At 48.4% G+C, this 135,971-nt stretch overlaps 2 protein-coding genes, 2 long non-coding RNA genes and 1 other non-coding gene across 7 annotated transcripts; 3 read left to right on the forward strand and 2 right to left on the reverse strand.

The window, feature by feature from the left end:
- Positions 1 to 28,682: 28,682 nt before the first annotated feature.
- On the reverse strand, positions 28,683 to 32,496 carry LOC122437242. Its single transcript, XR_006268199.1, has 5 exons — positions 32,482 to 32,496; positions 31,361 to 31,842; positions 31,090 to 31,212; positions 29,221 to 29,514; positions 28,683 to 28,783 (listed from the first exon to the last, which is right to left on the reverse strand). It is a non-coding gene; the product is annotated as an uncharacterized LOC122437242 (long non-coding RNA).
- On the reverse strand, positions 30,867 to 31,053 carry LOC122425576. Its single transcript, XR_006264914.1, has one exon.
- Positions 32,497 to 33,413: 917 nt separating the features above from the next.
- Positions 33,414 to 35,135, forward strand: LOC122442204. Its single transcript, XR_006269584.1, has 3 exons — positions 33,414 to 33,482; positions 33,589 to 33,718; positions 35,034 to 35,135. It is a non-coding gene; the product is annotated as an uncharacterized LOC122442204 (long non-coding RNA).
- A 37,572-nt stretch (positions 35,136 to 72,707) lies between these two features.
- On the forward strand, positions 72,708 to 120,667 carry SEC14L1 (SEC14 like lipid binding 1). 3 transcript variants are annotated; one of them, XM_043461963.1, is made up of 17 exons: positions 72,708 to 72,869; positions 74,099 to 74,203; positions 75,016 to 75,108; positions 102,883 to 103,032; positions 103,159 to 103,290; positions 104,525 to 104,653; positions 105,382 to 105,616; positions 106,513 to 106,622; positions 108,730 to 108,919; positions 109,741 to 109,829; positions 110,874 to 110,944; positions 111,864 to 112,035; positions 112,350 to 112,484; positions 114,440 to 114,574; positions 116,530 to 116,781; positions 117,858 to 118,036; positions 118,186 to 120,667. In XM_043461963.1, exons 3-17 carry the CDS (start codon positions 75,046 to 75,048, stop codon positions 118,289 to 118,291), a joined length of 2,148 nt encoding a protein of 715 aa, XP_043317898.1. In that variant the 5' UTR covers positions 72,708 to 72,869; positions 74,099 to 74,203; positions 75,016 to 75,045; the 3' UTR covers positions 118,292 to 120,667. The 3 variants fall into 3 exon arrangements, with proteins under 3 accessions (XP_043317898.1, XP_043317888.1, XP_043317907.1); XM_043461953.1 differs by lacking the exon at positions 74,099 to 74,203; XM_043461972.1 differs by lacking the exons at positions 72,708 to 72,869; positions 74,099 to 74,203; positions 75,016 to 75,108 and adding exons at positions 85,360 to 85,365; positions 90,869 to 90,872.
- On the forward strand, positions 107,053 to 107,480 carry LOC122437256 (60S ribosomal protein L34-like). Its single transcript, XM_043461983.1, has one exon. It carries the CDS (start codon positions 107,101 to 107,103, stop codon positions 107,452 to 107,454), a length of 354 nt encoding a protein of 117 aa, XP_043317918.1. The 5' UTR covers positions 107,053 to 107,100; the 3' UTR covers positions 107,455 to 107,480.
- Positions 120,668 to 135,971: the final 15,304 nt, after the last annotated feature.

Here is a 135,971-nt window from a genome sequence, read left to right on the forward strand (position 1 = left end):
CACTGCAGGCGGATTCTTAACCACTGGACAACCAGGAAAACCTTAACTCCATTTTCTTTTTTTTAAAGAAGTCATACCAATGACTCCTTCCAAGTCTGGCTTTCACACAAATTACCTTTATGGTCACAGATGACTTTCTGTTTTGCCCACTTCCCAGAGCCCTGCTGAGGAAGCTCTGACCTTAAAGGACTGAGCCTCAAGTTGGCTTGTAGGCTCTAGCTCCATATCCGGTTCTCCCTTCTTCCTTTGCTTTGTTATGGGAACTCTATTTGCCAGAAAAAGGACATCAGTCACAATGTGGCATCTAAATGGTTTGTGCTGAGGACTTTGGACTTTATTTTTTATTTTTAGACCATGCCCCAAAGAGGCAAAAGGCTTTAGCAGCCCCAAGGCAGGGTTTGGACAGTGGCCAAGGACTTCTTTTTTTTTTTTTTTTCCCAAGGATTTCTGAGATTCTACTGTCCTGCTCACGAAGCACCCAAAAGGAAAGTTGAATCAGTCGCGGCCTCTGTGATGCTAATCCAATAACCGAGGGCTTATTTGTCTCCTTTAGCCAAACCCAGGAGCGTAAATCCCTTTTAATTCTCCTTGAAGACTGTAAAGTAGCCTCCCCACATGAAATTTTTTAGGAAGCAGCCCCACTACCTCCACCCCACTCCAGGGAAGCTGAGAAGAGCTTGCAGAGTTCCCCTCACCAGCTCTCCTCCCCCCAAATAGAGTTGAGTATCAATGACGCACGTGGCAATCCTGACATCGGCTGTCAAACGGTCCCTTTACCTTGATGCCCTAACCTTGAAACTTGGGCACAAGGAGAAAGGTTAGTGTCCTCTCCCAACCTCACATCCCAGCATCTGCACCCCAGCATCACCATGAAAAGCTTCAAAAAGCCCCTAAGGGAGCTGCGTTAGGTAGGTTCTGAGTCTATTCCCATTCTAGCATCTGTCATGGCATTTGGCAATCGCCTATTGGTAAATTGGTTTAGGTACTTTTAGCTAGTGACTTCCCTGGTGGCTCAGAGAGTAAAGAATCTGCCTGCAATGCTGGAGACCTGAGTTCGATTCCTTGGTTGGGAAGATCCCCTGGAGAGGGGAATGGCAACCCACTCCAGTATTCTTGCCTGGAAAATCCCATGGACAGAGGAGCCCGGCGGGCTACAGTCCATGGGGTTGCAAAGAGTCAGACATGACTGAGTGGCTAACACACACACACTTTTAGCTGGGGTGATAGAGACCCTGAATCAATCTGGTTTTACTGGTAAGAAGTTTGCTGTCTCCGGAGCAGGAGCTGTTGGGGAGCGGCAGGGAGCAGGCCGCTGTCAGCTGATCAGCAGGGACACAAGGACCCAGCTTCTCTGTCTCCCTGCTCTGCCTTCCCCAGGGTGTTGGCCAGGGCCCCAGGCTGGCTCCCTTCAGGGCTGCCAGATGGCTGAGCCAGCTCCAGACGTTGAATTCAGAGAACATCATCCAAAGGAAGAAAAGCGCTGTGAAGGTCTTTCCTAGAAGTTCTTCAGCAGACTTTCTCTCAGCACTCATTGGTCAGAATGGCGTCACATGGTCATTCCTGAACCAATCACTGGCCGTGAAACTATTATTGTTATTGTTTAGTCTCTGAGTTGTGCCTGACTCTTTTGCAGTCCCATGTACTGTAGCCCACCAGGCTCCTCCATCCACGGGATTTCCCAGGCAAGAATACTGGAGTGGGTTGCCATTTCCTTTTCCAGGGAATCTTCCCTTTCCTAGGGACCGAACCTGCATCTCCCGGATTGGCAGGTGGATTCTTTACCACTGAGCCTTGAGTCAAATTGACCCCTGCTTCTCAAAGTATGGACCCTAGACCAGCGACATCAGTTTCATCAGAGAACTTATCAGAAATAAAGATTATCGGACTCCAACCCAGAACCACTGAATCAGAAACTCTGGGGGTGGGCCTCAGCAAAGTGCATTTTTAAAACTATTTGTTATTAGCTTGTATAACTACTATGGTTTAATCACTGCTCAACAGAAGATGACCTTAACAGTATCTAATGTAATGTCCTAAGGAAACAAATTTTCCAAGTAAAGATGTCTACAATTTTACAAAATGAAAAACCCTTGCTTTTACATTAAAAACATTCTATATAGGTTAAACCGGAAATGCTATTAGGTTCCCCGCCACCCACCCAAACTTCTTGCTGACAGCCTCTCTGGGTGGTTCTAATGCCCAGAGAAATTTGAGAGCCCTGTTTCAGATTCACTACTGGGGATGTCACATCTATTATCTACTGCTGTGAAACAAAGCACCCCAAAACTTAGGGGCTTAAAACAAGACTCTTATTTGCTCATAACTCCCTGAGTCAACAATTCAGGCTGGGCGCCACTGGACAGATATTTTACAATCTCCCTCATGGTAGGATGGTCAGATCTGGCAAATAAAAATACATGATGCACTGTTAAATGTTAATTTCAAAGAAGCCACAAATAATTTTTCAGAATATGTCTCAAGCAACCATTTATGCTACACAAAGCATTCACTGTTTATATAAAACCCAAATATAATGGAATCCTGTATTTTATCTGGCAACCTAGCCTAGTTCTACTTACATGGCTGCAATCATCTGATGACTCTGAGGCTGGACAGCCTGCTGGCCTTCATGTACTCTTGTTGAGAGGTCGGCCCTGGCTGTCAGGTGACATCTCCCTCCTTGGGGCATCCCACCCTCAAGGAGACTAGTCTGGGCTTTCTCACAAGGTTCAGGGATTTTCATGTCCACTGACTCAATGGACTTGTTTGAGCAAACTCCAGCAGATAGTGAAGGACATGGAAGCCTGGTGTGCTGCAGGCCACGGGGTCACAAAGTCAGCAGCTGAACAACGAACAACAGCAAGGGGTTTTCCAAGAGGGCACCAGTGGAAGCCGCAAGGTCTCTTAAGGTCTAGGCTTGGAAATTATATGATGTCTGAGTGAAGGATTAATATTAACCAAAGGGAGGTGTGGCCTCTGCCCTCAGCTACTGGAAGATGATGTATAGGCTGCTGCCATGTTTTGCCTGATGGCAAATTCCCTAGAATTTAAAACAATGTGATTTATGAAGGGGTCTTGGGATATGCCACATCAGTTGCAACTTCTAAAGAAACAAAACGGAAGATCAGCCGTGTAGCAGTATGTGATTGAACCCCAGTAAAAACTCTGGACACTGTGGTGGCGTGAGCTTCCCTGGTTGGCAAGATTCGAGTACTGTCACATATTGTAACTGGGAGATGGTAACACTGTCCATGGGGAGGATGATGGGAAGCTTCGTGTTTGAACCCCGGTCTGCCCTTCACCTTGCCCTTTGGTTGGTTCTAATTTGCATCCACCCGCTGAAATACTACTGTAATAGTAAATACAGCACCTTCTTGAGCTCTGTGAGTCTTTCCAAGTGAGTTGTCCAACCTGAAGGTGGTTGTGGGGAACCCCAAATTCACAACCAGCTGGTGTGAAGTGAGTGTGATCCTAGCACCCAGTACTTGTAGCTGGTATCTGAATTGAGGACAGTCTTTTGAAGCATGGTCCCCTCAAAGTGCATGGTTTGCCAAAACTCATCACATGCCATGGGGCTTCCCAGACAGTGCAGCAGTAAAGAACCTACCTGCCGATGCAGGAGACACAAGTTCAATCTCTGGGGCAGGAAGATTCCCCTGGAGTAGGAAATTGCAATGTGCTCCAGTATTCTTGTCCGTGGGAGATTCCACGGACAGAGGAGCCTGGCAGGCTGCGGTCTGTGGGGTCACAAAGAGTCAGACGTGACTGAGCACACAGCACCCTTCACGTGCCACCTCTGCCACATTCTGTTGGCCAAAGCAAATCTCAAGGCCAGACCAAGTCTAGGGGATGTAGAATAGAACAGTCACACCTCAGTGCCCAAGGGAATGTTTTCTCAGCACACTCAGTTAAGACACTCACAGCTTCTCCTGGATACAAATGCAGGTGGGGCTGAGGATGGGCCTGGAGCCCATCTGACGGGCACCTCCAGGCCCTGTGCTCCATTCCCTACTTCGGGCAGACTAAACCCAACACCAGAATCCCCGTCCTTTCCCAGCCTGTCACACACTGATGACCTTCCTATACAATTAGAACCCATGTGGATGGAGAACAGCAGAAATAGACCAGTGTCTGCCCAACACCACTGAACTTCAGAGCCAAGTTTGCTTGTTGAAGGGTGTTTTAGATTGATAAAATCTAAAATGAGATTTAGGGCTCTGTTGGTGGTTCAGTGGTTAAGAATCTGCCTAGCAATGCAAGGGACACTGGTTCTATTCCTGGTCTGGGAGGATCCCACGTGTTGCTGGCTGACTGAGCCCACACACCACAACATCACCTAGGGTCCATGCTCAGCAACGAGAGAAGCCACCTCAATGAGAAGCCCTCGCACCGCAATGAGAGAAAACACATGAAAAGCAATGAAGACCCAGCACCACCAAAAATAAATGTTTTAAAATAAGTAAACTAAAATGAGATTTATTGCATTCCATGCAGCTTCCCCAGTGGCTCAGACAGAGAAGAATATCCCTGAAATGCAGGAGACCTGGATTCGATCCCTGGGTCGGGAAGATCTCCTGGAGGAGGAAATGGCAACCCACTCCAGTATTCTTGCCTGGAGAATCCCATGGACAGAGGAGCCTGGTGGGCTACAGTTCATGGGGTTGCAAAGAGTTGGACATGGTTGAGCTACTAACACACACATGTAGTTTGAAGTCCATGCAGCAAAGGAGACCAACACAATTTTTAAGGCCTTTTAAAATAAAATTTAAAAATGGGGTAGGGGTCACATGCACAAAGTTCTAGAAAGAAGTCCTTTTTATCTTCAAGGCTGTAGTTCCTTTCCTTCAAATGATAAAGGCTTATTTGCATTACTCAATTATTTTTCTAAGCAATTATTCTAATTTTATTTCTAATCTCCAATCAAAGTATAATTTACATACATTGAAATGATCATATCTGAAGTACACAATCGGAGGATTTTTGAAAAATATGTATCCCAATGCATCCCACACTCCTATCAAAATTTAGAACACTTCTGTCACCCCAGAAAGTTCCCTCCTGTCCTTCCTCAGTCAACCCCTACGCTCCTACTCACACCCCAAAGACTAACACTATTCTGATTTCTGTCACATAGATTAGTTTTGCCTATTCTAGAATGTTACCGAAGTGGAATCACAGAGAAAGGACTCTTTTGTGTCTGGTTTCTGTAACTCAGCATAAAGCTAGATAATTATATTTAAGCAACTTTAATTTTCCATGCAGTCTGTGTGCTGGAGAAGGTTTCTAGATTTGGAATCTTTGTGTTGAAATTCAAAATAGCTTTTGTTGAGCCAAACACATCTTCCCTGCCTCATCCTCCAAGATTCCAAGACCCCGTTTCATACTGAAAATTTCAGAAGCACTTTTGAACTTTAGCACTCAGGCCTCAACCTTGGAGCCAGGGATGAGAACAACGGACCCTGGAGACACCCAGGATGGGACACACTGCTGCAAGCGGGCCAGAGATCAGGCAATTTGGTCTGGAAAACAGAAATGGAAAGAACACACGAAGGGTGAATGCATCAATTTCCTGGTGCAGCTGTAACCAATTGCCACAAATTTAGCCGCTTACAACAACACAAATTAATTAGCTCACAGGGTAGAAGTCCAGTTGGTCTGCTGGTCTCTCGGCTCTAGGTTTTACAAGGGCAAAATCAAGGTGTCGGCCAGGCTGGGCTGTAATCAGCAAGTGCTGAGAAGATTCTGTCTCCAAGGTCATTCGGGTAATTGCCAAGTTCAGTTCTGTGAAGTTGTAGGACCCAGGTTCCCCCTTGCTTGCTGGCTGTCAGCTGGGGCCAGTCTTTGCTCCCAAAAGATGCTGACATTCTGTCTCATGCCTTCCATGGGCTCCTACTACCAAGGGCAGGTGGAGGGACCACCACACTCCAAATCTCTCTGCTTCCTCTTCTGACTTCAGCTGCAAAAACGTCTCCACTTTTAAAGGTTCATGAGATTAGACCTCCCCACCCCTTGCCAAGCATCCCAAATAATCTCCCTATTTTAAGATTTCTCACTTTAATTATAACTGCAAAGTCTCTTTTGCCATGTCCAAAGTTTGGAAACCCTCAAGACCTTCTTCAGTTTTGATAATTCACTAGAAAGACTCATAGAATGCAGGGGAAAAACTCTATTATTCTCATACTTATGGTTTATTGCAGAGAAAGGACACAGATTAAAATCAGCGGTGGGAAGAGGTACCCAGGGCAGCGCCCACGGAGACCAGGCATAAGTTTCCAGGTGTACTCTTTGAGGGGAGTCGTGTGACCAGCTCCTGATTCTCCTGGCAACAATGTGCAAAAACACGGATGAAATATTCCCAACCAGGGATGCTCCCCAGTGCTTTGGTGCCCAGAGTCTTCAGTGGGTTTCAGTCATGAAGACACATGGTTGACTTTAGTCTGAAACCCCTCCAAAAGTCAAGCGGATACCACATGGTCCAAGCTCTCCAAGCCCTGCCCCCCACCACCAAATCACATCATTAGCAAGGACTACCTGGCTGGCCAAGGAGCCCAGGTAAATAAAACACTGACCGGGCAGGACCTTTCAAGGGCTCAGAGCTGACCTCTCTGGAACCTCTCTCTGGGCAAGATTAACCCCTTACTGCACACCATGAAACTAGCATATTCACAGATTCCAGGAGACGGAGAACATCTTTGGGGACCAATGCTTCCCCAGTTTCTCAGTTGGGAAAGAATTCGCCTGCAATGCAGGAGACCCGGGTTCAATCCCTGGATGGGGAAAATTCCCCTGGAGAAGGAAATGGCTACCCACTCCAGTATTCTTGCCTGGAGAATTCCATGGACAGAGGAGCCTAGGGAGCAACAGTCCATGAGGTCGCAAAAGAGTCGTACACGACTCAGCAACTAAACAACAGCAACATCAATGCACACAAAATGCTTAGTTCTTCACACACCCTCCACAGATGTTAGCTATCACTGTTGTATTTATTTTTTAAGAACTAAAAACATCTTCATTAAACTTCCCTGGTGCCTTTTCATCACTGTCAACACCAGGTCCAAAGAGCCCAAGAAGCATCTTGCAGGATGGCTGTGATTTCAGGGAGACAGAATGTGGCCAGACTCACTGACAAATGATGATCCACCAGAGGTTCCCAAAGATCTGGAGGAACTAACAGATCCGGAAGGATCCTGTGTGATGTATGTGATGTGAATAAAGAATACATGCTCAAAGTCAGCAGGAGACCTTCACTTACTGATACTTTTTCTCTCTGTTTACGGACAGCGAACACTCTGCATAGAGGGAGTCATGGGAGGGACACACAGGCCCCTGCCCAACCCATAAGCATCCCCCACTTCCCTCCAGAGAACCAAACAAATATTCCCACAAGCCTGGTGAAGGTGCTCCAGTCTGCACTCTCCCCTCATTCACCAAACCAGCAGCAGAAGGACCTGAAGGCTGGCAGGCACCACTCTCTGGAGTTTCTCCCCTGCCAGTGGCCCTTGAACCTTCTCACACGTGGCCTCTTAGATCTCCCACCCCACCTCAATCCTTTCTCAATAGACTCCAGGCGAGGCTCCCACTCTGAGCCTGGCCCTGAGAGTGATGTCCACTTTGGGGCTTGCTCCCTTGGTTTTCCCTTGCGGGCCGCTCCTCCAGGACACAACTCCTGTATCGCCCTTGACCATCACAGATAATGGCAGATAGAGGCCCCACCCAACAGGAACCTGGCACGTGGGGTGGCTCCTGATGGTCGGCAAGGAGTTTAGGTATATCTGTGCAGATGCCCTGAGCGACCCATAGGAAGGGGTCACCCTGGGAAGATGTCTAAGACAAGGCTGGGTGGACTGTGATGCCATTCAAAGCTGGGCTTCCATGTCCAGACTGTCCATGCAGGTGGAAGAGTCAAGTTTGGTTTGGTTTTGTCTTTTTTTCCCCATCCCACCTTTCTGAGGTCACCCTATACCATTAAGAACAACAAGGATGACAGAGTTGGTGTTGCTGACAGTGGCTTGTGCTCTGGGCCAGACTGAGTGCCTGGCACCGTCTCATGTAAGCAGACGAGGTAGATACCATCCAGATCCCAGTTCCCCGGTGAGGAGAGGTTTGGTGAGCTGGCTGGGTCACCAGCTGACAGGTGGTGACACCAGGCTTCTCCCAACCTCTGCTCTGCTCAGATGTCCCCCCCATCTTTCTGGGTCTCCCTGGCCTGACACGCAGGTGGGCCCCATCTGACCATCAACCTCTGGTCCTGGAAGCCCCTTGAGGAAGGTCTGGGGCTCTGGAAAGCAGCCTTCTTCAAAACTGAGAGGCCAGACAGACTCCCCAAGGGACATCCTTCCAAGCAGGAGGCTTCTGTGGGTCCAACCATGGGGCTCCCAGCCCACACTCCCCACGCGTTGGGCCTCTGGTCCCCCTTCCTGGGTCCCTCACCAACACAGGTGACTCAAGCTCCCTCCTTCCTGGGCTCCTCTGGGTTCCGTCCTCCCTTCCACCCCTTCTCAGTTAGACGGGGTCCAAACTCGGTCTTTACTGCCATCTAGTGGCTTCCCAGACCCAGAGACATGAAAGTCACTCAGTTGCGTCCGACTCTTTGTGATCCCATGGACTGACTATACAGTCCATGGAATTCTCCAGGCCAGAATACTGGGGTGGGTAGCCTTTCCCTTCTCCAGGGGATCTTCCCAACCCAGGGATCAAATCCAGGTCTCCCACATTGCAGGCGGATTCTTTACCAGCTGAGCCACACCTGGTAGCCTGGAGTATTCCAGAATGGTTGTTCAGTTGCTCAGACGTGTCCAACTCTTGTGACCCCATGGACTGCAGCATGCCAGGCTCCCCTGCCTTTCACCTCTCCTGGAGTTTGCTCAAACTCATGTCCATTGAGTGGGTGATACCATCCAACCATCTCATCCTCTGTCGTCCCCTTTTCATCTCGCCCTCAATCTTTCCCGGCATCAGGGTCTTTTCCAGTGAGTCAGCACTTCACATCAGTGGCCAAAGTATTGGAGCTTGAGCTTCAGCATCAGTCTTTCCAATGACTATTCAGGATTGATTTGCTTTAGGGTTGACTGATTTAAGCTCTTTGCTGTCCAAGGGACTCTCAAGAGTCTTCTCCACCACCACAGTTTGAAAGCATCAGTTCTTCAGTGCTCAGTCTTCTTTATGGTCCAACTCTCTTGGATGGCAAGGAGGTCAAACCAGTTAGTACCAAAGGAAATCAACCCTGAATACTCATTGGAAGGAATGATGCTGAAGCTCCAATACTTTGGCCACCTGATACAAAGACCCTTCTCATTGGAAAAGACCCTGGTGCTGGGAAAGATCAAAGGCAACAGGAGAAGGAGGCCACAGAGGAAGAGATGGTTGGATGGCATCACCGATTCAATAGACTTGAGTCTGAGCAAATTCCGGGAGATAGTGAAGGATAGGGAAGCCTGGCATGCTGCAGTCCACGGGGTCACAAAGAGTTGGACATGACTGAACAACATCAACAACAATCTACCTTAATCAAGTATATCTTCATCTCGGGAGTTCCCTGGTGGTACAGTGGCTAGGACTTGACGTTTTCACTGCTGTGACCCGGGTTCGATCCCTTGTTAGGGAGCTGACATCCTACAAGCTGTACGGCACAGCTAAAATAAAAACAAATTTTTAAAGTTTATCTTCATTTTAACTTGATTACATCTGACATGACTATTTCCTAGTAAGGTCACATTCACAGGTACCAAGAGTTAGGACATGAATGCGGGGGGAAGACACATTTGAGCCCCCAGTAACCCTCAGAGATGTAGTACTCGTTATCCAGGTTCCCTCTTTACCTCGGAGTGGAGAACAGGTCTCCACTCATGTCCTCCACTCCAGCCCTCACCTAAGCCCCACGCTGTCCGCTGTGCCTGACACACAGTGAGGCCAAACAAATTGAAATGTCGGCACTTGGAGCAGAGAAATGTTTACTGCGGGGGCTGGCTCAGCTAGTGCTCAGAAAGCCCTAACTCCCCCCTGGCTTTCAGGGAAGAGGTTTTATAGGCAAAATCTGGGAGGTGGGTGGCAGGTCCATGACCCTCCTCTGATTGGTTGGTGGAGAGGAAAGAGGGTGATGCTCCAGGAATCAACATCATCAGCCTTCCAGCTCCAACCAGTCTGGGGTCCACGCGTTTATGCTCAGCCTGAAGTTGCCATCCTCCACCTGGGAGGGGGGCTCAACTCCTGTCAAAGAACGTGGAGTATATTGTGAAGGACCCTGCTTTACTGCTGCATTATTTTTTCTTGGCTGCTCCTGCTTTATTTCTGTATCCACTCCCTTCCCCAATTAGTAACTGCTTGAATCTGCCCTTTGAACCCAGGGAAGGTTGAGGAAGCTGAAGCCTTTTTCATACAAACAAGAAACGGGGGATACAGAAAGGTTTTGTGACCAGGATGACCCCGCACCCAGGAGGACCGACCCCTCAAGGTCGGGCTTGGTTTCCCTCCCCCCTTTTCCTCGATTCTACCCAATCTTTAGGGGAACGAGTGTTGGAATCATAAACTCAGCAGAAGAATGGGGTCTTAGGGGGACTCCTTTTTGCTTTGGCCTCTCCACTCAGTTTTCTGGCTCCCACCTCAAAACAGTGGTCACGTCTGGCCTTGTTCACTCCGGAAATCACTTCCCACAAGTGGCTCCATCCTTTCCCATCTTTAAAAGGCTACAGAGGTACTTCCCTGGTGGTCCAGTGGTTAAGACTCCACAGTTCCACTGCAAGGGGCACGGGTTCAATCTCTGGTTGGGGAACTAACATCCCACATACCACACAGTAAGGCCAAAAAAAAAGAGGCTACAGAGTTGTCCCTGCCCCATGAAGGGTCCCCAGTTCAGTCACCCCTCCCCCCTCGTCCCTGTTCCTGGCAGGTGCAGGTGGTCAGGCACCAGATGCATCGAGCCTGTTCTAGCATCCAGCCCCTTAGCCTGTTTCTCGTGGTCGGAAGGGGCTCAGAAGATGTTCTCAGTACCCGACTGGTCCCAGCAGGCCTCTAAAGGACAAGTGTCCAGAAAACTGTCCTCGGTGAAAAAAGCACATCCTAGAAAGTCAGGCTTCCTGGGTCAGGTGGTCCACCTCCTAGAATGCTAAGGAAATGTTTTACCCACGTGGGCCCAAGAGCCTTGGGGAAGATGACAGCCTGAAGGTCATGGATGTGCCACCCAGGCAAGTACGCTTGAGACCTGCGGCAGCTGTGAGGGGGTCACAGCAGGACCTGATGGTCCACAGGAGGGGCTGCTGAAAGAGTAGGACCGGACCTCAGTGTCTTCCTGGACTGGTGGTCCCAGGCGTGAGTCAGGTGGGTGAGGGCGAACGAGGAGAGGCCTGAGAAACAGGACTGAATAAAGCTGATGCCATCCCCTAAACCAGGTCCGTGCTCAGCCACATGGCGAAACTGAGGCAGCCTCCTGCACCCTCTGGACCACGAAGGGGCTTTTCCTACGATGTCTGAGCTCCTTGTGTCTGCTGTAACAAAGGTTTATTCTTGCCCAGTTCTGGAGGTCAGAAGTCTGAAATCAAGGTGTCAGCAGCATTGGTTCCTTCTGAGCCTGGTGGGAGAATGTGTTTCAGGCTCCTCTCCTTGACTCTTTGTTTTGTTTTTAAAGGCATGCTCTTGACTTTTTTTTTTTTTTCATTATTTGTACTTGTTTATTTATTTATGGCTGCCCTGGGTGTTCGTTGCCGCACTCTAGACTTTCTCTAGCTCCAGCAAGCGGGGGCTCCTGTTTGTTGCTGTGCTTGGAGCACAGGCTCTGGAGCGCTGGCTCAGTAGTTGTGGGGCACAAGCTTCCTTGCTCCACCGCACGTGGAGTCTTCCCGGACCAGGGATTGAACCCGTGTTCCCTGCATTGGCAGGTAGATTCTTATCCACTCCACCACCAGGGAAGTCTGCTCCTTGGCTTTTGGACGGCCATCTTTCCTCTGTGTGTGTCTCTGTGACCAAATTCCCCCTTTTATAAGGACGCCGGTCGTATTAAATTAGAGCCCACCCTAATGGCCTCATCTTAACTGATTATCCACCTGCAAAGCAGGAAACCCTGGTTTGATTCCTGGGTTGGGAAGATCCCCTGCAGAAGGGAAAGGCTACCCACTCCAGTGTTCTGGACTGGAGAATTCCATGGACTGTATAGGCTGTGGGGTCGCAAAGAGTCGGACACGACTGAGCGACTTTCACTTCACTTTAACTAATTGTATCTGCAACGACCCTACTTCCAAATTATGTGCTGAAGCCATGGGGGTTAGAACGTCAACATGTGAATCTGGAGGGGACACAAGTCAACCCATAACCACAAGTGACACGTTTTCTCTGACCAAAGCCAGCCAAGAAGCCTGCCTGTTAAGCTGAGCACTGCGCTGTCTGGGAGGGGATGGGCATGCGCCCTCACAGGGCAGTCACACAGGCTCTAATGAAATGCTGTTGAAAAGTGCCCGAGCTGTGGAATGTTCCAGGCAGATTAAATATACAGTATCCAAGAAGCCAAGTGGCTTGGAAAAACGCGTTTACGGCTTTAACAAAAGGTGGAGCAGTTGGACAAGCAAGCAAGACAGCACTAATTGGCAGGCTCCTCTTGTTTTCTCCCTACAGTTGCCTGGCGGATTTGTTTAAAAAAAAAAAAAGAAAGTGTTGAAGGCTTGAAATTAAACACTTTAAACAATGGGCTAATGTTCTCAGAGACCAGCTTTTGTTCCACCTACTGGGTTCTTTTCAATCAGCTGAAAACACCGTCTTCCCGCGGGCAGGGGCACCAGAGATAAGAGGAAGGCACCGCCTTAAATGCTTCCAGAGCAATTTTCTCTCCTATCTTATCACCACCTTCAAGATGCCTTATTTTCATCTGAAGTGTGGCTCCAATTTGGGCAAGAAAAAAGTCTTTTCATCTCTCCCATTCCTCATTTTTTCCCCCCTCTTTCTTCTAAGAGAAGCTTAGGGGAAGATTTTTCTTTCACTCACCACGCTTTCGGAATCCCATAAAACACGCCGGCGGCTGGCGTGTTTTGGACTGATAACCCCCCCTCCCATCCCACCACGTGACCCCAGCACAAGCTGTCATGGAGCCAGCGTGCGGATCTGGTGGGGGACCAATGGGGTTTGGCAGGAAGCAGGGGGGAGGCGAGTAAGGGGGGTGGGCAAGGAGCTGAGGGTCCCAAGTGTCCTTTGCCCACTGACACTCCCGCGAGCCCACTTCCTCTTCAGGCACCGCGGGCCCCCTCATCTCCAAGGCTGCATCCATGTTTCACCCCCCATCACCAACATAACTGCCAGGCCAGCCTGACCCCTCTGCTTAGAAAGCTCCTCTTCCAAAAAAAAAAGAAAGCTCCTCTTCCTTGGAACCCTTGAAGCACAGAATGAAGGAGATTTCCAGAACAATTTGATGGGTGTTGCTAGGAGGTCATTCTAAGTCAGTCAGCCTCAGGATGGTCTGAGCCGCAAGGACCTTGGAGAACTGCCCAAGGCAAAGGGATGGAGGAGGCAAAGGGGCACCTGGGGCCAGTCCTACTGCCTCGGGTCTGCAGAGGCCACCTCCAGCAGATGGAGAGAGATCGCACATCTGGGGAGCATGGAAACACTCTGCTCCCTGCAGCCCTGACTGATGGATGCTGTGTGGCAGGGTCAGAAGAACAAATGGGTGACGTGTCCCCAGACTCAGGCTGTCACTGGGCCACAGCGCTGCAAGATTATGGAGAATTGAGTTTGCACATGAGCACTGACATCCCCGTGGCAGCTTGAAAAATGAGAACTTCTAGAGAGACAAAAACTGGACTTGGGATTCTTTTATTGAGATTCCTTCCTTCATGCATACTGTCTATCTCTCTCTATCTCTCTTGCCCCCACACACCCATCTGTCCGTTTCTCTCTTTGTCTCTGTCTCTTTCAAGCAGTAATCACAAAATAACATGGAAGAAGAGGTGACTTGTGTTCTCATAGCTACAAGGTGACTTCAAGACTTGTGGAAATTGACCCCTCTGGAAATGGACATCTGCTGCTGGTGATGACTCAGAGCCACACGTTACCACTGGGTACCACTCGAGAGCTAAGAAGATGCTCCAGTAAACCTCCTCCCTCCTTTACAGGTCAGCTTTGCTGGTGTGTTTCTATTTTAGAGTCAGGAGATGGGTCTCACATGGGAATTATATTTCTCCAACCAACTGGTGCCAAGTTGGTTCCTGAAGCCCCCACAGTACTGGCGGCAGTTTCAGACCCCCATGTTTCTTTCCTCTAGTCCCAGGCCAGTTGGAATCTGCAGACAATAAATACCAGCTACAGACATGTGGAACCTAGGAAAGGAGGTACAGGTGTGTGGTTAGGGTTCTGCTCCCTTCCAGGCTGGGCATTAAAGAAGTTCTTCACAGCCCAAAGCACCCACCCCTGCCATTCTCACCACCATCTCCAAACCTAAAAACAACCACTTGGAGGGGCTTTATACTTGATCTTACCCAAAAGGCCGAGAAGCAATCTGGAAAGCCTTTAAACCCTTTTCACCTGGGGAAATGTGTATATCTTTGCATCCTCAGCCACTGCTTCCCTCTTGTGGAATCAAAAGAAAGTGGGGCAAGGGGAAGGAAAAATTAATAAACATATAACCTCTCCCAGGGAACAAGGCACTGTGCTGCAAGCTTTACAGATGTTCTCAACTAATCCTTAGAACAGCCCCCAAGACAGGAATTGTTTCTAGTGTACAAAGGAGGAAGTAGAAGCTTTTGAGGGAGGGTAATTAACCTGTTCAAGGTCCCTAGGCTAGGCTAGGACTGACACTCCAAAGCTGATCCTCTTGCTTCTGCAACCAGTTATCCCCTAAAGCTGACGAGATCCCGGTTGCAGCAGAGGAAATTCTAGCTGTTGGGACTGTCCTTCTGTGTGATATTTAGCCAAACTGCTACTACGTTAAATTTCTCCATTCTCCGCTTCACCCTCCAACCGCTCTGTTATCCGTAGGGTCCTGCTTCCTGTTCCCACTTCCTAGCTCAAGCAGAGCCACCGAGTTCAGTTCTTACCACCTGCTCTGCTCTTTCTGCTGCTTTCCTTGGAAAACGCCACCCTCCAGCCTCCTCCACTGACTCTGTGAGAACGACCTTCCCCCGTGTCGGTGTCCCACCTGCGCTCCTGAGCCTCCAGCCACCTGCTCAGTCCCGCACAGGTTCACGGGGGGGCATCACCCACCTGAACGTTACCTGGCAGGTGTGAGACGGAGGTGGGAAGTTGGTCACTGAGGCATTACGTGATTCAGGGGACAACACATTTATTTTATTTTAAATTTTTTTAAAAAAAGAAATGCTTTATTTATTTATTTATTTATTTTTTGGTTATACCATGAAGCTAGTGGGATCTGAGTTCCCTGACCTGGGATTGAACCCCAGGCCCTCAGCAATGAGAGTATGGAGCCCTAACCACTGGACTGTCAGGGAAGTCCCCACATATTTGTTTTAAAACCATGCCTCTCATCTCCCTCCTAACACACAAATTAATCCAATTTGGATCAGAGCTGTCAATGTAAAAAACGAAAGCATTGAAACACTAGAAGAAAATCCTGGGTGGATATTTTTGTTTTCTTTTTTTTTTTTTAGTTCTACCACTTTATTGCTACCAACCCATCTCCCTCCACCCTCGGGCACACATGCTCAGTCATGTAACCCCATGGACTGCAGCCCGCCAGACTCCTCTGTCCATGGACTTTTCCAGGCAAGAATACTGGAGTGGGTTGCCATTTCCTTCTCCATTGTTTTCTTAATAAACTTTTTATTTTGTATTGGAGTATAGCCAATTAACAATGTTTTGATAATTTCAGGTAGGGATTCAGCCATGCACACACACATATCCATTCTTCCCCAAGCCCCTGGGTATATACTTTTAGATTCTCAAAGTTGAGAAAGCTTTCTAGGTGTGATGGCTATAAATTCAAGTCAACAAATTCTTAAGACATTTAAATAATATAAAGACATATGTTAAGATCTTAAGACATATATTAATACATAAAGAATATGTCTCTATATTAAGACATACGAAGACTATGCCTTTATTTTTTGTGACTTAATTTGCATTTTAAGCAGGCTAGGGGAGACTCAGATCTCCATTAGTTAAGGCTTGTACCTCAAGTTCTAGGTCTTTAAACTGTGCTGGTAGAGAAGATAAAGTTCAAAGTGGGAAATTTTAAACAGAAAGGTAGGGAAAAGACCCAGAAAGGAAGCAAACATTTGGTTTCTTTGAGCTCAGAAGCATAAACTCTCTCTTTTAGCTGTATTTCCATGGTTTTATGGGCTTCCCAGGTGGCGTTAGTGGTAAAGAACCCGCCTGCCAATATAAGAGATGTGAGAGACTCAGGTTTGATCCCTGGGTCAGGAAGATCCCCTGGAGGAGGGCATGGCTACTCACTCCAGTATTCTTGCCTGGAGAATCCCAAGGACAGAGTAGCCTGGCAGGCTATAGTCCATAGGGTTGCAAAGAGTCAGACACAACTGAATCAACTTAATATTCAGGCACGCATGGTTTTACAAGCCACATGGATCATACATAACCTGAAGTCAAATCTTCAGAGTGGAAAGGGAGCTGAGGTTACACCTAACTCAGGGGGGTTCCAGTGATAAAAGGCGTACACTAGGCCTCAGTGTGTCCTTGCAGATAGCCATCCAACAGAGCTCTCGTTTCTTCTTCCTTTGTCAAAAAGGTGAAACTGGCTTGTAACATTTCCCCTGGGGTAGAGGAGCTGGGGTGGAGAGAAAAAATGAGGATTGGAATCAGTTGCATAGCTGGTTTATTGAGCATCTCAGACTCGGGGGTATAAACATAAAACGGTTTTATATTTTCTCTAATCAATGCCGTCAGCTGCACTTTGTCAAATTCTGCTTTCCGTCTCCTACTGAGAGCCCAGGCAGATCCCGCTGTTTCCCCATCACTTTCAGTTATTACAAATCCTTCTGGCTTTAAATCACTACCTCACATCGAGCTCAAATCTCTCGAGGGTCCCAGGCTCCTGCCCAACCCAGCCAAGCCTCTGAGACAGGAGTGGAAGGGACTCACTGCCCATTGACTCTGTCTTTGTCTGGTCCATCTGCTCCAGGTAGCTTCTGCTCTCAAGGTGGCCTCCATGGAGACCAACATGCTCCCCCCCCCCCGCCCCGCCGAGTTTCCTAGGGTGCTGTTCAGACTCACTCTGGACATCATCTCCATCCTCTTTTGAAAGGAATGTCTACATGTCTCCTCACGCCCTCCCTCAGTGGTCCACCCGAGGGCAGCCTGGACAATCCCTGACTCCCGTCTCTCCTCCCATCACTGTCATTGACAGGGAGCCGCAGGAGTCAATGAGAACCTCTACAGTGCCTTCTAAGCCCTGTGAAGACACAGGTCAGGGGGTCCTCTATCCTTTCTTCCTGGGCCATCTCATCACAGTCCCCACTTGCCCAGCCTTCACCAGCTGCTCCAGCCACATTCCTGCCCTCAGAGCGCTCCAGGTGGAAGCAGACACCTGTTTCTATATGTTTTACACACAGAACTCTAGAGGATACAGACTGAGCTCCCCTGGGCATACCTCCTCTGTGCCCCAGCCTGTGTTGAGAAAGGAGTTGAGAAGATTGTAGATTCACAGCAGCCCGGCTGGGAGAAAGCTGCCCGCGGCCTCTCCTTGTAGGGACCCCCAATTCAGAGCTGTCCCCTCGGAGCCCCACTTGTTGAAGATTTGCTTGCAAGGGAATCGCTCCCTCTCTTGGTTTGGGTTGAAGCAAAGAGCACTTCTCTCTCCATCTACTAGAATGACAGGACTATAGAGTAAAGCCATAGCGACTGCTTATAATTAATAATGATTAAACATCATAGATTAAATACTTACCATCAAAGCCACCCCTATACATCATTTCATTTCCCCAGAGGGAAATATTTTATTGTTCCCTCCATCTTATTTATGTTGAGGCTTAGGGGGAAGTCAAACTATGGCCAGTGGGCCAGACCTAGCCCACCACCTGTTTTTCTGTGGCCCACAGCTAGGAATGGTCTTTACATTTTTAAAGAGTTAAAAAAAAAAAAAACCTCAAAAGCGGAATCCATTGTGACAAGAATCATGTGAAATTTAAATTTCAATGTCCTGGGACTTCCCTGGTGGTCCAGTGGCTAAGACTCTGAGCTCCCAATGCAGAGGGCCCAGGTTTGATCCCTGGTCAAGGAACTAGATCCCACATGCCACAACTAAGATTGAAGATTCTGCAAGTCACGACTAAGACCCAGTGCAGCCAAACAAATAAATAAATTCTATTAGATCCAACATCACTTATTTGTTTATGTACTGTCTGCAGCTGCTCCCATATCATAATGGTGGGGTTGAAGAGTTGCATCAGAGACCAATGGCCTACAAAGTCCAGACTATTTACTCTCTGGTCTTGTAAAGAAAAATGAGTCACCCCCGCCAATATTTATTTTTCTAACTGCTGAGTCCTCTGGGATTATCTCCAGGCTGCAGGATGGCTTTGGCTCGGCTCCACTTGCATCCTCCTGGGACCAGACTCCCTGAGTCTTCTTCTCAGGGAGATGGAGGACATGTAAACCAAACACACCACACCCTAAAGCCTCAGCTGGACCAGACTCCCACATCCCATGTACCCTGCTCCCTCTAGCAGGATGGGCTGCAAAGCCACATGCCCAAATGGCAACAATTTCTCATTCTGATACTGGGAGGAAGTAAAGAATTAGAAGCAAAGATTTCACCGACTGCAGCTGCAGACCCAGGATTTGCAGTCAGGGTTGTCTGACTGCGTGCTCAGCTCTCTGCTACACTGATTTCCGTCCTAGGCAAATTATTAGAGGTACCATAAAGGAAAAAAAATGGGAAAACCATGAAGAAAAGTATGCCAAAAGATGTTATTACCGAGTCCAAGTTCATACTGCTTGCCACACGACAGACCAATAAATCGAGAGATGAGTTGTTGGGGCAAAGAATAGTGACTTTATTCGGAAAGCTGTCGGACCAAGAAGATAGTGCACTTGCCTCACAAAGAACCATGTTGAGTCAGAATTCAGGCTTCTTTTATACTGAAAGGGGAGAGAGTAAAGTCAAACACGTCTAGTCAGCTCTGGAGGGGAGGTGTGCATTTCTTCCTCCCTACAGTCATTGACAGGTGGGCCTGGTCAGAATGTTGCCTATGAGCTAAACAAAGGTGCGTGCATGCATGCTAAGTTGCTTCAGCCATGTCCGACTGTTTGCAACCCCACTCTTTGTAGCCCTCCAGGCTCCTCTGTCCATGGCATCCTCTAGGCAAGAATACTGGAGTAGGTTACCATGCCCTCCTCCAGGGGATCTTCCTGACCCAGGGATTGAACCCACATCTCCTGTGTCTCCTGCATTGGCAGGCGGGTTCTTTACCACCAGAACCAGTCGGGAAGCCCCTAAACAAAGGTATTTTACCTTAGAGCTCATTACCCGGGAGGCAGGGTTCCCAAAGACGGGCCATTATGTGTAATTTAGGTTATAGGCAACATCTCTTTAGTGATGAGCTCAAAATACAAAGATTCTTTCCTATTACAATGTTTCATCATTCTCTACCCAGAAGGGCTCTTCCCGAGCACCACTGGGTACCACCCAGCACATCACCATGTATGAAGTCACCGGAAGAGACAGCCACTGTAAATAAAGTCAAAACGGCTGCTAAAGACCCTTGGGAAGGCTCCGCAAGTGCTCGCAAGAGCAGTATATCCTTCAGGACTACCACTGTCGATAACCGAACACACGCTGACAGGAAGTAGAAAAATTCTGAAGAATGTCAATTCAATTACCCAGCAGGTATTCACAGTGCAAGCTTTTTTCAGAGTCAGAATATAAATAAGTCATGTATGCCTGCAAGCCCTTACAAGTGAGAAGAAGGAGACGGGAGAATAAAACTTTACGATTACCCCTCTACCAGTTTTTTTTTTTTTTCCTTTTCACCAAAGCAGCAAGCAGCAGACCCACTCCAGAGTCTCCCGGTGGTGAAATCTGAGGCCTCAAGGGAGCCAGGATCCATTAAGTATTTGTTGTGCTGAGTGACAAGGCTGGAAGCAGCATGGGAGAGGATGATGAATAGATGCCCCAGCATCACAGCAACCTCAATGAGCCTCCTGCGGCCCGAAGTTGATTCTCCATATCATAATGGAATCAGACACTTGCCAAGAAATCGACAGGAGGGAGAAAGAGTTTATAAAACATGCGCATGCTACTCGTCCTGCGGTTGCTGTTCTGAAGGAAAGACAGGAGACCAAACATGGTGAAGAATTCGGTGACACCGACATGTAACCCATGGTGAGATGGGGTAGGTTTTCTTTTCAAGTTCCACTGAGAATCAAAGAAGCTGAGAAATGGTGGACATAGATGATCTCTGAATAACTACATCAGAAATACGGTACTTGATGAGACGTCTTCTCAGTTCAAATCCCTACAGTCATTGTCCTGAATGTTGCTCTAGGCCAAAATCAGGTATTTCTGGGCAAGTATCTTTACCTACCTACATAGAGGAATAAAAACTATTTATCAAGAATGCATTTGTACCAGGCACAAGCTGTTTTATAAACTAGATTCCATTTAACCCTACCTTCAAGGTGGGCCTAACTCGGCTCTGAGTGCACATGGAAAGACTGAGCCTGGAACAGAAAGGCTCAGTGACTGGCCCGAGGCAGCCCGTGCATCTTAACTTTTGATTCATTGTAAATTGCTGTCATCTGTACACTTCCCCTGAAGAACTCAGCATACGTATCATTCAGTTCAGTTCAGTTCAGTCACCCAGTCGTGTCCGACTCTTATACCCCATGAATCCCAGCGCGCCAGGCCTCCCTGTCCATCACCAACTCCCGGAGTTTACTCAAACTCATGTCCATCGAGTCGGTGATGCCATCCAGCCATCTCATCCTCTGTCGTCCTCTTCTCCTCCTGTCCCCAATCCCTCCCAGCATCAGGGTCTTTTCCAGTGAGTCAACTCTTTGCATGAGGTGGTCAAAGTACTGGAGTTTCAGCTTCAGCATCAGTCCTACGTATCATTAGCTAGAGCTATTTCTTTATATTTTTTTACTTTTTAAAATTTTTTTTTAATTTTTTTACTTTTGAGATAAAATTTACACACAATGAAATGCCCAGATCTGAAGTGCACACTCACTATGTCTTGACAAATTTGTACATTGTTTAACCAAACCTCTATCACTATATGGAGTGATTACATCCATATAGTGGTATTACCTCCCCCCAGAAAGTTCCCTTCTGTCTCAATAAATTTCCACTCCCAACTCCCGGAGGCGAAGGAGATGTGATAATGTGCAGATGATGTATCATATCAGATCCACTGGTCTCAGCAGATACTCCGTCATCTGGAAGCATCTGAACTCAAGAGAGCAGGAGGCTGGCTCATCAGAGGTTCATGGGAGGGATGACCCAGAGGGATGGGATGGGGAGGGAGATAGGAGGGGGGTTCAGGATGGGGAACACATGTAAATCCATGGCTGATTCATGTCAATGTATGGCAAAAACCACTACAATATTGTAAAGTAATTAGCCTCCAACGAATAAAAATAATTTTTAAAAAAAAGAGGTTCATGGAAGCTACCTGATGAGGAACCTCCCGCAGCACTGCTGTGCTGTCTTCCAGGATTTGGTAGGTGCACCAGACTGATGGCAGATATGTGGTGCTGTGTCCACAAGCGCTAGAACACACTGGCACCACCCAGAGCTGTGAATACAGGAGCAAGAGTCATTGGGCCATCTTGGAGCTGGTTGTCACACCTGAGTACAACAAGTAACTCCTTGGTACTTCCTAACAACCCAGAAGTACCAGGGAGTTAATGTCAAGAAGTCAACTTGGATCCATGGGGGACACGAGCCAGTGAAATAGTGCTTCCTGTCTGTCCTTCCGGGCAGACAGTTCTGAGATGCATTTCATAAGGCTCCTGAGAAGGTCCTGGTCAAACCAGACACCAGTCACCACCAGCAGTGGTAAAACTGATGATGCATCTGGAACTGGTTTTTCCTCCTCACCTGTTCTCCACATCCCTCACTCTTGCCCACTGGGATTACTTCCCAAATAAGATTACTTCCCAAATAAGATTACTTCCCAAGCCTTTGTCTCTGGCTCTGGTGTGAGTATGTATGTGTTGTGTTGAGTGGGGAGCAGAATTAAGACTAAGACAACTCTGTAGTATTTGTTGTTGCCTGTTTCTTTATTAAGGTATAATTTTACACATTAAAACCCACAGTGTCCAGTTTGATGAGTTTCGACAAATACATATACATCCATGTAACTGACAACCCCCCAATCACTGTAGTCTTGCCAGCGCCCGAGAAAACCCCCTTGTATTCTTTTTCAGTCGAGCCCCAGCCCCAGCCCCCAGAAGCAACCGCTATTCACATATCTATTCCTAGATTCATCTCGTCTGTTTTGAACTTTATATAGATAGACTAAATAGGCCATATAGTCATTGTGATGGTGGATGGAAAAGAATAGAAAATTCTTTGTCACTCTCTGACAAGAGGTCCGGTCTATTCCCCTTTCCCTTGAATCTGGCTGACCCCATGACTTGTACTGACAATAAGATGCTGTAGAAGTGGTCCTGTGATCTCCACGGCTGTGATTTAAGGAGTGTGCAGCTCCGGCGTTCTCAAACCTGGGTGCCCGTTCTGGGGGCTGGTGCTGGCAGAAGTGCTGGCAGCAGCTGGAGAAGGGCCATGAAGGTCTGAAGCAGCGTGTAGGAGGTGTCCAACAGGACATCGAGATACAGGAGATGCCGCTAACACGGTACTTAAAGGGCGCCGGAAATCCCTAAAACTAAGAAAGGTGAAAAGTATAAGTCAAGCAAGCAATTCAAGGAGCCAGGAAAAAAAAGACAGCAGAGTAAAGCTTAAGAAAGTGAGATAAAAGAAATAACAAAGGCAAACGCAAAAACTCATGAAATAGAATACAGAGAGCATCAATAAAACAAGTTTTTTCTTTGAAAAACTTCAGCCAAGAATAAAGGTAAAAAAACAGTATCAAAAATGGAAAGGGGATCTAACTCCGTGGGGAAGACATTTAAAAATTATTTACAACTCCTATGGGGACTTCCCTAGGGGTCCAGTGGTTACAACTCTACTCTTCCAATGCAGGGAGGGCAGGTTCAAGCCCTGGTTGGGGAACAAGGATCCCATATACTGCAGGTCATGGCCAAAAGCGGTAAAGAATCTGCTTGCTGATGCAGGAGACACAGGTTCAATTCCTGGGTGTTCGATCCCTGGGTCAGGAAGATTCCCTGGAGAAGGAAATGGCAACCCACTCCAGTATTCTTGTCTGGGAAATCCCATGGACAGAGGAGCCTTGCGGGCTACAGACCATGGGGTTGCAAAGAGCTGAATGCGACTTAGTGACTAAACAACAACTATAAACAACTTTCTGTGACTACATCTGAGTCTAGTTGGGGAGACGGGGAGGTATAGCCAGGTCACAGTTGGACACACAGGAGGCCCATGGAGGCTGAGGGAGCAGGAAGGTGCACCCCAGTCCCCCTGAGAGGCGCTAAATTATAATTTTCAAAAGTTGAACACAGCACTTTCACACATAAAATGGACATGTGTAAGTCATTGTTTCCAGCTCATTAATTAATGAGGGAGCTGATAAGATGTTAAGACCAGGTGAAAGGAAAATCTGAAAAGCAGCCATGTAGACAGGCAATCTGGAACGCTCGACCAAATTTGCTAACAGATGCAGAACGGGTCGATGGGGCAATTAAAAGGTAATGTTTGAGGTCGTCTTTTCCAGATGAAAGAAGCCAATCCTATCTGTGTGGGATGAGATCCATTTGCACCGTTGTGGACAAGAACTGTTTCCATTTTCTACAGCCCAATTTCTTCCCCATCTGAGCTGTAGAACAGCCTCTTCAAAAGAAAGACAAAGGTACGGGTAACCCCTGGGGATGGGCTGCACCTGGCCCGCCCAGGGTCTCCTGGCCCATTTGCAAGTCTTGGGCAATTTCTCTAGACAGGGGATTGTCTCGGTCTGTTCACACCTGCAGGACAGAGAGCGCCTCAAACCAGGGCGTTAGAATGACCCATGCAATGTCAAAAGATCCGGATCCCAGGCCACACCCCAGACCCTTCAAAATCTGTATCTCTTGTCAGTGGTGCCTGGAGGCAGAATATTTATTGTTTACTTATTTGGCAGCACCAAGTCTTGGTTACAGCATCAGTTCAGTTCAGTTGCTCAGTCGTGTCCAACTCTTTGCGACCCCATGGACTGTAGCATGCCAGGCCTCCCTGTCCATCACCAACTCCCAGAGTTTACTCAAACTCATGTTCATCGAGTCAGTGACGCCATCCAACCATCTCATCCTCTGTCGTCCTCTTCTCCTCCCGCCTTCAATCTTCCCCAGCGTCAGGGTCTTTTCCAATGATCAGTTCTTTGAATCAGCTGGCCAAAGTATTGGAATTTCAGCTTTAGCATCAGTCCTTCCAATGAATATTTAGTACTGATTTCCTTTAGGATGGACCGGTTGGATCTCTTTGCAGTCCAAGGGACTCTCAAGAGTCTTCTCCAACACCCCAGTTCAAAAGCATCAATTCCTCGGCACTCAGCTTTTAGTCCAACTTTATAGTTGGACTTTATAGTCCAACTCTCACATCCATATATGACTGCTGGAAAAACCATAGCTTTAGCTAGAAGGACCTCTGTCTAGGGTAGAAATTAGGTCCCTGGCTTTGAGAGCATGGAGTCTTAACCACTGGACCACCAGGGAAGTACAGAGAAGTCTCTTATTTATTTTTTTAATATTTTATTTATTTACGTTGGCCCCCTTGTGTGGCACGTGGGAATCTTAGCTCCTGGCCAGGGATTGAACCTGGGTCCCCGGCGTTGGCAGCACGGAGTCTTAACCACTGAACCACCAGGGAAGTCTGCATAGGGATCTTTAAAGCTCCAGGTGATTCAGAAGTGCAACCAAAGTTGAGAACCACTGCCCAGAGGACATCCAAGCAGGAGCTACGAGCTAGCAGCTCACCCTCCACTCCCAACCCCTCCTCACCTCCTCCCAGCCTCATCCTCTGCCCTAGCCTGCCCATCCCTCCTCTCCTCTCCCCAGGCCTGGCATTGTGCCTCAGGGGCCAGTCACCCCTACCGCCATGCAGAGGGGGCCGAGGACACCTCCCCTTCCAAAGCCCCCTCCCCTGGAGGTTAGTCTCAGGAGACGGCCTCTTGAAAGTGTTTTGCTCCTGGACACAGAAGTAACCACAGCATGAAAGCAGCAAATGAGAAGAAATCTATCATCCTTAGGAAATTGGTTCCGGCCGCCCCGCAGAGTCACAGCAATCAGAGGGGCCCTTCAAATGCCCGGCGAAATGAGTAGGGTTTTTTTTTTTTCCCCTGAGGTTGTAATTCACTCTTTTCTTTTTTTTTTCCATTTATTTTTATTCGTTGGAGGCTAATTACTTTACAATATTGTAGTGGTTTTTGCCATACATTGACATGAATCAGCCATGGATTTACATGTGTTCCCCATCCTGAACCCCCCTCCCAATGAGTAGGTTTAATAGTGATGCACCAGCTGTCTCCAGGAACTTGTAAGCACGAGGTGGGTGGGCTGTGGGGCTGCCTCTACCTCTCTGGCAAGGGCTTAGATCGGGCACTTGGGGGCCTCAGTCCCCAGCGGCTCCTTTCACAAAAAGCAGGATGGAGCCGATCTCCTTTGAGACTCCAGATATGTTTTCAGCCAAGCTTGCGTTCCATCCTGGAGAGCAACCTGGGGGGGCTGACTGGGAGGGCAGGGCTGGCCTTGACTGGAACTGGCCAGCTTTCCTGGCAGCCAGAACCCTGAGTGAGCTGACCAGCCAGAGGATGGAAGGGGAGAGCAATGGCTGGTTGGGAGTCCTGCCCCTGGAATGATCTTGAAGACATCCCAGATCCCCGCAGACCGTGGGGGCAGTCAGGCAGTTGGGGATGCCCACTAGCATTTGTCCAGTGACCTCGGGTAAGCCTGAGCCTCTAAAAGAGCAGCACAGTAACACCTAGGCCCTGAGGTCGCGCTGAAGATCAGATGACACCAAAGACAGGAAAGCCAGCCTCCACAGTGTGATCTCCCTCCCTCCCTCCCTGGACATCTGAGAATCAGGGCAAAGGCTTGACTCGCCTGCAGGTCTCAGACGTGCCCCTTCCGTGCCCCTTCCATGGTGGCAGCCACGTGTGACCACTGAGACTCAGAGTGGGGCTGGGGTAAACCTAGACGAGCCATGAGTGTAAAATACACACTGGGTTCTGAAGATCCAGTTTTTTTAAAAAGCAAAATGTCTAATAATTTTTGTATGATTGCATGTTGAAACTATTTTTGGCACGTGCGTGTGCATGCATGCTAAGTAGCTTAAGTTGTGTCCAACTCTTTGCAACCCCATAGACAGAGGAGACACCAGGCTCCTCTGTCCATACCATTCCCCAGGCAAGAATACTGGAGTGGGGTGCCATGCCCTCCTCCAGGGAATCTTCCTGACCCAGGGATCGAACCCAAGTCTCTTATGTCTCCTGCATTGGCAGGCGGGTTCTTTACCACTAGCGCCAACTGGGAAGCCCCTTGTTGGCATAATGAGGTTAAATAAACTATTACAAGTAATTTCACGTTTCACTTTTTTAACATGGCTATCACCAATCTAAAATTTTTTGTGTGGCTTGCGTTACCTCCAGTACTGTCAAGGGTCCTCAGGGCCACCATGGGACTCTGCTCTGGCCCCAGCTCCTCGGTATGTCCTGCCAGCTGCCATGGCTGCAGAGCCCCAGGCTGACTCCGTGAAGCCCACACTACACAGTGGACCATAAGGCGCCACAACCTATAATCCAACACACCTAGGCGCCTCTGCCCCACCTCGCCCACCACCATCCCCAAGGCCACCTTCCCTGCATGTGCGAGCAATTCTTCAGGAACTGCAGGCCACACTCTGCCCCACCGTCGCCTAGGGAGACTTTGCGAATGGCCCTGGGGACTGAAAGGCCTATTTTCCAAGAGGTTTCCACTCCTGAGGACTCAGAACTTCCTGGCCCTTGCTCTGTACATTGTTAACGCTGGTGGTACCTTCCCAGCCCCACGCCCACTTCCTCTCACAGGGCTGTGCAGAGGCTTTTGCCTTGGTTGGGGTTGCCAGATAAAATACAGAATACCTTGTGAAATCCGAATTCCAAACCAACAACAGAATCTTTTTTAAGTCTTAGTATATCCCATGCAATATTTAAGATATACTAAAAAAAGAAAAAAAAATTTCATTTATCTGAAATTCAAACTTAACTTGGGCAGCCTGATTTGCTAAACTCAGCAGCCCTGCTTGGAGTAAGTCTCTGGAGTGGGGTTTGGGCGTGTAGTGTTAACAGCGTCCACCCTGGGTTCCGGGTCTGCCTCTGCCAGTTCTGCATCCCTAACCTCCAGGCCTCAGTTCTCTCATCTGTACAATGGAGATGACAATCAGGGTCCCCGCTTCACATGACTGTCGTGGGGTGAGATGAGATCAGCCACAGGAAACCTGGCCTGTCCCAAGTACTCCCCTGCTGAGAGGAAGAGGAGACAGGGCAGCGGGCCAAGGCACAGCCGTCAAAGCAGGGTGGAAGGCTCTCCTCCCCGCAAAGGAGGTGTGCTGGGGGTTCAGGCACAGAGGTGCACACTGCCCACGACACTGCAGCATTCCAACTCTGGGACCCCCAGGACCCCAAGGGGAAGGGTTCTGCTGGGTGGGTTCGGAAAGCAGCCTTTGTCTGCTGAACCCTGGGACTGCCCGAGCCCCCTGACCTCGGAGTGAGGACAGACAGGGCCACTCAGAGACGTGACAGGGCTTTGCGAGGTTCTCCTGGGCCTCTCTGGACCACCACACTGGAAGAGATGGGCGGAAATCACCCAGCTAAGCATCAGGCAACCCACCAAGCACCCCTGGGCTTGTCTCCTTCTCTGGATCGTGACTTCTGCAAGCCATGTGGGGACAGAGGTGGTGACACAGGGGGTAAGCTTGACAAGGCCGGTGGAGCAGGCTCTGGAGGGCCTTGAATGCCAAGTTAACTCTACAGAACTCATGTAACAATCTATCACAAATGTTTGCCTGGGCCTGGAGTCAGGTGCACAACCACTGACAGCAAGCCAGAGATTACAGCTTGGCCTGGACTGGGGACCTTTCTAAACCGCAAAAAAACTTACGGCCACAACAGAAGGATGGCCTGACAGTCTGAGGATGGCGCTACCACCATCAGAGCTCAGAACACAGGCTGGTTTTCCTTCTCCACATCAACAGAGGGAGAAATATTCAAAGACACTGGGACTCGGGAGAATTCTCTGCTGGGAAGTACGGCCCCATCCAGTGTCAGCAGAGCCCCCAAGCTCTGTATCACAAAGCCCCCAGGCCCTGCAATGTGTATGCGCCCTGGGTGTGAGCTAGGGGTGGGGGTTCCTCGCCTGCTGAGAAGCCTGGGTGAGAGTGGGGTGCTCAGGGACTAAGTCACAGGTCCAGGGCACCAGCAGCCCGGAGGGCGTGTGACCTTGAGTTAACTCTTTGGTCAGAAACTGAGCTGCCTGTGTGCCCCCTGGAGGCCAAGGGCACACACTCAGCAGGTGGTCACTGAGCGCAGGTGTGACATGTCTCCTTAGGGTCTGACTCCTTTCATTTATATTCATACAAAACAGGATCTTAAGCAGGTCAGCATTCAAAAATTATGTAGATAAGAATGAAATCAAACAAACTCAGAAAGTGCTAAAACACAACTACTGTATTTCAGGCACAGAGAACCAGGCAGAAACAAACTCAGCAGGTTTTCACTCGGCAAGCACACACCTCTTCCAGTGAACTCACCTGCAAAGAAAGTACAGTACATCAGTTCTTCGTTCAACTTCAGCAAGTCTGAATATTCAGGGAATTTAAAACTGTTTTAACACAATAAAAAACCCTTCAAAACCTAAAATCTACCTTCCACTCAGAACACAATGTTGCTGGTGCCAACCCTGCAGTGACCCAGTGGCCCCCCTCCTTCCAAGTCTACAGGCTCCATCCCAGTGACTTCCTAACAACCCCCACCACCACCCCAAGCACACTTGGGCATCTACCCACCACCACCACGTGGGGCCCTCAGAAGCTTGCCTATAGCAGGCACAGTAAACCACCCTCTGACAAAGCACCCCACAACTCAATACCAGCCCGTCTATCCATACATTCTCCTCCCGTTCTGTGTAGACCCCCAGTTTGGCCCCAACTCTTGAGCTCCCCAACCCTCTCACTTTCACACTTCCTACCTTCTGTCACATTTCATCAGATGGAAACGGCCTTCACTTCCTCACAGGGTTACATCCTGCCAGGTCCCACTGAAAACTCGCATTCCTGGGGTCCGGCACTTTCTGCTGTCTACCTCTCTGCACCCCAAACCCCGCAACACCAGGGACCACGCTTTTCTTGACATTCCCTCCAAAGCAGAGGCATAACGCTTTGACCACTGTAGGTACTTCAATGTGATGAAGGATCGCTTCTCCATCAGTGTGCTGACAGCAAAACAGGCAGACAGGAGGAGGAATGATGCTTCACGGAGTAGGCTGAAGCACACCAAGAAAATAAAAATGAAAAGCAGTTCCACTGGTAGTTACTGTGTGAGATCCCCAGGAAAGACCAACAGGAGGATTCTCTCCAAGTGGAACTCGTCTTGGCCTCTGTCCAGGAAGTGAAAGGGCTCAGGTGTCACGATTCCAGTAAGGGTGGCACTGCCCTTCCAGGAACGTCTTAGACCTGCACTGTCCCACGCAGCAGCCACTAGGTACACATGGCCATTTATGTTTAAATTAAAATTTTAGGGACTTCCCTGGCAGTCCAGTGGTTAGGAATCCACCTGCCAATGCAGGGGACACAGGCTCCATCCTTGGTCCAAGAAGAGTCCCACATGCCATGGACCAGCTAAGCCCAGGCGCCACAACAAAGACCCCATGCAGCCAAAAAATAAAAATAAAACAAAATGCCACTCCAGGATCATGGCCGCCCTACTGGACAGCACAGATGTAGACCGTTTCCAGCATCACAGAGAGTTCTGTCTGACTGCCGCTCTGTACACAGGGCTCTTTTGAAATTACAGTTTTTAGCACATCATCTTTGTTGAAGCTGAAACTCCAACACTTTGGCCACCTGATGTGAAGAACTGACTCATGGGAAAAGACTCTGATGCTGGGAAAGATTAAGGGCAGGAGGAGAAGGGGACGACAGAGGATAAGATGGTTGGATGGCATCACCGACTCAATGGACATGGGTTTGGGTGGACTCCGGGAGTTGGTGATGGACAGGGAGGCCTGGCATGCTGCGGTTCATGGGGTTGCAAAGAGTTGGACACGACTGAGCGACTGAACTGAACTGAGCACATCATTTTGTTTAAAACCCACACTGACCTCCTAATATTCTCAGGACAAAGCCCCAAATCCTCACATGAGCCACAAGCGCTGTGTAGCCTGTCCCTCCCCAACCTTTTCAGCTTCTTTTCACACCATTTTCCACTTTACGTTCTGGGCTACAGTGGCCTTTTTCTCAGTTCCTCCACTAGCCATACTAGCTAGGCCACTGGACCTTTGTACATGCTGCCCCCTGGCCTTCCCACCAAACTCCTATGCATCCTTCAGAGCCCAATCAAGGGTCTCATCCTCAGGAAAGCCTTCCAGTCTGCATCAGGTTCTTTGAGACACACATTCTTGTAAGACTGTGCTTTCCTTCAGAGCATTAATGTCAGCTTGAATTACACTCTCTTTAGGGTTATCTCCCCAACTTGGCTGTAGTTTCCTGAGAACAAGGTCGGTAACATCTCTGTGTCCCTAACACTTAGCATGGTACCTGGTCAAAGTATCGTAAAATATTGAATAAAACAAATATACATGAACACTGTTTATAGGTTTTCTTTTTTCAGCGAACGTTCTGTTTGCAGTATCATACATGATCATCAAACTGCTGCTAGAATGCTCACACCTGTTACTGCAAATTCAAAACCCAGGAAAAAGTTCTCCTAGGAATTTACTTTAGGTCAGGGTCGGGCTACCTGGTACAACGTTGCACCCACAACTGGGCAGGTTCAACAACACAGGAGCCTCTCCCCAGACCATCGGCCTCAGGACCCTGCGTCTCCACCCTTAACCTACCTGGATTCCCCCAAACTGACGTCACTCCGAATATGCTCTAGGCTCACCGCAGAGGAGAAGCAAAGATTGCAGGCCTTCATCCAATCGCCGGGGGCCAGAGAGCGTTCATCTTCTGATAAAGCCCTGGGGAAAGAGATGAACACCATGTGCTCTAGGAGGATAAGTTTCGTGGATGTTTACACCCCTCCCCCGCTAAAACTCATGCTGGCTTTCCAGCCCGGGATCCAAGACTTTTCTAAGGGGTGCAGCGCCTCCTACTGCAGCTCCTCACCCCGATCCTGGTGCCTGCTTTTGGCCTCTTCCGTCCAAGGCACAATTTCTATGCTGGGAGTGATTCCTTAAGTCCGGTTGCCGGGAGCTTCGTCAGCGCCCCAGGGCGGGAACTGGCGCCGCTGACCAGCGTCATTCTGCGGGTTTGGGGTTCGGCCAGCGGGTGGGAGCGAGCGAGCACAGCCCCTCTGACACCACAGAACACGTGGCGTCCCTGCCTTCCCAATCTAGAGTGAAAAGTAGGTCTGAACACGCACTTCCGGCCGTAAGGGACGGCTTACCACAGAGACGGCAGCTAGAAGATCTCCTTAGCTCTGAAACTGGGTCCTCCATGGCCGCCTTAAAGGGGCCGCAGCCTCGAGATGTTGGAGAGGAGCGCGCTAGCTTGGAGGGGAGGTCCCTAGAGCAAGGGAAGCAGGAGGCCAGCTAGGTTTCCGGAATGGAGCCGCATCCCGAGGCAGGGGATAGGTACAATGATCACTCCTGTTTTCCAGGGGAAAAGAGCCAAGCTGCAGAGAAGGTGAATTACTCTCCCAAGTTTGGCCAGCCAGGAAGCCATTGGCCCTCTGTGTGTCCACAACTGGGCAGGTTCAACAACACAACAGCCTCTTCCCAGACCATCGGCCTCGGGACACTGCGTCTCCTCCCTAAACCTACCTGGAACCCCCCAAACTGACGTCACTCCGAATATGCTGTAACCAGCAATCTTGGAATCTGCCTTTAGGCAGGGAGGGCACTCTGGTTAGCCACGGGCCCCCTCCACTCCCTACTGTTTAACCCCGGTTGTTCACATTTGTAGCACCTGCGGTCCCAGGAGAGTGCTTGAATTTGTGACTTGGGGTCTCCAGGCTAAAACCCCCAACTTATTGGCATTCAGATCCTTCAGAATCTAGCCTTGTTTGCCACCACTCTCTCCCTTCCTCAATTACAGGGAACTTCTCACCATGCCCCCTCAACTCCCAGCTCCTCCAGCCTCATCTTCCCGCAAGGCTTGAAGGACAGGGTTTGTTTTTGCACGTGTAGTTCCTCACAGAGCCCGCACCTGCCTGCTGCCCACTGCAGGTGCTGAGTGACGTGGGAGGAGGTGAGGCAAGCCGTCAGACAGACTGTTTTGCTACTTACCTTGTGGTTTAACCTCATGGGCCTCTGTTTCTCTGTATGTGACATAAAAAGGCTGCAGCAGGTCCCAGCCTTCATTTATTAGTAAACCTCTGTTTTTAGATGCAATATTTTTCAGAAATCCAGTAGTTAATACAGATAAACTTTTTAAAACCCAATAACAAAGGCAAAAAAAAAATACCAACCATTTAAAAATGGACAAATAATTCAAACTTATCTCCAAAGAAGACATTCAAATGGCTGATAATCACATGAAAAGATGGTCAACGTTGGGATTTCCCTGGTGGTCCAGTGGTTGGGAATCCATCTGCCAATGCCGGAGACATGGATTCAATCCCTGGTCCAGGAAGATCCCATGTGCCTCAGAACAACTAAGCCTGTGTACCACAACTACTGAGCCCGTGCTCTAGAGCCCGTATGCCACAACTAAGGAAGCTCCAGCACTCAGGGGCCCGTGTTCTACAACAAGAGAAGCCGCCACAATGAGAAGCCTGTGCACTGCAAGGAAGAGTAGCCCCTGCTTGCTGCAACTAGAGAAAGCCGTCTGACACAACAAAGAACCAGCGCAGCCAAAAATAAGTAAGTGGATAGTTTAAAAAAAAAAAAAAAAGATGGTCAGCATCTTTAGTCATCAGGGGAATACACATCAAAACCACGATGAGATGCCATTCATATCTAGTAGGATGGCTAGAAGCAAAAAATCTGAAAATGAGAACTGATGGGGAAGAACACGAGAGAGCCCAGAGGGAGGGAGAAGCCAGATGACAATCAGGAGCTCAGTGTGGCTCTTTCCCTGGTGCCTTTCCTGGTGGGGGCGCCTGGTAATTTTCCTGGAGAAATGCCTGGGATGGGAGGGAGTGTGCCTAGAATAGCAGGAATGCCTGGGCTCAATGGAATTTTTAGTGATCCAGAGATTTTCTTGCAGCCATGCAGGATCCAGAAGTTACTGTGACCTTCCGGGATGTGGCCCAGAACCCGGCAAAGATGTTGAAAGCAACCCAAAGGTTATGAATCTCATCGGTAAATTGTCAGCCAAATTTGGAGGTCAAGCATAAAGCCCTTCTTTTAAGTTTATCTTTTGGGGCCTTTTTGTTTGTTTGTTTTCTCTAGGCATCATGCCCTTCTGACAAATAAAGCCCCTGCTGAAGGAAAAGCAACTTAGATCACTTAATGGATGTCACAATAATATGAACCAGCGTATCTCTGATCTTCTTATGAAGAAAGCTGAGGTACTTTGAAGGTAATTTCTACTCCTCTGCCCCAAATGCAACTGAAACATTCTTACAGTGGTTTGCCATTGGGGTGTTCATCAGATAATGTTTTCCTACTAGAAATTAAAAACTTTGAACAGTTTTAAAAACTTAAACGTATTTATAACAAAATTTTTAAAGAATAAATAATAATAAAGAATATGAATGTATGGAAAAAAGAAACTAGATAAAGTAGGAGATGCTCTAGGGGAACCAAGACAGCCCCGTGAGGCCTTGAGCTGGCCTGGTTCCAGAGGTTTCCCATAAATTCTGTGGACTGCAGGTACCTCAGACGGTATAGAATCTGCCTGCAAGGCAGGAGACCCAGGTTCAATCCCTGGGTCAGGAAGATCTCTGGAGAAGGGAATGGCTACCCACTCCAGTATTCTTGCCTGGAGAATCCCATGGACAGAGGAGCCTGGCGGAACAGGCCATGGGGTTGTAAAGAGTTGGACAGGACTGAGCAGCTAATACTTTCGTAGCCCAGAAAGCAGAGGGTGCCACTATGGGATACTCCCAGGACCCTTCCAGCTCTCAGGTCCTGGATCTCAGAGTGAAAGGGAGCCCTCCATAGAGTCATACACACACCCTGGCCTTGGGGGAAGTTATGGTTTAGGGGGAAAGTTTGCATGAAACCCAATGCTAGAAACCTAAAGGGGACTAGAGTTCCTGGGAACGACTAGTGACATGTAACTGTCCAGATCATTCTGCATTATTCCCAGGGAGACAGGACAGAGGGTCCTCCAGTGGAACAGTCTCTAGAACACTGGACATTAAACAAAGATGTCTTTGTGTCCTGTCCTGTTTCCATCTGCTGAAACTCTACCTGAATGTGGGGTCTTTTTTTAATATACAATTTTATTTATTTGTATCTTTTCTTTACTACATGGGCTCTTTGTTGCTGCACAGGCTTTTCTCTAGCGGCGAGCGGGGGCTCCTCTTTGTTCCAGTGCATGGGCTTCTCACTGGTGGCTTCTCATTGCAGAGCACGGGCTCCAGGCACTTGGGCTTCAGTGGCTGCAGCGCTTGGGCTGAGTAATTGTGATTCGAAGGCTCCAGAGCACAGGCCCAATAGTTGTGGCACATGGGCTTAGTTGATCCACGGCATGTGGGATCTTCCCAGACCAGGGATGGAAACTGTGTCTCTTATGTTGGCAGGCAGATTTTTTTTACCACGGTACCACCAGGGAAGCCCCTGGATGTGGGTTCTTAACACTGACCCTTCGGCCTTTGTCTATGACTGCACCTCAAAACAACAGTCTGAATTTTTTCTTTTCCTTTTTAACCATGTTGTGTGGCTTGCAGGATCTTAGTTCCTTGACCAGGGATCGAATCTGAATCCTGGCAGTGAGAGTGAGACAGGAGACAGGCCCCAGGGTGAGCAGCTGGAATGTGTTCCCTGTGGACAGCAGAAGAGGAGGCTGGGCCCTGCCCCAGATAAGAGATAAAAGACCCGCACATTCCTCATTCTTGAAGTCAAGGAGACCTCCCCGACTACACGTGCTCAGAAAGGCTCCTAAAGGGTCAAAAAGGTAGAAGGGTGCTTCCGCACAGTAAGTGATGCCAACCTACCCGTGGGCCTCTTTGCTAGAATCCGTCTTGGTTGAGAGATGCAGGCACATGAGAGGACCCTGAGATACGCCAAACACAGACCCGGCGAAGCACGATGGTTGGCCAAAGGGAACCTGGAAGAGATGCCGCGTAAAAGTGATTCAAACTACCGCAAGGGCGCGACTCTCTCTGGGCCTGCCAGTGTGGCTATCCACATGTACTCTTTTTCCTCCTAATAAACACTTTACAGTTTCATTACTTTCTTTCTTTGTGGGAATTTATTTCTGCAAAGCCATACAGGCCAGGCCTTGTCACTGGCCACTGGTTCCTTGTGGGGTGTGTGTGTGTGTGTGTGTGTGTGTGTTTGTGTGTCTGTTAGTCGCTCAGTTGTGCGACTCTTTGTGATCCTATGGACTGTAGCCCGCCAGGCTCCTCTCCATGGAATTCTCCAGAGAAGAATATTGGAATGGGTAGCCATTCCCTTCTCCAGGGGATCTTCCTGACCCAGGGATTGAACCCCGGTCTCCTACACTGCAGGTGAATCTTTACCATCTGAGCCACCACGGAAGCCCTCCTGGTGGCCTAGTGGCTAGGATTCAGTGCTCTCATTTCTGTGGCCTGACTTCAGTCTCTGGCTGGGAATTGAAAAACCCTGTTTCAAGCCGCTGCAGGCTGAGGCCACCCAAGATCAAAAGTGCTGAGTCCTAACCACTGGACTGCCAAGGGATTCCCACGGCATCAGTCTTCATTAGTTCTCCTACACGACGAGTGTGCTGGGCACATGCGTGGGTGATGGAGGGGACCTTCCAGCCCCCGGGAGGAGACTCGTGAGATACTTCGTGTAGCTGACGGCACACCTGCATGTGGCTCCTGGAATGTCCCCCAGCTGTCTCCTGATCACTCCGTTCCAGCCCCTTTGTGGGGTTGGCCTCCACTGGTCGAGGCGTGGTGACAGCGCACCTATTTTCCCCAAAGAATACATGTGTGTGTATATAATAGGTTGCTGCGTCCTGTGGATGAGCCTCACCATTTATGATGTTTGTTCCTCTGGATTATGTAAGAGGGTTGAAGCAGGCAGGACTCCAGTCTTCCAAAAAAGATTCTACTTTAATAGTTGTTGTTTAGTCATTAAGTCATGTCTCTTTTGCGACCCCATGGACGTAGCCCACCAGGCTCCTCTGTCCATGGGGTTTCCCAGACCAGAATACTGGAGTAAATTGCCTTTTTCCTTCTCCAAGGGATTTTCCTGACCCAAGGATTGAATAATAGTAGCAGTGCATGATTAAACATGTGGTCTCTAAGAAGTCATTTTTCTTATGTTAAAGATGGCCCTGGGACCCAAAAGGACTATAGCAGAAAACAATAAAAAATGAGCTAAAGAGTAGTTCTATCAAGTCAAGATTTTGAGCTTCTTTCTTCGTCCACTAGAGGGTGGAATCATACACCAGACTGTGCTCTCTTTTGTAATTTGGTAGAGTTTTTTTGGATTCTGTGGGAGTTTCTTTGTTTTGTTTATTTATTTACTTTATTTTTGGGGTTGGTGGGGTTTTTTTCTTTTTTTGGAATTTAGTCAAGATTTTATTTCACCAGAAAGTTATGCAGAAGACTAACCTGCATGGTTGGCCTCTTTCTTAGAAATCTGCCCAGGTGAACCAGCTATACAGAGTCCCCGAGAAGCATTTGTCATGTCACGGGCCAGCTGAACACTTGGCGCTTGGGGATCAGAGCACATTGCAATGAAGCTTTCTGGCCAGAGTCACTCCCGGTGACAACAGGTGGTTCTACTCAGCATGAAAGGTTTTCTTTGATGAGGAATCCAGTGCAACACATACCAGAATTTGAAGTCCCAGACAGGGTGTTAAGGGTTTAGAAGTATCTCTGGCCAGAACATTGCTCATATTTGACATTGAAAGGTACAAATCAAGACCAAAAGAAGTTTGTACAGAGCCAGTGTGGTTCAGATGGCTGATTACTGTCTGCTGGAAAAATGCTGTTGATCCGGGGAAAAAAAAGTTACAACTCTGAAAGTGTAATTTTAAGTAGAGTACTACATGTTCTCTGGTTTATGAACCTGGTGACAGTTTTCTGATGGATTGAACAAATGTGGAACACTCACTGCTAGCTGAGTGAGGCCAGGACAGAAAGCAAGACAGAGGTAACTCATCTTCGGGGAGCTGACATTCTAGTGCAGGGGAGACAGTGAAATCCTTAGAGTCCTGGAGTCACATGATTGTGAAGGGGGAGTGGGAGATAGGGAGAGTTCTGGGCTAGGAAGGAGTCGAGGGTGAGGTTTGCAATTTCACTTATTGTTTTTTATTCATTCCCCACCCATCCGTGCACTGCTCAGCCTGTTGGATCTTAGTTCCCTGGCCGGGACGGAATGCATGCCCCCTGCAGTGGAAGGAAGGAGTCTTAACCACAGGACCACTAGGGAAGTTCCTGCGATTTTAATTAGGGTATTCAGGAAGGGCCTGAATCTTTGATCAATAACAAAATCCGAAAAGAAGTGAGTGGGTCATGGGACATCCTGGAAGAACATCCCAGGCAGAGGGAACAGCCAGTGTGGGAGTAGCCAAAGCCACAGTACAATGGACGGTGGGCAAGAAGGGTTTATGAAAAAAAAAAAAAAGAAGGGTTTATGAGCAGGACTACGGGGAACTGGGGACCAGGTCTTGCAGGATCTTGCAGGAAATTGTGAGACTTTGACTTTTACTCTGATGAGTATCAGCAGCTCACATGTTCTCTTCTCATCTTTTAGGGTCCTTTCCCGCTCCCCTGAACCCAATAAAGTAGTTAACTTTACACGTATTTCCTGTTCTTGTACTAACAAATTTGCCTGTTAAGCTGATCCCAGATCAGGGAGAGTTATCTTTACCTTGGCAGCTGGAGGAGTCTTTCACTCTTGGCTCTGTTGAACTTTAACTTTGGTGTCCTGAGATGAGTGACATGGAAAAATGTTTAGATGTGATAAGTAAAGTTCCTGGGACAAATGACCTTCTTCACAAATGAGCACCCTTTGCCCTTCACCTTGTAGATGAAGTCAGAGGCTACCTGAATGCCTGCCCGTCTCATCAGCAAGGATCCTGGTCCCTGGTCACTTGCGCATGCTTCCACCTAATCTCGAGTGCTTTGTGATTGTTTTCTTGCCTGTTTCCACCTCATAGGAACCATGCACTTGTCTCTTGAACAAAGTGTAGAAGTGTGTCATTTAAATCATTCAATTAAAGTGGCTCAAATGGTAAAGAATTTACCTGCAATGCCAGAGACCTGGGCTTGATCCCCGGGTTGGAAGATTGCCCTTGGAGAAGGGAATGGGTACCCACTCCAGTATTCTTGCCTGGAGAATTCAAAGGACGGAGAAGCCTGGCAGGCTACAGTCCTTGAGGTCGCAAAGAGTCAGACATGACTGAGGGACTGAAGCTTTCACACACACTTTCACTTGACCATCCAGAAAACTAGAAAAAGCACATCCCTTTATGATCATTACGCGTGTACAGCCCAGTTGTGGTTGTTCGTGGATACACATAATGAATGCATTGAAAACAATTAGTCATTCTGATTTTTTTCCTGATCAGTTTTGCAGCTACAGCAGAAAAGGAGGTCTTTATTCCAAGTTTAATTCAAGTGGAGCTGAGTAAGTCATTGGAAGCTCACGTGTCCCTTCTGCCTGTCAGCTGTGCAGTTGGGTGATGGTTACACAACGCTGCTTTAGGACAGCAGCCACCGGCTGTTGGACATTGAGATTACTGTATGGAGTTAAAATAGGACTCCTGTTTTCTTTCAACAACAAATCCCTTGTTAACAAAACCGAGATGTGACATCTTTTAAAATTTATCTTTTAAATAGAGGAAAATTGCTTTATAATATTGTGTTGATTTCTTCCTTACAACAACACAAATCAGCCATAATTGCCAGTTGGCAAAAGTGGTAAAGAAATTGCCTGCTGATACAGGAGACGTGAGAGACACGAGTTTGATCCCTAGGTCGGGAAGATCCCCTGGAGGAGGGCATGGCAACCCATTCCAGTATTCTTGCCTGGAGAATCCCATGGACAGGGGAGCCTGGCAGGCTACAGTCTACAGAGTCACAAAGAGTCGAACACAGACACGACTAACGCGGCTTAGCACGCAGGCACCCTACGGGTATCACCTCCCTCTTGAGCATCCCCCGCTCCTCTCCTCCCCCCACCTCCAGGTCATCACAGAGCACCTGGCTGGACTCCCTGTGTTGCATAGCAACCTCTCACCAGCTATCTATTTTACACATGGTAGTGTATGTATATCGATGCTACTTTCTCCCTTTGTCCCACCTCTTTCCCCCCAGTGTGTCCACAAGTCTGTCTTCTTTATCTGACTCCGTTCTTTCCCTGAAAATAGAATACCATTTAATCCCATTTTTCTAGATTCCTTATATATGTGTTAATGTACAATGTTCTCCTCTTTCGGACTCACTTCACTCTGTATAACAGGCTCAAGGTTCATCCAGGATGTGGGCTTCTCATAACTGACTTCCATCAGCAGCTACGGAAGCCACCTGCTTACGGGACAGAATTCCCTTAGAATTCCACCTGTGCGGGCTGTCCCCTCCAAGTCAAATTGCCAACAATTTGTGGCCACTTGCAAGCTTTATCAGATTGTCACTTTCTGTCATGACGAATTACTGTAATGAGCTATGGGCAAAGCTTCCAAAAATCCCCTTCACTAGTGTGCTGTCTTTGTTCCCAATTACTTGAGAGTTAATTACCTCTTTGTAAGTTAATAGAGAGGAAGAAAAAGAAGATATTAAGAAGTCAAAACGAAATAAAGGCCTCACTTCCTCTGGTCATGTTAGATTTATATCAACACTGCTGAGTGTTTGTTTTTAGTTTGTTTTTTTTTTTCCCCCTAAAGTGCTCAATAAAACACTAGTTTAAAAATTCATAGGATGGAAATGCTGACACTGAACAGCAGTTGCCTGCTTCCCCCAGCCCTCTCTACTTGGCTTAGCTCCTTCCAAGTTCACTTATCTCCCTGTTTCTTTTTTTTTTTTTCACCACATCTCGTGGCTTCTGGCATCTTGGTTCTCCCACCAGGGATGGAACTCACACCCTTTGCAGTGAAAGCATGGAGTCCTAACCACTGGACTACCAGGGAATTCCCTCGTCTGCCTGTTTCTTCCTATTTTTTTAAAAAATATTTATTCAGTACCTAGCATATTACAAAAATTATCTTATTATTTTTTAAATACGTATTTATTTACTTGGCCGCTCTGGGTCTTAGTTGCAGCACATGGATCTAGTTCCCTGACCAGGGTTTGAACCCAGGCCCCCTGTATTGGGAGTGCTGAGTCCTAACCACTGGACCACCAGGGAAGTCCTTTCTCTCCCTGTTTCTGAATAACAGGTATGCTGCTCTTTTTGACTCACCTTCTTCATCCTGGCCTGTTGCCTTTCTTCCTGGGGGATTCAGGCTGGGCTCTCACCGCCTCCCCTCTGCTTCCCTCTGCCCTTCCTCCCAGCACAAGCATCCTATATCATCTCTGTTTTCACCATTCAGAGGTTACACTACTGCGCATGTGCAAAATCTCTCTCAGTTTTTAATGTTCCCCTACAGTTGTCTCGCTATTTCTTTGGCTGAGCTTTCTTTGAACCTCTTGCTGATTCTTTCTACGTTTACAGTAGCCTCTTAGCATAACTTGACACAAGCAGGTCAACCACATTAAGTAATCTATGCATTCTAATTTTTAAGTACTTATTTATTTTATTTATTGTTTGCCTGCGCTGGGTCTTAGTTGCAGCATGCAGGATCTTCAGTCAAGGAACATGAGATCTAGCTCCCTGATCAGGGATCTTCAAATCCGGGCCCCCTGCATTGGAAGCACAGAGTCTTAGCCACAGGACCACTGGGAAAGTCCCTAATTTTTTTTTTTTTTTAGATGAGTGAAAGAAGACTTAAAACAATTTAGTTATAAGTATCTGTTAAAGTTTTATTACAATCTTGTAGGCAAGGGGAGAGGCCCCTGTAGGGCAAATCAGAAGTTGATTTTTTGGTTGCGACTATTATTGGAGAAGGCAATGGCACCCCACTCCAGTACTCTTGCCTGGAAAATCCCACAGACGGAGGAGCCTGGTGGGCTACAGTCCATGGGGTCGCTACGAGTCAGACACGACTGAGCGTCTTCACTTTCACTTTTCACTTTCACACAGTGGAGAAGGAAATGGCAACCCACTTCAGTGTTCTTGCCTTGAGAATCCCAGGGATGGGGGGGCCTGGTGAGCTGCCGTCTATTGGGTCGCACAGGGTCGGACATGACTGAAGTGACTTAGCAGCAGCAGCAGAGATTATTATACTAAGTGAAGTAAGTCATAAAGAGAAAGACAAATACCATATGATATCAATTATATGTGGAATCTAAAACATGACACAAATGAACATATCTATGAAACAAGAAACAGCGTTTCCCAGGTGGTCCAGTGGTTAAGAATTCGCCTGCCAATGCAGGGGACACGGGTTCAATCCCTGGTCTGGGAAGATGCCATGGGGCAACTAAGCCCGTGAGTTGCAACTACTGGGAGCCCCCGCACCTAGAGCCCATGCTCTGCAACAAGAGAAGCCACCACAGTGAGAAGCTGGTGCATTGCAACAAAGAGCAGCCCCCGCTAACCACAGCTAGAGCAGGCCCGAAGGCAGTGCAGCAAGGAAAACCCGAGTCAATCATTAATTTTAAAAAAAGAAACAGAATCATGGACTTAGAGAACAGACTGGTGGTTGCCAAGGGGAAGCAGGTTGAGGGGGGGATGGAGTGGGAGGCTGAGGTTCGCAGATGTAAGCTTTTATATATAGAACGAATAAATAAGATTCTACTGTATAGCACAGAGAACTATATTCAATATCCTGTGATAAACCATAAGGAAAACAAATATTTAAAAAAGACTGTAAATATAACTAAATCACTTTGCTCTACAGCAGTGATTAATACAACTTACAATTGTAAATCAACTATTTCTCAATTTTATTTTTTTCTATCTTTTTAGTTTTTTTAATTAATTTATTTTTGGCTGCACTGGGTCTTCATTTCCTAAAGAGATCAGCCCTGAGTGTTCACTGGAAGGACTGATGTTGTAGCTGAAACTCCGATACTTTGGCCACCTGATGCAAAGAGCCGACTCTTTTGAAAAGACCCTGATGCTGGGAAAGATTGAAGGCGGGAGGAGAAGGGGGCCACAGAGGATGAGATGGTTGGATGGCATCACCGACTCAATGGACATGAGTTTGGGCAAACTCAGGGAGCTGGTGATGGACAGGGAGGCCTGGTGTGCTGCAGGCCATGGGGTCGCAAAGAGTCGGACACAACTGAGCGACTGAACTGAATTAAACTGAACTGGGTCTTCACTGCTGTGCAAGGGCTTTCTCTAATTGTGGCGAGTGGGGGCTACTCTCTAGTTCGGGGCGCAAGCTTCTCTTGCTGTGGAGCACGGGTTCTAGGGTGAGTAGGCTCAGCAGTTGTGGTGCATGGGCTAGTTGCCCCAGGGCATGCAGAATCTTTCCAGACCAGGGATCTGGGAACCCATGTCCCCTGCATTGGCAGAAGGATTCTTAACCACTGGACCACCAGGGAAGTCCTATGCTTCAATTTTTTTTTAAAAAAGAAGCTCATTTTTAGGTAGGTGTATTTTCTAAGAAAATATCACCATCAGGCTAAATACAATAAGAATCTCTGGCTAAAGGTCCAGACAGTCAGGTCGGTGGGTAGATAACTGGTTTCCCAGATAGCACCTTGTGAATTTCATCAGGAATGCTAATCTCTCCCCAGAAGAAGGGTATGAATTATATCAGGCTAAAAGTCTCTGTCTAAAGTCTGGTTCAGACCAAATTAAAAAAAAAAAAAAAAGTCCCTCTTTTTGTCTTTTTGGCCTGGGCATCATACTTGTTTTGGTTAAACACCTGACTTGATCAAGAAGGCCCATCTGGTTATGTTTTTGTTCTAGGAGCAAAATGAAAGTATCCTAGCTCAGTACTGGTATTGTCCTAGTTGAGGATGGCATTACTGAGTCAATGGACAGGAGTCTGAGCAAACTCCGGGAGATGGTAAAGGACAGGGAAGCCTGGCATGCTGCAGTCCATGGGGATGCAAAGAGTCCAACACGACTGAGCGCCTGAACTTGACGCCAGGCAGCCAAAAGGCCCAGTTCTATCGGGGTTACAGGTGCACGGAGGCCTCAGTGGGGTCGCATGGACTTCGGAGCTGGGCGGCACCGCCTTTGGACCACAGAACCACCATAGCTCCGTCCTGCACGTGGCCTCTGCTCTCGCTGTCCCAGCCCCCGGTGTCCCTTTCCCTCCACCTTCCTCCACCCGGTGCTCCTTGTGATTCTGCTCTCAGCGCTGGGCCCACCAGTGTCCCCTCCTCTCTCCTCTAAGCCAAGGTGGGGGCCCCTTGAGCTCTCCCTGAAGGCATCATTTTTGTGTGTTTTACTCTTAGAAGGGGTCTTCTCTCAGCCATCCAGTCTGTCCCAGGGTGGTGGTGACTGTCTTGTTCGCCCCTCTATACCCAGTGCCCACAGTGCCTGAGTGTGCAGCCCACATTTGTGAGTGACAGGTGGACACTAGACCGGGATCCTGGGCAGTCGCCAGCCCTCACTGAATCCACGCCCTCCTTGTAACATGAGAGGCTCAAGGAGGTGACATCTGCAAAGCACTTGGGACCTACTAGGCCTGTAATAAATTAGGCTTACCATCCTCGTTTCATGATATAATATCTACTTTTCTCTTTTCATTAGATAATATCTTTTTATTAGTGAACATTCCAATTAAACCTCAAAAGGACTAAATGAGGGGACTTCCGTGGGTGGTTTAGTAGTTAAGAATCTGCCTTCCAATGCAGGGAACATGAGTTCTATCCCTGGCCTGGAAGCTAAGCTCTCACATGCAACTAAGCATGTGAGGGCAACTAAGCCCACACGCCACAATTAGAGAGAAGCCTGCTGGCTGCAACGAAAGATCCCACGTGCTGCAACAGAAACATGACCCAGCTAGATGAATAAATTTTTTTTTTTTAAAGGACTAAATGAGGGTAATTTTTTTAAAAAACAATGGATTTCACTTCTAAAAAAAGTATTCCTTTGCACCAGGTCTTAATTATGGCATGTGGGCTCTCAGTTGTGGTCTGTGGGATCCAGTTCCCCGACCAGGGATCAAACCCACATCCCCTGCATCAGAAACATGAAGTCTTAACCACTGGACCACCTGGGAAGCCCCCCGAGGGTAAGTTTTGACAAAGATTCTTCATTTGACTAAACTTTCCTCAAGCCCCAGACCATCCCCTAGGCCAGTGTCTGCACCTCCCTGTAAACTCTAGTTTTAACAAGAGTCTTGCTGAGTCACTTTAACCAGAACAGCCCCCCCCTTCCCCTGCCCCGCATCCTGACACGTGATCAGATTCTCGACCCTTCACCAACCCCCAGGTGATGTCTGACCCCACCCCCACCCAGCTTGCCTTCAGTAAGAAACCTGTTAGTTCAGTTCAGCCAGAACCCCCCTTGCTCCTGACAGTTTTTGTTCTTAGTAATTTTCCATACACTCCCACTTGCCCACACTGTATTCCTAACTGAGCCTAGTCTCTCTCCTCCACTGTAAAATCCCCTTGCCATGGTCTCATACCCACCGTGATAGTCTGGAATCAGTTCTCTTAACCGTATCTAACAAGGGTTATTGAGTAATTGTTTTTAACAGGTGACAGTAAAGACATGAACCCCAGCGTCGGAGATGAAAAATGGTTCTTCCACCCTCTTAGGTTTATTGCTTGGGGTCCTGCAAATTAAAGACAATTTATTGGGAGAAAAGACAGATTTTTAAAATTCACCCAGGTATGCAGGAGTTCATGAAAAATGTGACTCAAGGAGGTAGTTAGAATTGGGGGCTTGTAAACCAGAGGATGGGATGGTTGGATTACCAATTCAAAGGATATGAGTTTGAGCAAACTCCAGGAGATAGTGAAGGACAGGGAAGCCTGGCATGCTGCAGTCCATGGGGTCATAAAGAGGTGGACACAGCTTAGAGACTGAACAACAACAACAAACCATCTAAAAAGGAAGGGGCAGGGGAGGGGAAGGACAATGATGGGAAAACAAAGGACTTTTTCAGATAGATAAATGGGCCTTTAAGAGAACAGACCAGAGCTATGGTAGTTTTGGGGCTTTTCGGGTAATACTAATGGTAAAGAACCCATCTGCCAAAGCAGGAGACATGTGGGTTTAAGATGTGCGTTTGATCCCTAGGTCAGAAAGATCCCCTGGAGAAGGAAAAGGTAATCCACTCCAGTATTCTTGACTGGAGAATCCCATGGACAGAGGAGTCTGGAGGGCTACAGTCCATGGGGTTGCAGAGTAGGAAGCAACTGAAGCAACTTAACTTTCAGGAAATTCTCATTTGGGTGTGGATGTCTCTTCTTCAGAAAGAGGAGTCAGTCTTCCCAAGTTGTGATCAGAGCCTGGGGAGGGGTTTTGTGACTATTGAATTCTTTGGGGGAAGTTCTGCTTAGGCATATAAGGGAGAATTCAGAAAATAAAACAATGACAAAACTCTTATTCTGGATCCCTTCACCAACCTTTTTCTTTTCTAATTTTGGTACAAATCAAGGAAATCACCCTCTACTTCCCTCTTCCCAAGTAAAAGGAAATTGAAATGACTCAGATCTGCTCTAGAGGCAGGTGGGGTCAGGCTCGGGGCCCCTGTTCTGAGTGTCCCCATGCTATGCCCTCATCTCCCAGCAGCTGACTCACCTGTGAGTCCTTGCTTGGTAACAGTTCCACTCTGGGAAAGGTCAGTGGCTCGTGCGTCACCTACAGGGTTCATTTGTTCCCCTAAGCGTGCATTTACCATCAGGGGATTGTTTACCAAGCAGGGGGAAACAGCTGCTCTGTGTGGGGTTTTAATGACTTCAGATTCTGGAGCAGAAATAAAGGATCTTATTTATTCAACCAACTGCACTATAGACCCACAGGGGAAGGTACCAAAAGCTACAAACCTAAGACAGCTTCCACCTAAGGACCACTTAGGGCTTCCCCACTGGCTCAGCGGTAAAGAATCCGCCTGCAATGCAGGAGACCCAGGAGACAGGGTGTTCGATCCCTGGGTCAGGAAGATACCCTGGAGAAGGAAATGGCAGCCCACTCCAGTATTCCTGCCTGGGAAATCCCACGGACAGAGGAGACTGTCAAGCTACAGTCCATGGGGTCGCGAAGAGTCAGACATGACTTAGTGACTAAACAACAACAAATGACCCACACCTGGCGCTGGGCTTGTTGTAGCACCTGCATTTCATTTCCTCCTTGGAATAGGTCTCTGAAACTGGATGGTTTTTTCTCTGCTTGTAGAGACAGGGCCTGGGACACAGGGAAACTCTCGCAGCTGGTGAACTTGGAGCTTGAATGTGGGTCGTGTGCAACTCTCACAACCATGTGAAGTGAAGAGAGTATCGTTTGTTGGGTTTTAAGCCAACCAAATGTAAAGATAATAACAGTATTTTATTTTAAATCTATTTATTTACTTATTTATTTGGCCACATGTCATGTGGGATCTTAGTTCCTCGACCAGGGATCAAACCTGTGCTCCCTTCAGTGGATGTGTGGAGTGTTAAACTCGGGATTACCAGGAAAATCCCTGAAAGTCTACGTTCTGTCTCCCTTCTGTACCATTTGCTTTTCGTGCCATTGGAAGCCTATACTGTTCCATATATTCTAAAAGAACTGAAATAATCCGTAAGTGCTTAATACCTACTCATTTCCAGCCATCAGAGTCCCCAGTTGCACTCCAGTTGAGCAGGCTCTTATCCACTACGTTAGCTAAATGCAGAAAATGCCAATATCCTAATATGCACATTTTTGGAAAGTGGCGTCATAATTTGTCAGCCTGCAAACATTTTCCTTGGAATACTCTGGGCTCCCCTGTGTTTCTCGAGTCCGTAGTTTCTGTGCAAGCAATATAATAGCTGGAACCATCTTCAGGCCAGCTGCTTCGGTTTTAACTTTTGCCATGCTACCCGGAATAGAGGTATGGACTTGTTTACTCAGTTTTCGCTGAGGAACGTTCTTTATCTTCCAAGGAATACAGGGAAGTGTTCCTGTCTAGAACATGAGGTTCTGAACAGTGGCTTGTCTGCTGGAGGAATTAGACAGTTGACTGAACTCTGAGAGGAAATATCTTTTTGGTTGCTGGGTTGCAGGGAGAGGAAGTGGCTGTATTGGGGAACTAAAAAAAGCAATTGTTTCAGGGACGTCCCTGGAGTCCAGTGCTTCCACTGCAGGGGACACAGATTCAAACCCTGGTCAGGGAACTAGGATCCTGCATGCCTCATGGAGTAGCAAGGAAAAAAAAAAAAAAGAAAGAAAACAATTGTTTCAGCAGGGACAGTCTTCAGTGTCCTCCAGAAAGCCTGGGTCTTGCAAGAATCTGTTAAAGTAGTGGGTCCAGTGATCACAACTTGTGAAGATCCAGCTAGAACGTAGTGTGTGCATGAATTTTCGTCCCTGGTCCACCTACTTCCTTGAGTAAAAGAAACCTGATGCATCTTTGATGGTTAATTCTTAAAATTATCCCCAAACTGGAAGCAACCATTGACAAAAGGGGAAAATGGATTAAACTAATTATATCCAACTGTACGGCAGAAAGTTACTTACGATATTTTGATGAGCGAGGAAGAAAACAGGTTTTAGCATACTGCATGGTGCCATTTACAGCTCTCGAGTGGGTAGCCTATCCCTTCTCCAGCAGATCTTCCCGACTCAGGAATCGAACTGAGGTCTCCTGCACTGCAGGAGGATTCTGTACCAACTGAGCTATCAGGGAAGCCCCCATTTACAGCCACAGAGCCCTAAACCAGGCAAAAATGTTAATAATTCTACGGTGATAGAGGTCATAAAAGTGACCTTATTTGGGGGAGGGGTACATGCACTGGGCCCCTGGAGTAGTAAGTGGCACCTCACTCCAGTATTCTTGTCTAGGAAATGCCGTGGACAGAGGAGCCTGGAGGGCTACAGTCTGTGGAGTCAAAAACAGTTGGACACAGCTGAGCAACTGACCACACACACAAGCATACACACTGGGCAGAGGAAAGGGAGTTTGGGGAATGCCACGTGTTCTTTATCTTGATCCACAGGGCTGTTGAGTGTCTACACATGTGAAAACAGACCTAAAATTTGTGCTTTTCACTATGTGTAAGTTTGTTGTTCACTTAGTCACTAAGTCGTGTCCAACTCTACTGTGACCCCATGGACTGTAGCCCGCCAGGCTCTTCCGCCCGTGGGATTTCCCAGGCAGGAGAACTGGAGAGGGTTGCCATTTCCTTCTCCAGAAGATCTTTCTGGCCCAGAGATCAGACCTGCGTCTGCTATTTGGTAAGTGGATTCTTTATCACTGAGTCACCTGGGACACCCCATGTGTAAGTTAGACCACAATAAAAAAGAGAGCATTGTGTACATACTATGTGGTTTCACTTAGAAAGTTCATGAACAGGAAAACTAGGCCATGTGTAGAAGCCCAGAAGTGCCACGTTTGGGGAGGGAACAGGACAAGGGGGCTTCTGGGGGGCTATCGTGTTAAGAGTTCTTGACTGGAGCTGTGGTCACATAGGTGTCTTCTCTTTGTGATTGTCAGCTGCACGCTGTGTATCTGTGATTCTCCATTTGGATGCTGTCATTCAATAAAAGACTATTGGAAAATATTAATTCAAAATATTATGTACAGTAGGGTCTGTTTGGGGGGGGGGTTGAAAATACATATGCAAAGAAAAAAACCTAAGAGGAGGGGCACTGTGTTCATTTCCTGTGGCTGCTATGACAAGTTACCACAAACTTATAGCTGCCTAAAGTAACACAAATGTATTGTTTTACAGTCCTAGAAGTCAGAAGTGTGACTGGGGTGTCATTGAGCTGAAATCAAGCTGAAGGCAGACCCCTTGTGATTACACTGGGTCACCTGGCAACCCACTCTAGTGTTCTTGCCTGGAGAATCCCAGGGACGGGGCAGACTGGTAGGCTGCTGTCTATGGGGTCGCACAGAGTCGGACACAACTGAAGCGACTTAGCAGCAGCAGCAGCAGCATCTGGATAATCCAGGCTAATCTCCTTTTTTAAAGGTCATCTGATTAGCACCCTTAATTTCATCTGCAACTTTTATTCCCCTTTGCCATATGACCTAACAAATTCACAGGTTCTGGTTTTAGAGGTAGATGTCTTTGGGAGCCCTCCTTCTGCCATCCACAGGCATACAATACAAAGTTAAGAATGTTAGTTTCCCTATCTATTATCTTCATAAATTTTCCTGGGAATACAGATACTGATTCTGAGATGGGAAGAGTTAAATCTCAGTTGTCTATATGGATGGTGTCTTTCCAAGGTGTGGTCAGTCTACCTGCCAGGACAGTCTTGACTGGTAATAGTGTACCTGAGCCTTCAACATTTGAAAGGATGAATCAAAAAGTGCAAAAGTGTGTGTCCGTGTGTGTGTGTAACTGGATCACCTTGCTATACACCTGAAACACTGTAAATCACCTACAAAACTAAAGTGTTAGTTGCTCAATCGTGTGTCCAACTCTTTGCAACCCCATGGACTGTAACTCCGTCAAGCTCCTCTGTCGTCCTGGGGGCATGGAGATCTCCGGGCAAGAATACTAAAGTGGGTTGCCATTCCCTTCTCCAGGGGAACTTCCCAACCCAGGGATCAAACTCTAGTCTCCCATATAGCAAGCAGACTCTTTAACATCTGAGCCACCGGGGAAGCCTACTTCAATTTAAAAAAAGAAGAAAAGATTATAAACTTAGAAGGAAAAAACAAAAAGCAGTTAAGCCTTGAGCAGATCACTGCCCTTGGAGATTTCTCTGTTCCTTCCAGGCGTGCTTAGCAATCCTCTTATCCAGAAAAACAGCTTTTCTGCTTAAAGTTTTGATTAACTTTAAGGTTGAAAATTTGAAGTAAAAGGATGCTTTATTATGGAATTTTGAAAATATGTGAAACAAGCAAATTATGTTTTGGAGATGGAGTATTGATAACTTACCCATACCACTTTAACATTCTTTTCCCTGGGGCTTGCCTGGTCACTTTCAGGGGTCTGTGAGGGGCAGCGCTACCTCTGCCCACAGGATGCCAGAGCGTGTGAAGTCAACTCAGGTTTCTTCCAAGTCACCCCTTTGCCCTCCTTGCCAGCTTTCCTCTCTTGTGTACTTTCTAGGTCACAGGGTGAATGAACCCCAAAACACATCTGCAGTCACAAACCCGATAAAGAACAAGTTAAGAAATGCCAACCCAGATAAGTTTGTCTCTCTACTCACCCACCCCTGAAATACTGCCAGTTTGAGGTTATCACTGCCTTTGGGGCAAACAACAATTCACAAATAAGGATCCTTAAGGTCTAGTGCTTCCCATGGAGTTAACACAGGAGACACAAGATCTTAAGTGTTCCCAACTTCTGCCATAGTTGCTCCCAACTCTGCTATAATACGCACAACCTCTTACCCTACTCAGTGGCCTAACATTCTCCCAGGCACATGCCTTCTGGTCTCAGGAGAGAGACTCCAGATGCTAAATGTAGGTGCAAACAAGATTGGCAAAGGTCACCCCGGGTGGAAAGGAGATGCAAGGGCCAGCATGCCACTTCCACCCAAGTGACATCTGTTTTTACAATGCTATTTGTACTATGGTCTTTCCAGTAGTCATGTATGGATGCGAGAATTGGACCATAAAGCAGGCTGAGTGCTGAAGAATTGATGCTTTTGAATTGTGGTGCTGGAGAAGACGCTTGAGAGTCCCTTGGACTGCAAGGAGATCAAACCAGTCAATCCTAGAGGAAATCAACCCTATGAATATGAATATTCATATTCATTGGAAGGACTGATGCTGAAGCTGAAACTCCAATACTTTGGACACCTGATGCGAAGAGCTGATTCGTTGGAAAAGACCCTGATGCTGGGAAAGATTGAGGGCAAGAGGAGAAGGGGGAGAAAGAGGATGAGGTAGTTGGATGACATCATCGACTTAATGGATATGAGTTTGAGGAAACTCTGGAAGATAGGGAAAGACAGGGCAGCCTGGCGTGCTGCAGTCCATGGGGTTGCAAAGAGTCGGACACGACTTAGCAAGTGAACAGCAGCAACAATTTGTGTGACCACCTGGATATCTGTGATAAAAGACAATATCCTAGGGATCCTAGGAGTCCCTCCTCCCAACCCCTCCATGATTCAGGGGTCAGGCACAAACTTGAAACAAGAGACTATGAACCCAGAACATCTTCTGGCTGTGAACCACGGGAACGTGGGTCCTCTCGGTCCCCAGGTGCAGAGCTGTGCTCTTGTTTTATCTTTAGCCACTTATTTTATTTTGCTATTTCAAATTAAAAAAAAATTTTTTTTTATATCGGGGTATAGTTGATGTACAACGTTGTGTTAGTTTCAGGTGTAGAGCAAGGAGATTTGATTATATGTATACATGTATCTATTCTTTTAAAAATCTTTTCCCATTTATTACAGAATATTGAGAAGACTTTCAGTCACTTATTTTAATCATTCACTCCAGAAAACTGCCCCCTGGCAGCTCCTGTCTGGGTCTGACCCTCCACCAGTTTCAAATGAACTGGTAAACACAGATGTGGGGTTTTTACATCGGGAGCGATCAATCTGAGCACATCTACAGCTTCTGCTTGTCCTTTGGGTTTGCTGGTGGCGGCTTAGTTGGATTCAGGTGTTTTCACCAGCTACTCCATTTGTTTCAGGCCCTTTTGGGATCAGACAGATCCTTGCTCTTGGCTGGGGGGTGGGTAGTAGGGTAGAAGAGGTCTTGGGGCCTTTACTTCGGGTGGCTAAAGCCCTTTCCTGATGTTACCCACCTCCAAGAAAAGGGACATTTTGCTCTGACTACCTTGTGAGTTGTAATTTTTAAATTTTATTTCTTTATTTATATTTGGCTGGGCTGGATCTTCATTGCTGCTCAGGCTTTCTCTAGCTGCAGAGGGCAAGGGTTACTTTCTAGTTATGGTGCATGGGCTTCTCATTAGCGGCTTCTCTTATTGCGGAGCACGGGCTATAGGTGCTTGGGCTTCAGTAGTTGTGGCTCCAAGGCTCTAGAGCACAGGCTCAGTAGTTGGGGCACACAGGCTTAGTTGCTCTGCAGCATGTGGGATCTTCCTGGACCAGGGATCGAACCTGTGTCCCCTGAATTGGCAGGCTGATTCTGAACCACTGGACCATCAGGGAAGTCTTACCCTGCTGAGTTACTGCAGCCAAAGCTGCATGTTCCGTTCCTTTTCAACCCACTGTCTGCTAAATGAAAAGGAACAAAATCAGTACCAGGAGTGATTGTGGGAGATGTTTTCCAAGACTCTTAAGAGTACTTGGCCAAATCAAGCAAGAACACTTATATTGAAAATCCTCTTTATCAAGGCTGGTTTTGAAGTCACTTCATTGTGTGGCAGAGAAAATGAAAAGAAAGTACTGAAAAGCTTGGACTCTTACACATTTTGAAATACTACAGAAATTCGCATGGCTGTTTTGGGCTCTGGCTGCTTGGGGAAGTTTGTGTGAGAGATCTGTGTGCCAGCGAAATCTTATGAGAGCTTCAATAATAGTGTGAGCAAAACCAGATCAGAACCCAGAGGAAGAAGGAATGAATTCTGACCTTTGCATCTGAGGGATGAGCTGGGATTTCAGAGAGCAGAGATGGAGAAAGACCTTTCTGATGGGAGAGAATCAAAATCCTAGAGAGACATGTGCTCCTGGGACAACGAGCGCTCAGGCAGCACCATGGGCCATGTTTTCAGCCCTGGGCTCTTGGGACACAACAAAACTAAAATATCATATTTTTATCATCATTTCCATATTGTGTTTTAAGAATCTGAGAACTAGCACAGGCAGGTATGCTATGCGTGCCAAGTCACTTCAGTTGTGTTCGACTCTTTGTGACCCTTTGGACTGCAGCCCCCCAGCATCCTTTGTCCTTGGGATTCTCCAGGTAAGAACGCTGGAGTGGGTTGCCATGCCCTCCTCCTGGGGATCTTCCTGACCCAGGGATCAAATCCAAGTTTCTTATGTCTCCTGTATTGGCAAGTGAGTTCTTTAAAACTAGTGCTACCTGGGAAGCCCAGCACGGGCATAAATTTGCTTAAAAGTCAAGGAGTTTGACTTGGGATTTGAAAGGACATTTTTTTTTTTTTGGATGAAAGGACATTTTTATCAGTAACAGCATGTTTGAATAATTTCACAGACTTTTCTGCAAATTCCTTCCATTCCTCTGAGGAGGTGCCCGGCAGAACACCCGGTACCCGACTAAAGAATTCCTCATCCCATTTCATTGAACGCTGTGGGTATGATCGGGGCTGGTTGGCAGGTTCAGTTCAGTTCAGTCGCTCAGTCATGTCTGACTCTTTGCAATCCCATGGACTGCAGCACGCTAGGCCTCCCTGTCCATCATCAACTCCCATAGTATACTCAAACTCATGTCCATTGAGTCGGTGATGCCATCCAGCCATCTCATCCTCTGTCATCCCCTTCTCTTCCTGCCTTCAATCTTTCCCAGCATCAGGATCTTTTCAAATGAGTCAGCTCTTTGAATCAGGTGGCCAAAGTATTGGAGTTTCAGCTTCAACATCAGTCCTTCCAATGAATAGTCAGGACTGATTTCCTTTAGGATGGACTGGTTGGATATCCTTGCAGTCCAAGGGACTCTCAAGAGTCTTCTCTAATACCACAGTTCAAAACCATCAATTCTTCGGCACTCAGCTTTCTTTATAGTCCAACTCTCACATCCATACATGACTACTGGAAAAACCATAGCCTTGACTAGACAGACCTTTGTTGGCAAAGTAATGTCTCTGATTTTTAATATACTGTCTAGGTTGGTCATAACTTTCCTTCCAAGGCGTAAGCGTCTTTTAATTTCATGGCTGCAATCACCACCTGCAGTGATTTTGGAGCCCCCCGCAAAAAAGTCTGCCACCATTTCCACTGTTTCTCCATCTATTTGCTAAGAAGTGATGGGACCAGATGCCACGATCTTTGTTTTCTGAATGTTGAGCTTTAAGCCAACTTTTTCACTCTCCTCTTTGACTTTCATCAAGAGGCTCTTTAGTTCTTCTTCACTTTCTGCCATAAGGGTGGTGTCATCTGCATATCTGAGGTTATTGATATTTCTCCTGGCAATCTTGATTCCAGCTTGTGCTTCATCCAGCCCAGCGTTTCTCATGATACACTCTGCATATAAGTTAAATAAGCACGGTGACAATATACAGCCTTGATGTACTCCTTTTCCTACTTGGAACTAGTCTGTTGTTCCATGTCAAGTTCTAACTGTTGCTTCCTGACCAGCATACAGTTTTCTCAAGAGGCAGGTCAGATGGTCTGGTATTCCCATCTCTTGAAGAATTTTCCACAGTTTATTCCACAGTCAAAGGCTTTGTCATAGTCAATAAAGCAGAAATAGATGTTTTTCTGGAACTCTCTTGCTTTTTCGATGATCCAGCAAATGTTGGCAATTTGATCTCTGGTTCCTCTGCCTTTTCCAAAACCAGCTTGAACATCTGGAAGTTCACAGTTCATGTACTGTTGAAGCCTGGGTTGGAGCTTTTTGAGCATTACTTTACTAGTGTATGAGATGAGTGCAATTGTGCGGTAGTTTGAGCGTTCTTTGGCATTGCCTTTCTTGGGGATTGGAATGAAAACTGACCTTTTCCAATCCTGTGGCCACTGCTGAGTTTTCCAAATTTGCTGGCATGTTGAGTGCAACACTATCACAGCATCATTTTTTAGGATTTGAAATAGCTCAACTGGAATTCCTTCACCTCCACTAGCTTTGTTCATAGTGATGCTTTCTAAGGCCCACTTGACTTCATGTTCCAGGATGTCTGGCTCTAGGTGAGTGATCACACCATCGTGATTGGCAGGTAGGAGGAGTTTTTGGACCGTGATTCAAGTCTCCCTCAGTCATGTCCGACTCTTTGCGACCCCATGGACTGTAGCCTGCCAAGCTCCTTTGTCCATGGGGATTCTCCAGGCAAGAATACTGGAGTAGGTTGCCAGGCCCTCCTCCAGGGGATCTTCCCAACCCAGGGATCGAACTCAGGTCTCCCTCACTGCAGGTGGATTCTTTACTGTCTGAGCCACCAGGGAAGCCCAAGAATGCTGGAGTGGGTAGCCTCTTCCTTCTCCAGGGCATATTCCTGACCCAGGAATCAAACCAGAGTCTCCTGCATTGCAGGCGGATTCTTTACCAGCTGAGCTACCAGAGAAGCCCCCAACACCCCATCTTTAAAAAATTAAATCTTGAGCATCCTTTCCCATCTGCCATAATTGTTTATCTCTGGGTCTGTTGAGTACCACCTACTGGATAGTCTCCAGTCTTCATTCTCTGCAGTAAATGCTACTGAAATAATCTGTATGCGAAGGCACTTTTTGGGTGCGTAGAGCAACCCAACCAACATGTTTGCAAAAGATTGGTAATTTTAAAAGCCCTAATAAGCTATTTTCATTGGCTGAATGAATGTTTTGACAGCCTAATGGTGATCAATGTACTCTACAGCTTTTAGACAGAGATGATGAATTAGAGCGCAACTTCAAGATCAAGCCCTGGATGAGAATTTTCCCCGTGGAGTTGGCCTGTCACCAATAGATTGCCCAAGAAAATGCAGTCCCCTATCGGCCCTGGCCATCTCCTGCAGGAAGAAACATGCAGAAGGGCTGAGGACAAGAAAGTCCTTCATACCAGTGGAGTTGGGGGGGAAATGGTTTAATTTGGGGTGTCAGATCTTTGAAAATCCCTTAAGGCTATCATTCAGCCCTTCCCCCTTCATTCTCATCACTCTCGGTGAGAATCTATATAGAAAAGGGAATGAGGGATTTTCCTGGTCCAGTGGCCACGACTCCATGGTCCCAACGCGGAGGGCCTGGGTTCAATCCCTAGCTAGGGAACTGGATCCCACACACCATGACGAAGATCAGAGATCCCAAGTGCTGCAACTAAGACCTCACATGGGCAAATTAATTGATTAATTTTTTTAAGAGAATGGTCTGGCTTTTTACAATGGGCCTTAAAATGAGCCAGCATGGGAAGAAGACTCTATAAACAAGACCATCCCCAGATATGGCCAACACCCCCTGCATAAGCCTGGTTCTGACGTTCTCTTGAACCTAAAGGCCTAAGGCTCAGAGGCCAACCGCAAGGCAACTGTTTCATCTTGATCAGTTCCAAGGTCAGCTGGATGGCAGGCACCATTTGATTTTCCCAGTGTGACCATATTGCCTAGGTCAACAGTTCCCCCTGGCTTATTTTGATCACCCCAGAAGCTGCGGGGGTGTGGTTGCTTAGGGCCATTGAGGAAGGGAACAGTAGACAGTTCTTTAGAAGGGTTTGGAAGTGCTGCTTCTCCCTGTTCATTCTTCAATCTACAGTCTTCTTAGGGACTTCCCTGGTGGTACAGTGGCTAAGACTACACGCTCCCAGTGCAGGGGGGCTGGGTTCGATCCCTGATCAGGGAACTAGATCTTACATGCTGTACCTAAGAACTTGCTCATCACAACTGAAGATCCCGCATGCCTCAGCTAGAACCTGGTGCAACCAAATAAACAAACACTAAAAAAATTAAATAAAATAAAGCCCCCTTACCCAGGCTGGCTTTCGGGTGGCAGGGGGCAGAGGGGAGTGGTGAAGGGGAATCCACACCTACAAAGAGGTCTTGTCTCCCTCTTCTCCTTGAGATTTTACAAATCAGTGATCTTAAAACCTATCACCCATAGATGAACAAGGACCTACTGTATAGCACAGGTTATACCTTATAATAACCTATAATGGAAAAGAACCTGAGAAAGAATATATATGTATGTGTGCAACTGAATCACTTTGCTCTACACTTGAACTAACACAGCATTGTACATCAACTATACTTCAATTAAAAATTAAATTAGATTAAAAATGTATCATTCAACCAGGTCACTTCTGAGAGTGAAAAGGGATGTTACTGATAATTCCCTTGGGTTAGTAGGCATCAACTGAGACTGTCTCAGGCCAGCAGGGATGTCTGACGCCCTAATTACAAGGGATGGAGAAGACAAGGAATGTGACTCATTAATGAGGCCTATTAATCTCCACCCATATAGGACTGTCCTTTGAGCCTCACACATTCCGAGTGACAATGGACACTTTCCTGTTATGTAATACCACCCCGGGCACCACCAAGTCCAAAGATAACAAAGGACAGCGCATTCTCAGCCAAGGTCCAGGAATGAATGCCACTGAACAGCAGGAGAGCCCTGGCCTAAGCCAGAGAAGAAGTTCGTGCTTTCCTAAAGTCAAGGTTATAATTAGGCAGCCCCGCCTCCTTCCCGTAATTGTTCTAATGTGCGTGCAGGCATTCAAGCACCTAGAAGCTGCTGTCTATATTTAGCTGCCATTAGCATCGCCTCTGCACAGCATTCCTATCTTATTATGCAGGGAGCACAGGCTTTGACTGGCAGTGTAGTCCCAGGGGGGTTAGAACAAGAAAGAAATAACTAGTACCTTCCAGTAACCATCCCACCATCTTCAACAAGAGGACAGCAGCTCTGGCTTTGCTGGCTTTATAGGCAGGGTCCCAAGAGCTACCTCTGAATGTAGTGATGAGGAAGACAAATAGTCCAGAAGATCAGTAAGTTGCCTTTCCTTAGAGGTTATGAGTGATTTCAAGTCTTCTGTCCTACCCTGGAACAAATACCTGCTTCTTTCAGGAGCTAAAAGTAAGAGTTTCAAATCACGTCATTAACTGGAGGAAAACCTCATAAAGGAGCTGGTATTCCCTTGGAGGGGCTTCCTTGGTGGCTCAGTGAATCTGACTGCCAATGCAGGAGACACAGTTTCCATCCCTAGGTCCGGAAGATCCCCTGGAGGAGGAAATGACAACCCACTCCAGTATTCTTGGCTGGGAAATCCCATGGAGAGAGGATCCTCATGGGCTACAGTCCATGGGGTCACAAAAGAATTGGACACAACTTAGCGACTAAATAACAACAATCCCCTGGAAAAGCAGACTGTGTTGTTGTCGAGGATAACAGCTCTCTGCTGGACAAAAAGCAGCATGTCTTCTATCTGCCTGTCAGATAAAGAGTCAATAGTCGATGAAATTGTTTATGATGAGTGAATGCAAAATAGCATCTACAGTCGCAGACAATGAATGACGTCTTCGTTTATAAGACGAGGGCTATGGTCTGGCTTGCCTCGAAGGGTTCTTACTCTCCAGCAGTTCATACTCCGATCATGTGTGTAATCCCTGAATTACATAAGCCAGCCTGTGCTCACACCCACCAGCTCCCCTTGCTCCAGAAGCAAAGGCTGGGATTATTGGAAAAATCAGAGCCAGTACAGATATGTTCTGATCTGGTTTTCCACAGAAAAGGCAGTAGCTTAAAACAGCAGGAACAGGACTTCAGTGGTGGTCCAGTGGTTAAGACTCCGCACTTCCAGTGCAGGTGCCGAGGGTCTGATCCCTGGTCACGTGGGTCAGGGTTAGAGCCCACATGCCACAGTTTCCCTGGTGGCTCAGCGGTAAAGAAGCCGCCTTCAATGTAGGAGATGCAAGAGAGACTCAGGTTTAATTCCTGGGTCAAGAAGATCCCCTGGAGTAGAAAATGGCAACCCACTCTAGTATTCTTGCCTGGGAAATCCCATGGACGGAGGAGCCTGGTGGGCTACAGTTCACTCATGGGGGGTCGAAAAGAGTTGGACATGACATAGACATGCAGCCAAAAAAAAAAAAAAGCAGGAAAAATTTCAGGACTATGATTGTGGGGACTTTTACATACTGCTCTGACCCTCAGGCTGCATTTGCCCTTACTCATAATGTTTTCCTTTATCGCACTGGATACAATTTCAGCTCATTTGTTATACTGTCTGAGATTTTATGAATCGGAGATTAGAGGTGACAAACGTAGGGAAAGAAAATGTTTTCTTTGACTCTCTTCGAGTTCCTTGCTGGGCCTGAAAATTAAACTGACGAAGATGGATTAACATATAGAAAAGCACACAGATATATGTAATGCAAATTTTATGTAACATGAGAGACTTCATATGGAAATGAAGACCCAAAAAAACAGTTAAACCTGAGTATTTTTTTTTGCTAGGTTTGATGGGGTGACATCTGTGTAGGAATTTGTCATTATTGTTTAGTCACTAAGTCGAGTCCAACTCTTTGCGACCCCATGTGTATCCCACCAGGCTCCTCTGTCCATGGGATTTCCCAGGGAAAAATACTGGGGTGAGTTGCCTTTTCCTTTTCTAGGGGATCTTCCTGACCCAGGGATCAAACCCATGTCTGCTGCATTGGCAGAAGGGTTCTTTACTATCTGAGCCATGTGGGAAGCTCCTATGAAGCAATATGACAGGTCAAAGAGTATAAAGTGAGTGGTGGAAACTTGGCAAGTCCTGTTTGGATTTTTCTGACATCCCTTTATCTTTGTAGAGAAGGATGCTCCTTTCCTCTGGGTATATAGAGAGGGTACCACTTCCATAAGGGTGTTATGACCTGTCTTGGGGAGAAGTAGGGGAAGATCAGTGTGAACCTCCTGCTTCTGCCATTTTCTCAAATGCCTTCAAATTAAAATATTTACTATACTAAGGGGCTGTATTATGGGGGAACATGTTCTGAACCCCACATCCTAAGCATCTTCGTAAAAGGGCAATGTGAAGCATCCATTAAACTTGTGCCCCTAGGGACTGTTGAATCACGCGGCTTTGCCTCTCACATTTGAGTTCAGGCAGGGGGGTGTATTAATAACCGGAGCATCTCCCAATGCTATCTCTGACGGACAAGGACAGAAGCATAGAACTTCCGAGCACGCGTCCTCGGTCTGCTCCCTGCCCAGAATCTCAGCTGCCCCCCAGGTTTTGAGCCTTCTCTCCCCACTCTGATCGTAATCAGATCGCCAGACTGCAGGTATTTCCTTTCCAACGCAGAAATGTGAAACCTTCTGGGGTTCAAATGGACGATTTAGATTCAACTAATCACATGCTCCTGCAGGAGAGGTTGACTCAGAGCTGACGCGTGGAGACGGAGACGGGAAGCAGTGCCTCATTTTGCTGGCATGGATTGTGGCAGAGAGAGCCTGGTTCTGGAGACCGAGCCAACTTGGCAGCTTCCTGATCCTGGAGAGGTGGCAGCTCTCTCGCTGAGCCGGGGTGACTTGGGGAGTCTGTTGTTCCTGGAAGCCTGCCTGGTGCCTGCAGCTCTGGTCCACCCAACAATTCCGTGCACTCTCCAGCCCTTCGGAAACCCCCTTTGGCTTGAACTAACTAGAGTGGATACTGTTGTCCCCAGTTAACCCCCTGGCTAATACAGATGGAGCTAAGATGGGATGGGAGGGTAGGGGGGTGAGGGGATGGTGAGATGGGAGTGGGAAGAGTGGTAGGGGGTGGGAAGAAATGTTCTGATGTAGTAGAAGAGTCTAGAAAGAGATATGGAAAGTTGGCAAATATTTCGAATAATGGCTACCATTTACTGTGTCTGTATCATGTACATTATTTTCAACCCTTACAACTGTGCTAGGCATTGTTGTTTAGTTGCTTAGTCCTGTCCAACTATTTTGTGACTCCATGGACTATAGCCCACCAGGCTTCTCTGTCCATGGGATTTCCCAGGCAAGAATACTGGAGCAGGTTGCCATTTCCTTCTCAAGGGATCTTCCTGACCCGGGGATCAAACCTGCATTTAATACATTGCAGGTGGATTCTTTACCACTGAGCCACCAGAGAAGCCCATCTGATAGGCATTATTATGCCCATTTTACAGCTGAGGAAATAGGCTCAGAATGGTTAAGCAACTTGCGTAAGGTCACAAAGCCTTCAACAGTGAATCAGGAATTTGAATCCAGATCCTTTGTGCTCAAGGCTCCAGATCTCTCCATTTTTTCCCTTTGCCCAGACCAGCTCTGCTTGCAGAAAGGAGGAGAAGGGAGGTCCTTTCCTGTTCCTTTTACTCTGCTTTGCTTCCCACTCTCAGAGCCCAGATGTTCTGCAAGTCTGAGTCACTCTGCAGTTTACCTGCGTATGTGCTCAAAAGGTTAGGTGGGCAATTCATTCTTCTGGAACAGCACTTACCTTAGAAAACACTGACATAATGGGGGAAATTTCCATAATAGACAAAAAACTGCCAAGAGTCCATCACTGAGGGGCTGGGGTTACAGCAGCTATTGCTGTATTCAACAACTGTGCAGCTTGAATTTTTTACAAAAAGCAAGTGTGTGACTTTTGTAGCTATACATCACAGTTAGCACCCCCAACAAATGATGGGAAAGCAACAAAACATAAATTGCGGTTCTTATCGGATGATGGGATGATTGGGGATTTTTATTTTCTTCTTCATGCGTTTCTGCATTTAAACATATTTCTAAAATGAGCATGGACTCAAGTTACTTTTAGCTGCAAGGAACAGAAAACCCTTCCTCAAGCTGGACTGCACAGTGCAGACATTGACAAGTACAAGTGAAGTCTAACAGAAAGGGAGCCCCAGGCAAGAGGTACGTTCACCAATGACCTGCTCTGTTCCCTCCATCTCTCCTCTCTGCGGCCTGCCCCTCTCCCCCACCCTCTCTGCCTCATCAAAGCCTGCTTACCCTCCAGGGCACAGCGCAACTGTCACAGTCCCGGGAATCAGAGTGGACACAGCAGTGTCCAGACACAGAAGTGTCCAGACACAGAAATGGGCCCATTTTGTTACAGTGTCTCCTTTTCAGAATGCAGAAGCCCTTCCCAAAACCCCTGACAGACTTCCTTGGGGGCTCATTGGTCAGAACTGGGTTACAAGCCCACCCCTAACCCAGTCCCTGGGAGAAGGACTGCCTTAGACTCGCCGGGTCTACCTGCTGGAGCTGGGGCAAAAGCCAGCTTCCCCTGAAGTCCCCTGCACATGGAGGACAGTGCGTGCCTGAACAGAACCTGGCTTTGGAAAGGAAGACGTGGTCAGCGGATGCTGGGGAGACAGTCTGCTGTAGCATATACTATTTTATTTATTTTTTAAAAATCACATTGATATTTAAAATTTTTAAATTACACTTGGACTTCCCTAGTGGTCCAGGGGTTAAGAATCCACCTGCCAATGCAGGGGACACAGATTCGATTCCTAGTCCGGAAGAATCCCACATGTTGCAGGCAACTAAACCCATGCACCATGACTACAGAGTCTGAGCCCTAGAGCCTGTGCCCACAGCAAGAGGAGCCGTGCAATGGGAGCCCGCAGACCACAACCCCCACTCTCTGCCACTAGAGAAAGCCCTCGAGCAGCAGAGAAGACCCAGCACAGCCAAGTATTAAATAAACAAATAAACGAAATAAATTACCCTTGTTGTGGTTAGAACCACGGCTGAGGAATTTGGCAGGAGCTATGTTGATGGGTCTCCTCTATTTATGAAAGCTTTCTGTGCAATCACGGCCTAAGCAGGAACAAAAGCCTTCTTCTCTTTCTGCTTCAGGGTATTGTTTTTTTCTAGGGACATCAAGAACTGAACAGATCCCAGCCAGTCATCATGGGGCTTGAATTTCCTTAGGTGTGTCTATCACTTGGGTCACACCAGCCAGACCACTGACTGGGGCTCCTTACTTTGCTAATAAAGTTCTTTTCTTAAAGTGTCATGACTCAAAATTAAGTTTTGTCTGTAACCATGAAGAGTCCTAAGCTTTTATCAGAAGTTATTTGATGTAGAGTTCTTAAACATCTAAAATTTTTAAAATTTATTTTATTGAAGTACAGGTGATTTACAATGTTGTGTAATCTTTGCGAAGTAGCAAAGTGATTCAGTTATATATATATGTGTGTGTGTGTGTGTATATATGTTCTTTTTCATATTATTTTCCATTATGATTTAATCACAGGGTATTGAATGTAGTTCCCTGTGCTGTATAGTAGGACTTTATTGTTTATCCATTCTATATATAATAGCTTTCATCTGTTAACCCCAAACTTCCAATCTATCCCTTTCCCACCCCCTTGGTGACCACAAGCCTGTTCTCTATGTCTATGAGTCTGTTTCTATTTTGTAGATAAGTTCATTTGTGCCATTATTTTAGAATTTACATATGAGTGATATCATATGATATTTGTCTTTCTCTGTCTGACTTACTTCACTTAATAAGATAATCTCTAGGTCCATCTATGTGGCTGCAAATGGCATTATCTCATTCTTTTATATGGTTGAGTAATATTTTATTTTATTGAGTAATATTATATATATATATATATACACACACACACACACACACAATGAATGGATTAAGAAGATGTGATCTTCTTAATCCATTCATGTCAGACTTCTTAAACATTTAAGGGCTTGGCCAAGATGAATGAAATGGTCCTGAAGATGACTTGGATTCCAGCATTGAAAGTCTGAGGGTGGGGATATGAGGAGCCACTTGTGGTTACCTCAGGTTTTCCTGCGTCCATAACTCCCTCAGCACTGCTTGCAGCAAGTCTGAACCAGCTGCAGAGACGTCATCGGTTCCTTTCAGGCTGTTGTACAGTAGCTAAACTGCTTAATGCAAGCGACACAGAAATTAAGACAGAGGGCTCAATGTCTTCTATCAGAGAACAAGCTTTGCTTTGTATCGAGACCCAAATTGACCTCAAAGTCTTTGCTGCTCGATGCATGAAAATAAGTAGTTGTAAAGAAAAAGCCAGGGAAAAAAAACTTTCCATTTTTTTCACCAAGTTAAGGGTACCTTTAATTTCATTCAGCATTGAACTTTACTGAGTTGTTTTTTTTTTTTTTGCCTCCATTATGTCATGTTCTAGGCACTCAGGAGGTCGATGATTATAAATCTCAGAACAATGAGCGGATGGAAGAATAAATGGAACATTAAAAAGTCACACAGGTTACTCCCTCTGGCTATTTAAAGAATTTATGAGTCAAGCCTATTTGACTGCTGCAGAGGCCATATGGAAATACCTTAAGGCCAGATACATTCCTGGTTCATGGGCGCAGCAGAATGTCCTGGGATACACAGGTGCCTCTGTCCATCACGTGCTCCCACATGGCCAGTCGGACTACACCTGGACATCCACATGCCTACATGCTTAGGGGTGATGGGCTTTTCACTAAGACACCTGGGCATTCAGGTTTTGATCCTGGTGAGCTGGAAGAAAGAGCAAAAACACAAGAACTGGGGCTGAAGCAGAGAGAGGTTAATGCAAGGGAAATACTCCCGTGAGTTTTGGAGTCAATGTTAGGGTCACAGTCTGCCCTGGAAGTTACTTACCATGTGTGTGCCTTGGTGTTCCTACCTGCACAACGGGATCTTATGAGGACCTGTGATGTTGCATGTAACGTGCCTAGCACAACAAAGGAAGCTGTTATTAAACAATAACTAAATTAAATACAGCACCATATTCAATTACCATAGCAGGTGAGAGGTACTGCCCCCTGGATCCAAAGATCCGAATTCTCTGTAGAGATGAATCCAACAACCCTTCTATTACTTCCATTCCCCTGGGTGTGGAATAAGCCTAGGTCGCCAGCATCACAGGGGTTCCTAGGAGGCTCCCCTGAACTGTCCAGAGGCTGGTCTGCAGAAAAGCCCTTTGTGTTGCCAAACAGGTCCCAGGAAGCAAGTTCCTTTGCAGATGAACATGGTGAGCCTCTGAGCAAGGCCCAGCCCACATAGAGGCTGCCCTGGAGGCCCAAGGACAGCAGGGTCTTTGTTCTCTGACTCTATCAGAGCCTGGGCCCTAAACTGGACAGTAGTTCTACCTTGTCCTTCCTTTGGCCTCACTTTCCTTAGAGGCCACAACTGTTGGGGATCAGGCAAGAGCACATGCCCTTGGGGTCCTGGTGCACCCCCCCTACTCTGTGGGTTGCAAACACCTTCTTCTCACCTTTGGGCCGAAATGATGGTGGAAGGGGAGCGAGCAGTAAGTGTCCCCATCCCTCCAATGAGACTTCTGTTCTAGCCAACTGCAGAGGGTGGAATGGGGGTGTCCCTGAAAGATGTATCCAAGTCTCGACCCCAGGTAGCTGGGAGATGCCCTGATTTGGAAAAAGGGTCTTGGCAGATGCACTAGAGGGTCTGCAGGGGAGAGGCAATGGTCGTGGATTTTGTGGGGCCCTAGTAGCTCAGACGATAAAGAGTCTGCCTGTGGGAGACCCAGACTTGATCCCTGAGTTGAGAAGATCCACTGGAGGAGGGTGTGGCAACCCACTCCAGAATTCTTACCTGGAGAATAATTCTATGGACAGAGGAGCCTAGAGGGCTACAGTCCATAGGGTCGCAGAGAGTCAGACATGACTGAGCAACTAACACTTTCAACACTTAAATCCAATGACTAGAGTCCTCAGAGAAAAAGAAGAGACAGGCTTGACATTCGGAGAAATACAGGGGAAAGGCAGATGTAGAGACGGGAAGACACAGATGCAGCCCTAAGTTATGGAATGCCTGGGTCCCTGAGAAGCTGGAAGAGGTAGGACTCAGCTGCCCCTGGAGCCTCAGGAGGGACACAACTCTAGCTGGACCTTGATTTTCCTCCAGAACTTCTGGCCTCCAGATCTGGGAGAAAATAACTTTCTATTGTTTTAAGCCCCCAACCCTGTGGCAGTTTGTTATGACAGCCCCAGAAAACCAACACACCAGTGCCAGGTGCTTCCTGAGTCCATGTGGTGAACCTGCTGTGTGAAGTTCAGAGGTGTTGCTTGTGTCCTTCGGGAGTACAGAATGAGGGCAAGCAGGCTCCTGGTTTTGCATCGGAGTGGTTGCACCTTTCTGGGGAGCAGCAGAAGGCCAGCTGGTGTCCCGGAGGCAGCCAAGGGTCATGCCTTGGCCGGAGCACAGTGCCTGTCAGAGGTAACAGCAGGAGCAGGGCTGGCAGGCACGTCCCTGTTAGCATCAGTGATGCATTCACACTTTGGCGTTTGGTCCAGTGAGCTCTATGAGTCTGGAGGGTGGCAGGGACTGTTGCGTCCAGCCAAGCAAGATGATCATCTCTGCATGCATCCCCCGATCTCTTCAAGTCCGAGGTAATTTTAGCAAGTGGTTTCCCAAGAAAGACCCCTGTATTTTTCAGCATGTCTGTGTTTATGGCCATTCAAGAGAGGACTGTTCTTTTGAACAATACTCTTCATATTATTTTTCTATTTGGGGGAAACTGAAGATGGAGAAGTGTGTTAAAAAGTGTTAGTCACTTAGTCAGGTCTGATTCTTTGTGACCCCATGGACTGTAGCTCACCAGGCTCCTCTGTCCATGGAATTTCCCAAGCAGAAATACTGGAGTGGGTAGCCATTCCCTTCTCCAAGGGATCTTCCTGATCCAAGGACCAAACCCAGGTCTCCTGCATTGCAGGCAGATTCTTTACTGTCTGAGCCACCAGGGAAGCCTGGGGAGGGACTTCTCTAAATAATATAGGATGATGCTGGTAAGCAACCACAGTGGTAGGTAGGAAAACAATAATCTGTGCCTAGAGAATATTCCAGAGACAGAGCTGTGAAGGATGCCTGGCTGTGGGCAGCATTTGCAAACAGCCTAACCATTTCCAAAATGTTTTCACAAACATTTTCTTATCCAGGCTTAGCAACCCTGTGAGATATAGTTTTCTGACACCAAATTGCATCAACTTCCAATTAAAAAAAAAAGTGTTTCTTTTTCCCCTTTAGAAAAGAAAAGTTGTTTTGGGCTACTGAGATGGCACAGAGAATCTGCCATGGTGGGAAGTGATGGGAGATGGATTTTCTGCGGGTGTGAAATGAGCAGAAGGGTGATTCTCAGCAGGATGTCACAGAATAACCTGGAGGCAAAGCTGTGAGATACCTGGCTGTGGGATACACCCCCGAATAAACACTCCCCCCACAGATAGGTGGTGCCTGCCAATGCAGGAGACATATGGGGCCCTGGTTCCACGAGTGGGTCGCGAAGATTCCCTGGAGCAAGGCATGGTAATCCACTCCAGTATTCTTGCTGGAGAATCCCATGGACAGAGGAGCCTGACGGGCCACAGTCCATAGGGTCGCAAAGAGTTGGACATGACTGAAGCGACTTAGCAGGCAAGCACACACCACAGACAAGAAGCTGTCAGGGGACAGGAGATTTGGGGGTCTGAAGTGGCCCTGTGTATCATCCACCTCAAGGAGGAAGTGGGGAGTTCTGACAGTGGGTCCTGACAGCGCCTGTCTCTTCCCTGTGCGGTCCAGTCTCCACCCACAGAACTGAAGGTAGAAATACTCTCATCCCTATTTAGCCCTGGGGAAAATGATTTACTAATCGGATTTGGGTGCTCTGCATCTTATCCTCACCGAGTCCCACTTTGTTCTGTGGCCTTTGGTCTGTCCCTTGTTAGCGCACCTTTCTGCGAGGTGACCCCACTCCACCCCAGCTGACCCGAAGTGGAGAAGCCGGGGGCAAGTTGCTGACTTGCTAATCTAAGTCCCCATCTAGTCTATGAAAGCACCACACAGCTGCACCCGGGTAGGAGAAGCAAGGACAATATTTTTTAAAAGAAACAAACCCAAAAGAAGTCTGATTGGGGTGCCTATTTTTATTCCTCTGAGCCGGAAGCTAAAAGGCCTCAGGTCATTGTTTCTTGTCCTAAATCTCATCGGATGAGCACTAGGTTTTCCAGGGCACACAGCTAAGCAATTCTCTTAAGCTAGGCTGCTTCTCTAAGCTCCACGTCCTCACTTGGTGACACAGCGGACAGCACAACAGGGGGAGGGGTTGAGCGCATCGCTCCCAAGGGTGCATCAGCTCAGCGTAGCGGCTGGAGAGACATGTTTAACACTCTCAGAATAAAGGCTTAATTTAAGACTCATCACTTCAACCCAACCAGTATTTAATAGGGTTCTGGAAAATGCAAAGTGCAGAGGCAGAAGAACATAAGTGGATGTGATCCCCAGAACCAAGCAACTTATAAGTGGAGGGGGGAAGCAGACCCAATTCTTTCACAAGCGCCTTTTTCCTTCCCCATTCCCACACCCCCCCTCCACTGGCTGCCACGCACAGCATATGGGATCTTAGTTCCCCCACCAAGGATGAAACCCGAGACCTCTGAATTGGAAGTGTCAAGTCTTAACCACTGGACCACCAGGGAAGTTTCATCAGTGCCTTATAATGAAAGTGCCAGGTGCTCAGACACAGAGGAGAAGAGGCAAAAGGAAAGGCTTTAGGGAGGGGTTACAGGGCTTACTCGATGGACACGAGTTTGCGTAAGCTCCAGGGGTTGGTGATGGACAGGGAAGGCTGGCATACTGCAGTGCATGGGGTCGAAAAGAGTTGGACACGAATAGGCGACTGAACTGAGCTGAGCAGAGCTTACTTAAACAGGCTGTCTTGTCACTGTTTACTTGTCAGTCCCATGCAGTAGGCTGAGCCCCTTGAAGGAAAATCTGTTTTTATAGAAAGGATCTTCCCACACTCCTGTGCTAAATATGGTGTCTGAATAAATTACGGGGCTGCATAAATGTTTGCTGAGTTAACAAAGGAATGAATAAGTAAGCAGATAAAGGGGAGATGAAAGTAAAATCATTCTGAACAAAAGAAAGATTTACAGAAGATCTCGGATGGCAGGCTTTGAAGATGAAATCTATCTCTGTTGCCACTGTTAGATTTTGAGCAAATGAGAGTCTGTGTGTGTGTGTGTGTTTGAAAGAGAAATTTGCCAGTAGCATGGAGAGTGTCTTGGAAGAGGGAAGACTTGGAGGAGGGAGAAGCCAATTAAGATACGGAGAGCTTTGCCTCTCCAGATTGAAATGAAATATTTTAGAAATATGTAAGGCCGGATGATAGCTTTTGCAGATCCGTCTTTTTGGCTTGAAGTTTTCCCAGGTTGGGAATGATGCAATGATATTAGCTCAAAACCATGGGATGGCTGCCAGTGCTCAATGAAGAAACTGTGCCTGTAGGGTAACCTATATTTTTTGTACTTTTCCAGGCCGGAAACTTTGCCAGATGGTCCACGTCAGGAGAAACTGTCAGGCGTTGCAAGGTTGCTTTTTACCCTTTTACTGCCAAATGAGAAAGTGATCTCTTCCAGAAGTGGGGGAGACTTGACATGTCCCAGGATCTGGCCAAGGTGGGCAGGGCATATGCCAAGGTGGGCAGGGCCACCAGAGAATCAGAGCCCTGTTGTGGTTTAGTCACTAAGTCGTGTCCAGCTCTTTTGCGACCCCATGTACTGTAACCCACCAGACTCCTTCGTCCACGGATTTCCCAGGCAAGAATACTGGGAGTGGGTTGCCATGTCCTCCTTCAGGGAACCTTCCCGACCCAGGGATCAAACCTGCATCTCCTGCCTTGGCAGGAGGATTCTTTACCACTGAGCCACCAGGAAAGCCTAAGTGCTCTCAGCACAGCCTAAATATTCCACTGACCTTGAGATTTAGTAACGTTCAAAGGAGTCGTTCAGACTTGCCTCCTGTTTATTTCACTGTTGCAGGCAAGAGGTTGGGCCTGAAATGTTAGCCAAGACAATCACTTGCCTCCCAGTGTCCTTTCTGCAATGACCCTTCCTTTAATCCATATCCCCAATCCTCTTAGGTGTCAGCAACTTCCTGATCTTTCCTTGAGATGACTCTTGATATAGTGCTAAGATGGATGGAGAAGATGTGGTCAGAGGGACCAGTAACTGTGCCCGCAGCTCATGTTAGTCCTGTTGGGGAAGATGTAACGGGCCAGAGGGTCTGTGTCCAGGTTGTGGATGCCACAGCCTGTTGTCAGCCAGGGGTGACCACCAGGAATGGCAGTTTCAGACTCAGGCTCCTAGTGGGGACTCAGCTGAGCTACCCAAAGGAACCAGAGTGTCTTTGCTGTGGATGCCAGAGCTCGGCCATCCTCTGTCTCCATTCCAAAGGCACCTGATAAATGGCCTATACAAAGCACCCATCAGGGCTTCCATCCACCAAGTAAGAGGGACACATATGCTCCTCAAGCCAGGGACTCAGTCAAGGTGTTTCAGAGACACTCATAATATGACCTTAGAGAGTCTGTCTGAGGAAGAGAGCCTGTGTGCACCGGAAGACAGGAGCAGCAGGATGGTCTTTGCTGGGGCACTGCTGCTGCGCCAGGCCTGTCCTTTGCTCTGCTTACACACACACACACATACACACACACACACTACTGCACGCACACACACACTACTGCATGCACACAGCCTACTTCCAAGGAAGCATCTTTCAAGGAAGGATATTTGGTCTTCATCCTCTCCTCCTGCTCACCCCAGGTAGAGGATACATCATGACAATGGGAAAGCAGCAAGACAGAAGGAACCTATGTCCCTGATGATGAGACCAGAGGCCACCTGCATCCACATTCAGGTGGTCTTGGGGGAGTCGGCAGTTGACAGTGATCAGGGAGGTGTCATTCCCACCCTGGACTTTCCTGGACTTGATTCATGTTCGAGGGACACAGACTTCTATCTTGTCAAGGCACTTTTACTTTGGGCTTTTGGTCACTGGCAGCCAAATCTGATCCCGATATACTTTTCCACTGCTCACCTTTATGCCTCACCCAGCGTCTGACACATAATAAGAACACACTCCATGCACGTGTGTTAAAAGGACTGGATCTTTCTGCTTAACTCTGCAGCATGGTGTTCAGTGCTGTTTCTTATAGATTTTGGATATCTGCCCAATGGAACTGATTTTAAAACAATCAAACATACCATACCTTATGCATCTAGAGGAGTGTTACTCCCTTCCCAAGTCTATTCATCTTGGGAATCTGTTCATGTATCTTGATGATACTGCTTAAGGATACTGTTCATATATATATATATTTTTAAACTACCTTCTGTCACTGTACATGCACAAGGTTTCACTGGAGACTTATCCCTGGTTTTGCTCTTGGGATTGTGTGACCCAGAACTGGACACTGAGCCCTCTGGATCAAAAGACTGCTTCAGGAATTGGCATGTGATCTAGGTCAGGCCTGTGGGATCTTGCCCGACCAGGGATTGAACCTGTGTCCCCTGCTTTAGCAGGTGGATTGTTAACCACTGGGCCACCAGGGACGTTCACGTGAGGATTTCTACAGTTTGGATTTTCAAGAAAGTAATTTTATGTGTGAAAAAAATTTTCATTGAAGTATAAACATACATACAAAGCACACAAATTATAAGTGTATGGCTTAGTAAATTCCTCAGTCTCTTTTGATCTATAGTGTGGCCTTTATCCTATTTTTTTCCATTGTACTTTGATAAACAATATATTTGTCCTGCAGCATTCCCCATGATGAATGCTTGGCTGATAATTTCCCCCTTAGTATCATTTAACATGTTGCTCTGTTCTCTATTTCCTGTAAATTGGTGGTTGCATCTAGAGCCTTATCAGATGATGTCAATTCTGGGGTGAGACCATTTCATAAGTGCTATTGTTTACTGGGTTGTCTCTTTCTCCCAGCACCTTTTGAAGGTGGATGTGATTTTTACAAACAGGCAAAAGCCAGTTCCTAGATGAGTCTAGTAAGCAGGGTAGGTGATCATGTTGGAAAATGATGGTTTGAGTTGAAAAACAAGGTGTGATCAAGTAATGAATGATTTTCTTGTGTGACTGGTAAACTGGCCCTGAAGGGAATTCTAAAACAGTTTCAAAAATGTGCTCTGCCCTGGCAGCGTCAAATGCACAGCCACCCAGAGTGACTAATGGGAACGGAACAACAGTGACATTGATGGAGAAACTGTATGTTGGCTATAAAACCAGCCTTGTTGTGTGGGTGGACGTGCGTGCTGTCCCTCTCTAGTCATTAGCTCTTCTTAAGAACCCCCAGAGGTCTCAGTGTGTATCACACTTGTGCTTCGAAGTTGGAGCTCTCGCTGAAACTCCAGATCCACTTGGCTTAGTTCCATTGCACAGCCTGGACATGTTGACAAGATGCTGCTTGGTCCAACCCAGCCCCTCCCCAGCCCTGGTGTTTGCCTCATCTGCATTACTCGGCGAGAATGTGGTCCGGACGCTGCAGAAGTCAACAAAAAACGAGGAAGCTCGGAGAGCCTCCAGCGCCGCTCAGACCAAGGGCAGGGCCTCCGGGTAGGAGGCCTAGCCAGGGCCGTGGGCGCCGGCAAAGCCGGAAGGCCCCAGCTGTTCTGATGCCTCGCAGACTTCCCAGTTTCAAGTCAGCGGAACTCCCCCGGGTGCCGGCTCATCGCCGGCTTTTTTTTTGTCTCGGCCACCTCCGCTGGGCTACTCGCGGGCCCCGCCCCCTACTCGAGACACGCCCCCTGACGCAACCCTGGGCGGGGCCAGGCGCCTGTGGCCCTCAACGCTTCTGGGCGGACGCTGGTTCCGAGCTCCGCCCACGTCCGCCCGGCCCGGAGTCGGCGCCTGCGCAGTTCGGCTGAGTCCCGTTGTCAGCCCTTCCCCCCCTCCCTAGCAACCGTCCTCGCGCCCGCCTCCCCCCTTGGCCGCCTTCGCGCACGCGCTCCCCTTCCGGCCTCCTGGCCCCGCCCTCCCCGTCACCCGTAACAACCACTCGAGCCTCGCCGGGCCCCTCCCGCTCCCGCCCCCGCCGCCCCCCCGGCCCACTCCCCGGAACCGGCGGCGGAGCTGCTGCCGGCCGGCAGTGGAACGGCGACGGCGCCGCGGAGCCGCCGTCATGAGCGCCCTCGGCCGCCCCGCGTCCCCGGCCCGGCTTTTCTGACCAGAGGTAGGCGCGCGTCTCCGCGGCGGGCTTCGAGCGCGCCCCCCGGCCCGGCCCCTGCGGGCGGCGCAGGGCTCTCGCGGCCGGCTCTCCGCCTAGCCCACCCTTCCCCGGCCCCTCGGCTCCGCTCGGCTCGCCTCAGCTCCGCGACCCGGGTCGGGAGTGGGCCTTCCTCTTGCCCCGTCTCCCCCCCACCCCGCCACGTGAGGCTCCTACAGTATTGGGTCGCCCCCTCCCCGCCCCCATCACCCCCGATCTTCCCACCCCGGAGACCCCCCTTTCCTGGGGGAAACGGAGTTTGGGTTCCCAGCCGGCCCCCCTGGTGCATCTCCCTGGCTCTCCCCCGGACTGGGGGCCCGAGAAACCGCCGCGCCGGGACTCCCCCCCCCCCGCGCCAGATGGAGCCGAGGGCCGGGCCGCCCCTCCAGCCTGCTTGGGGTGTACTCGTTGAGTCCGGCCATTGGCTAATTTTAAAGCACCGATTGTCATGCAATAGAGGGCTGCCCTGGTCCACGGTGCCGCTTGGCCGTTGTAACTCCAGATTCCCACGTAGAACGTTCGTTTGGACCAGAGCATCCGAAGCTGGGAACTGGCAGGAGTTCAGAAGCTCGGGAATTACCAGATTCTTGAGCGTAGTCGCTTCGGGTTCTGCCAGGCAGTGGAATCCCGAATAGGTGTTACGGAGTCTTAACCGCGCATTCCTCTTTTTTATTTTTTTAAACATTGTCTCCCCATCCCTACAATCCCCTTACATACCCAGTAAGTATCCTCTCCTTCTGTGGGAGATATCCTAAAATTAAATTTTTCTAGTTAAAAATTTAAAAGGTTATCGAATTCCTGCTGTGCACCAGCATTATCAGGTTGGCAAAACTAAACAGAACTCGATCCCAGCGCACCAGGACCTACCAGTCCCAGAATCAAGATTAATGACGGCATTCCAGTTGATTGTAGTGGATTCAGGAGTTTTGACTCTGAGTCTCCTGATTTTAGAGCTGGAAGTCTTACAGTGTTGGATCTGAGTCCCGGCAAAGTCAAATGACTTGCTTCAGGTCGCCCCGAGTTACTCTAGCAGTTTTTCACACTGCCAGATATAGCTGTTTGCTGCCAGAACCTGGTCTTTCTGAGAGGTATGCGAAACATACCAGAGGAAGTTCCAGATCTGTTTAAATGTAATTAATATGGGTAGGAATCTTATGAAATAAAATATACCTTTGTAATTTTTTCTTTTGTTACAGCTAGACTTTGGGCTCCTTGAGGATATTCCGTTTTGTGCTTTTGAATATTCTCTCATTGTACTCAGCATAAAATAACTTTCTTAATGATTATCCTCAGCAGGACAGGTAGGCTCTTTGGATTTATTTTTCTTCCTCCCTTTTAAATAGGGAAGTGAAGTCCGTATAGAGGGCTCCAAATAAAAGTGTGTTTTTCAGAAAAATCCAGTTTAGGCTGGGGCCAGCCTCTGAATGTGCCCCTGGCAGAAGGATTCTTGACGGATGAAGTGGGCTTGAACACTTAGTTGATTGCGTCCTGGTATTACAGCTCTTTGAGGCTGAAAAAGTCAATGGAGCCTCTAGCCAGAGGGCTTTAAGAGTGTCTGCCATTTGAAGACTGGTCCCTGAAGTTGTTGTAGCCTGTGCAGTTAGAAAATGGAGATTGACAAGTTTCCCTTGAAAATAGCTTTTGAGGAGTATCCCATAATTTAAGAAACAGTAGTAGTTTTTTTTCCACTTGTATTTTTGTGTGTCCTGGGCTTAATATCTTGAAGTGCTACCATTTTTTTTTTGGCTTCTCATGGAAGTTGAAGAGAAAATGATTCAAGAACTAATTGTACGGGTTATTAGAATAATTGAATCATGGCATTTCACTTGCTGGAGAGGACCCAGGGCAGCCCCGGGAGAAGCGGTGAGGCTGGTAAGGTAACTGATCCTCCAGCCCTCAGACCAGCGCTCCTTCCCTGTCTCCACTTGGACTTTCTTCACCTTTTCTTCCTGCCTTCCTGTCTTCCCTTGCCCTTGTATAGTTAAGCATCATCTTTGGACTTGTGTGTGCATAGAATTGTGACCTATTGAGGTTCTTTAGACTGTAGTATGTTGTGTAAATGCAAATTTTTTCCCTATCATGGTTATTTATCACAAATGTTTGTGTTTTGCAGGTGTGAAAGGATTGCTGTTTTATTGCAATCATGGTGCAAAAATACCAGTCACCAGTGAGGGTGTATAAACACCCCTTTGAACTAATTATGGCTGTAAGTACTTTTCAGTTTACTCTCTGGCTTCTTATCTTCTTAGGTGTCCAAATTTGACTATCTGTTGCTCCGCTTTTACATATTCTGTTTTTATGCTTATGAACTTTAACAAGTTTGTGAAATTGTTTTTAAACTATAAGTCTCTGAAAATCAAAATCTGCATTTCTTTTTAAATTTATCTCAGGGTTATGTGTGAATTTCAGTCAATTCTCCTTTTGAAAATACAGAAGTGGGATTGTGACTAAATAATTCTTCCTCTGGATTTTGCTCTTTTTTTGTTTAAGTAGAAAAGGGATGTGAAGAGTGTGGTATTTTTCTTCTGCTGCTCATTTAGATTGAGGGTGAATTCACTATATGAAGCTGAGCACTGAAGGATGGAGCTTAATTTACAGGATTCTAAGGACTGTGCTGAAATGAGCTTCCTCCGCTAATATTAGATTCTTGAGTCATAATAGATTTCTACAAATGGGGTAATTAAAAGTCTTAATTTTCTTTGTTGTTAACCTAAAGAGATTGGCTCGAAATAATCATTTCATTAGAGGCCAAAAAAAAGAAAACCCCAGACAAACTTTTTCCAATCTCTTTTAGATTACTGTAAGGTACTCTTTCCCTTGGCTTCAGCTCATGTACTTTTTCAGCTGGTCAGAACCCTGGATCCAGTTTGACTTTATGGCATTTCTTACTGCGTTCTTTCAGTTTCTGAGTGAACAATTCTTTTTGCTAAGAGTTGGACATGACTTAGCAGCTGAACAGCAACAAATCCTTTCCCTTCCCTGTCTCTTTTGTGTTACTGTTAAGGTGTGATATATGACTGAAGGATGCCTTGGTCATGAAATACACCCTGATGAAAGTGCCAGTCTGAACTAGAACCTTTCAGCCCAATGAGAGACCCTCAGCTCCTCCTGGTCCCGTGTAGTCAGCCCCTGTTTTGACTCTGACCGGAAATGATTTTCTGTGTCTGTTCTGTGTACAAAAACTCAAGTGTTTTTGCATCTGGCTGGCTGCTCAACATCGTTTGTGAGATTTATCCAGATCAATTTAGTTTTGGAAAACAAAACTCAAGTCCTCTCAAGGGAACAATTTAGATTTAGGGCGTCTGTTTCTTAAATTGAGGTGTAATTTACAGACAGTGAAATGATCACGTTAGGTTTACAGTTTGATCAGTGTTGACAGAGAGTGACATGGATCTCTGTCAAGATGCAGAACCATTCCCTCCTTTACCTCAGAAGGTTCCCTGGTGCCCCTTCTCTGTCAGGTGTGAGATTTGTGTGTGTGGGGGGGTAATTTTTACTTCTGTATTTTCCTTCAGTTCTAGGACTGTTCACTGTTTTATGTTAATGGCTTACCGGGAAGGTTTGCTTCCTGTTTGCTGGGTCGGTCGTTTGGTCATAAAGAGCAGAGATCCACTGTGGCCTGAGAAGAGGGGATATTGTTGTTGGAACACACGCTGTGTGTGATGGGATCGTGCAGAAATCCAGGAATGTGAGCTTGCACGGGCTGAGCTCCAGGAACCTGGCTTGGGGAGAGGGGGTTGTTCCCAGAAGCAGTTGTCCCCGGAACTTCACCCTTCACCCCGGGACTCTGCCTTCACCACTGGCTGCTTCACGCTCTCCTACCTTCCCCTCTCCTGTGGTTTCAGCTCACATGCTTTTTCAGCTGGTCAGAACTCTGGCCCCAGTTTGACTTTGTGGCATTTCTTGTTGCCTTCTTTCAGTTTCTAAGTGAACAGTTCTTTTCGCATTTCCTAGTTCAGATTCTAGAGATACTTGATCTGATCCTCCCCGCCGCCCACTCCGGTCCCAGGATGCTGGCTGGCCTGTGGATTCCTTGTGGGGCTTGGTTCCCTGTCCCTTCCTGGTTGGCAGGGGCTGGTGGTGCTAGGAGATTAGTGTGGGGCAGTGGAGGACAGTGAGCCTGGGAGATGCCCCAGGGTGGAGGGGACAGGCGTGGGACTGGTGCCTTATGTTTTCTATTATGTTAAGGACGATTTTTAAATGTTGCTGCAACCCTGATCATTTGAGGCAAAAGCTAGTCTCTTAGGCAAACACTTGATAATAAAGAGGTATTTTGCCTGCCTACTGTTCAGCTTCCTTATTTTCCTTTCTTTATGGTTTTCAAAATGCTATAGTTTGCCTTGTCACATTTATGCAGGGATTTACAGAAGAATTTGAAATTGAACTTCTCAGCCACCCCTCAATCTTTTAAAATTAGCTGGTTTTTCACTCGCTTCTGTTTTAAGCAGTAGTGAAATTTTTTGACTTGGAAGAAATTATTTTTTAACCTGAAAATGAAATATATTACCCTTTTCCTTCCAGAGTTAGGTAGAAACTAGAATGTAAAGTCTAGTGATTTTTGTGGTGTCCCTTGCGCTTTTCTCACTGTAATTGTACGACATAAAATCCTCAGTATTTTCCTTGCTTTATTTTTCTCTTATTGAGGAAGAACAGAAGTACAAAAGAGTTACTCTAAAATATTCTTTTCAGTTTATTCAGAGTGAGCAGAGGCATTCAGTTAATGCAAGAACAGAACTATAATTTGAACAGAAATATTTTTGAGACCCTCCAAAAGTGACTGTGCTTCAGTAGTCACAGAAGTGACAGTGATAGGAGTGTTGGTCAGGTGGTCAGTCTGTGGTATTCACAGGTGGGTCCAAGTCCTGATTTACAGGGTCCTGTGACGACCGTGGAAGGAAATGCCGTGCCATCCACTTAGAGCCTCTATTTCTCTTAACCGAGAGTTTTGCTGTAATTTAGAATTGCCAGAATATGAGGTGGGAAGTGCCTATGTCAGTAGTAGGTACACGGTAGGTATCAAGTAAGTTAATTATTTTGATTGATTTAATGACAATCTACCATTTGTTTTGGGGTCAGTATACTTGGTAGAATTAAAAAATCGTCTTGAGTGTTAATGGTAAACAAGCAAAACTGAAGTGAAGGTGTTTCAGCAGGCATTTGTGGCATCCGAGGGGCGTTCTATTGTCAGATGTGAGCCCAGAAACGATGGTTGACGCTTTGGTGAGTTGAAAAGCCCCCCGGCTGAGCCCCCTTTGAGGGTGAGGAGTCTGAGGCTCTGGGAGGAGAGAGCTTGCGCAGGTAGTTGGGATAGAGTTTGGTGTTCTTTTTATTAGAATGTGTATCCTGGAATGTTTGTGGAGGGTTCTTGTCCTTGAAGAGTGACCTTTCCAGGCTCAACCAGAAATGTGTCTCGGGGCTGCTCTGCCCAACCTTAATCCGTGAAGGGCATTCCAGTCGCTTGTGGTCTCCCCGGCCTAGTGAGGTGACCGCCGAGAATGGACTTGGGTGGCAGGTGTGGTTCTGAGATGCTTGGATTTGAGTGTTTCATTTGGAAAGTTCTGAGATAAAACACTGATTTCAGAGCGTAAACATTTTCAGGTCCAGCTTCCTTCCTCATGGCATTCATGGTGTTTCACAAGTGATACAGAGGAGAGTGCGTCCTTGGAGCAGCGTTCAGTGTGGGGTGTAAAGGGGGGGTCAGGGTGCAGGCGAGACTGAGGGAGAGGAGGAACCGGGAGCCATGCCGCTGGTCACGGCGGCAGGGAGGCAAGGACCCGGTCTCTGATGCTTTTCTCGCCCGGGACAGCTGCCCCTGGACTGCTGGAGCACGTGGTGGTGGAGGCCCTGCTGCTAATCTTGTGCAGCCCCGTTTTCTTTCTTTCTTTCTTTGGCTGCCCTGGGTCTTCCTTGCAGCATGCAGGATCTTTAGTTGTGGCATTGTGAACTCTTAGTTGCAGCATGTGGGATCCCATTCCTTGACCAGGGATCAAACCCCAGGCCTCCTCCGTTGGGAGCGTGGAATCTCAGCTACTGGACCGCCAGGGAAGTCCCAAGCCCTGTTTCTCCGTGGGCTTCCTGTTACCTGACAGATCTGCTCATGTCCACTCCCCGAGTTCCCTGTTCTGTCCATCCTGTCATGCGCTCCCAGACCCCATTGGCCATTTGGATCCCTAGCCGACGCATCTTCTAGATGGTGCCCTCAAGTCACAGCTCTGTGCCTTCCTCTCCTGAGCACCGCCTTCGGTCCAGCCTTCGGAGGGAGTGCCAGAGTTGTCCTTTTTTCACTCACGCATTCATCTCTTTGGGCTGTCCTGCATCCTCTTGCCAGACATGGTTTCCACCTGTCAGCCCTCCGGTGAAGTGATCGCTCTTATCAGTCACATCTGTTCTAAACCGCTTTGCATTTTCTCCAAGGCCCTTCATATCCTACTTTCCCTGTTGAAGCTTATTTCATAATTATGCCAGCGTGACTTCCCAGCCTGAATGTTTCCATCTATTCTGTGCTGTCCCTGTTTGCCACTGTGTCTTTTCCGGCCCCCCACCCGCTTCCTTTCAACACTTCCTTCCTTGCCTTAGATGTTCACCCCATCTAATCTTGATCTTAACTGGCCCACCCCTTTCCCTGATAGCAGCTGAAAAGCCCTTCGTGTTTCTCTCCCTCTCCTCTCACTCCTCCTTCACGGTGCAATCAGGGGTAGGTAGGTAGTTTTTTGTTCTCCAAGGTGCCCGAGTATTGCTCTCTAACTACTGTGTATGTTCCTCAAGGGCAGAGACTTTGGTTTTTCCCTTGTTCCCTCCGGTGTTGGTACCAGGCGCAAGTGGGCACTCAGATATGTTTGATCGGCTGGTGTCCGTTTATTCACTTGAGCTTTCCGTGCGAGGACTTGGGAGGTAGGTCTGATGGTTGAAGCTCAGATCTGTGATCTGTCTTCAGACAAGGGCTCTATGTTTTCCCCATGGAAGAGAAGTAGCATGCTGTGAGCCTTCAATTAACCAATGCCTCCTGGAAGAGCAAAGCCCTTTTGTGATGAAGTTGGCTTTTTTTTTTTTTAAACACCTTCATAAATTATGTAGAACCCATTTGACAAATTTTGTAGTAGTTGAAGCAGTATGCTTTTACAGGTTGAGTAACCAAAAAGCCCTCTTTAAGCGTGCACTTGCTGATGGAGTGGCTCCCACAACAGCATTTGCTTCTGTTCCTCTCATTCTCTTGCTTCCCTTTGGTTTGGTTTGTTCTCTGGTTTGTTCCCTTCCTTTCCTCTTTCCTCAGCTGTTTCATGTCTTGCCGCCGAGACTAGGGGATGAAAGGAGAAGATGTGCTGTGATGCTGGCTGCGGGGTTGGGCTCCGCCACAGACTCGCTCTGTAACCTGGGGACTAGGCTGGTCACTTGTGTAGGCTGCTGGGAGGTCTGGAGACCTGGCAGTGGGAGCGGCAGGGCGTGGAAACCTCCGTGGCCTCCCCCTTCCCTTTCTGAAAGCCAGCCCCTGCCCCACGCCCAAATGCAAGGTGAAATGAATCAGCAGAGTCGCTTGTTGACATGTGAACTATGAATGTGTGTCTCTTTAAAATAGACCTTTGTATTTATATGTAAACTTTACTTCATCCATTCAGTTTATGCATCAGGACAGTTGGGGAGATGTGGGGGACCCTGAGGAGTGCTTGTGTATTGCAGCGCTGTTTAAGGAGGGCTGTACACCAAATGCAGTCCAGTCCGCTCTTTCTGGGGTGAGGGCAAGGTGTGCAGAAATCTGAGAGGTAGACCCACCCCCGTGCAGCCATTTCCAGGCTGTTCCTCTGTCCTGCGGGAGCCCAGCTGGCTTTGTCCTATTGCTCCGAGGCAGGTGGCTGCCCCCTGAAGCCCCATGTGCCCATCCACCCCTCCTCCTTGCCCAAAGATACCGGGAGCCCCCATCCCCTCTTTCCTGATTTTGTTTTCTTCTACTGATCTGAGTCCCATGCATATTTGGTTTGTACCTTTACTTTAGTTATGAAATACTTTCATTCCATCTTTTGTTTTTCTTTTCGAAGCACATTCTCTGCCTCTCATCCTAGATTTTATCCCTGAGCCTTTTTATGCTTTCCAAGTTTCTGACAATTAGGTGTGTTGTTGAAATACATCTTTTTCATTAATGGAGGTATTGTTATATCTTCAGTCAGCCTAGTATGCAATAGAATTTACTTTTACTCGAAGCAATAAGCAGTCTGCATTTGGGGGTCACCAGCTTAAAAAGTTCTGTTCAGTCTCGGAGTGGGGAGAAACAGGCCAGTTTCTCTGTTGATGCATTAAGGATCCCGGTCAGTTTATTAATAGTGAGGGAGATTGTCCTCTTTCATTTATCAAGTTTTTGAATGCCGTAGTGTAAATTCTGTTCCATTTACTAAAACCTGGAATGTGGTCAAATTTACTTAGCTTTGACAATGGGCAACCATAGTGTGCTTCCATCACACACTATTTTGTACAGAACCAGGCTTTTTCTCTTCTCCTAAACCCACTCTCCCAACACATTATGCCTCCTGACTTTCTTTTAATGTGCTAGGGTGAAGACAGCTGTGGTTCAATAGGGGATATTTCAAGAAGAAATAAAGCAGGATCTGATTCAGCTCCTTGCCTTCTTGATTTACCTGTTTTTGTTAAGGAAAAAAAAGAAAGAAAAGGGTAAACCTTGTCTTATAGAAACTTCAAGTATGCAGAAGTAGAAAGGAAGGTTTGATAAATACCTGCTTGCCCATGGCGTAGCTCTGAAAGCATCAACATTTTGCCAGTTTGTTTCATTTATTCTTTCTGCTTTCCTCCTGCTGGTGATAAAAAGCAGATTTCAGGCATCTTGTTAATTCATCCTGAAACATAGCTCGCACTGTAAAGACTGAAAAAAAATATTTAGCTGCGTCAAGTCTCTCATTGTGGCACTTGGGCTTCTTTCTAGTTGTGGTGCGCTGTGGGATCTTGGTTCCCCATTCAGGGATTAAACCCACGTCCCCTACACTGGACCACCAGGGAAGTCCCAGGACCTTTTTCTTTTTAAAAGGTAACCACCGTGTCATTATCACACCTGAGAAGAGTACTAATAATTCCTTGACATCAACCAGTGCCAAATCCATGTTTAGACTTTCTCTGCTAACACAATGTCTTTTTTTTTTTTAACCTTGTTTGGATCCTCCTTCAGATGAACCTTAGTGTTCAGTTATTATGTTTCTTCAGCCGCCTCTGTTCCCTCACATCCTCCTCTCCCTTTGTTTCCTTTTGTGTCATCGCTTTGTTTCAGAAACTGGGTCATTTGTCCTTTTCAATTACCTTAACATTTTGCTGATTTAATTGTTCATTATAGCCAGTTGGCACTGGAGGAGTCACAGACCTCAAGTCAGTCAGTTCAGCTACTTTTTAGCAGCTTTGTCTAAACATTTGCTGATACTGCTGATAGATATTGAAGCCAGCGATTATCCTTTGTAATTTTGAGTCGCAAATAGGATGCAAAGCATTTTTTCTCAAATTAAACTGGGTCTTCCCAAACCCACTTCGTTGATCCTACTGTCTACAGAGAGCAGTTGAAGGGAGTTAATTTATTGGCATATCTGACTAAGAGGCTCCCTATGTAGCGTCTGTGGTAAGCACTTGGGGACCACCGAGGTGCAAGGAGGGGTCCCAGGCACCCTGGCCTGTCCTTTGTTTGTGGTTTTTGCTTTACAGCCCTGGATGGGGGTGTCAGTCTGGTTTGGGAAGCACCCAGAGAGATTTGCTGAAGAGAGAATTTTTGATGGGCAGGTGTGATCATTGATCTTTCTTGATTTTTAATCTGTATGAGTGAAAACAGTTTTATATACTTCTAGTGGGATAATTTAACATGTTGCAACAGAAGGCATGTATTGCATTAACAATTCCCTTGAAAGGTACAGTTGATCTTGAGAGTACTGGCCTTCTTTTGTTGTTTTAAAGAAAAGTCTTTGTATGTAGATTTATGTAATTATCACCCTGTAAGATAATTGCTGTATATATCATGATGTGTGCTGAATCCTTTTTCCATTCAGAAATCTGCCATGTGTATTTCATAGCTCACGCCTACACAGTTTGCACTAGAATATTCCTAGTGCACTGTTCACGCATAGTGCGAGTCTGAGGGCTTGATAAGCATCTGGTTCCTAAATGTCTTGCGTGTTTGACTCCATGACTGGCGGTGGTTCTCTTCCTCCTGGGTCTCTGGCCCTCCCTCTGGTCACCCTTGCTTTTTTTCTTACTCCGCTCACCTCCTTGCCGCCTTGGGTACAGATGGGCTCTCCCTCTAATGATAACTTGTTTCGCTATTTCAAGGCCTCCTAGTTATTCAGCTAGTTTTGTGTTTTCTGAACATCACAGTTTTAACTTGTGGTTAATGCTGTATTATGAAAATGCAATTCTCTCACCCAACATCCCTTCCTGGCCAGCCTCATCTAAACCCGTGGCTTCAACTGTCAGTTTATAAACCAAAGCTCTCTGGGCTCACCTGCAGCCTACACACGGGCGCTTCCAGGCGTCTAGCCAGCTCCGTGCTTGGAGAGCCCCACCTGGCCATTCCAAGGCAGACTTAGTAGGTCTGAACAGTACCCACCCTTCCTCATGCTCACACAAAGAGCACACCCAACAGAACACAACGCAAACACGTTAAAAACAAGAAAATTCCTCTGAAAAGCTCTGCCTTTCCTCTGCACTGCTGCTGCTGAGGAGTGCCACCGCATGTGCCGACCCTCAGACCCGGAGCCCGGGCACCCCTGAAAGCGCCCACCCCTCCAGCCCCCGTGATGGCCGGACCCTTGCCCGTCGAGGGTGTCTGTTGACTTGGGTCTGAATCGGCGCCTCTGACGGTGTGGGCCCTGCCTCTGTCACTGCTTCGTTCACGTCCTCTGGGCCCTGCATCCCAGCTCTGTCTGCCCCACTCGCTTTTTTCCAGGGTTGCCGCCACGGAGTCTCCCAGTTGGATGTCTGACCGCATTGCTTGCTAGTTTAAAATTCTTAAGTGGCTGCACCCCACCTTCAAGATGAATTCAGATCCTTAGCTCCGTCCTGGCTTCTAAGCCGCCTCTTAGCCTTGTCTCCACAGGTGAGGCCCCCACGTGCTCCCCGGTCGCGTCTCTGGGGTCACTGGCCGTTCCCCAAGTGTGCATCTGTTGCTGGCTTCGTGCTGGAGGGCCTTTCTCCATCCTTCCCTCACCGGTCAGATCAGTTCTCGGAGGAGTTCCCGCCCTGTGCCCTGTTGTCTGCCTGTCACCTGGCTGGTCCCTGCAGCTTGTCACCTCTCCTTTCACACAAGCACCTTCAGGGTGGGAACCAGAACGTTGTGCTTTTTCTCCTGAGCCTACAGAGAAGCCTCAGAAATGGATTTGTTTGAATAAGCGAGTCCTGAGATGCACACTCTCGCTTCTGCCATTACTTCTGCCTCTGGCAGTGAAAATTTTAACAGAAGGTCACATTGGAACATATTCTTTTGGTTGAATTTACTACTTATACTGTGTTTTGAAGGAATCTGATGCAAATTGGTTTTTGAGTAAAAGAGACTTTATGTTCAGTGAACTGAAGCTTATAATTACTATAGTTGTCTGAAAAACGTGTCCTGGTTTATGTATTACTTAGTGTTTGAGTGGCTTTTTTCCCATAGTGATGAATTTGTTCAGCCACTAAGTCATGTCTGACTCTTTGTGATCAAAAAACTTCCTTTCTGTGGTTCTCCTACAGAACGTAAAATTCATTAAAAAATTCTTGACTCTGATAGAATGGTATTCTAATTTTCTTTTTGCCATCTCTACAGGTTTAAACCTGAGCAGTTGATGATTACATGACCCTTTTTCTTAATGAATAAGTTACTCTGTAACATTAGGTAATTCTAATCATAAAATGTGTTTCTTTTCCTAGCTTAGCACCTATATATGTCTTAAAAACCAAGTCCAGAACTAAAAGCTGCAAGGTATATATTTTAAGAAGTAAATTAATTTAAGAGACAGTTGTATTGCAGTATTTATGCTATTAATATTTAGAAAGCTCGTCCCCAAACACATCCTATCTTTTTTTCATTTAACACAGAGTTGGTTTGGGATGCAAATTGTGACGGTTCGAAATTCTCATTCTTGGCTGCGTCAGGATTTCCAGGGCAGGCCCAGCAGTCGGGTTTCACAAGCCCTGGTTCTGGTGCCTGCGCAGGTTGGAGGACCACTGGTTCAGATGTCCTTAATTTGATTTGTACCAAATGGAGTAGGAAGAAAGAAAATTGCTTTCAGTTATAACTTTTTCTTACTTGAAAATCTTCAAAAGGATAGATTCTTTTAACAGGTTGTATAATAGAGACTCTCGTAAATTATACTTTCTTTAGAAGGATTTAGTGTGTACTAAAAGGAGGCTGTTTGCTTCATGTGCTTCTCCAGAATGTTCTTTGTGCGTTTATTTAGTGATACCAAAACTATGTTAACAAGCATGTGCTTGTCTTAACTGAACTATTTATGTGGCTTTATTTGCTAATTTTCAGGTGGAGTATAAAAAAAAATTTATACTCTTTTTTTCACATGGTAAAATATACATAAGATTTACCATTTTAACTATTTCAAAGTGTACAATCTGACTTCCCTGATAGCTCACTTGGTAAAGAATCTGCTTGCAATGTAGGAGACCCCACTTCGATTCCTGGGTCAGGAAGATCCACTGGAGAAGGGATAGGCTACCCACTCCAGTATTCTTTGGGCTTCCCTTTGTGACTCAGCTGGTAAAGAATCCGCCTGCAGTGCGGGAGACCTGGGTTTGATCCCTGGGTTGGGAAGATCCCCTGGAGAAGGGAAAGGCAACCCACTCTAGTATTCTGGCCTGGAGAATTCCATGAACTGTATAGTTCATGGGGTCACAAAGAGTCGGACACGACTGAGTGACTTTCACGGACATTCACAGGTTGTGTGACCATCTCCACCATTCATCTGCAGAACATTCTCATCTTCCCAAATGGAGACTCTGTCCCCATTAGACACTGACTTCCCATCCCCACCCCTTTCTACTTTCTGTCTCTATAGATTTGACTATTCTAGGTACCTCTTATAAGAGAAATTACACAATATTTATCCTTCTGTGACTTGCTTATTTCACTTAGCATATTGTCCTCACAGCTCGTTCATGTTGTAACATGTCAAAGTTTTTTTTCCTTTTTAAAGTTGAATAGTCTTATGTTTGTGTGTATACACACTACAGTTTGTTTATCCATTCTTTCATCGGTGGACAGTTAAGCTGTTTCTACTTCTTGGCTGTTGTGTTTACTGTTTAAAGTCTAGTTGACTATTATATCAGGCAAATATAAGTGCACATCTCTCTAGATTTTTTTTTTTGTCTTTGAATTCAACCATTGTATTTTATTCCACCTGTTCAAGATACAGCTTTAGTTTACATCTCACGGTTGCCTTTGCCGTTAGTTCATAACAAAGAAAGAACAGCATCTGAGAGCAGGTGTAGAATGATGCGCTGGGGGGATGCGCTGTGGGGGGGCTCCCACCATAAAGGAAGGGATGTGGTAGAGAAAACAGAAACGAGCACTTCAAGGTCCATGAGGCTCAACTTGTATAACAGGCGTTTAATAAACGGTGCTTGATAGATATTTTCCTGATGGATTAAACCGACTCTTGCTATCAGCCTACTGACGATGGCGCTTTTATTCTGGTTCATGAGGCCGGATAATATTTCCATAGCTCATTACATTCTTTTATGTGGGCAAACACATGGCATCTATAAAAGCTGACAGCTGCAAGTCCCTGGAACACCAAATGCTCTTCTGAAGTCCATGGACTCATTTTTTACACTCTGGAAAAGTGAAACAGCGCTCTGCCAAATCCAACTTCATTTGAAGAAGAATATGCAAAACTGCTATTTTTATTGTCACATATACTCAGTTTGCTATCTATTAGAAAGTTTTATGGATTAGGAATAGTTTTGGAAAGTCCTGGCATGTTTTGGATTCTGTTGGATCATGGATCAGTCACTTGACTTTTAAATTAAGAAAACTTAAGAGAAGCCCTTTGTAACACTCCAGGCATTCTTGTTTGCCTAGGGCATGAGTAATTGTGGCCTGTGAAACATTTGTCCTTCAAGATTTATTGACAGTGACAGATATCTTAAGTATAAAGATCTACTTAAAGATGTGTGTATCTCTGTGTTTTCTGACTAGTATCCTTTAATTTTCTAACTGGGATTGGTTAATGTGCTTTTTATTTTGATATACCATTATCTTCTTCATCCATTCACCTGTTAATGGACATTTAGGTTGCTTCCATGTCTTGGTTATTGTAAATAGTGCTGCCATGAACATTAGAAGTGCACATATCTTTTCAAATTATAGTTTTTTCCAGATACATGCCCAGGAGTGGGCTTGCTGGATCATAAGGCAACTCTCGTTTCTTAAGGAACTTGCATCCTGTTTTCCATTGTTTTTGCACCAGCTTACATTCCTACCAACAGTGCAGGAAGGTTCCCTTTTCTCCATACCCTCTCCAGCATTTGTTATTTGTAGACTTTTTAATGAAGGCCAATTCTGACTGGTGTGAGGTGATGTCGTTGTGGTTCTGATTTGCATTTCTCTAATAATTAGCAATGTTGAACATCTTTTTATGTGCCTGTCGGCTATCTATGTCTTTGAAGAAAATTAGGTCTCTTGAGGTCTTGTGCCCATTTTTTTTTTTTTTAAGTGTTGTTTGCCTAACAGTACTGTTTTAATGGTTGAAAGCAAATACAAAAAGAATAGAGGTGGAATTAATATGTAAATGATGTGTTTGAGCCAAGTATCAGCTAAGTTCCTTTGCTGACAGGGGCTGTACAAATAAAGACTTAAATAGAGAGAAGTGGTAGGAGTGGTGAATCCCCAAACAGCGCCCCTGGGTGAGGGCCTGCCGGGCTTGAAAGCAGCTGTGCCCTTCTGCTCAGTCCTGTATTCATGTTGGAGGAGGACTTCGTCTTCAACAAATTGTCATCCTTCTCGTTAAATGTATATTGTGTTAGTTTGAGTTTTATAATGGTATGAGTTTTTGCCTAGTTCGTACATATTTAAGTAACATTATAATGAAAAATAACAGGTCAACAATAAAGGTCCAATGAAACATCTATCTTTTAAAAGGAATTACTCAAGCCATTTCTCTTGAGTTAGAGGTTTGGCTATATTTTCATGAATTCCAGATCCATCAGCTCCTTAAATTGGGTTTTGTTTGACACGCAACCAAGGTTGAAACCAACCAGAGGTTGGAGAGGGGGATAAACATTCAATTGAGTGGCTTGTTGGCTCAGCCGTTATCAGTGGTAGTGAGCAGCCCTTCCACACGGTAGGTCATGAGTGATAGCTCTTTGACAGTTGTTTTAACTGAGTATTGACTGGTGAGGCTAAGAGTGGAAACTTGGGATGGCAGTGTCTTCAACTTCCGGGTCTGACTTAGAGCCGTGGAAATTGACACTGCTTCATCACCCTGCAGGAGAATGGTGGGGGGGAATGTCCTTCTGTAAAGTGTGTGATTCTCATGGTCATGGTTCTTTCTCGTGATGGAAATTTTCGATTGTGAAGTCCTCAAATACCACTGTATTATGTTTTGAACTTGAAGCTTAAAACTTCTAAGTCTGTTTCATTGGAGATTGTTAGTTGTATAACCAGAGGCAAAGTAGGGCTGGAGCCATAGAGGGACAGTAAGCAATTTCCAAACAAGTTCTGCCTTCAGGGGTCTTATCTCTGGAGGGGAGTGGTAGAGCAGGCCTCTGCACGGGGCTTTTGGCACCCCGTGGGCAGCTGAACCCAGGGTACAGCCCGTTGGGGAGATTTGGTTTCTAGGCCCCCTGGGGGTCCCAGAGCTGAACCACCGTTTAAGAAACACTTAAAGAACATCTAAGAGATCCAGGATTAAAGATGAGCTTGTATGGGGTGCAGTGTGCTACTGTCTCACTCAGTCACACTTACTTTGTGCCGTAGGCTCTTCTCCCCACTCTGCCCCCTTTGTTGAGCTGTCATTGACATATAACATTGTGTGTGTTTGTGTGTGTGTTAAGTCACTTTGGTCATGTCCGACTCTTTGCGATCCTATGGACTGTAGCCCACCAGGCTTCTCTGTCCGTAGGATTTCCCAAACATGAATACTGGAGTGGGTTGCCATTTCCTTCTCCAGGATATCTTCCCGACCCAAGGATCGAACTCGTGTCTCTTATGTCTTTTGCATTGACAGGTGGGTTCTTTACCACCAGCGCCACATGGGAAACCCTTAGTGTTTGTTTAAGGCGTGCAGTATAATACTTTATGTACGTTGTGAAATGATTACCATAAAAGTTGACATCCATCACCTCACAGTTACACATTTTTTTCCCTTGTGATGATAACTTTTAAGATCTCTTAGCAACTTTCAGATGTACAATACAGTGTCGTTAAGTATAGTCACCCTGCTGGATATTACATCCCCAGCACTTAGAACTGGGACTTAGAACTTTAGAGGTAGGCGCTTCTCTTATCCCACTGTACAAATGAGGAAACTGAGATTTAAACTGCTTGCCAAGTGAGCTGGCAAGCAGTTTGCCCTGACTGCCTCGCGCACTGTCAGTGGTGCAGGTGCCATGGTTCTGCGTGGCCGCACACACGCCCAGACTACCTGCAGCTTGGCTCGCCTCCACACAAACCCGGATCTCGCTTGTCAGCAGGACAGCCACGGACCCTGGGCTTTTCTGATTTTGGACAAAGCCAGTTTGCATTCTTCGCTTTGAGGTTCCTCCCCAGTCCTCCTCCCCCAGCCTCCTCCTCCCTCCTGCCTGATCTGTGCTGACCCGGTTCCCAGCCAGGCAGTAAGCTTCCCCTCGTGCTCCATCTTTGGTGACTTGCAGCCATTCTCCCTCTTTTCTGTAACAGAAGGCTGGTGCTTGTAGGTGGTACCACTGAGATTCAAATCAGGGCCTGCTGATACATGAGCCCAGGCTCTCCGTTGACTGCCTTCTGGCTCCCTGGTTGGTGTCTGCGTCCTGAAGTGACAGTGCTGGAGGCGAGGAGGGAAAGGACGCTGCGGGCTAGCTGAGTCCAGTACCTGACAGTTGGGTGGCGGGGGTTGGGGAGGGAGTGGCTTGAAAGTTGCTAGGAGCTGTGAGTTTAAAACAGTTTGAGGCCATGCATGCTGGTGCACTTGGGTGGACGGTTGTACAAGGTTACCCGGAGAAGGCTTTGTCCTTGAAACAGTAGGTGACTCTCCCGGGCTGTGGGAATAGTCTAATGTTTACATTCATTCAGGCCGAGATGGGAGCTGAGCCATTGGTTTCCTGACGGAGGTTCTTTCCTGTCCAAGTATATTGTGTTTCTTCATTCTGTGGAACATGTTACTACCATTACCATTAAGCCTGATTCAGGGTTCCCTGTAACCAAAACCTTTCAGGGAACATCTTGTTTCCTCAGCAGTCCCTCTCCCCCCACTTATCTTATGAAAGTTCTCTTTCCAGCTTTGGTCATGTTAAATCATCAGGGCCATATCTGCTTCTAGCAATTGAGTTAAGTGTAGAATTAATGAGTTATATAACTAAATATATTTCTTGTATTTTCTTCATACTACAGAGGGACTATTTTACTCTCAATCCCTAAGTTGAAATGGTGTCATTTCTATCTTTATTTCTGTTGACTTTTTCTTTTTCCTTATAGAAGAAAAGAGACCTCTATGATATTATTCACACCTGGTTCCTTTTTTTTTTTTTTAAGTGGGCTAATTATAAACTTAAAATGGTTTCCAGCCAAGTCTCATGTTATTTACATCTTGTGTTTCTAGGGCCATGGAAGGTAAAATTGTCATTTTAGCCTGGTGAGCAAGGGTTTTGAGAGTGATTTTTTTTTTTTTTAAGCCATTCACATTAGATTCTTTTCCTCTTTCTGTGCCAAGCTAAATCAGTTCCTGGACTGTGGGTGGCAGTGTCTTTGCTTAGTGATCAGACGCCTTTTTCCTCTTTTTTTGAGTATTGTACTTACTCTGTGTCAGGGCTGCCAAACACTCTTCCATTTTCTTTTTCTTAATCTTCTACAATTCTGCACATCAAAAATGAAGAAACTAAGATGAAATTGAAGATGAAGAAGTATTGTACTTACTCTGTGTCAGGGCTGCCAAACACTCTTCCATTTTCTTTTTCTTAATCTTCTACAATTCTGCACATCAAAAATGAAGAAACTAAGATGAAATTGAAGATGAAGAAGATGAATTACTCAACAATGCCGAGTAAGCTTCCCAAGGCGCTCTCTGGGTCTTGAGCTGGGTCTTCTCTCCCAGGGCCTGTCCCCTGAGATGTGACGCTGCTCTGGGTTCAGATTCCGGAACTTGACTTCTCTCAACCTCTGTTTCCTCATTAAAGTGGGGAGAAGCTCATTTGTTAGGAAGAGTCTGCCTAGTACGTGCATTAACCTTTGTGAACCCACTTGCCATGCGGCTGTGAAGGCTCCCCCTAGGCAATGGTGCTGGGGGCTGCTCCTGCCTTGCTGGCCCCTTCATGAGAGCCCTCGGCGGGGACGGCCCTGGTCTTTCCCTCCTGCATCCCGGCTGCCTGCTCTGCAGTGCCTGTCGCTGGAGAGAATGTTGAATAAAGGATGTTATGAACTTCTCTAGGTTCTTCTTAGAAGAACTTTTAAAAAATTTTCCAATAGCTCAGGTAGTTAATAGGCTGTTACCTTTGGCCAAGGTGTTACATGACTCCCTTTCTTTCATATTTAATAGGTTATACTTTTTAGAGCAGTTTTAGGTTTACATTACGGAAAATTGAGCAGGTAGTATGGAATTTCTATATACTCCTCTGCGGCTTCCCCCGTCCTCACGTCTTGTGTGGTGTGTTTCTTTTGTTGGTGAGCCAGTGTTTATATGTTGTTATTAACTAAAATCCATCGTCTCTCCTAGGATTCACTGTGTGTTGTACAGGCCTTTGGGTTTTGACAAATGTCTATTGTCCTGTGTCCATCAGGACAGTGTCCTCCGAGTGGTTTCTCTGCCCTAAAACTCCTCTGTGCCCCACCCTTCATCCCTACCTTCTCTCCCCAACACTTGGCAGCCCCTGGTCTTTTTATTCTCTCAGTAGTGTTGCCTTTTCCAGTTATCAGATAGTTGGTATCATTTGGTCTGCAGCCTTTTCACATAAGCTTCTTTCAAAGCTATAATCGTTTAAATTTCTCCCACCTCTTTTTGTGGCTCGATAGTTCATTTCTCTTTATTGCTGAATAAGGCTCCATTGTGTGGATGTACCACGCACAGACTGTTTATCCATTCACCTTTCGTAGGACATCTTGGTTGCTTCCTGTTTTTGGCAGTTATTAATAATGCCTTGGTGCTGCTTTCCTTTTCACTTAACCTGGAGTTTTCCTGCTGTGCTGATGACGGTAAATCAAGCTTCTTTATCAGGAAATACTGGTCACTATTAGAAATGCTTCCTAGAGTTGGCCTGCCAATTAAAACTATATGTATTTATGTTTTTATTGTTTTTCCCCACTTTATTGAGATGTAAATGACAAATAATAAACTTTATCTTTTAAAGATATATAATTGGATGAGTTTTGACATGTGTGAAACCTGTGAGACCATCACCATAGTTAACATTGTGAGTCAGCCAAGATCAGAGCAATTTCTTGAACTTCAAATGTGGCTAGTGAGACTGAGGGGCTGAATTTTAATGTTGTTTAATTTTTAATTAAATTTAAATAGCCACATGTGGTTGGTGGCTGTAGATTATAGAAGAGGTGAAGAGGTGGCTCTAGAGCGCATCTGTTCATTGAGTGGAATGGTGAGAATTACCCTCCGTATTCACATTCATGTTCTCCTCTCCTTCCCACTTATTTCTTGAGTTAAATGTATGTAGTCAGATTTGTGTGCATAAGTTAGAAGTGCATAACTTAGAAGTTGAGACCCCGTTGTGTAACAGAGAGCAGTTAAGTACAAGTGATAGTCCATTGGCCTTATGATCCTTCGTTTTATTTCAAATTTTTATCCTTCATGGTTTTGACTGGTTGGCATTTAAAATAACTCCTGAGTTTTGGGGGAAAATAATTAAATGGAACCCCTTACAGTTAATCACTTGGATCAGGAGTAGGCACACGACAGCCTGCTGTCTGGTTTTGTTCAGTTCAGTCACTCAGTCGTGTACAATTCTTTGGGACTCCATGGACTGCAGCACGCCAGGCTTCCCTGTCCATCACCACCTCCCAGAGCTGACTCAAAGTCAAGTCCATCAAGTCGGTGATGCCATCCAACCATCTCATCCTCTGTCGTCCCCTTCTCCTCCCACCTTCAGTCTTTCCCAGAATCAGTTTTCCCAGTGTCTGTTTTTGTACACCAGCTAAAATAGGTCTTTATGTTTTTTAGCAGTTGGGAAAAATTCAAGATTATCTCATGGCATGTGAAAAGTGTATGAAATTTCCGTCTCTATAAATACAGTTTTATTGGAACCTAGCTCTATTCAGTTTGTTCACATGTTGTCTGTGGCTGCTTCTGTCCTCAAAAGGCAGAGTTGAATATTTGTCACAGAGACCTGTCTGGCCCAGAAAGCTGAAAATATTTACTGTTTGGCCCTTCACTAACGTGAAAAGTTTGCTCACCCCTCTTAGATTTTTCAAGGCCTTTATGCAGAAGTTGGAAACCTAACTTGAACACTGGACCTTTTATATTTGATAGAAAGTTTGATAGTAGAGGATAATCAGTTGGATTGAAGCTCATTTGTTTTCATTTTAAAAAATACAATTACTGATTGATTTGCTACCTTGGGTCTTAGCTGTGCACCCGGGCGCTCATTGTGGCGCACAGGCGCAGTAGTCGTGGCGCGCAGGCGCGGTAGTCGTGGCGCACAGGCACTCATTGTGGCGCACAGGCGCTCATGGTGGCGCACAGGCGCGGTAGTCGTGGCGCGCAGGCGCTCATGGTGGCGCACAGGCGCGGTAGTCGTGGCGCGCAGGCGCTCATGGTGGCGCACAGGCGCGGTAGTCGTGGCGCACAGGCGCTCATGGTGGCGCACAGGCGCGGTAGTCGTGGCGCACAGGCGCTCATGGTGGCGCACAGGCGCGGTAGTCATGGCTCGTGGGCTTAGTTGCTCTGCCACATATGGGATCTTAGTTCCCTCATCAGGGAGCGAACCCTTGTCCCCTTGCATTGCAAGGTGATTTTTTAACCACTGGACCACCAGGGAAGTCCCTGTTTGTATTTTGAATAATGTATTTATAGGCAGAGGAATTTGTGAATAAATGAATAAAGTTTAGAGCCCTTGGAACCACAGTTCCCAAAGTGTGTTCAGAGGCACCCCAGAGCACCCGTGGGCTATAGGACAGTTTCAGTGTTTGAGGAAGCACTGTGATAGTCCACATTTCATAAACACTGCAAACTCTTAGTTCAGGGTAGTTCGCAGTTTCGGGACCACACTGCATTTCCTCGATGGTGTTGCATCTTTATGTGGCTGGGGTTTCGTGGTGGTTTCTGTGCTCGAAGTCAGTGTGCCGCCCGAACTCAGAGCAGCGGCAGCGTGAGTCTAAGAGGAGCACACACACGTCCTCAGATCATTCTCGCTATTTAGGACTGAAGCAAAAACATTTTCTCCTACTTAATAAGTGATTATTTTTCAAATGGTTACTAAGTTATTAAGACCCAAATGCTTTTTAAATTGTTTGGACCCCATAATCTAGTAAGTGGTATTTCCTTTGGCCTTGGGGCACGGTCAAAAAGTTGTTGAGATTCCAAGGGTGCCATGAACCAAAATTTGGGAACCTCTGGCATTCTGCACCAAGTAACAGTGCTTTAAGGACAGATGACTCCAGATGACCAGTCAGAAACGTCACGCATGATTGTCTTCGAGATAATAAACCCACTGGAAGTATGGAGGCCCCAGGCTCTTGTCTGAAAGGTCAGTCTTGAGATCTTTCAGAAACAGGAAGTAGTTTGGACAAGAATGGGCCATAGTTTTCTAGTATGAATTAACATGCACAAGATGCAGTTAGTCAAGCATCCTGATTATCCTTTGAGTTTTATTTGAAAATCCAGTAGCTCTGTCAGTCTGTTAACAAAAGTTCTTATCCTTTAACAAAAACATTTCATGTTTAGAACTCTTGGAGCAAAGGAGTAGATGTGAGTAAAAGCAACTGTGATGTGTTGATGCAAAATCCCTCAGCATTTCTTCCAGGGCTTGCCCGTCCCCCTCTGTTGTGTAGAATAATACACGATGAAATGGCTACTTTATCAAAAGTAAACAGAGCTGGTTAAATCATTGTGTGCTAACTGTGAGGGTAGGTGTTGGGAGAAAAGGATGTGTTCCTGGTTTAAAAAAAAATTGTCTAAAATATTTGTAGTTGCGAGCGTTTTGGTGCATTCTGTGTGTGAGCTGTGCTCTCACCATCTGTTCTTTCAGCCATAATTGTGCCTTCCGCAGTCGTCACACAATTGCATTTCAGTGAGAAGGCTCTAGCAAAGAAATCAGCCTCCTTTGTTGGGTTGCATAAGTCTCTTAAATGCCCTTTCCTTAGATCTGTGGCACCACGGGTTGACCTGAAGTCTTTCAGACTAAATACTACCTCTGTAAAAAGTGTGTTATTGGGATCGTGGAATCTGAGGTTGTATAAGATGAAATTCATAATTTAAGCTTCAGATATGTTTTATCTTAGAGGGAAATGGCTTGGGGCACATTAAATTTTTATATGTATCTTTTTAGTTTTAGTATATTCATTATATTTTCTTGTTTGATCTTACTAGCAGGTTTCAATCCTCTTGTTATGACTTGATATATTGGGCCATCTGAAGACTGGGAATTGAGGGAAGTGACTTTGGGATGAATACAGAACTTACCTAATATAGTTGTGTGTGCCATTTTACCATTGTTCATTTGCTAATCTTGTACTGCTTTGAAGATAGCTAATCTGATTGGGTTGTCAGTAAGTAATTGGATGAATGAAGTATATGTTATGACTAACTGATTTATAACTTTTCCTTCAAAGGGCACAGATATCCATAGATTTTGGTTTTGTTACTATCTTGTTATGTATGAGCAGTCATTCACAAATAGCATCTGATTTGGAACCTCCGTTCCAGGTGGACCGCGAGGGCCCACCAGGGCTGAATTGTGACAGCACAGGGCCCCTGGGTTCCCTGGGCCGTCGTCACTTTTCGTATCTGCAGTTGGCTTAGATGGTCATCTTGCGTTTGAGTTGCAGCCACTGACTCATCCAGCTTGGCTGACTTTTGGTTCTACTCCTGTTCCCCCCAACCCGGAATGTTCCTTTCTCTGCTGGTTACTTCTCTAAAGCTGCCCGCCCTTCAAGACCCCCTGCAGACATACTGCCTCCGAGAAGCCTCTGGAGCCAGCCAGGCAGGGCGTTGTCCTTCAACCCACTCCCTGTTGCTCACCTCTCCTGGGGGGCCCCCTGCTGCCTTGTGACAGTTGCATGTTCCTATGTCTTCCACTTGTGTGGTCTCTAGAACCTTGGCGTAGGGCTGCATATACAGGCCCTCTTTACATATGTGTAATTTCAGAGGCAGAATTAATAGAAATACAACTCTGAGGGACTGGGTCCATTTTCTTGATGGGTTGTATATTTTTTTGAGCACCAGCAACCCGGGTTCGATCCCTGGGTCGAGAATGTCCCCTGGAGAAGGAAATGGCAGCCCGCTTTTGGTATTCTTGCTCAGAAAATCCCACGGACAGAGGAGCCTGGAGTGCTGCAGTCCACAGGGCTGCCTCTAGTCGGACACAGCTGAGCAACTAATGGGTCACTTCATGACTTCAATTTCTAAGAGAGTCTAAAGCGACAGTTAGCTTTTTCACTCACTGATTCTTCCAGTGTAAACCCGACCTCTTTATGAAGGTCATGTCTGGTGCCATAGGATAGCCAGGTTTCTCCAAGGAAAGCAGCTGGCTTAGTTTTTTGGCTAAATTGGGTATGAACAGAGTTCAATTTAAAGGTGGGTTCTTTAAATGGAATTTCTTTCAGATCTGAGTTTTCCTGGCAGAACACAATGTTAAGCTTATTAATTCACAGGTTGAAATGTCTTCACTGAAATATGGTTTTCTTTAGCACAGTAATAGCTTTTAGTATGTCATAATTGCATTCAAAGTTTGGTTAAAAACTGAAAGTACTGTTGCCAAGCTCCCAAATTGCAGGCTCAGAAATCCCTTTTGAAAGAGGAGGGGTGAGTGTCGGAAGGTAGGAGGGAGCTGTCACTGAGAAGCGGCCCTCCTCTCAGAGGCGAGTGGAAAAGGCTGTAAGGCTGCTTTTACCGTCGAAATGACCGCTGTGTTAGAGAGAGCCAGCAAATGACGACAGTGGTTATTTTTCTTCCAAAAGTAATTTTTTCTTTTAAGAGGAAACATCAAAGAACATGCCTCTCCCTCTGAAGCAATTACTTCTGGAAGAGTTACTTTCCTTCAGCCTTTCTTGGTTTTTGTATTAGATAAATATTGAGTGTGATTAGGAAATGACTTGATAATACTGCAGATAGTAGGCAAAAAAAAAAAAAGGCATTTGAACATTCCCTTGGCTTTTCTTTCTGATACAGTGATTGGAACCTGATGATGGTTGAAACGTGGGGTTCTTCCTCACTTCTGGAGATTTCCTCCTGCAGAAATAAAATTGAAGGCCTGCAAGTGTGGGCTCTTTGGCCCAAACAGGGTTTTAAAAATAGGGTCACTTCGTAAAATCAGGATTTAGAAACCAGAAGCTTGAGTTCCCTGGGCCTGTGTCTCACCTCCGAGCGATAGCAAGCCGCTGGGGGAGGAGGCCCCATGAGGGGGGCCCCCTGGACTGCACACCTGACCTCTGCCTTGGGCTGGGGCTGCGGGCACACCTGACCTCGTATACAGTTTCACGTGGGAACTGTGACAGTGTTGTATTTAATCAGTTATGTGCAGAGGCACTGTTGGTTTTCATGTGAATTTTCCCTGTTAATATTTTTCCCAACTTTCTATTTTGAAAAATTTCTATTAAAAAAGTTGATAAAGTGTAGTGAGCATCTGTACACCTGTACACATTTCACCTAACATGTTGGTTTTATTTTGTTCTTTCCCACACATATACCATTTTCTTTTCCGTAGAACCACTTGAAAGTAAGCTGTGTATATCTTAACACTTTCGCCCTAAATACCCTAATAGGAGAATAGATGTTCTCCTATGTAACTGTAATTATCACAACTGAGAAATCTGACACTGATAGAATACTACTTAATGTGTAATACATGGTCACATTTCCTTAACTGTTCTCTGGAGCTATGTTTATTCCAGTCCAGGAGCCAGGGCAGCATTGCTTTCGATAACCCTGTCTCTTCCGTTGTCTTAATTCTAGACACTTCCCTGCTTTCTTTGTTCAAGACATTGACAGTTTCTCTTTTTTTAATTTTTGGCCACTCCCATGGCGTATGGGATGTTGGTTCCCTGACCAGAGATTGGATCCGCGCCCCCTACATTGGAAGGCGGAGTCTTAACCTCTGCCCCGCCGGGGCAATCTGACAGATTTCTCGTTAAAGCTCTGGCTGGTGGTTGCGGGGCCCGCGGGCGGGCTGGCCTGGCTGCCCCTGACTAGATTTCTCCTTAAGCTCTGGCTGGTGGTTGCGGGCCCCGCGGGCGGGCTGGCCTGGCCGCCCCTGACCAGCTGGGTCCGCCGTCGGCGTCGTGAGGACTCGTGCGTGCGTGTGCTCCCGTTGCACCCATCAGATTGTCAGGTTGTTCCCAGACAGTCATTTGGTGAAGGTGGTGTCTACTAGATCTTTCCATGATAGCGGTTCTATTGTGCCTTTGTCACTCATAACCAGCAGGACCATAATTTGAGGCTGTGGTGTCTTCCAGCAACCCCCTTTCTGTAGCATCCCTTGATGATCCTTGCTTGAATCAGTTGTTATAAACTGATGGTTGCAGAATGTGGTTTTTCTAATTCTGTCATTCCTTCTGTGATAATTAGATGATCTTTTTCTGTTAAATTTCCTTCCCAGCCCATTTTTCTTGAGTATTTCTGTATGGTTTATAATGCTTTATCACCTTTTTTCTTTCTGGTGCTCCAGTTATCCAGGGATTGACGAGGGGAACCCATTCAGGCTGGTTTCCCATCAGTCATTGAGCACTTTCTTGATTTCTGGTAAGAAATGCTTCAGACTCACCTTGACCTTTATTTGCTCCAGACTGGTAATCAGCCTTTTCTCCAAGGAGCACAGCTTCCTTTTTAGTAGGGAGTAGTATTTGGAAAATAGGAACTGGATGCTAAGTTTGCTTATTGTAGCTGAGGTGTCATATCTTCTAGGCCCTTCCAGATAGAGCTAGAACGTAAATGCTTTAAATAAAATATTTTTAATAGAATTAGAATGCTTTTAATTTTCAGAGGCTTCAGAAACTTTATAGGTTATAGTTTGTGCTGAAAAGTAGGGTGGTGGTGGCGGTGGTTTAGTCACTAAGCCGTGTCCTACTCTGCGACCCCGTGGACCATGGTCCACTCGGCTGCTCTGACCATGGGGTTTCCCAGGCAAGAATACTGCTGATATCCTAAGCAATCTCAGAGATTATAAAGTGTTGTCAACTTCTTTCAGTCTTCCTTTCCCTTAATCCTCTAGAAAGTTAGAGTTTTCTGTGCTAACAGTACACAAAATTCAATAGCTTCACATATCTCCTAAAGATAAGCCAGGGTGAGTAAGCACAGAAACAAAAAGCTGGGCTCATTGATTTATTTAGGAAGCTCTTCTTCCGTATTTCAAAAAATGTTTATTGAACAGTGACTCTGTGTCAGACGTTGAGTAAGGTCCTTCTTCTTGATAATCAAAGAGAAGTAGGACTTGGTCTCTGCCCTGTAGCCGAGGGGAGGGAGGAGGCTAGATGCTTACTGAGCACTTTCCACACGGACAGAGCTTTGGGGGGGAACATGTCGACTCCTGTGTTAGTGGCTCTTTAGCCTGGGTACCTCAGATACCATCTGGTTGGGGCATACTGAGGTGAAAATGAATGTCTCTGCAAATACGAGTCTATGTGGAAGGATAGATTTACAGGGAATGGAAAGTTTTTTCTGTTTTAAATTCAGGGCTAGCCTGTGTGGGTAATGCATTATGCTGACCACTCTATTTCAGGAATTTAAAGGATGTTGTGGGTATTTTGCAAATGATATAATAGGTACTTAAGTGGTAGAGAGCCGAGTATAGGTTGTTTCTTGCTAAGGACTTACTCGACCCTTTATGTAACTTAAGAATTGTGTTTTTTTTGAAGCCCTTGTAGTCTCAGTTTCTTGACGTGTCATAGTGCTGGAATGTACAAAGCCATTTTGTTTTTAATGTAGGAAAATTTAAACAGTGTCAGTGTGTAGAACAAAGGATACTCAGCAATTTTTTTTTCTAGAATTGTTTGTGTGTGCAGTACCTAATACTAACAAATTTTAGGGCCTCATTGAGGCCTGAATCATCTGAGGTATGATCTCAGCAGTTGAATAAACTTCTTAAATGTTGTTTATTATAAAAGGCATGAAGAGAATTTTCCTGTGATTTATATCGCATGCTAGCAGTTACGGGTTTCAGAATATATTTGAATGAAGAGGAGTAGCTAAGTATGAAGAATGTATTTTCAAGTCCCAAAGTAAAAACATTTAAAAAGCAAATACAGTTGGTCACCACATGAGTCCTGCCTCCCTTCCAGACCATCCGGTCACATGGTGGCATCCCCTCATTTCCCGCGAGGAGGGCAGCTCCAGGAAGGCAGGCCCTTCTGTTGGTCCTGGTCCCCCACCGCACACACACACACGTGCACCCACCCTGGGGGCCTGGCCACGTGGTCGGTGCCGAGCAGGAGCGTGACAGTCACAGTGTCGCAGGTCGCACTGTCGCAGGCCAGTTCCCTCCCCTGCTGGCCGTGGGTCCCTGCTCACCCCGAGGTTTCCTCAGAGTCGCACTCCTGGGTTCTCTTTCCTGAAAATGCTCTCCGCTCATCGCTGACTGTGCACAGACCTTTCCACGCTGAGGCCCAGCGTTCATACCTCTTCTCCCTTGGAGCCTTCCGAGGCCTCCATCCCTCCAAGCTGTTTATTCTTTTCTCCTTGAGCCCTTAGAGCACTTGCCTATTCATAGGACACTTGTGTGTTTCCCTGATTCCATTTCCTGAACTGTCTGCTTCCTCTTCCCCTCCCGTATGTTGCCTGGCTTGGTGCCTTGTAAATAACGCGGACAGCAGGAGTGCGGCATACGTGTTTCAGACTGGGGAAACTTTATAATGTGATGGAGAGAAGATGAGATACATGCAGAAAACCGAGTCACTTGGAATGAGATGGTCATGAGCATCCTGAGTGAAGGGGCTGCTCCGTCGCTCTGGTGTTTCATGGGGTCTCTTGTGACTGCTTGTGGAACTTCTCCAGGAAGACTTTTTAGCATGATAATGCTCTGAGACTGCTCCCACCATTTTAGAGGTAGAGTCAGAGCAGTGTGTGCCACTTCCACACTTAGATTAATCTTTTCAGCACCATAAATTTATTCCTCAGATCTTTGCCTGGTTGTCATTAGTTTTAAGATGGGATGTCTCAGTTCCCCTTGTCCTGTTTCTCCTGCAGCCTGAGAGGGGAGTGGCATCTGTCAGTCACCTGACAGTGCCTTTCCTAACTCATGGGGAGCAGAACTGAGAGGCGAGCCCTGGGCTTCATTTTTCAGGTTTCTTCTCACTGACAGAAACTTGTCATCCCCCGTCCTGTGGTTTCCTGCCCATCCACGCCTGTGAGCCATTGGACGGCTTCAGTTCTAGTGTGAATTCAACAGTATCTTTAGATCAGTAGTCTTCACAGAGGGCTATGGAGCAAACTAAATCTGGTGCCTATGTGCATTTTCTAAAAGTTTGGACAAATTATATAGCAGATCTTCTTTCTTTTAAGTTTTTGTATTTTGAAATAATGATAGACTTATAGGATATTAATAGCATATTATTCCCAAGAAATATTATGGAGCAATTCCACATGCTCTTTACCCATTCCGCACCCACCCCCCGCCAGTAGTTACATCCAAAGAGACTGTCACATCAAATATGTCAGCATCACAACAAATATGATGGTTCAGCATCACATCCAGGATATCAACACAACACAGTCAAGAGACAGAGCATCTTCCAAGGGTTCCCCTCCTGTTACCCTATTACAGTCACACCCACTCCCCTCTCGCCCGCTGGCAACCACTAATCTGTTCTCCATTTCTATAATTTTGCCATTTCAAGAATGTTACAGGGACTTCCCTGGTGGTCTAGTGGTTAGGACTCTGTGCTTTCCCTACCGAGGGCCCACGTTTCACGTTTGATCCCCAGTCCTGGAACTCAGATCCTACAAGCTGCATGGTGCAGTCAAAAAATAAATTTTTAAAAATACCTTACAAACATATTTAAGTTCATAATCCATTTTGAGATAGTTTTTAAAAGTATGGGGTTCATCAAGTTCCTTTTTTCCCCCTATGGATGTGTAATTTCTCCAGTAGTATTTGTGAAAAGGCCATCCTTCTTCGTTGAATTGCTTTAGCAGCTCTGTCGGGGGAACACCAGTGGGGGCACCTCTGTGGGGGTCGGTTTGTGGCTCCCCGCTCTGCCCACCAAGCTCTGTGTCTTTCCTGCCACCCCTGCGTACAGTCTGGATTCCTGTAGCCGCAACGTGAGCGTTCATACGGAGATGGGAAGGGGTGCTTCCCAACATCGTCTTCTTTTTCAAAAATGCTTTAGCTATTTTCGTTTTTTCGCCATTCCGTGTAAGTTTTAAAGTACTCTTGTCCATAAGCTGTGAAAGAAAATCTTGCTGAGATTTTAAAGGAATTATGTTAAACCTCTGTATCCATATGGGGAGAACTGACATCTTTACTGTGTTGAGTCTTCCAGTCCGTGCACACAGAATGTCTTTTTCTGTTTTCAAATAATGAAAGTTTAAGGTGTAAAGATGAAAGTAGCTGTGATATAACTGTTGGTGTGTATGAAGAGGTGCCTTTATTCCAGGGAGACCATCAATGCCAGACTGCCAGGCTGTATCTTTGTTCAGTTTCTTTTTTTTCAAACTTGTGTTCACAGGCCTATGAAAGGAGGTTCCCTACCTGTCCTTTGATTCCAATGTTTGTGGACAGTGACACTGTGAATGAATTCAGGAGTGAAGATGGGGCTATTCACGTTATAGAAAGGCGCTGCAAACTGGATATAGACGCTCCTCGACTGCTGAAAAAGGTACCTGGAAAGAACACCTTAGAAGGCAATCCCCCCAAAACCAACATGGATTTGTGCTTATTGCTTGTGTTGCACTGGGGTGTTATTATTCATTAACCCTTTTTTCTTTCTGTTTCTGTTTTGAAGATTGCAGGAGTTGATTACGTTTATTTTATCCAGAAAAACTCACTGAACTCTCGGGAACGTACTTTGCACATTGAGGCCCATAACGAAACATTTTCTAATCGGGTCATCATTAACGAGCACTGCTGCTACAGCGTGAGTAGCTGCACCCGGGAGGAGGAGGGAGGTGGGGGCGCGGTCTTCTGAGAGCCATCGGCCCTCGCGTTAGGCAGTGCGTGTCTCTGTGAGGGCAGTTCTCCGTCACACAAAGCCACTGGTTTCTGATGCGTGGGATCAGCAGGGTGGCAGCTGGTGTGTCCTACGGAATGGACTGCATTGTTGTGGCAGTTAAGGTGGCCAAGCGATGCCCTGATTTGTTCTTTAATATGAGTACACCATGTCGTTTCTGGCCCACGCTAACACTTTTGAAATGTGTGTCCCTCTGAGATTGGATCTGAGTGCATTTATCTCCCTCCCGTCTTCCCTGCTCACCACCCAGGGCAGGAACTTCTCTGAGCAGAGTATTGGAATAACCCAGTAGGTCTCTCGCTTCCCCCCTCACCTTCCTATAATGTATCCTTGACACGGAATCCAGAGTGATCCGTTTAAAGTGTGTCAGATCGCGTCACGCCTTCTCAGGGCTCAGAGCTCTGCCGTGTCTGCAGTTCACGCAGAGGAAAAGCCCACGAGCCTCACGGTGGCTCACGAGGCCCTGCGCTTTCTCTGACTCTTCTCCTCTGTGTCCTGCCTGCCTCGTGCGCGGGCCTGCCCGCTGCCTCACGGTCTCTGATCACGTCGGCGTGCTTCCCTAAGGGCCTCTGGTCTCTGCTCCCTCTGCCCCCAGACCTCTGCTCGACGCCCATCCTTACCTATGGGCTTTGCTCAGATCTCCCCTTCTCGATGAAGCCAGCCCTGAGCATCCTATTTAATTCTGTAAACCGCTCTCCAGTCCTTTTAACCCTGCTACCAACTTTGCTTTTCTCCATGGCGCTTATCCTCCAGCATTGACATAACTTCTTACCTATTATGTTTATGGTCAAATGTCGGTCTTCTGCTAGACTGTAACCTTCGCAGGGCAGGGGTATTGGTTTTGTTTGTAATAGAGAACACTACTCGATAAATATGGTGAATGAATGAATAAATGAATGACACTACCAAGCATGAAAAGAAAGCTTTCCTTTTAATAGTCATTTTTAGAATATTTTAGAAATATTATTTGAGTCTTTTCATAATTCTGAACCTCTCTAATTTTTCCGTCTGCTATTTTCGTGATAATAACATTGTTAGTAAAATAGGTGTTTTTTTTTCCCTTGGTACTAGTGAACTGAGGAGCAAATAATATTCTCAGTTGTCAGTATAAATAATGAAATACTTTCTCTTTTACCTACAGGTTCACCCTGAAAATGAAGACTGGACCTGTTTTGAACAGTCAGCAAGTTTAGATATTAAATCTTTCTTTGGTTTTGAAAGTACAGTAGAAAAAATTGCAATGAAACAATATACCAGCAACATTAAAAAAGTGAGTGTTCCTTGGGGTTTTATGGAGAGGGGTGGGCAGGAGTCTCTTGAGATGGTCCAAGCTGGAGGTCCCTTCAGGAGCCTGGGGGTGGGTTAGTCAGGGGTCCCGGCGAGTGAAAGGGGAGGGTCGGGGCCACAGACCACGCTGGCTGCTGGTGGAGGTCAGGGGCGAGCGTGCAGCCGCCGGCTGTGGCGCTCCCTGCTGGGAACTTCGGGGCGGGGTGGGGACCAGGGTCCGGGGCCCGCTGAGGGAGGCCCTGCTGTCCTGAAGAGGCACTTTGGGGGAGGCCTCTTGGGTCCCAGGCCTTGGGAGGTGAGGTGCGTCTTCCCTGGAAGAAGCTTCCTTCTTGTTTTCCTGCTGCTGCTCATCAGCTTGGCATTTTGGTGTCAGATGTATCATATGGGCTTAGGGGGTGCTTCCCAAGACTTGTTCTCAGTGCTGCTGGAGGCATCTGGACTGAGACACAGAGCACTTCCTGTGTACAAGGGGGTCAGGCAGTGCGTGTAACTGGTCGCATAAAAAATGCCATCTGAGACACGATCTCCTAGATCTCTAGAGAAGAGGAAGTAAAATTATGGGGAAAAACCCACAAGAGCATTTGGCTTTTCTTTTTCCTGTTTGTTCTGTAGTCACTCAGTTTTCATCATGGTTTTCAAAACCCATGAGGAGTGAGTGACTTCAAAGCTCAGTGTAATAGTACTAACCTTAAAACTGGCTCTGCTCCCAAGGGCAAGGAAATCATTGAGTACTACCTTCGTCAGTTAGAGGAAGAAGGCATCACATTTGTGCCCCGCTGGACTCCACCTGCTGCCGCCCCCTCTTTGGAGACGTCCTTGTCCTGCAAGAAACCAGCAGCGTCACTGACCGTCGTCGTGCCTGACCCCGCGCTCAAGGAAGGGCTGAGCAGTGAGCCCCTCAGCACCCCGAGCGGGGCACCCGAGCCCACTGCAGGGACCCCAGACGGTGAGTCTGCAAGGGGCCTCGTTCTGAGGGCAAGACTCCAGGCTGACCTGGAACCCTTGCCTCTTGGGACACGTAGCTGTGACACGAACAGAAAATGGATCTTGTTATTGTCCCCTTGCCTCTGGCTTCCATAACACATTCATTTTACTTTTTTCTTAGAATGAAGAAACAGAGTTTTTTTAAAATGGGCAGGAAGGGGTTAACACAGTTATATCATCAGCATACCCATTTTTGGCTTCGTAGATGCCAGGCACTGTTCTGAGCATTTTGTGAATGTTTGCTCATTTAATAATAGTCCCTTTTAGGTATGAAATGCTTTTGTCTTTGTTTTATAACTGAGTTAATAACTAAGGCTCAGAGGAACCAAGTGACTTTCACGGAGAGACACAGCTGTAGGTGACAGGCTCCACGCCTTTCTTGTGTGTCTTACACACACGCACACACACACACACCCTTTTTAACTGCTCAGTGTCATGCCCATTTTAAAGTAAGACAGTACAAGAAAATTCTTCCCTCAGAAGTTCTGTTGAATCATTGGCATTTATTTTTCCCTGCCTTCTCTGTGGCTCAGCTTTGCCCTCTGAATTAAATATTATTAAATATTGATAACAGCCGTGATACCATGAATAGAGTTGATACTTGGCAAATAGAGGTGACCCTGGTGGCAGTTGGGTGTGTCGTGGAATGCGCACGTTTCCGTGTGACTCTGCAGTGACTGGGTTTAAAGACAGTCGTTGGGGGTCCCTTGGGTGGCTGGTTAGAGTCCACCGTCTCCCGTGGCTCATTTATCTCTCAGACTCCAGGAGCACATGGGAGTGTCACTGAGTGGGGCAGTGTGGAAGCCTTCAAGCCCCAGTGTTCTTACTGTTAAGAATATCCCATGATTTATATTGCAGACAAATTAGACGCAGACTACATCAAGAGATACCTGGGCGACCTGACCCCACTGCAGGAGAGCTGCCTGATCCGGCTTCGCCAGTGGCTTCAGGAGACCCACAAGGGCAAAGTGAGCATCTGCCCGAGTGTGCATCCGTGCACGCGTGCATCCACACACATGTGCAGGGGCGCCGCTGTTCAACCTTGGATGCCTGGTCCTGTTCCGAGTGACTCACAGTCAATGTGCCCGATGGCCGTAGGTGGGAATGTCCCTCCAGTCAAAAAGTCACTGGACCTGTGACTCCGTGTGTGGCATCTGAGTCCTTTGTAGCAAGTTAGGATGCCCTGCTGTGTATAATTAGCTGTGTATTTGTAGATGTTACAGAGAATGGTCTGAAAAACAATTACGTATCAAGTTACAAAGCAATGTTATATTCCAAATATTCATTCATTTTACTTTTCAGGAGGTTTGGAAGTAGTTCACAGTGTTATTCAGAGATTAGAACTGTTTGGGGTTTGGGACTTCCTTGGTAGTCCAGTTTAAGGTTAAGACTTCACCTTCGCCTTCCTTTTTCCTCTTCCGGGGACGGCATCTAGAGGCATTCAGGATGGTGCAGCGTCTGACATACCGCCATAGGCTGTCCTACAATACAGCCTCTAACAAAACCAGGCTGTCCCGAGCCCCTGGTAATAGAATTGTTTACCTTTACACCAAGAAGGTTGGGAAAGCACCAAAATCCGAATGTGGTGTGTGCCCAGGCCGACTTAGAGGCGTTCGTGCTGTGAGACCTAAAGTTCTCATGAGGTTGTCTAAAACGAAGAAACACGTCAGCCGAGCCTATGGTGGTTCCATGTGTGCTAAATGTGTCCGCGACAGGATCAAGCGTGCTTTCCTTATTGAAGAGCAGAAGATCGTTGTGAAAGTATTGAAAGCACAAGCACAGAGTCAGAAAGCTAAATAAAAAATGAACCATTTTTGAGTAATAAATCAAAACGTCTCATTAAAAAAAAAAAAAAAAAGACTTCACCTTCTGGTGCAGGTTCGTCACTGGTCAGGGAGCTAAGATCTCAGGTGCCTTGTGGCCAAAAAACCAAAATATAAAACAGAAACAGTATTGTTACAAATTCAATACTTAAAAAAAAAGGTCCACATCAAAAAAAAAAAATCTTTAAAAAATTACCTGGGTTTTGATTTCGAAGTTTTTGGTGTAAGTAGCCTCATAAGGAATTAAATTTTTTGTGATCTCACGGGGGACCACTGTGGGACAGAGGCATATCCGTGTGTCTGGGTAGTTCCTGGCTTCCTGCGCTGGTCTGCTCTCTAATTCTGTCGGTCTTGGTCACCAGCGTCCAATATCCAAGGACCGTTGTATCTGTTCACAAGAACACGCCCCCTGTGGTCAGAGCTGCCACTGTTGAGCACTGACCGTGCATTAGACTCTGGTTTGAGATCTTTATTAAATCTTCCCAACAGCCCTATGAGCTGGTGCTACTTTTATCACCCCTGTTGTGCACACACAGAAGATCAGTAACTTGCTGGGTACCTTAACGTCTAGTGACTGCCGGGGTCAGGCTTTGACTTTCCCAGCCACTCCCATGTAATGGTAGTCCTTTCTGAGAGGAGACTGTGCCATCTCAGTGCTTTATTTTCCCAGGAGGGGGGCAGTCAGGGGTGCCAACTGCACGCCCCCCTCATCTGTGCACCAGCAGCATGGGCACGTGGCCGGGGATGAGGACAGCTGGTGCACGGGAGACCCAGACACGGCCTTGGCCTTCTGTTTGACTCAGGGAATCCTGTCAGACTTGTCAGCTGCCAGGAGTGGAACCTGGAGAAGGTTCCGGTATGTCAGGACACCAGCACCACTATCAGAACCAACAGTTCTGCTCTGTATTCTGCATTTCTGTTTGCGTGTAATACATGTATCGGAAAGTGCACAGATCATAGAAGCTGGTAGGTTAGCTCAGTGAATCAAAACAGCTGGTGTTTAAGAAATTACTTAGGTCTTCACTCCCCTTTGCTGAAACTAAAACGGGAATAGTGTAAAGATTATTCAGACTAATAATGCAGATAAGCATTAAGGAAGGTATTTCTGGTAGTGACTAATTTTAAATAGTGTAATAATGCAACTCGCTGTCAGTAAGAAGTGAGACTTTTTGGAGTCTTATTCCCTTGGTAACTTGCTTTTTCCCCTTAGCAACTTTTCACATTGCTTAGAAACATCTCCTTCTCTCAATAGATCCCGAAAGATGAGCACATTCTCCGGTTCTTACGCGCCCGGGACTTCAACATCGACAAGGCCAGAGAGACCATGTGTCAGTCTCTGACTTGGCGCAAGCAGCACCAGGTGGACTACATCCTCGACTCCTGGCAGCCCCCGCAGGTGCTGCGGGACTACTACGCGGGCGGCTGGCACCATCACGACAAAGGTAGCCAGCAGCCTGGCGTCGGGGCCCGCGCCGAGACAGGCAGGGCCCTTGGGTGTGCCGTCCCTCCCCCTCCCCGCCTGGACGAGCGGGCGCCTCTTTTATCGCTGCTGCCTTGGGGGTGCCCCGCCGAGTAGAGAGGGAGGGCCCGAGGCCACTGCTTCCTGGCCACTCGCTCCCTCCGCCCGGCAGCTTGCTCCCCTTCATTCCTTAATCAGGTGGAGTTTGTTTGACTTATTTTAAAAAACTTTGAAGGCAGAGTTTTTTGAGGAGCAGAGTGCTAGTAAAGGTACTTTGCAGTGACGTAACCCAGTATCTGTAACAACGTGTAGCCAGGTTTTGTGCATCACAACAGAATTTTCAGCTCTCCCTGGGGAGTGAACAAAACATAAACCAATAGCAGCATCCCTGAATGAATGATCCGGTGTGGGGCCATCGATCAGACCGCTCTGCACACGACACCTGGCAGGACAGGCTTCCTGGCTCAGCTTTGGTGGCAGGCGGGGTGGTTACTGCCCCGAGCCCTGCAGTGGAGGTGGTCAGTGCACGGGGGCAGAGCCAGAGGCCGAGCTCTGCAGGGCTCCCCTCACCCTGGGTGGGGCGTCTCCAGGGCCCTGCGAGTGACCTGCTCCATCCATTGGCTTTTGTTTTCTCCTTTTACATTTCTGGTGGGAGAAGACCAGGTGGGCCTCCTCTAGGCACCGCCAAAGCCAGCTGCTGCTTCCCAGAGCAGGAGAGTGCCTGGTGCCCCATTGGCATGCAGGGCGCCTGTCCCCCAGTTCGGGTCAGGAGCAGGGCTGACGGCGCCTGTCCTTCCCCTGCAGACGGCCGGCCCCTCTACGTGCTCCGGCTGGGGCAGATGGACACCAAAGGTCTGGTGAGAGCCCTCGGCGAGGAGGCCCTACTGAGATATGTGAGTTCTGCCTGCTGGCTTCACTTCCTTCTGTGTCGGCGGGGGTGGGAGAGGACCGCGTTCCTGTCGCTGCAGCATGTATCGCTTTCATAATTAGCAAGGAGGATCTATTCATAAATTTTACAAACTTCAGAAGAGGGCCCCAAAGTTAAGAAAATGTTTTCCGTGGTGGGGAAGCATGGGCACAGCTGCGCAAGGTGCCGCGGGGGCGTGGACTGGGCGCCGTCCCCCACCCCAGGCCGATTCGGGTCCCGCCACCCCACCCTCGCTCTGCTCTGGGGCCCCCTCAGGTCAGACCTCTGGGCGGTGCTCTCTGCACCGGCACAGCGTGGTCCTGGCTCCGAGCGTCCTTTGTCAGGGCTGTAAGTGCCTCCTTCCTGCCTCCCCACCCCTCCCGGGCAGTCTGCACAGCGTGGGCAGTCATGAAGAGAAGAACATTGACCTTAAAGTAGAAACAAGCGAGCAGAAGCCTTAAAAGGCACATGGAGAAGCACCATCCTGAATTACCCACCGTGGGCATCTTGTTGCCTCTTCTGTGGTGCCCGCCACTGTGCGTGTGCTTCCGTGGGCGCTTCCAACACGTGTGCACACAGGTCTCTGGGTGGACTGCGTCTGTTGGGGAGGGGCTTGTTACTCCAGCTCAAAGGGGTCCCTTGAGCTAGACTTGAGGTCGGTTGTCACACTGCCCTTTCTCTTAGCTGGTGCGTGAGGCCCCACAGTGTAGCCACTTAGCCAACACTCACCTCTGACTCTTCCAGACGCGCTCGCTCTGGATGTGGGTCAGCAGGTTGTGCCCTCCCCGCCTGCCCGGTCACCCCTGTCATCTCGGGGAGCTGTCCCCTGGACCACAGAGGACAGCACTCCTGCCTTAGAGCAAGCTGCTGCTTCCGTGATACGTTTTGTGCATACGACTGTGTTAGGCTGTAGTGGACGTTTGGCTTACACGCCTCCCTGAGGCACATGGTGCTGCCGTCACCCACGCAGCCGGATGCAGCCGTGTCAGCCCCTTAGACTGATGGGAACGTCTCTGGCTCTTGTACACAGGTTCTTTCCATCAACGAAGAAGGGCTGCGGCGGTGTGAAGAGAACACAAAGGTCTTTGGCCGGCCTATCAGGTAGCTGTGTGAGCCCGTTCTCCCTCCAGCTTGTTGGGAATAGGAGTCGCGTATTTCTAGTTGATTTTTAAAAAGCCAAAATCGGCTTTGGTTTTTAGGACCAAGTCTAAGTAGTTAACTGTTTTCCATGATGCCCTAGGAGGTGGGACAGATAAACACGTGGGACGGGTGCTGTAGTCAGCTGTGAGGGCAGCTGCTGGGCTTTGGTGTTCCTACCGCAGGCCTTGCTGTCCTCCCCGTCTGCCTGGGTCGACCTGTGGTGGTTTCATGGTCCTTGGGAGTCCGGGGTCACAAGTGCTTGGTTGTTGCTCTTTTTTGGGGGGGATGCTGAGGAGGTGGGACAGAAAAAAATGATTCTCTGCTCTTAAACCAAACTTGCAGTTATGGTAGACTGTTTTGAAGATGTGCAGTGGTTCAGAGGTGGGCCCTGGGAAGGGTCTGGATGGTTGACCAGCACAGAAGTCCCAGGAGGGCAGGGACTCTGAGGGCTTTTGTTCACTCCTGTGTTCCTGGCCCCTGCCGCAGTGCTTGACTCGGTAACGTTTGTCAAAGACCACGATGCTGCCATGAAGTCACACGTGTATTTAAATGCCGTACACACGCCCCGCTGGGTCAGTAGAGGGGGCTCAGCAGGCCCAGGGCAGCAGGTGGCCTCCCTTGATGGACGGCCGCACCTTTGATCTGGGTCCCTTAACCCTTGGTGGCTTTGGTATTTTGGGGATTGGCCCTACTGCACGCAGCCCATGTCTTAATACAGGCAGATAGTAGTAGAGTTCATTACCCTGTAATTTTTAAAACCCAGTGTATTTTTGGAAATGGACACTAGTAACCGTATAGAACATAGAAAAGGAAAGCCAGTCACTCTGGGCCGTGGTCTGCCGAGTGTGCACGCGCTGAACGGAGCTCGTCTCGCCTGCAGCTCCTGGACCTGCCTGGTGGACCTGGAGGGGCTGAACATGCGGCACCTGTGGAGGCCGGGCGTGAAGGCGCTGCTTCGCATCATCGAGGTGGTGGAGGCCAACTACCCCGAGACGCTGGGCCGCCTGCTGATCCTGCGCGCCCCCCGGGTGTTCCCTGTGCTCTGGACGCTGGTGGGTCTCCGTGGCAGGCCATTGCCCGGAAGGCATGCACACTCGTGTTCATGTCCCTGTGTGTGTTTGTGACTCCAAGTCTCGTAACTAGTTAACAAGAAACAAGACGAGTGTGGAGAGATCACAGTGTCTCAGATTATTTAAGGGAAGAAAGTTTTCTCGCGTGTCCTCATGTCATATACTTCAGACTTTACAGAAGGAGCGTATCAAACTTGAATCCCCCCCACTCCCCCAATATCGGCGTGTAATTTTCACCCTTGAAGTGCAGCCAGCAGAGCAAGTATAACTGTGTGGTCTTTTCTAATTATTTATAGGTTAGTCCATTCATTGACGACAACACCAGAAGGAAGTTCCTCATTTATGCAGGAAATGACTACCAGGGGCCTGGAGGCCTGCTGGATTACATCGACAAAGAGATCATTCCGGATTTCCTGAGTGGAGAGTGCATGGTATGTACGTAGGCAGGTAACATGTCTGACTACTCATGAGGGCAGGGAAGTTGGGTGTGGTTGACACAAATGATTTTCAGAACTTTTTGTGTGGATTATTTGTCTTTCACTTTGCTGGTTTTGGCTGGCATCTGTCTGATCCTGGGTTAAACAGAGCCATTTAGGTAATTTTTGATAACATACACATTCTTCATTGTTAAGTACGAATGAGAGCTTGTTTTAGAATCAGTGTGACTGCAGCTCCCTTTATGCGCTCAGCTTTGCGTGAATTAGATGCTGTAACTGTTTCAGAGCAGCTGTGCATGTCTTTAAAACATTAAAAAATCAGATTGATTCTCCAAAGAGGTTGCCCCGTTGACAGTGTCAGGAACACATCTTGAAAGGGGTAATTAAGGGAGCTCGTCCTCTTTTATGTAATGCAGGATTTGAAGTACACTGCGTGGCTGGGTTAGCAGGCAGAGGGCTCCACTTCTGCCCCTGTACTGTGATGAGTGGGGCGTGTGATGAGTCAGAGAAGTTTAGCTCCTTGAAGACCGTGTGGCCCCGGAAACAGAAGCCTGGAGCAGTCCAATTGCCTTGTTGACGTGGCAGGTGGCGCCAGCAGGGAGTCCACTCCCCTTCACAGTAAATGAGCCTGTGAGAAGTGGAGGTGCGGCCACCCTGGCAGGCTCACATGTTCAGCTGCTAATGGGAACTTGGGGCGATCTTGGGGGATTCTTAGAGGAGTTTAGAGCTGAACTCAGTTCTCAGGCCTTCAGTCCCTCTCCGAGGAATCGCAGATGGACCCACAGTGCAGTTCTGGGAGCTAGTGAGCCAGGGGACCCCCACCCACCCAGCACCCCTGACGTTAAAGCTTGGGGTCAAATCTGTGGAGACACACAGACACAGTGTATCAGAGCACGACTCCGTGAGGTTGCTCCTTCCACTTGGGATGAAAGCAGCGGGGCTGGGGTGGGCGGAGACTCCACTCCCCTGTGCATTTAAGAGCAGAGGTCTCCCCCCGTAAGAGCAGAGGTCTCCCCCCCGTAAGAGCAGAGATCTCCCCCCCGTTAAGAGCAGAGGCCTCCCACCCGTAAGAGCAGAGGTCTCCCCCCCATAAGAGCAGAGGTCTCCCCGCTCAGGCTGAGGTTTCGGCCAAGGCTTCGGCTCGGCTCTGCTGTGCCACCGTCGGAGTGGCGCCAAGAGGCAGCGCTCGCCCCAGTCTGCCCTGTCCGGCTTGCTGTCACTGCAGCGGCCTCCCTCGTCCTGCTGCCCTGCCCGCTGGAGCCGGCCACGCTTCTTCTCTGTGTGGTCACCTCCCAGGGCAGATAACACAGGAAGCACTTGGATTTTAAGAACTCGAGGGTTAAGTCATTATATCCGGGTCAATTAGGACATTCATGAATGTGCAAATTTTAATTCAGCCTGTTTGAAGCAAATTCAAAAGTTGCCACTCTTTATTGGTTTTTTGGCTGGTGTTGTGGACTGATCATTTGACCTGGGGTAGACACTAAACTTTCTCCCTTAATTATATATCTTGCCCATACTTGCATATGATAGAAATAATGCCTGTAGCTGTAGAGAATAAAACTCTTCACATAACGTTTTTCCTTTGCAGCACAATATAAATACCCGGCGATTCTTTTTTTTTTTCTTCTTCTTCTTTTTTTTTTTTTTCCACCCGGCGATTCTTAAACAAACCAGCTTCAGTAACTGGATGCTGTCCCACACACGTACTACTGTGAATGTTGTGGCAAATCAGCTTCAGCTTGTTCTCATTTACTTAAAGCGAGACACATGTGTTTAAGTGGTTTTTCTCAATTATTTTGCCTAAGTAGTGCAGGGTATTTTACGAACCGGCCGGTATTTACCATTTCCTAAGCGGTTCCACGGAGTCGTGCATGTCGGGTCGGCCTGTGGCTCTCGGGATTGGCCTCCGTGGGCACTGCTCTCAATGGCCGTGTTTACGTTTCCAGTGTGAGGTGCCGGAGGGGGGCCTGGTGCCCAAGGCCCTGTACAGGACCGCGGAGGAGCTGGAGAACGAAGACCTCAAGCTCTGGACCGAGACCATCTACCAGTCCGCCAGCGTTTTCAAAGGGGCCCCGCACGAGGTAGGCGCCAGGCCGAAGCCACGGGGCCCGGGTCTCCCCTCCCGACAGGGTTCTTCTGTGGGTCTCCTAGTAGGGGGTCGTTTAGGAGAATCAGATGCTTTTTCCCGACTTGGTCTTTAGGTTCATGTTGACACTTGGTCTGCAGTTAAGGTAGCTGTCGATGTTGGCGAGCAGGCTCTCGCAGAGCAGATCTTGGCTGCCCTTGATCAGGGCCCCAGGAAGAGAGTAGGCAGGCGTCTCCACGTCCGCTTCACTCGAGACCCTTGATACGGGTGCGCCTCGCAGGTCTCCCCCTGGGGGGGAGGTTTGTAACTCCTCAATTTAATGTTTCCAGTCAGCAGGACCAATTGCATTTTCTGTTTTTTCTTGGCTGGGTTTGGTTATTTATTATTTTTTAAGGAGTTTGCCCGTCTTTGTAGTCTGGTGGAGTGAGGAGAAACGCGCGTATGTTGTCTCTCCCTGCTGTCCTGTGGTGCTGCGTGAGCAAGAGTGTGCCTGTTTTCACACACGTGTGTGCTCTGGTGTCATGAGCGTCTCTGCACTAAGTGGGCTGAGTGCCCTGAGTGGGCTTAGCCCGTCCTGGGCTCCGGGCCGAGGTTTGTGGCTCAGGGTCATGGGATTGAGCCCTGGAATGGAGCTGCCAGCCGGGCTGATGCTGGCCAGGCTGACCCTGCACTGCTCCTCCATCCTCCTGGCGGGAGTGTCTCCCTCACCGCCGCCCGCGCCTCCTGGGGTGAGCGGACATGATGCTGTGGTTTGAATGAGCAGAGACAGGCTTGAGGTGCCTTACTCACAGCCTCTTTGGGAGGAGACAGCTGCATCTCAAGGATTACTTGTATTAATTTCTTACTTGGAGGCCAGTAGGCTGAAGGAGGCCGAGTTCTCGTCTTCCCTTAGGTCATGGTCGCGTCGTCCCAGATAGGGAGCTCCGTGTGCGATGTGTTCTTGTGGGTCACAGGGTTATCTGTGAGAGGGTTTCTACGTCAGAACACTGAAAACTTTGGCTCTGCTTTGGGGGTTCAGTAGGGCACACATCGAGGACGAGGGTCTTGTGAAACAAGGACCGAGTGCCTCGTCCCTGCAGTGAACGCAGGCGTGAGGGGCCGGTCCGCAGAGGGGCTGGCGTCCCAAGGACGGAACCCGCTGTGGGACAGGGCTCGTGTGCGTGTGGAGTCTGCCCCTCAGGGAGAGTCTGTGTAGCTACAGGGCCAAGGCAGTGAGAAGTGGGGGCAGCGGGGCCAGGGACTGCTGGCCGAGAAGCTGACACATCGCCCGCAGCGCTCAGCGAGCGGCTTCCAGGGTGGGTGGGGTGCGGGGCCTGGCTTCTGCTGAGATTTTTTAGTGAATACATAACTTTCTACAGCTGGTTTTAATTCTCACAGTAATCTTTGGAAACTATAACTTTGATCATTCCCTGCTGAGAAGCTGTATGGGCGCTGCATGAAATTCAGCTTTTAGATTGGCACTCGACACCCAGCGCCTTCCCCACCCAGGCCACGTGGCTCCCTCTTCGCACCCAGCTCTGCGGCCGCGGGCAAAGGCCCCTCAGCCTGTGCTCGCCTCCCTCCTCCCCGAGAGGGTGCTTCCTTCCCGTCCCTCCCGACCTCTTTACTCTGGGACGTTCTCTGTGCCCTTCAGCCAGAGCAACCCTCGGAACCACTTCTGTGGTGTCGAGTGTTATTTCTGTTTTGTATTAAGGCCTTTCTTACAGCCAGGACCCGGTAGCTTAGAATGGCGTCTAAAACTCGTATGTGGGGACGCTTAGGCTGCAGGTGGAGCTGAGAGAGCACGGAGCTTGGTCGAGTGCGGAGTCTGGCTGAGATGGCCCGCGGCTGTGACCCCCCCTCCCCCAGCTGAGAAGAGAGCTGGGGGGCAGCAGGGACGTGCTGCCATGACGTCAGCTCAGAGGCTCGTGTTCACTATGGCGGGCTGATGCAGCCAACCTCTCCTTCCAGATTCTCATTCAGATCGTGGACGCCTCTTCGGTGATCACGTGGGATTTTGACGTGTGCAAAGGGGACATCGTCTTTAACATCTATCACTCCAAGCGGTCGCCGCAGCCCCCCAAGAAGGATTCCCTGGGGGCGCACAGCATCACTTCCCCAGGAGGGAACAACGTGCAGCTGATAGACAGAGTCTGGCAGCTGGGCCGGGACTACAGCATGGTGGAGTCGCCGCTGATCTGCAAAGAAGGGGAGAGCGTGCAGGTAGGGTGCCCTGCGCCTGCCCACAGTCTGGCTTTTCTGTCTGGAGAAGGAAGTCTCAGGGCGGTGGCCGGGTGGCTCAGTGCGTCCTCTCAGTTACAGTCAGGGTGATTCAGGAAGCCGAGTGACTCTCAGAACGCAGAGCTCAGCAGAATCCAGGACTTGTGTCTGAAGCCATGAACTATTTCTGGAGGTGTTTTCATGGAAGCAAACGAAGGAAGGACAGGGCAGGCAGTGCACTTGCAGAGCTGGGATTCAGGCGGCTGCTAAGATGACCTTTGACCCAGCGGCCTTCGTCTCCTTCAAGAAAATCTCTCCGAATAGAAGTGAGATGAACAAGGACAGAGGGAAGTGTTAACTGTCATTACCGAGCATTCTCATTTCTTTGCAGTGTTCCATCAGTTCATTTAAAATGTTGGCTAGTTATTCCGAGTGCCTGAGCTCAGAATGGTAGTTCTCAGGAGCTTCTGGCCTTCGTATTAGACGCATGATTTTGCTGCCTTCACACTCTTCAGGGATAAGCCTGTCAGTGTTTTCGTGGTCTTAGAAGCACTGAGAGACAGTATTCAGTTTTAAAAATAATGAACATTTGAAGCTGAATCACACAGTCTTTAGTTCCAGAATTAGGGGAGAAAGCAGTTTTCACAGAATGGTCATTCTACTTTAGACTGACATCCTTTTAACCCAGGATATGCTGGTAAGGTCACTGGAAGCACGTCAGAGTGTTGGCTGGTCTAGGAAAGTTTTTTAGACCCTACCCCCTCAAGGGTAAGCAGAGGACCCCCCTGGGGGCGCCTGCTTCCTCTGCAGGTGAAGACCTGGGGACCAACAGCCTCTTGGGGTCCCTCCCAGGGCCTCCCCAGCTCCTGGCAGGGGCCTGGCTGCAGGGCCCACCCCTGGAGGCAGCATTGGACTGGCCCCGATCATGAACCAGGGTAGCAGGCCCCTACCCCATCGAGAGGGCTGGTAATCGATGTTGGATCTGAGTGGACAGAGATGTGGTCCCCTCGGCATCTGTCGCCGTTGTGGGGCTCCCGGGAAGCAGGTGGTCCTCAGCTGTGCCCCCTGACTCGCTCCAGGGCTCCCACGTGACTCGGTGGCCGGGCTTCTACATCCTGCAGTGGAAATTCCATAGCACGCCGGCCTGCGCCGCCACCAGCCTGCCCCGTGTGGACGACGTGCTGGCCTCCCTGCAGGTCTCCTCCCACAAGTGCAAAGTGATGTACTACACCGAGGTGATCGGCTCTGAGGACTTCAGGTACGGGAGGCCAGGTTCCGGGCCGGGGCAGCTCGTGACGTCACGCGAGGGGGTGGGGGACCGAGGGGAGCGAGGGGGCAGGGTCCAGCCGGGAGGCAGTGGGCGGCCACCGTGGGTCCTCACGCCTCCCCTCCCTGTGCTGCCCGCAGAGGCTCCATGACCAGCCTGGAGTCCAGCCACAGTGGGTTCTCGCAGCTCAGCGCCGCCACCACCTCGTCCAGCCAGTCCCACTCCAGCTCCATGATCTCCAGGTAGTGCCCACTGCGCGGAGGGGACGGCCCACCACCTCGGACCGCCGCCCGCCCGCCGCCGAGCGGCCACGTTGTGTGAACTGCTCTGGCCCTCTAGGTAGCAGATAGCTCTGCAGGTGGTAAACGTAGTCACTGACCCCGAAGCTCTCTGGACAGGTAGCTGTAACTCTCACTGAATAGCCATAGATTCTGTACACAGTGCTCACAGAGCCCCGGCAGAGCACAAGGGCTCTCTCCAGAGGAAAGCGGTTTATGTGCCGGTTAAGGGGCTGGCTCTGTCTCAAATGCGGACACAAAAAAACGATCCCTGCCACCTCCTCACTGTCCCTCAGAGGATGAAGTCCCTCCACCACCCGTCCGCGGTGACCCGCCTTCCTCCATGGAGCAGAAGCTGCCAACCGGTCCCCCGCCCGCAGCTGGCCCCCGCCACCTCCTGCCGGTAGTCGACGCGCTCTGAGGACGGTGACCGCCCTCCAGGTTCCTGTTCCTCTGAGTAGTCGCTGCCTGACCGGAAGGACTCAGAGGGAGCCTGTGGGTGTCCCGACCCAGCTCTGGGACCAAACAGACCCGCTGTTGTAAAGTGGGTGCTGGGGGCTCTCGGGGACCCCCCATGACGCCAGGAAGAACACCGCCATCATTAAACATTATTTTCTCTCTCCTCCCTTCAAACCTTTTGGTACTTTGAGAGCAGACCCTCTGTCCGTGAACATGGGCCAAGGGCGTCCCCTCCCTCTTCTCCTGGGGTGCCGTTCTCCTCTCTGCATGGGTTACTTCTGAGCTCCTTCTCCACTCGCCTGCCTGGGCCGCTCACAGCCTGGTGTTTCAGGGACAGTGAGGCCCACTCGCCACTTTGAAACTGTCCCACGTTCACTGTAGCTGACCAGCGTTCTCCCCACGTGGCTGTGTCAGGACCGCCTGGGGAGCCCAGCTTCTTTGTGAAAGGAAGTTGTGTGTGCACGCAAGCATGTGTGTCTGGGGGTGGGTGTGTGGCAGTGGGGAATGGGGTGAGTAGAAACTTAGTTCAAGTAGCAAAGGAGTCGATGTCCTCGAAGCAGATCAGAGTATGAAGTTGGTTTGCATTTAATTTTTTCTCTTTGATTCCGATCACCAAGCCTGGTCTACCTTTTTATTGGCCCATCATTTTCTCAGCTTTTTATGGGAAAAGGAGGTTTTCTGTGAGTCTCTCCAGTTGTTGCTTTGGGTCAGTCTCCACGATGAATGAAGGCGTGTCACGTGATAGTGTGTGTGGCAGAGGCTGTGCTTTTTAAGAATCTGGGCCAGGAGCCAGGCACCATCTTCAGCATGAGATGGCCTCAGAAATCCCGAGTTGCATTGTGTGAATCTGCCCTGGAGGCGTTAGGTGGGTGCCTGTAGGTGGAGCGTGTGGACCGGGGTGTGCCCGAGGGGCGGGGTCAGGAGGGCTGGGAGGGGCGGAGCCGGGCTCCGCCGTCCTCGGCTCTATGGGTGCTTCCTGCTGAGACTCTCCCGCCTCTCCCAGGGCCGCGGGCCTGTGTGGAGCACAGCCGCCCCTTGGCACCTAGAGGCTTCTTTCCAGAAAGCACAGGAGGGCTAGTTAGTGGATCCACGCTGCTTCCTGTCAGTGCTTCCTGTTTCCAGATTCTGAGGACCTGAAGATGGTCCCCTCTCTCTCTCTCTCTCTTTCTCTGTGTGTCTCAGATGGCGATTTTGCTGACAGCTGCCAAGAACACGCTTCACTCAACAGTCCACCTCAGCCCAGGGATGTTTGTAGGACTGTTTGAATTGCAGCCACCCCCTCCCCCAGACTGAAGACCAGTTCTTTCTAAGTTGACTCAGAAGTGGCACTATTTTACCCCCAGAGTTGACTGCATCTTTAAGAGTCAAAGCACATCCCTGCACACACCTTCCAGGGTCCTGGGAGGGGCCGGGGGCGGGAGCGGGAGCCGGGGTCACGGGGTTGATCCCATCCCGACTTCAGGGCCCTGCTCCCTGCTTTCAGATGCTGCTGTCATTCCACCTTTTTCCAGCACTGATGGTCCTTCTGGTTTCCCCTCTGTTACTAGTGTCTTAATTCACCTTCTTTCCTAATTTCATTATTTACGTATCCAATTCTGTAAATGTTTTGTAAACATATTACCTCACTCTTGGTAATACAATACTGATAGTCTTTAAAAGATTTTTTTATTATTATCAATAATAAATGTGAACTGTTTAAAAAAAAAGTCTTTTTCTTATTGTGAATGGCAACCTCCTTCGAAGAGTATGAAGTTCTTAGGACACTAGAGATTAGAGGAAGGGGAGATGCTGGAGCCAGAGGCTGGCACGGATCGAGGCTCAGTACATACAGCTCAGCGGCCTGTGCCCCCTGCCCCCGCCCCAACGGAGAACAGGCTGCAGTTTTCCTCAAACTCCAGGAAGTCAAACAGGACTCAGGCTGGACACTTGATAACCATGTTTCTCTTTTACATATATACTAAATTAAAACTGTTGACTAAAGAACACTCCCCAGAACACATGATCAGATGGATTAGGTCTACATTACACATAATGCAACTGAACATGATGATAGTTTAACATGGAATGTCAAAACAGTATTTCTCATTGTACAAAAATGTTTATGTAGTTGACAGGCAAGAAGACACGTATGATACTTTGCATTTTCACTAATCATCTGTGATGAAGTTTAAAAAGGCCTTGGAAGAAACTGGGAGATTTCTTTAGTAACAAAATGGGTCCTTTGATCAGGTGGCCAGTATGGACCTTCAGAAACCTGGGCTGCGGGATGAGGGCGGGGTGGGCCCAGGTACAGGAGCAATGCCTCCCCCATCAGGAGCCGGGGGCTCTGCTCTTGGTGGGAGTGCCCACAGGGAGTGACCAGGCCTCAGGGTGGGGTGGGTAAGGCCTGCAGGTGCCCACACGCCCGCGGCCCGGCCTGGGTTGTGAGCCTGCCCTTCCCCTCCCCCTGGCATTCAAGACAGGCTCCAGTTACCAGCACCTGCAGTGAGTATTGCTGACTCAGCCAGCCTGTCCCCGAAGGGAGGGAAGACTTTTGCCATGGATTCCGTCCTGCTCTGCTGTCTCCTGAGCCCACTTTACAAGCCATTAATGTAGCGGTAGCTTCTCACAGTGGCGGCTGGAGCAACATGAAAAGCAGGTGAGGCTGGCAGCACCTGTCCCCTGCCGCCCGTCCCTATCCTCAGAGCCTCTGAGAAATGGGCATCCTAACAGTGGGCGGTGGGCTTTTCTATCAGGCCACCAAGTCGTAACATGTATTGATCCGTGTTGATGTTATATATGTGTGAATAAGTATATAATGTGTATATATTATGTGTACGCACACTCCAGGGGCTTCCCCATTGTCTCAGTGGTAAAGAATCCGCCTGCGGTGCAGGAGACCTGGGTTCGGTCCCTGGGTCGGGAAGATCCCCTGGAGGAGGGCATGGCAACCCACTCCAGGATTCTTTCCTGGAGAATCTCCATGAACAGAAGAGGCTGGCGGGCTATAGTCCGTGGGGTCACAGAGTTGGACACAACTGAAGTGACTGAGCACGCACAGGTTTTCCAAAATTCACCTTACACCGTTTTGCTTTTGTGAAAGACCTACATTAACACCCATTTTCAGTAACAGAAATCCGAAGAGGATTTTTGCTTGTGTGTAAAAAGGCAGAGTGAAAATAGCGTTCAGTGCTGGTTTTGCGGCAGCGCACCTGAGGAGTGAGAGAGGTCCCCCCGCCAAGCTCCTTCCCAGAAACCACCCTTAGCGTCTCACCATGCAGCCGCCATAGCTGTGAACTGTGTCTCTGAGTGTCTGTGCTTTATCTCAGTTTATTCTGTGCATCTGTTTCCAAAACATCCCTAAGGTAATTGCTTCTTCCCTTAATGCCATTTTGACTTAACGAAGGGTTTCATAGGACCATTGTATTTTCAGACAATGGGGAAAATATACATAAGCATGAAACCATGAGCAACCCATAAACACTGAGAATCCCTAGCACCTGGATTATGGTCTTTCAATACCTTTCCTCACTAAAGAAACAAGCCATTCTTGGAGACATGGCTGGTTCTAGGTCTGGTACAGGAAATTGACAAGATGAGCCAGGGATATCTTGTCTCATCAAAGAGGAAAGAAGTGATCAAAGACGCTAGGTTCATGGCACAAGGGCTCAGGAGCTGACGAGGCTTTCACTGGTCAAGAAGGCAACACTTTGGGGGACTTCCTTGGTGGTTCACTGGCTGAGACTCTGTGCTCCCAACACAAGGGGCCCAGGTTCCATCCTTGGTCAGAGAATTAGATCCCACGTGCTGCAACTAAGTGTTCCTGTGCCACACCTAAAAAAGGCCCTGCATGTCACAGCTAAGACCTGGTGCAGCCAAATAAATAGAAGGGAACACTTTAGATTACAATCAACTTCCAACCCACTGACTGTGTTAAAATCCATGAATTCATAATTCTAAGTAATTTTCATATAGAATTGATCCCCTTTGGAGGATGATAATGAACAGTTTCGAAAGCTTGTAAGTAAAACAGAAGCTGAATCTATCCTGCCTTTCCTAAATGGACAGAAGCTAGAGAGCAGTACCCATGAATGTAAGCAAACTAATGCTAAAGGAATAACAGAATAATGCCATTTTGCATAAGTGAACAGATACAAGCGTTCAGCATCTTCAGCTGCTCAGTTCAGTTCAGTTGCTCAGTCATGTCTGACTTTGCGTCCCCATGGACTGCAGCACACCAGGCCTCCCTGTCCATCACCAACTCCCAGAGTTTACTCAAACCCATGTCCATTGAGTCAGTGATGTCATCCAACTGTCTCATCCTCTGTGGTCCTCTTCTCCTGCCTTCAATCTTTCCCAGCATCAGGGTCTTTTCCAGTGAGTCAGTTCTTTGCATCAGGTGACTGAAGTATTGGAGATTCAGCTTCAGTATCAGTCCTTCCAATGAATATTCAGGACTGATTTCCTTTAGGATGGATTGGTTGGATCTCCTTGCTGTCCAAGGGACTCTCAAGAGTCTTCTCCAACAGTCTCCAATAGTCTTCTCACAGTTCAAAAGCATCAGTTCTTCGGCGCTCAGCTGCTAAGGTCACAGAAAGAGACAACTACATACTCTGCCCCTCTAGAGACCTGCAGCCCTGTGAGTTCCTCAGCCTGAGCCAGGCTGTGGGTCTGGCTGCCGATTTGTAGGATGTATAGAAGATGGGCAACAGTTGAACTGCACTGTGAGAAACAGGTCAAGAGGCTCAGGTTCTTCAACAGATAAATTGTGAGGGGAAGAAAGGAATGGAGGTGGGGGAGTCCCATAAAGAGATTTTCACTTAACAAGCAAGACCAAACAGTATTAACTGGAGATGCACATAGCCACGTGATGGTTCTTTCTGGGGATGCAGGCCAGGTTACGGGGGGGCATGGGGTGATCTTTCCACCAAGTCGTGGATTTGACTATGCTCTTCCGTGTCTCTGGTTTATCTTATGGTAGAAAGGTTTATCATTGTTTTTTTTAGTTAGGGCTTTAGGTGGGTTGCTTTACTACAAGGAAAGAAATACTGGTTCTTTGGGAATTTCCTCCTTTTACCTGGACTTCTCTGGTGGCTCAGATGGTAAAGAATCTGCTTGAAATGCAGGAGACCTGGGCTGGGTCCCTGGACTGGGAAGTTCCCCCAGAGAAGGAAATGGCAACCCACTCCAGTATTCTTGCCTGGAAAATCCCATGGACAGAGGAGCCTAGTGGGCTGCAGTCCATGGGGTTGCAAAGAGTCGGACACAACTGAGCAACTTAACACTTCTGCTTTCCTTTTACCCAGATCACTAGCTGGGGGCTGCTTGGGGCCCAAGTTCCGAGCCCGGAGATGTACCCTGCGTTTGTGGTGTCCATGCCCAGGACAGCAAAGCAGTGGCAGCCAGCTGGCAGTAAGTGACAGCTGGGCTCCTGGGGTCCTCCAGGAGAAAACCGGAGGCCGGTCCCTTTAAAGCTCTGCCCCTTGCCGAGTGCTGCCCATGACCTGTCCTTTCTCTTCCTTCAAATAGAAGCAACCAGACTTTCCCACTGCGACCTTGCCTTTGGGTTTAAGAGTGCAGTCAGTCACCAGGACCTGTTTTGACAGCAACAGGGAGCCAGTTATGAGCCCTGGGGTATCCAAATTACTGAGCCTCTGTGCCCCAGCCCCAAACGCCCTGTGCCAGAGTGAGACACAAGGGCAGAGTCGTCTCTGGGCTCTTTCTGGGAGCCTCAGAGAGCAGAGTGCCTGGCTGCACGAATAGAAGCCTCCAGCTGCTCCCATAGAAGGCTCCAGATTCCCATGGAATTGTCGGGCTGCCGAGTCCTGCTCCTTCCCTTTTGCAAGGCTGGTCCGCAGCCCTGCTCAGAGTCCCTGCGTTCCAGTCAGAGAGCAAAACCCAACCTCAGCCCCCAGCGGGAGCCCCCTTCCGGCCAATGAAGGTGAGTCACGGCTCCATCCAGGGAATTGCGTCCGTGGGCGCCACCTTGTGGCCATGCGGGAGATGTGCGTGCCCCTCACCGAGCTGGGCCTCGAACCTGTCTCTGCTCCTTTCAGCTCTGCCCCTGGAGTCCCAGCCGTGGGAGGAGACTCTTCAGTTCCCACGTCTGCCGAAATCTTGCCTCGGAAGAGGTGTAATGGTTAATTCTATGGGTCGATTTGGCTGAGCCGTGGGGCCCACGTATTTGGTCACCATACAGTTTTGAGTGTGTCTGTGAGGGTGGTTTTTTTTTTTTTCAAGATGAGATTAACATTTGAATGGAGAAGGAAATGGCAGCCCACTCCAGTGTTCTTGCCTGGAGAATCCCAGGGATGGGGGAGCCTGGTGGGCTGCCGTCTATGGGGTCGCAGAGAGTCGGACGCGACTTGGCAGTAGCAGCAGCAGCAACATCTGAATGGGTAGGCTGAGTAAAGCAGATGGGCCCCATCCAATCAGCTCAAGGCCTGAAAAGAACAAAAAGGTTGACCCTCCCCCAAGTAGGAGAGGATTCCTCCTCCCCAGTGGCCTTGATCTGGGACACTGGCTTTCTCTCTTTTGGACTGGACACCGGCTCTTCCTGAGTCTCCCAGCTGCCTGCCTTCAGATAGGAGTCAGGCCGTTGGCTCACCTGGGTCTCCAGCTCAGCCACTGCAGGTCCCAGGACGTGTCAGCCTCCATTATCACATGAGCCAGTTCCTTACGCTAAGTCTCTTTCTGTACAAATACGTCCTGTGGAAGCTTGACAGATTGCAGAAAGTTTGCTCCAGTCCTGGTATTGCAAAGCCTTTGACATTTACCACTGACAACAACAAAAAACCTGATTAATCTGGAATCTTCTCTCCTTGGGGGGTGTGTGTGTGTATGTGTGTGTATGTGTGTGTGTGTATTTTGATTTGGGTTTTCCCCATCAATAGGCTTATCCTTTATTTTACGTAGAATGAAAATCCAGGCTGTCAGAGCTGGGGAAAGAGCTTAGACTGATCTGAAAGTAAAAGTCGCTCAGTCATGTCCGACTCTTTGCGACCCCATGGCCTATACAGCCCATGGAATTCTCCTGGCCAGAATACTGGAATGGGTAGCCTTTCCTTCTCCAGGGGATCTTCCCAACCCAGGGATCGAACCCAGGTCTCCCACACTGCAGGCAGACTCTTTCCCGGCTGAGCCACAAGCTCTTACAGCTCCAGACGGTGCAGCCCAGAGGAGGGAGGGGGTGCTCCCAGAGCAGCGGCCGCGAGTCCAGCCGGGAGCTCCCACAGCCCCGGTTCTCACCCGCTTGCTGTCGCTGATGATGAAATGGGAGGAAGCAGGTTATCTCCTCAGGTCGCTGTCAAGATACAGCCAGCAAGTGGTTATCAGAGTGGGTCTGCCAATGTGGGGGTGCAGGACAGCTGGGACGCACCAAGGACGTGGGGACCCAGCCAGGGCCCAGGTCTGAGGAGACACCAGTGCCTGCGGGGGAGGGTCCGCTGGGAGAGGGACGAGCTGGGCATCGACGGAAGACAGGCCACCAAAGGCGGGATCAGAAGGCAGGGGACGCAAAACAAGAAAGCTTTGCGGCACCGTCTCTTCCCATTTCAGGGAGGAAACCAGATAGCCACAGGGGTGATTAGAAGTCGCTGACTGTGCCCCTGCTCGGCCGCCCGTGGGAACCGGAGGACAGCCAGCCTGCTGTGGAGGGAGGTGGCCGCCAGGGACAGCTGCTCCCGGGCCTTCCAGCACCTTCTGTCTTTCCACCCCCCACCCATCACCCTGTGCGGGGCTCAGCACGAGGCCTGGGGTGGGGGCACAGCTCCCGCACTCACGGGGGAGGGGGCTGTGTGCTTGGCCCGCGGCTCCGTCCCCGCCGGGGCCAAGGACAGCACCTGCCGCAGGGCAGACACCCCACAATATCTATGCAGTGAAAGGGGAGTTCTCCCCGCTCCCGGCCTCATGTGTGTGCTAAGTCATCACAGTCATGTCCAACTCTGCGACCCCGTGGACTGTCGCCGCCAGGCTCCTCTGTCCATGGGGATTCTCCAGGCAAGAATTACTGGAGTGGGTGGACATGCCCTCCTCCAGGGGATCTTCCCCACCCAGGGATTGAACCTGGGTCTCTTACGTTTTCTGCATTGCCAGGCAGGTTCTTTACCACTAGTGCCAGCTGGGAAGCCCCAGGTGGAGGCTGTCTTCTCCATCAGACAACGTGAGGGAGGACGTTTCACGGCTGGAGGCATAAAAGTGCACGTGATGCAGTCTGGATTCACTATACACTCAGCACTGGGACAGTCAGCCTCTGGTGGCCGCAGGTTTCACATCCACAGATTCAGCTGACCGTGGCTGGTTCGAGCCGCCCATGGGAGAATCTGAGGACTTGAAACCCGTGGCTGCGGAGCCCAGGTGTTCCCTGGATGCGCTGGATCAGGGCGCCACAGGGGCGCCTGGAGCCGCTTCCCCACCCCGGAAATCAAGGGACACTGTGCTCATGTTTCCTTCTGATTTTAAGAAAAATTAAATTATGTTCATGGGCTCCAAGAAGAATCCTGGGCCGGCCTCCAGGGCCTGGTGGGGAAGGTGGCCGTGGCCCAGCCGTGGGTGGGGCGGCCCCGAGGGCAAGGTGAGGCACCTGCCCGGTTTCCTGAAGTCCTGGGTCAGGAGCCGCCCACTGACAGGTAAACCTTGAGCCCTGCCCAGCAGCCCTGTCCCTGCCAATGCTTCTCAGAGAGGATGTCGCCACCCTTGCACCCCCTCGGGCATTGGCGTGTGTAGGCATGCATATGTGTGCAAGCGTGTGTGAGTGCTAGGTCTGCGTTGATACTGCAGAGGTGCTGCAGAGGGGATCCATGCTGTATAGACGGTGTGGGAGAAGCCTGGAGGAGGGGCAGGGTCCCTGGTGGTCAGTGGGCAGGGGTAGGGGTGGCGCTCAGCTCCCTGAGACCTGGTCACCTGGTTTCAGAACCTCTCTCTGCTGACCCACGGACAGATAAGCAAGTGGGAGATCCTTTGTGTTCGGAAGCGAAATAGAGAAAGTCTGAGTTCCACTCGGGAAACTGAGTGAGGACGGGCATCAGGTGTGTCGGTGGCAGGGCACCTCCCTCACCTGTGCCTTGATTCTGCCGCCGCAGGACTTGGCTGTTGGGGACAGGGACCCGGTACCGAGGAGGCGAGCTGCCCCTGGACAAACTCAAGGGTGACGGCCCAAGTCCAGGATGGACTGCATCCCCAAGCCACCATGGGGAGTGGCCTCTGCCTGCCTCTCACTGGACTTGGTGTGAGTGGGAGTAAGTCCCCACTGCATGTGACGTCAGGGTTTATCCGTCACCACTGCAGAAAGGGGCTTGTCCTGACAAATACAGGGAGGAGGTCAGAGGCGGGGGGGAGGGGCAGCTGGGTCCCCAAAGGCCTTATGGGTCCTGTGAGGCCACCAGCTTTTTGGTTCAAGCTCTGAATAAGATGGGGCAACTGTTAATCTTTATGAGGTCAACTCTATTTTCTTTTCCTTAACAGTTACTGGGTTTTACATCTTGCTTAGAAAGCATTTCCCCATGCTAAGTTTTCCTATATTGTTGGGGCGTTCCCTGGTGGCCTAGTGGTCAGGATTCCAGGTTTTCACTGGAGTGGCCCGAGTTCACTCCCTGGTTGGGGAACTGAGATCCTGCAAGCCACACACAACACGACAAGAACAACAAAAATTTTCCTACATTCTTAAGTTGTTTTCATGGCTTTATTTTTTTTTAATATTTAAATCTCTGATGCATCAGATGTTGTTTTTTTTTAATTAAATTATTTTTGTTTATCCTGATGCTGAAGCTGAAGCTCCAATAAATTGGCCACTTGATGCGAACAGCCACCTCATTGGAAGAGACCCTGATGCTGGGAAAGGTTGAGGGCAGGAGGAGAAGGGATGGTTGGATGGCATCATTGACTCAATGGACATGAGCTTGAGCAAACTCCAGGAGATGGTGAAGGACCAGAAAGCCTGGCATCCATGGGTTCACAAACCGCTGGACACAACTGAGCGACTGAACAACAATTTTTGTTTGCGCCGGGTCTTCATTGCTGCACCCAGGCTTTCTCTAGCTGCGGAGAGCGGGGCCTACTCTCAAGTTGCAGTGAACAGGCTTCTCACTGTGGTGGCGCCTCTTGTTGCAGGGCACAGGCTCTAGGCTCACGGGCTCACGAGCATGCAAGCTCGGTAGTTGCGACCTGCTAGCCCTGGGGCATGTGGATTCGGTAGTTGCGGCTCGAGGGCTCTAGAGCACAGGCTCAGTAGTTGGCATGTGGAATGTTCCCGGACCAGGGATCGAACCCATGTCCCCTGCATTGGCATGCGGATTCTTATCCACTGAGCCACCAGGGAAGACCCGATGTTGGTTTTTATGTAGTGACTTCTGATTCCTCTTCAGTGACTCTCGAGATTCAGCAGCTGCAGAACCAAGCTCACTTCCAGCTTTTTGAAACCCTTATGAGAAATCCTTTAGAGACTGGTGCTGAGTGATGGGTAGGAAGGATGTGGAGAGAGAGACATGGACAGTAGCAGGTCCTCACAGAGGGCCAGGGTCAGTTAAGCAGCCATCTCCAGACAATCAGACAACAGTAAGTGTTGAAAAAATCACAGCCCTGGGACTTTGCTGGTGGTCCAGGGGCTAAAACTCTATGTCCCCAAGGCAGGGGGCCCAGAGATCGATCCCTGGTTAGGGAACTAGATCCTGCGCACTACAACTAAAGATCTGGCATGAAAGAAAAAAAAAAAGATCTGGCATGCCGCAGGAAAGATCGAGGCGCCCACGTGCTGTGACCAAGACCTGGTGCAGCCAAATAAATAAATACGTTTTTTATAAAGAAAGAGAAAAAAGGAAAATGGATGCCCTGATTCCAGGGGGCTCCGGGGTTGACCCTGGACACGTCCATACCCAGCAGCCACGGTCAAGAGCGCCCTCGTGTGGACACAAAGCCGGCAGCATTCCCAAGTCAACGCTGAGTCCAAGAAACGCAGCACTTTAACCCGCGTTAAAATAACCAACCAGCTGTCGTTGGAGAACAAGTGATTTCCCTTATTGCCTCATTTTAAAACACTTCGGTATGTGTCCTAGGAAGCTGTCTGGTTTAGAAAATCACAGGAGGAAGCTGAAGAGAAAACGCAAACTAGAGACAAGTGGGGAAAGCTTTGCCCGGCTCTTCCCTGGAATCCAGCTCGGCTCTGCTGGGGTCAGTTGCTAGGGGGTCAGTTTTGGGTTTCTGGAGTGGGTGGCCATCTCCTGGGCAGGGTCTGACTTCCAGGACAGATCTGAAAGGGGAACACAGATTTTTATAAATGAAGATGAATGTTGGCCCCACTGCCTCTGGAAATAGGCAGAGAATATCTATCAGGTTAAAGGGACCCCGCCTGTCTCTGAAGCTCCGAGGAGACGAACAAACGAAGGCGGATGGAGCAGAGAGGGCGGGTCCGGGTCTCATCACCCCACCCTCTGAGGAGCCCTGAGATGACGTTTTGACCCCGAGTTCCCAGGATTCACAGTCACAAGTTCCAGGCTTGGCTGCCAGCTCCTCACACCTCCGCTGTTCCCAGGGCCAAAGGGAACCCATTGGAATGTCATTGTGTTCCCTGGACAGCTTCAAGGACGGGGGAAGAACTGGGCAGCGGGCCTTCTCCACTTGAGTCCTGCTCGGCCAGGGCCAGCCTTGGTCCTCTCCTGTCATCTGGACAACCAGCATCAACTTTGGCCCCACTGACATCATGAAAGCGAACGTGTTAGTCATTCAGTCGTGTCTGACTCTTTGTGACCCTGTGGACGTAGCCCGCCAGCCTCCTCTGTCCTTGGGATTCTCCAGGAAAGAATATTGGATCAAGTAGCCATTCCCTTCTCTAGAGGATCTTCCTGACTCAGGGATCGAACCTGGGTCTCCTGCATTACAGGCAGATTTTTTACCATCTTTAGGGCGAGTTCATTCTTTGTGGTGGGGGCTGTCTAATGCACTGTATGGTGTTTGGCAGCATCCTTGCCCCCTACCTTCCAGGTGCCAATAGCAACCCTCAGCTGTGATCACCAGGGATGTCTCAGACTTTGCCCACTGTCCCCTACGGGGGCAAAACCATCCCCAGCTGAGACTCGCTGTTCTAAGCCAACACTCTCATGACTGGGAGGAAGAGAGTGAGGTCCAGAGAGGTGAAGACATTTGCCCAAAGTAACACAGCGAGTCCATAAAAGCAGAGCTGGAGCTCGACGTCTGGCCCTGCACCCCTAGATTGGTGCTCTGCCCATTGCAAATGCAGCAGCAGCTGTGAGGAGCACGGTTTTGATGAAGGGTGCAACGTGAATTCCTCCAAAGTCCAGTTCTCCCACAGCAGTCACTGAGACTCCAGACGCCCAGGCTGGGCAGAAATGAGCCTCCTTGGCTGGACCAAGGAGCCAAGTGCATTTGGATTCCAGGCCCCGACACAGACTCTCCCCCGCCTGGTCCCACACAGAGAACACAGCCTTGCAGATCCAGGCTTGGACATCTGGACCAGACAGTGATGGGCTCACCTCCGGATGATGCCCGGATAAGTTCCAGCTGTTTCGCTGAGCCTCACGGACTGTCTTCATTGTCATTGTCATCAGCAAGATCCAGACATGACCACAGGCTCCTCAATAAACACCTTCCCAGTCGGCCAGATCAGATTTGAAGACATGCTCTGGGAAAAGGCTGCTGACAGGAGCCCCCGGCCAGAATCCTCTAGGAATGTCAGATTCCCTTGTGATTACTTCCTGATTTTGTTTTAATAAATAAAATTAGACATGGTGTGGAATTTCCTAAATCACAAACACATTTATTCAGGGGACAGTGATAGAAGTGTGTGCGTGAGGTGTGAGGCCTGAGTTCGCCCAGAACAGGGCGTGTGAATCTGGTCACACATTTGACTTTGTCACCCTGGGGTCAGCGGTCCCGCACATGACATGCATGTTGGAGGGGAGTTGCCTGCAAATGGGAAGAATGTTGCTTCTGTTTTCAGCCTATCCTCTGACTCCCTTGGAATGGCCTCATCAGAGCCTGATGGGGGTTTCTCATCCTCCTCCAGGCGAGTCCCGCAGCCTTGGGGTCTGCTCCTGTTCTGTCTCCCGCCTGCGGGCTGGACATCTGCAGACTGAACTGCAGGCACCCCGGAGTCAGGGGGCCAGCTCTGCCACAGGCTGCCTGCCTGGCGCTGGGGAAGCTGTGGGACCTCTTTAAATCTCAAGGTTTTAAGGGCATGATGGAACTTCCCTGGTGTCCAGTGGCTAAGACTCTGAGCTCCAAAGTCAGGGGGCCTAGGTTTGATCCCTGATTAGGGAACTATGCCTAATCATAGATCTCACATGCCCTGCTATTAAGAGTTTGCATGCCACAACTAGGGTCCAGCACAGCCAGATAAATAAACAAATTAATTAATTAAAAAATAAAGTGTATGGTGTACTTTGTTAGCATTGAGCCTGTGTTGAGCAAGCGTTCTATAAACATTAGCTACTGCAAGGAGGCCAATGATGATGATCACGGTGACCTGGGGACCTTTCAGTCACAACCATGGTTCCCCTTCTTTCTCAGATGTGATCACAGCAAGTCAGGCTGGTCTCTGCCCCAGGGCCTTTGCACCTGCCACCTCCCCACCAGGTCTTGGCCACCTTCTCTGACCTCCTGATCTAAACAGCACCAGCTGCCGGGACACCGCAGCGCTCTCCTCTGATGGGACCCACAGACTCAGGCCCCAGGAGAGCAGGGGCCCCGCGTGCCGTGTTCAGGGCTGCAGCTCTGGAGTCTGACAGGTGGGAATGGTTGAACGAGGATGGAGATGGATCGTCAAGGCCCTTAACTACAGGAGAAGGCTGCAGGGCAGGGAGCTGGGGCGTCCAGCCCTCCAGGGGTCTCGGGGCTGCAGACCGCATCATCGAGAGCATCCGGCTTGGGCGTGTGGGGTCAGACTTCTAGCCCTGCCTCCCAGTCACGGGCTGCGGGCCCTGGTATGAGTCTCTCAGCCTCTCTGAGACCCGATCTTCTCACCTGCCTGATGTAGACCTAACAGTAGAGGGAGGATCCCTCTGAAGGTGAAACCAGAGCCCCAGCACCTCAGCGCCGGGTGGGGGTTATACTCAGAGATGAGGGACTGCGCGGTTTGTTCTGTCTGGGAGGTCTCGAAGGTTCTTCTCAACTCCAAACGCCACGGTTCCAGGATAATTTAGAAATGAAGCACTTGAAAATGGGCTTGGATTTTCAGCTCCCTCCTCTTCTCTGGAGTGCGGGGGGTTCGGGGGCGGGGGGACGGGGTCCATGAAAGCTGCTCTTCCCACTGCGAGTGGAAACACCGCCTGCCCTGCAGCTGTTGGGCTCTCCATGAGTCCCCGCGGGGAGGCGGCCCCAGCCTAAGTCTACAGCGCCGCCTGGTGGAGCGCAGGGGAGGCAGCCCCAGCCTAAGTCCACAGCGCTGCCTGCTGGACCACAGGTGGAGGGCAGGGGGAGGCCGCCCCAGACTAAGTCCACAGCGCCGCCTGCTGGACCACAGGTGGAGGGCAGCCGGCCATCCCCCAGCCTAAGTCCACAGCGCCGCCTGGTGGAGAGCAGGTGGAGGGCAGGGGGAGGCCGCCTCAGCCTAAGTCCACAGCGCCGCCTGGTGGAGTGCAGGAGAGGCAGCCCCAGCCTAAGTCCACAGCGCCACCTGCTGGACCGCAGGTGGAGGGCAGGGGGAGGCCGCCCCAGCCTAAGTCCACAGCGCCGCCTGCTGGACCACAGGTGGAGGACAGCCGGCCATCCCCCAGCCTTGAACAAGGGCAGGCTGGGGGCTTACCTGGCCCTTCCCACCGGCAGAAGATCCTGGAAGGAAGCACGGAGGTCAGCAGACTGCACAACGAGAGGAAGGGTCTGATACCCAGCACTGGGCCTTGAGACCTCCAGTGGACACTCCAGGGGCCTGTGGGGACTGGGCCTCCCTCCTTCTCAGGCCTGGTCTTCACTGAGCCTCTTGCAAGGCAGGTGACGCTGCACTCCCCTGCCCTCCCCGCTCCCCCGCCCCGAGTTCCTTCTCAGACTTAAAGACGTGGAAACTAAGGCCCGAAGAAGTCACAGCCCGTGGGTGGGCTCAGGGCCTGGGATTCCCACCCAGGCTGGTTGGTGATGAAAGGTCGGGGCATGCCCCCGGGAAAGTGCTGCAAGGCAAATTCCAGAGGCTGGCTAAACTTCCAGGGGCTGGCCCCCTGCAGCCTTGTCCAATCAGGTACCAACATAGAGCCCTCGGACACTGACCACCGCTGTAGCCCGCGCTTTCTGCCTTATATGAAAAGACCTGGCCTGGACGCCCGGCCCGGACTATAAAACCCCTCCCCACCCCTCATACCAAGCAGACTCCCTTTGTCTCCTCACTCACCAGCCCCCGGGAGTTCTGCCCGAGAGTGACGCTTAATAAAAGGCCTTTACCACCGGTCCTTAGAGGCGGCTTTTTTCCTCCTGCGGCGTTTTTCCTAACAAGTACCACAGTCACCTCTGCTGGGAATGTTCCCGCCCTCTGCCTAACCTGAGGAACTTTACCTCTAGGAGGCCACCTCCTCCAGGAAGCCTTCCCTGACTCCCCCACATTAAGATGTGTGCTCCTCTGTGCTCCCTTAGCAGGCTGGTCCCCACCCGCGCTCTCGCCAGGTTGTACCATCACTGTTCACCTGTCCCGGCTTCACCTTTCCCCAGTCTGTGAGCTTCTGAAGGTGTCCCCTTGTCTGTTTTGTTCACCTGTCTGCTGTAATGAACCGAACGTTTAATTGCACAATTTTAAGTCAATTACAAGGGAGCCAAGAAGGAGGAGGGAGGTCAGAGGACGCACCAGAAGCCCAGCTCCTGCTGGGTCGGGCCGGGGGGCACCTGGGGGTGTGCCTCCAAGGAGGGCGTGGAGCTGGGCTCTGGGCGGCGTGGCAGAATCCATGTTAGCCGAGCATGGGTGCCAGGACAGTTGTCCCCAGCAGGGTCTGAGGGCAGCCTGAAATGAAAGAACTGTTGAATGTGAATATTTTTGGCTATTCTGTGCGACGTGCAGGGTCTTAGTTCCCCGACCAGGGATGGAAGGCGTGTCCCCTGCATTGAAAGCGCAGAGTCCCAGCCACTGGACTGCCAGGGAAGTCCCTCGACTGTGAATTTTAAATTCCAGGACAGGCCCTTAGGGCCTCCTCTGTCAGCCGACAGATCTAAAGAATGGCGAAAGGAAACTCTTAAGACAGAAGGGAACTAATAAAAGGAGGAATCTTAAAGTATCAGGAAGGCATAAAGAACAACGGAAAGAGCAGAAAATGTAGGTACAATACACTTTCCTCCTCGACGAGGATTCTAAATCAAATGTGATGATTGAAACAAAAATCATACCACCGCCTGACACCTGGCCACTTAACGTCAGGGGCTCCGGGTCATCCCCTTGCTGGTTCTGCCTGGCAGAGCTTGTGTTTGGTGAGGCTTTGGGTCAGTCCAGGAGAGCAGTGAGCCTGCTTGGGGGATGCACACCTGGGTCACCTGCTTCTATTGAGTTGGGGCGGGGGTGGGGGTCAGTGTGTGGGGGTCATAGATGCCGAGCTGTTTCCCATTCAGACTCAGCCTTGGAGTCCCTGATCAGCTCACCTTCTCTTTCCACTTGTCAGAACCCCCTTTGGTTGCCTCCTGCATCACCCCAGGGTTTGTAGCTGTGTTTTGCAGACAGCAGCAGGAAGGGACCTGCCTACACCATCTTATCCAGGGTGAGGATGCTCATCGCTCATTCGTGTCTGATTCTTTTGTGACCCCATGGACTGTAGCCCGCCAGGTTCCCCTGTCTGTGGGATCTTTCAGGCAAGAATACTGGAGTGGGTTGCCATTTCCTTCTCCAGGGGATCTTCCCGACTCAGGGATCGAACCCGCGTCTCTGGCATCTCCTGCAGGCTGGTTCTTTACCACTGTGGCACCTGGCCTGAATGTCCCTAATTATTTGACTGAATGATGGAGCCTCTGTTTGAAGGACAGTGAGGAATACAGGACCTGGGCCCAGGAAGATCCTCTGTGAGAAGCTGGAGGAACTGCCTCCTGCTGGACCCACGTGCCAAGGGCCAGACTCGCAGTCTGGCCAGCTTCCCCCAGCTGGAGGGGTGCCATGCTGGAGTGACCGCGATGGGCAAGGAGCCCAGCCTGCAGGGTGGTCCCGAGCACCCGCTGCTCGTCTGCCCTCCACTGAGAGGCACCGGCCGGGGAGGCAGAGCCGACTGCTCCCGAGCTGAGGGGCGGAGTGAAGGGAGAGGTCC

This window comes from Cervus canadensis, chromosome 1 (assembly GCF_019320065.1).
Source record: "Cervus canadensis isolate Bull #8, Minnesota chromosome 1, ASM1932006v1, whole genome shotgun sequence".
NCBI lineage: Eukaryota > Metazoa > Chordata > Mammalia > Artiodactyla > Cervidae > Cervus > Cervus canadensis.

Excerpts from the sequence above, each read along its gene's own strand:
- SEC14L1 (XM_043461963.1), top strand. The coding sequence starts at position 75,046 with ATGGTGCAAAAATACCAGTCACCAGTGAGGGTGTATAAACACCCCTTT. Across the intron at positions 109,830-110,873 it reads AGGAGGCCCTACTGAGATAT|GTTCTTTCCATCAACGAAGA; the intron begins GTGAGTTCTGCC and ends TCTTGTACACAG. Across the intron at positions 112,485-114,439 it reads TCCTGAGTGGAGAGTGCATG|TGTGAGGTGCCGGAGGGGGG; the intron begins GTATGTACGTAG and ends TTACGTTTCCAG.
- LOC122437256 (XM_043461983.1), top strand. The coding sequence starts at position 107,101 with ATGGTGCAGCGTCTGACATACCGCCATAGGCTGTCCTACAATACAGCC.